A 139,039-nucleotide genomic window follows, 5' to 3' on the forward strand; every position below is an offset into this window, starting at 1 on the left:
ACTTAGTAATCCAATTACAATATTATTAATGTGAAGTTTTAGAGAAAAACGATTAAGGTTTAAAAGATTTTATCAAAACTTTAAGTATTTTGTAAAGCAACGGAAAATATTATTAACAATAATAGTTTTCTAAACCAAATATCATGCAATTACCAGAGTATTAATTAAATATCATGTTTAAAAATTAATAAGCTAAATAATCACAAACCAAAGCAATAAATAATTTTTAACCTACAACCTGATAAAAAACATAAACCTAGTAAAATTATTAAGAAAAGCTTTAATGGAAACTTTTAGATAATAATAAAAACAAGATGCTAGTCCGAGGTTCCTTCGATGCCATTACGAGTCCTAGTTTTCTGCCCTGAGAGAGAAGGAAAGGGGAAAGTGAGCTTATGACAACCCAATGTGAGTCTAATTTTTAAACCATTATATATAATTGTTCAAAAAATAAAACATTCAATCTATAGCATCATAGCAAATTAAGCATAATGTGAGAAACATTCAGTAATTCAATGCATGTACATGTTATGTTCATGATGCAATGCAATTTTAAATTTGAAGTTCCCACCCATCCATTCTATCCACCCTTGAGCATCGTTTGACACTCCAAAACACATGTCAATAACTCACCATGTAACACCCCTTACCCGAGACCGTTTCCGGAGTCGAGCACGAGGCATTACTTAGCTTATCTTACCAATTCAGAGCATAAAAACTAGGTTTGAAAATTTATTTCACTATTTACAGCAAATATGTCCAATCGCGCAGTAGTTACTAAATTAATTATAACTTGAGCTACAGAACTCGAAATTTAATTCCGTAAATTTTCCCTGAAACTAGACTCATATATCTACTCACCATAAAATTTTTAGAATTTTTGGTTCAGCCAATTAGTACAGTTTATTAGTTAAAGTCTCCCCTGTTTCACCACCTGACTGCCCTGACCTCTAGTCACTAAAAATAAGTTTTCTCACTGTAGGATTTTCATATGAAGTTCTTACTTGTTTCTACAGAAAATAAACTCAATGATAAATCTATACATATAAACTATAACTCATAACCATTTTTGTACAATTTTTAATGATTTTCTAAACTCAAAACAGGGGACACCAAAAACTGTTCTGACCCTGTCTCACGAAAATTCACATATCTTAAAATATAAAATTCCTTTCGCTACACCGTTATTTTTCAATGAAAATAGACTCAACAAGCTTTAATTCCATATATCATTCACCCTCTAATTCATTTTATACTATCTTGGGTGATTTTTCAAAGTCACGTCACTGTTGCTGCCTGAATTCTGTTTCTTTGCAAAATTTCATCCTTTCATGATTTCCATACATAATTTATCACCTAGACTCTTATAACAACAAATACCTTCATACTTAACCATTTTAATAACCATACATCATCAAATACTTACACACCATTCTTTAGCAAAATCATAATCACAAACATACAAAATAACTAAATCCCTATACATGCCATAACTCAAACGTGATTCGATATAAAATCTTGGCGGTTGTGGTTGATAGTGTGGACGATCTCCGACTTCTTTAGGATCCTTGAAGTAGCTTTGCAATACTATAAGAGAAAGAGAAATAAAAGAAGTAAGCATAAAGCTTAGTAAGTTTACTAGCAAATAAATAACAATATTTAACTTAAATAATTAAACTCAAATGTCTATATCTCTAGTTTACTCTTTAGTTAATCTCATACTAGTTCTCTTGCTTGTTTACTTAGAATACTTGTGTACATAACTTACTCAACTCTTGCTGCATCGTTGAACATCAATTGATAGTATAATAAGTTCTTAACTCTTATAACTTACCGAGCTTGCCATTTATGCTTTAAACCGAACTTTCATGAACATAATTCGTTTACAAGCCCGTTGAGCTACATTGGAATAATAAGGATACTCGGTCTCTTCCGATAATAACATGCCAAAGCCATGTCCCAGACATGGTCTTACATGGGATGTTCTCATATCGGTGCCCATGCCATGTCCCGGACATGGTCTTACTGGGACCTCTCATCTGGTATAACGCCATGTCCGACATGGTCTTACATGGGACCTCTCATCTCGGTGCCAATGCCATGTCCCGACATGGTCTTACATGGGACCTCTCATCTCGGTGCCAATGCCATGTCCCAGACATGGTCTTACATGGGACCTCTTTACCCAAATGTCATGACATTCGTATCCAGTACCATCCTTATGTATCAACGGGACTTTTAATTTTAATTCTCTATCATTTCATGCTTAGATCATCATCAAATAAATTCATAAAATAAATTCATAGTTGCTGGAAAATAACAGCATTGATAATAAATATTGAAATATTGCATTTATTTATCGTAAACTTACCTCGGTACCAATTATAGCCAAATTCACCAACTTAGTCTTCAACTTTATTCTTCCCTTTGTCTAACCTCGAGTTTCGTACTTCTTGATCTAAAATAGTAAATTTAACTTATTTAATAATCACATTCATCAAAACAGCCCTCGACTCTAACTTTTCAAAATTACAATTTTGCCCTAAACTTTACATAATTACATTTTTGCCCCAAGGCTCGGAAATTAAACTTCATCTCTTATTCTTATGTTTTATAACATTCTGAACATTTTTCCCTTCTATGGCAACATCAAATTCCCACTCTAACATGTACTTATGAACATTAGGTATTTTTACCGATTATGTCGTTTTACTCGTTTGCACTTAAAATCGCTTAGCAAAAGTTGTTTAACATAATTTCTAGTTTCATATTCTATCATAAAACATCAAAATAAACACTTTTCACCTATGGGTATTTTTCCAAATATAAACCCTAGGTTAAATTATTGCTAGAATAAGCTAAATTAAGCTACCGGGATCTCAAAAACGTAAAGAACATTAAAAACGGGGCTTGGGATCACTTACTATGGAGCTTGGAAGCTTGAAAACCCTAACTATGGCTTCCCCCCTTGCTGATTTCGTTCATATGAAGAAGATGAGCATAATTTGTCATCTTTTTCCTTTTAATTCATTTTAATTACTAGATTACCAAATTGCCCCTAACTTAAAAATTTTCTATTTCACTTATCTCATGTCCATTTTGTCTACCAAGTTACCAATGGTATAATTACCATATAAGGACCTCCAATTTAAAGTTTCATAACAATTGGACACCTCTCACATGTAGAACTCAACTTTTGCACTTTTACAATTTAGTCCTTTTGACTAAATTGAGTGCCCAAACGTCGAAATTTTCGAACGAAATTTTCACGAAATCATTTTGTGAAATTGTAGACCATAAAAATATAAGAAAAATAAAATTTTTCTCATCGGATTTGTGGTCCCGAAACCACTGTTCCGATAACCTCAAATTTGAGCCATTACACACCATCCCCCATTTCCCAGTGACGATGGTCGTTCACTTGTCATTCGTGACGATGACTTTTACTACAATAACTGACCATCTCGGTTGCTCAGTTTCGATGGTTTTTTAAACTATCATCTTGTTTTACCCGATTTCGATGACATTGTCGCCTACTTCGTGCAGTACTAACTTTCGATGTGAACTTAAATTGTCACTTCCTTCTATGGAACTCATCCGTCCTCTATACCCATTTTCATGTAATCATGCACATAAACTCAGCATACCATGCTATTTATCAACAATCAATGCTATGCTTATCAAGCACGTCTATTATTTCATACTATCATTTAATGACATGTACTTATGCATTCATTCATATCAATTTCACATATACAATTTCGTCATGCAAACTAAAAACTTGTATCGATATATATTAACATTAGGTTGTTAATATGCTAGTTCGGCTAACACATACATAACAGGTTTGTATATAGGGTTCACATCTAGGGTTCATATATAGGGTTCGCACATATCAACTGCAATTCGCATATCAATTTATAATAGAGTTTGCATTTTTGTCTGTTTATGTAAGGGCCTGCATAATAATTCCTATAGGGTTTGCATAATAGATTACCCTAATCTTTAATATTTTAATTAATTAATCATACACAATGGTGTAAGTTAGATCCCACACCTTATTGAAGATGCAAAAAAAAAAGGCCCTTAATTTTGGATGAAGAAATCGAAAATCACTAGAAGGAGAGGGATGCAATTGAAAGCCTTGAAATATTTGGTTGAGTAATGTGGTTCGACAATGAAGAAGAAAAAGAAGAGAGAATTTTGAGAGTTCTTCTTGAAAAATTCTCCAAATAATAATTCTAGGTTTTGAAAAGATTGGTTATTTATCAAACTTCTTTCCTAATTGAAATAGAATTAGGAATTAGTTTGGAATTAAGTTTGATTTAAAATAAGGACAAAATTTTAAAAAATAGATTTCGATCTAGGCTTGATTTGAAATTTCGGTACTTTATGGGGATAAAATAAGAAAATAAAAATATATTGGTTAAATGTGTACAAGAGGTTTTAAACTTGGGATCAAAGTAAATGTTAAGTCTTAACCATTGAACCAACAAACTCATTCTTTACTTGAGCTTTTAAGAAATTATTTTTAAAGGTTTTGGCCAAACATCAAGGGAAATTAAAAAAAAAAATCAACAAAGGGGTGTAATCAAAGGGAGTTCAAACCTAGAACCTTTAGCTTGCCTAATGCTTAGGTATTAAGCCTAGTGGCCTATTTTTATTAATTTATTATCAAAAATAAATTTTAAGGTATTCGAAGCTCGCTTATCGTATTCTTATTATTCTTTAAAATCTAAATTTTATCTCCGCTTTTTCTAGCCCTAATTTTAGAATGTACATCAAATAAGTAATAAAATATGTTTAATCTATTCAAAACTCGATATGAATTATTTATATAAATAAAATTTAATAGTCGAATTATTATAATATTAATCATACAAAAAATATTGAAACGAATTTTATGATTCCGTTCGAAAATATAATATCAAAATAATTCAAGTGAAGTCATTTTAACACAAAGTTTTTACTTTTGGATCCTTTGAAATGATTTTAATTTTATTTTGATTCATAAAATAAAGTTTAAGTTGTGAGATTTAGTCATTGTACTTTAATTTGGTTATTTTTAGTTTATATAGTTTCGAATTTAAAATTCCAATGTGAAGGTAATTGTTAAATTCATTTAGTTAAGTTTTGTTATTTCCAAAATTTTATGCAACAAATATATTACCACATGCAAGGACAGATACAAAAATTGGAAAATTGTAATTATAGCCCTTATAAAAGATCAAATTATAAATTAATGTAGGAGAAAAATATGTTTTGGCTCACAAAAATTATAAATAGATTTAAAATATTTTCATTTGCATTGAGATTGAAAATTTCAGAAATCAAAATGTATAAAGACTAAGAATAGTCAAATTAGAGAACATACTGAATCTACAATTTTACGCATGGTACAAAATTTATACCAAAATTTAACTAAACCGATTTAATTACTACTATTTGGATAAAGATTGAAATTTTAAAGTTTGAAAATGATAAGAACTGAAATTACCCAAATTAAAATACAGAGATTAAATTCATAACTCGTATAGGACATAAATTAATATCACAATTTAACTTGAAATAAAATGCATGAAGAAAAACACCATTGTTAATGAATTCGTATGTTGGCCTGATGATTAAGGGTATTCAGCATATAAGTTTAGGGTACAAAACTTTACGCATGGTACAAAAGTACTTATACCAAAACTCGAACAATTTCAGTAATAGGGTATTTAGCGTTTCAAATATAACCTGAATCCAAGTTGTGCTAATCACATTAATTGTTCGAGTTTTACCCTATTACTGTGATTCATGAAAAACATTGATAATTAATAGAAAGGTGGTGGAACCTATGAAGTGCATGGAGAAAAACACCTCATCCATACAGTATTGCTAGCAGTTGGCAGATATAGTACCTTATTAATTTTTAGCATTAATTTATACTATAACTTATTTAATGCACCGTTCTTAAAATCTTTCATATGAAATAATATAATATATATTTTTATACTATTATTTTAACTCGAATACCCTCTTGATGTAGGTAGAGGTGTATATAGGTTGAGTCAAGTCAGACTTATGTAATATATCTAGATCAATTTTTTAAGTCTGGATTTGGCTCAGCCTGAAAAAGGTTTTGTTTTTTGTCCAATCCTGACCCAATTTAATAAAAGTAAACTAGGATCTGTCCCGATCCTTACATATTTGATTTTTTAGATTAATTTTTATTTAAACATAATTTTAAAAAAATATATAATACATTAAATGTACTAAAAAGCGTTAAAATGAAAGTTTTCTAACACATTAAAAAGTATTTATATTAAAAAACACTATCATAAATATAATAAATATTTTATTATATTAAATATGATTTTTAAAATTGTATATTTTGGGTTGGGTTATTTAGCTGAGTAATTTTTTTTTTTTTAGGTTTTGGGCAATAGGTCTAATTGTTATTAGGTCAATGATATAATATAAATATATAATTAATATAATATTTGTTATAACATAATATATTTGGGTCGGGCCGGGCTCAGGCAAAAAAAAATCTTGCCCGAGGCTCGACTCATAAAGAAAACAGACCCAAATCTATTTTTCGAATACCATATTTTGTTTAAATCTCCTCATTTTTCAGACGGGTCTAGGCGAGTGACTTAGTCCATAAGTAGGTCTAGATTTAAATTCTGTCAAACTTGTACCTTAGCTTTATAAATTCTGAAAAAAGAACATTTTAATCCTTATAATCAATATTTTAAAATACAATATTTATGTTTGGTCCCTCAATTTTTTTTAATTTGACTTTCTCTTGTATTTAGTTTCCATTCATCTTCTTCGGCTATGGTAGGTAATTTATAATTTAGTTTTTCTTTTAATGAAATTTAAACATCAGTATTTTAATCAAAATAGTTAACGGTTTAACTACATATAGACTGTTTTTTTACCTTGACTATTTGAATTAACTAAAGATAATATAAAAACATAGGGATTAAATTATATAAATTAAAGTATACAAACAAAATCTAATATTTAAGCAGAATAAAAGGACCAAAACACAATTTACGCAAAAAAAAAAATTATCCAAGTAGCCATCCTATCTTTAGTGCTGATATTGAAAGAGCTAAGAACTGTTGCTTTCTCTGAAAATAAATAGTATTGTTGGCACAGGTTACATGCAGATACAGTTTCACATTGAAAACAATAGATTTAATAGACTGATAATATTAGACACGATATGATATAAAAATAATAATTAAAATATGAAACAAAAGATAAAAACACGAAATCGTGATTCACATTTTTTAAATTTTTATTTAATATGAATTATTTAAGTATTATAAATTATATAAATGTGTAACACATTAAACACGATATAAAAGACTACTAAAAAATAATGGTTTAAGAGTGCAAAAAATTCTCAAACTTTTTCAAAAAAAGCAATTAAGCCCCGCTTTTTTTTGCACTCAATTGAGCACTTGAACTTTCAAAATGCATCAAAAAGGCCCTCAATCCTTTTCAAAACAAGCAATTAAGCCATTTTTTTTGCACTCAATTGGGTACTTGAACTTTCAAAATACATCAAAAAGACCCTCAAACTTTACAAAAATAAAAAATTAAGCCCCTGCTTTTATTAAAAATTATAAAAAATTATAAAAAATAAAAATCAATAAAAGCTATAAATATTATTAAATTTTAATAAAATCATTTATTAAAATTAAAAATATAAAAATCGTAAAAATTGTAAAAATTATAAAATATATAGAAATATAAAATTTTATTAAGTCGTTAGAAAATTATACAAAATGTAAAGAAATATAAATTTTGTAAAAGAATTTATAAAATTATCGAAACAAAAGAAGCATTTTATATTTTCTATAACTTTTATTTATTTTATTTTTATCAATTTTTGCCACGTGTCACATTGTGTTGCGACACATGATGACTTTAATTAAAAATTTTACAATTTTTTACGATTTTATAAAAATTCTAATTTTTATTAAAATTTAATAATTTTTCTAAAATTTATTATTTATTATTTTATAATTTTTATAATTTTTTCTAATTTTTAATAAGAGCAATGGCTTAATTACTTTTTCGAAAAATTTTGAGGGTCTTTTTGATGCATTTTGAAAGTTCAAGTACCCAATTGAGTGAAAAACAAAAGCAGGGGCTTAATTGCTTTTTTAAAAAAGTTTAAAGGCTTTTTACACCCTTAAGCCAAAAATAATCAATAACTCTTATGTAGTATATTTTTAAAAACTAATTTTTGTATAGAATTTTTTTAAGGCATATTCACTATTTTAAATATAAAAATATTTATTTTATATCATAATATTTAAAATTAATTAAATATAGTTTTTCAACCTATAAAAAATGGTATCTAAACGGCTAAATTAGCTGAATATACCAGAAAAAAGTTAATTGGCTAAATAGGTTGTTTATGGAGAGAAAGTGTATGTGAAAGTGTGTCCATCTGAGTGCGCTTTTTGTATAGTCACTCAACTAAACGCACTTTTTTTGTAATTATAAAAAAAAATGCATTCAACTAAGCGCGCTTTCTCTGACATGTCAGCAGGAAAACTCATACAGTTAGGGGCGCTTTCATATACTCTCTCAAAAAATAATTTATTTTCCTAAATTTTAAAAATTTCAACCTATTTTACTTTTTTTTCCGACACATTTAGCTAATTTAGCCAATTTAAACACTATTGATTCAAATTAATTTTTTATTTCTAGATTTTTTCTCAGTCCTAATATCAATTATATATAGTTATTATATGCAGGGAAAAAGATTTTTTCTCCCTTTTTTTCTGGATATTATTCAAAAAAAAAAAGCTGCATGAATGTCAGAGCAGAACATGGGATTGCAATTTTGGGCGGCAAAGATTGGGCATACTTCAGTGTTAGGGTTTGGTAAAGATTGGGCATATTTCATTGTTAGGGTTTGGTAAAGATTGGGCATATTTCAGGGTTAGGGTTTGATATACGTATGAAAAATCTCATAATTATATATGTTTAATCCTCATAAATAATTAACACAATTATTGATATATTTCGGGGTTAGACAGTAAAGATTAGGCATATTTCAATGTCAGGGTTTGATAAAAATTAGGCATATTTCAGTGTTAGGGTTTGATATATTGAATAAATATAATTATTTATGCATCCAATATATAAATATAAAATGATGATATATCTATATCCGTGTTAATAGTTTGTGAAGATTGGATCAGACTAAAATTTTCAGATATAAAATTACACAAAATTAAAATTTATGTATAAAATTACATGTAAAAATTTATCCATTATTTTTAATTTTATAAATATCTAACACATTAAAAATATTATAATAGGAACACACTATTAAATATATTTTTGGGTCTGTTCAGTGCTCAGAGCATTATATGGTTGAGGGATTGGGGACTACTTAGTATTGAATTTATTTTCTTTGAAAAGTATGGACCAAATAGGAAATTTATTTAATTTTGGAATTCAAACCTTAAATTTAAATAAAATACGATCTTGGTTACATGATTATTTTACTGCCCATTATGGTTTTCAGAAAAAAATTTAAAAAAAAATTTAGGAAAATCTAACACAAGCAAAATTAAATGAAATTTAGGACCACCCACAACTTGAATTTCTAAAAATTAATAAGAATAAAATGACAATTATTTGGCCAAAACCCACCTTATTATGTGATAGCAATTAAGACTCTTTTCTTATTTTTTTGAAATACAGGGCAAAGCTCGAACAACCAACGTAATTAGCGCGATTCAAACCCAGGCCACACCTAGGGCGGTGAACACCCTTAACCATCATGCCATCATATGAGGTTCTTTAATTTTTTTTAAAGTGATGACGTGATACAATCTCGTAATATCACAACATTAAATCTTGATGAAATCTAAGTTAAGAGTTCAAAATAAATCTAGTTGTCAGGTTCAGATATCAAAGTGAACATAATTACTAAGTTTAGGGACTTAAAATTATATTAACCCTTGAATAAATAACTTATCATATTAAGATTGCTATTAAAAAAACACAAAAGAAAAGAGTTGTTGAAGCCCATCCCCACGTTTATATATTCTTGTGGGTAAATTGCTGTATAGTACATGGCTGTTGATTATAAATTATGGGTGAAATTTAGGTGGTAGTATATGGTATCATACTCTCATAAATTCATTGTATTTATACAATTGTATTGCATACGTATATATAAAGATAAAAGTATTATGAAAGCCCTTGTACTAAGGGTCTGTTTGATTGACGGAATTGATTTTCCGGAAAATCATTTTCAACTTTTCCAGCGTTTGATTGGCGGAAAACATTTTCCATTTGGAAAATGAACTCCAAAACAAGGGGAAATGGGTTACATTTTAGGGAAAATGTCTTACCCTTTCAATTTTCGTAAGACATTTTCCGTGCTCTCCTCTCTATCGCCTCATTTATTCCTTCCTTCATTTCCGGTAGAAAACTGCTTCTATTTATCGATTTTCCAGTAACTTGTTTTTTTAATTATTCAATACTTGTTTTTTTAACACAATTACAAATAATTTATTTGATATTAGTTTTTTTCAATTTATAACGATTGATATTGTAGCTTAATAATTGAGTATTATTATAAATAAATCATTGCAATATATGTAAAAATAATTTAAAATATAAAAATTTATTAATATATATTAATATATGTAAAACAACTTTTCCGAAAAATATTTTCAAAAAATCTGCAAGCGTAGAAAATATTTTACATGATTCAATCAAACACCGAAAATATTTTCCAAGAAATCATTTTACGAGAAAAGTAAAACATTTTCCAGAAATCATTTTACGGAAAATATTTTACTGGCAATCAAACAGACCCTAAGAGTATGATTGTATAATCAAAACTCTCTATACTAAAAAAAAAGTTAATTAATCCATTCATGTTAGATCAAATAGCAAATTGGTCCTTTCTGTTAAAAATTTCATCAATTTGAACTATTAAAAACTGATGCGACTAACGAAATAACCAAACAGTGATAGGCATACCTCATGCTGACGTATAGTGAGCAGTATTTAACAATAGAAATGGATGAAACTTTTAATAGAATGACTAGTTTGCTCTTTGATCTAACCTATAGGAACTAATTTACCTATTTTTGAATGAATGGGGCAAAATGCAATCTGATACTTAATACAGAAACCTCTGCAACACTTTAAAATATATATGAAAAGTAAACTTTATTTTAGAGAGATGAAGCCGAGCAGTAATGGAACTTAGCCCCTCGGTTAAATGGCATAATTTTCCATTACCTTTAGTATAAGCAATTCAATTTAATCATTCTTTAGCTTTTGCTAAATAGGAAAATTGCATTTTTGCCTTGTTCAAAAAATTAATTATTCAATTTAAACTATTTTAACACCAAAATTTAATTAATTTTTTTAATTTATCTCGATTCCAATAGAAACATAATTCTCGGCTTCGTCCATTTTCATATATATATATATATATATATATATGGAATGGTTTCAAAACATTAAGGACCTAATTATTAGTAAAAAGAAATTGACCATTCAATTATTTGACTTTTCTTTTTGATCACCGACTATTAAATTACTAACGAAAAGATAAGTTCACAGCTTTTAAAATTAGTATAATAGCAACTCCAATCCTTAATGTTTATACATTATGTCAAATTAATATTGATTATAAAAAATTAACCCTCAACATTTACACATTCTCTAATTTAGTCTTTTTTGTAGCTTTTCTTTGTGACATTGAGGGTTAATTTTAAAATAATGAGAAAAATGAAAAATATTATCTTGGACTTTTGGGTGTTTCAATTTTTTTTTTGTATAATTTCGATCAAATTTAGCCGATAAACGTGTTCTTTTTAAAGCTTTTTAGGTGAAACAGTTACAAAGAAAAGCAAAGCTACAAAAAGAATTGCACAATATGTAAATGTTGAGCATTAATTTTTTTTTAGAATCAAGACTAAATTGACACAACATATTTGTTATAATAGACGTGAATAATGACAATAGAACGATCGCAAAGCAATAAGAAAAGGAAAAATAAAACACACAAATTTTACGTGGAAACCTTTTTGGGGAAAAAACCACAGGCAAAGGAGAAGAAATTCAATAATGTTGAAAAACAAATGATACAAGAAGAATTTTTACTACATCTATTTAAAGGTTGAAAACCTATTCTAATCAATGTCAAATAGAATAAGTGTAGTTCTATACGGATTTTGCTAATGTATTTATTTCTTCAACAAGCGACGGGATTCATGTCACGCAAACTCTAACAATATTAATGTTAAGGGTTAAAGTTGCTATCATACCAAATCTAAAAGCTAACACGTCATCTTAGCCATTTAATGATTGGTGACCAAAAACGACAAAATCGAATAGTTGAAAAACCATTTTTTAACTTTTCATAATTGAATGACAAGAAATAAATTTAGCAATAATTTGGTGACTACAACTGTAATTTACCCAAACATTAATTATATTTATTTCCGAACACTCAAAGACCCAAAAACAAAAGTAACCACACATGTTGACTTGAAACATTAATTTGTAGTACATGTAATAGAGTTAGGTGAACAATATCCTGGTTTTTGGTTGAGTAAATACCAACAACTGAACTATCAAATCCTTGAAATGTACAACTATAATAATAATAATAATAATAATAATAATAATAATAAGTTTCAATAAATAAATGAAAAAAAGTTTAATCATTTAATCCATTCACCTAATTTTCCTTCCAAACTAAGAAATTGTTTTATAAAATTAGGAAGTTTTTGGTAGTGATATTTGAATTTCAACTTTTTGAAAAAGCTAAAATATAATAATTTTGTTCGACCATTAAAAAATAGGGTTAAAATTTAATATATTGACTATCAGTGTACAAACGTAAAAGTTTACAATTTCTCCAATAATTAAACTATATAAACTTTCCATTTTCAGATAAGTCACAATTGAAATATAAATTTTGAGGGACCAAAGTATTATGGGATGTGTCTCGCATTTATCGGACACGTTGTAGGCACCTTAGACGAGCAATCAAAGAAGAGCCAAAACAAGCCCGACATCAGGATGAGGAGCGTCGGCTCGTCAGGACGACGTGATGGATGACATCGTGACGAGACGAATGAGACGTTGCAACATCACGATATGTTCTCCTATTTGGCAACTGCATTTTAGACTTCAAGCAGGACTGTTTGGTTATTTTAGGGATATTTTAGTATGATTAGAACTCTAATCTTGGCCTATTTAAATGAGTCATTGTGTTCCTGTTTGGTTAAGCCAATCAAGATGTAGTTGTAGGCTTTTTCTTTGAGGGCAATAAGATGTAGTCGCATATGAGTTTTTGTGAGAATTTTATGATAATTATGGAGAGTATTTTATACCCCTTTTTGTGAGTACCTTATGAGATTTAGGGGTTTTTTTTTACCAATTTGCTCTTTGGGATATTGAGCTTTGTATTTGGATTTGGGTAATGTACAGGTTACACATTTAGGTTTGTTTGTTGGGGATTGACACGTATGAAAAAGGAAGTAGTAAAAGTAGAGAAGAACAAACATAAATATTTAACGTGGAAAACCCTCAAAGATGCAAAAATCACGGATAAATGAGGCTTCGACTTTTTATTTTAAAAATTAGGCCATTGTTGAACCCATAAACACCTCTAATCCCAATGAATTCTCATAATTTTCAAAGTATACAAATTCAAATATTACAACTAAACTCTAAATTAGATTTGTCCATGAATTGATTACTCTACTAAACCTAGGTCGAGTTGGGTCTTGATCTTGACCCGGAAATAATTTTAAATTATAATTATAATTATAAAATATAGTTTTTAATATTATATTTTGTTCCAAACCAATTTGAATTTAGACCAAATTTTTTTAAAAAAAATCCAACCCTTTGGGCATAATAATATTTGATTTTTCTTTTGAGATTTTGTTGACAATTGAAAATATTATCATCTTATTGGAAAAGAGACCAAAGCAAGTCAAATTAGACATACTTTTATGTTTGTCAAAGATGTAATTAAGTGGTCAGTAATCGAGCCTTGAGTTTGTCAAAGATGTAATAATTAAGTGGTCAGTAAACGAGCCTTGAGGAAGCTCAATCCTAGGTCAATTTCTTCTAATTTAGGTTATAATTTATAAATATTTAAACAAAAAATCATGCATGATTTTTTTGGTATAATAATAAATTTAATCCTCAACGTTTATATTTTATCAATTTGGTTCTTATTCTTTTTCAAAACTAAATTTAGCCATTAGCTTTTAAAAAGAATCAAATTATTTTTTCTAAACAGAATTGTTGGCTAAAATATCACTTTTTAAATGATATTGGCATGAGAACTTATGTGACAGTCTACATGTACTTGAGTTTATATGACATTATTTTTCTTATATATCATATCAACAAATAATTTAAAAATTATAAAAAATATTCAAATAAATAAATAAACTCAAAACTCAAAAAAATTATAAAAGGTTTATAAAATTCAAAAAATTAGCCTGAAATGCACGTGAATTGTTATACATACTATCATATTTAATCTTTTAACATTTAGATGGTATTTCCACTAAAAAATCAGTTAGACTCTTTTTCAAAAGATTGAGAGCCAAATATAACTAAAAAATAAAGGCTAAATTAACAACATATATAAATATTAAAGACTAAATTTAACATTTAAAAAAGTTTTATGGTGCGAAACAAACTTGAATCTAACCATTTTTTATGCCATCAATCTAAGAGCCAACATATCTAATTTTTGAAAGGTTGGTTTCAATATTTTCTAAAGGATTTGAGAAAAACATGTGGTTGGGCAAAAATTAATCTCGAGTGCTTAGGTTATAATTCACACTATGGTGTGTAGAAAGTTATAAATGACCACCTCTTAATTTAGGCATTGACACGTATACAACATAGGTCCCATCAGGATGAGATGAAGAGGTCTCTATGTACCATGCAAGGAAGGATCCAATATTAAGGAGCTCCATAACCTCGACAAAATATTGCCCTTGGCGAGGCCCTGGTGTTCGTCATTACTGTGCGATGAGATTGTAGCGATAAACTCTATAAGACTATACTATCATATATATTAAGTTAAAAAAATTAAATAAAAATGAAGATAAAATTATTAAACTAAAATGGATATCGATAAACTCGACCCGAATCCAATCCGATTCAGCTGTGGCTTACAAAGTTTAGTTTATCCTACATATTGGTGAAGACATATAATTTGCTTCCATTCCTTTGAATTTTTGAGTCAAAAAAATACGAGAGACGTAAATGAATAGTTTTATACAAAACCTCTTTTGAGAGCTGTCAACAACTAAAAATAGTGGAATCACCTAATCACTAGACCTGACATGATTGAGTTGGATTTATTATTATCAGAATTACTCGGGCGAAGTACGAAAATTGTTTCGGGGACGAGATAGCATCATAATTTTTTTAAGGGTGCCATTATATACTTTGTAATTACATAAATTTTGAAGAGATTAAATGGAAACTCGTACATGTTAATGTGGTCATATCCAATAGTAATGAAGATCTGTTCTGCCATCGTAAGAGGAGCTGGTTGGGATTGTTTAAGCAACTCACATAATCGTTGACCTCATGCCAATTGATTTTGAGTAGCTTTATCGAAATCAGAAGTAGATTGTGCAAAGGCTTCTAATTCGGGGAATTGGGCCAATTCCAATTTTGATTTACCAGCGACTTGTTTCATAGCTTTAATTTGAGCTACCGATCCTACTCTGGAGACGGAAATCCCCACATTAATAGCAAGTTTGAAGGTTTTTAGAATTGAATTGGTGATTAAATCAATCAAGTTATTGGTTCATTGATTTGACCGGTTCAATCAATTTATCTAATTCGATTAAATAAATCATTAAAAATAAAAAATATATATTAAAAATCTGATTCAATCGTAACAACCGCTCGGTTCAATCAATGTTTTACCTGATTCAACTGGTTTATACTAATTCCCAAGTTAATCAATTCAGTGTCATTCTCTCAACTAGTATCCCAACTGATTCTCAATCCACCCAACCAATCCAGTTTAGTTTATACAATCTTGATGAAAATAGATTAGTTTAAATTATTTTTTAAGTTATTTTTTGAACAAATCACCAAACTTGAGACTTAAAAAGACAGGATTCTATTAATATCAAAGCTCAAGTGTACAGAGGATTAATGGTTTCTATCAATAACATGAAAAAGAAAAGAAAAAAAAAACTCAACTCTTAACACTAACAAGTGAAATTCTACAGTTAGATGCACAAAGAAGATCAAAGAGAAAAAAAGATAATCTGATGGTTCAGTTTCAAGCATTAAACCTTCAAGCTAAGGGATATATTTATATCAGTGCAGTCCCCTATTCTAAGTTTTTAACACCATTAGTTAGTATTTGCATTATGAACCAGCAGGATCTTCGCTTGTTGGAGCTTGATTTACTTGATCGGAAGATTTGGTACCCGAGTTTACTTGATTCGATAGAATAGAATCCATTTGATCTATTATACTGGGGGACGGGTTTTCCTTCTTATCTGTTGTTGGCTCAACGGTATCCGTTTGGCAGGTTGCAGATGGGTTGGAGTCCATCAGGTCAATCTCTGGTTGAGATACGGTCAGTGGAGATCGGTCTCTTTGGTCTAAGTTGTTTTCGATACTTGCATATTCGGAGAGGAGATCCATGAACTCATTAAGTAATCGTTGGACTTTCCTATTCGATGCCATTGCTGGAAGAATGTCTTCTCTTAAAAGTTTGTGCTTTTTCATTCCCTGCAAAGATTTTAGAAAGGTTACGGGAAGTATCCCAAGGGTCCGGGAAAGGATATTTTATTGGAGTCATGTGATAAAAGGATGTACTGAAAATCAATGGATAGTATATATAAGAGGTCGGGATGAAAGACTTACGAGCACATATGCATCCCAAGTAGGGTTCTTGGAATCGGAAGCCATTCCGGTTGGTGGACCAAGAAAACTTTCGCAGACTTCTCGTAATCGAGACTCATCCGCTTCTCTATAAACACAAGAGCATGTATAATTTTTCAACAACTTATTTTTATGCTACCGTTACAATAACCAAAGAGAACGTTATTCTGCAGAAATACATAACGATGCACCTACTACAAGCTTTGCATAATGAGTTGTAACGAAAAGAGCATATAAGCCAATACCGAGGAAGGTACATGAGTTTTGCAGGGGGAAAAAAGCCAACCTTGCAAGGAAGCGTATGTAGGAAAGAAGGCTCTGGCGATATTCGTTTGGGGATTTCAGAGCCAAAGACGATGCCAATTGAGCTTCTAAATGAGCACGCGTTTGTACTCCATCATCGGTTACCCTGTTGCAACACAAAATCATGGGTGAAATTCTACGACCAAAATAGTTAAAAAGTTCTTTAATTAAAAACCGGGAATTATTCGGAATTATTTCTTAAGCAGTATAATAATTGAAATTCACGCCACCGAGATAAGTTGTCAAACATTGACTTGGTACCAAATCTGGTATTGCCTTAGGATCATAGGGAAAGAGGTCGTTAGCAACAAACCTGCTCCAGCCCGGTTTTCTGGCCAAATATTTCCTGACATCCACCTGCAGCGAGGCCAGCTCACCGGTCTGAGTTGAACCCAAATTCCAAGAACTAGCAAAATTTGATGCCGGGAAGCAGTCATCAGCGACCCTCAGCCAACACATTAGACTCGTGTCAAAGAGAAACGCGTGCCGAGTGGCCAAAACAACAAGAGGAAAACCAGATTTCGACAACTTCACCGATATAACTTTGATTGTGCCTGAAAAGAGTTATAAAAATGTAAGATGTTATGAGTTGTCGACCAAGTACCACTAAGTAACAAATCTACCAAGATCATATGAAGTGCATGTACCTTTTGTACACGAGTTATGGTCCAAAGTGATTAGAGATGCCAATGAATCACGGAGGAGACAAGTCCTATTCAGGAGATCCCATAAATACAAAGATCCTTTCCTCGTCACCAATAATAATTTCCAGCTCTCGTCACAATCTATAAAGGTTGCAGCAGATCCCATCATCATGGTCGGCAATGCACGTCTTCCACACTTCGTATAAACCTTCAAAAACATAAGCAAAAAAGACTTAAGGTACATTTGCCAAACAAATTACAAAATCTCATTGAAATGATTTGATAGATATTATATCATAGAAGCAGTAAAAGTACCATGAAGGCCTTTGTACTAAGAGTCGGATTCCATTTTATCCCCTCTACTCAAAAAACGAGCAAATTAATCATTGTACAGTAGATCAAAGAGCAAGCAAGTTCTTCAGTTAAAAATTTCATCTAATCCTACTGGTAAAAACTGGTCCTTATACGTCAGCCTAAAGTAAACATGTGACTTTCAGGTTATTTCGTTAGCCACACTAGTTTTTAACAGTACAAAATGATAGATTTTTAACAGAAATGAGCAGTTTGCTCTTTGATTCAACGTACAGGGACTAATTTGCCTATTTTTGAGTAGAAAGGGCAAAATGCAATCTGACTCCTAGTATAGGACCCTCCATGGTACTTTTACATCATAGAAGCACATGCAAGTGCCAATACAAAACTAGAATAACACACATCCTGGCAAAAATGAAACATAAATTCTGCCTGGTTAGGATAGAGAGTTTTTTCTTACCTGTAAACACCCGTCTTCACATCCGACAGCCCAAAAGTTTGCATTTCCGGCTAAGACCAAAACTTTTCCTGATATACGATCAGACCAAAGTGTTTGACCCCCTCTTGTGCAGATGATTTCTGTTTCTTTAGTCATACATGCATTTCCCGCACCAACAATGTCGGTCACAGCATGTTCCTTGGGACACGCTTCCAAGCAAACCGGAGTCAAATCATTCCCTTCTTTTTCGTCAAATACCCTAATCGAGAGAGATTTGGTAGAGCCAGTGGTGGAACTTGATGGTTTCAAGCTTCCAGACTGTTCTACATTGATACTATGGTCTTGGCCAGCAGAAACTTTTTCGATAACCAGACTTTCAGTAATAGTAGCCCGAGCAGTAACCCCTGAGCACTCCTTTAAGTCAAAATTTTTGCCAACGGTTCCCCTGATAGTAGCTTCTCTCAAACCACAATCAGCAGGAACTATGCCGTTATCATTTTTTCGGGGATCAGATGATGCAACAGGGAAATCTAATGCTTGAGACTGAGCACCGCCGCTAATATTCTCCTGCTGAGTAGGAACACCGACGGCTTCGGGAATGATTCTCTTTCTACCATCAGCACGTCTGTATTCTCTTTGTTTTACAGGGCTAGTAACCTGAGCAGCCGTCACCGGTTTATTTAATCCATCACTAGCGGAAAGCCCACTCTTCTTTCCATCATTGTTTGGTGGCTTGGAATTTTTGTTTGTTACCCCCAAGTCAAGAGACGATTTTACAGGTATCTGATTCTGCTGAACATCCAAAGCTACTTTCTTACTAGTGGTTTGCTTGGCTGAAGCAGCTTCGAGCAATAACTGTGCCGGGCTCTCCGCCAAATTTGCCTGTCGACCTCTTACATCACCATAACGACTTCTCTTTAACTCATCAAGTTCGGCATCACTTAACCTGTGGCCCAGTTCTTTCACTTCGAAATGGAAAGTAGCCACAGTTCCATCCAATGAACAAGCAAAGAGAGAATAGCCATCGGGGCTCCTGTTTATGGAAAGAGATCACTATTAACGGATAAAGATAAAATGACATACGGAGAAATATCTACCAACTTGCAGTTCAATGATAAAAAAAAATATATCTTCCACTAAAACGAAAATCTTTACCATGATAAATCCACAACACTTTGACCAAAGAAATGCTTGGCAACAAAGAGTGGGCGAGGACTTGCAGTTGTCCATACGGTTATAGTGCGGTCCTGACTCCCAATTGCAATTACATTATATGGCTGTGATTCTTTCCCGCCAATCTTAGCAGCTCCGTTCACCCAGCCAACAGGAGTGGCTTTCGCTTCCTGCGAATTGGCTGAATTTCTTTTGAACATTGAGTGATTAAACTTCACTACGATAACCGGTGCATTGTGGCCTAAGAAGTCAAACGTTGCAGCCCATTCCCCTCTCTCGAGAACAGGTGCGGAATGCCTTGGCTTTTGGTAACCATGAGTGGTAGTTATGAAATGACCACAAGGTGACCATCCAAGCCGCCTGAAAAACGTAGATCCCAGCTGAAAAGAACATTTTCAGTCAGAAAAGGAAACAGAATGTTTTAAGACAAAACAAAATTCTATCGATACAAAAAAACGTACTGATTTTGCCCAGTGGCCCTCTGTTCTATGAGCAAGGCTCCAGTCACTTGTTCGCCATATAATAACAGTCTTGTCATCAGATTGGCTCGCTATGAAGGACCCGATGGGATCCCAGGCAACTCCTTTAACCAGACTAGAATGACCCCTAAGCACAGCCGTGCAGATACCGTTACTCATATTCCATACATGGATAGTGTTGTCCAAACTCCCACTGGCCAACATCGAGTCATCAGGTGACCAATTAAGATCTACCTACTTCAAGCTCAAAATAAAAGAAATTTACCAGTTAGACAATATCCCGTGCTTATTAGACACTGCTACATTAAACTAAAGGACATGCAAAGACCGAATTTCAATGTAAAACAACATGCTTTCTCAAGAATGAAAAAAGTCGATCAATAGTAAAGGTACCATAGACCCTTGAACTAGGAGTCAGATTGCATTTTACCCCTTTTACTCAAGAAATTGAGCAAATTAGTCCCTATATATTGAATTAAAAAGCAAAATGGTACTTTCTATTAACAATTTCATCCATTTCTATTAAAGAGCAAACTGTTTTTAACAGTAGAAATGGATATTTTTAACAGGAGAACCAGTTTGCTCTCTGATCTACGTACAGGGACTAATTTGCTCATTTTTTGAGTAGATTAGGCAAAAATGCAATCCGACTCCTAATACAAGGGCTTTCATGGTACTTTTACCGTCAATCGACACGAACCACAGCACAATAATCTTGTCAATCTCTATATCCTATACAACCCAACACGGAAAACAATATCATTACCACATCTGCAGTGTGTCCCCTCAACGTCATCGCAACTTTCCAGTTCTCAACATCCGGGGGCTCCCCACTACCGAACTCGGTCGTCCCGGAACCAGGCTTTCTCTCATGAATTAGAATCGCTTGATCATCAGACCCCGACGCAACGAACCGACCATGCTTAGCCCACCTAACGCAGTTCACCGACCCGAAATGATCACGCAAAGTTGCAAGAAGCCTCAATGTAGATTCATCATCCTTTCCCAAATTCCTGCCAACAGATTCCATGTTCCATACCCTAACCTATATATACATATCAAATAGAATTACACATATCAAATTACATATCCTCTAACAGAAGATGCTATTCGTCAATCTATGGCCATATAACATTGTAAAATGCTATGCATAGGAAAAATTTGCAACTGTGGTCACTTACAGCAGTAAAAAACTAAACTAAAAGCCAAAAGAGAATATATATATACACACATCAAATTACAAATCAACTTACAAGAGCTGCTGTTCATGAACAAAATTAAATAATCTATGGACATATAACATTGTAAAATGCTATGCATAGGAAAAATTTGCAACTGTGGTTACTTACAGCAGTAACTAAACTAAAGCCAAAAGATATATATATATATATATATATAAAGATTTGAGTAGGGAAATTTTACCTTATGGTCACCTCCACCAGTAGCAAACCTAAGACCACCAGGTTGAATATCAATGGAGAAAATCTGCATTCCTTCATGCCTAACCCAACTTGGTTTCTCAGCAATCATTTTTTTTTACCCTCTTTCTTTTGCTACTTCACAGTACTCTTTTCAATTTCCACTATTTTTTTCACTATGGTTGGTGAAAACTAGAACAAATGGTAGTAAAGCTCATAGCATTTTCTTTTTCAAAAAAAAAACCCCACAACTCAAAATTAAAGCCTTAAAGTTCCTTAGTACCTAAAACACAATTCATATAAAGAAAACTCTAGAAAATAAAAAGGAAACTTTACCTTGTTTTATGAAAAAAAAAAAAAAGACCCAGATGGGAAAATGTTGAATTTTAGGGTTTTTGAAGTGCTTAGAAGTAAAGAAGAAGCAAAAGTTCGAAGTGTAGTGAAAAAAAACAGAGATTTAAAAAATATAAATAAAAGTTTTTTTACCAAAGCTTAATTTGCTAATTAAGGTAGGGTTTATTTTCTTTTTGTTAAGAAGAAAAGCCCTAATTTTCGATAACAAAAAAAAAAAAAACAAGTAGAGATCTTTAAAGGAAAAAAAGGGATAAAATTTGGTCCTTTAAAGGTCAAAATCTTTCTTACAAGATTTGTGAGAGAAAAGGGTTCTCTTAGATTTGGATTTTGGAGACTGAAAAACCAAAAGAGAGAGTTTTAAAAGATTTTATTTAATAAATTTTAAGTCAAAAACAATAAAGAATTAAATAGATTTTATTTATTTTATTTAATATACATTGTTTGTCTCAAAACAGAATATAAAAAGTTAGTTATGTTTACCTCTTACCTTTTTATAATTTAAAACTTTAAATCTTTAATATTTTTCTTTAGTTTCAAAATTATAATGCTAAATTGTACTAATAGTCACTCAACTATTAATAAATTTCATTTTGAGTCGTTTAACTATAAAAATTACAAAATAATCATTTAACTATTTAATATGTCTTTTTTTGTCACAGTTAACGATGACAATTTTAAAAGTGACATAACAACAACATTAACCATTAACATTTATAAATTATATCAATTTAGTATTGATTCTAAAAGATTTAACTCTTAACATTTACACATTGTATAATTTAATTTATTTTTACAATTTTGTTTTTCTTTGTAGCATTTAAGGTTATTTTTAAAAGAATGAGTATGATAACAATTACCTTGAATTTTTAATATTTTTCATATTTTCAATCAAATTTAACTAATATATTTGTTCTTTTTATTTTTAAGTAGAGTGATAAAATAATTTAATAATTCAATGAGTTCACCTAAATATTTTATGCAAATATGCATAATTCAATATATAAAAATATAATACAAACATAATATAAATATATTAAAATTTATATGAATAAATTACTGATTAAAATTGGCCATTGAATCAGACTAGATAGCAATCTAGATTTCATTACTTTAGCTTAATTACTACTTTCAAAATTATATAAATATTTTATATACTATATTAATAAATTTAAATAAAAATAACAAATTGTAATTAAATTATCTTTTAAACAGTAAATTTATAAGTTAGTATAATAAAATTATATTTTGATCTTTCTAAAAATTTAAAATTTAATTCTAATCCTATCAAAATTTTATAATTCTAAAATTGCCAGACTTTCCCTTCCAGAAATGGAAAACACCCCCCACAAAGTTTCCCTTCCTTGGCTACCTGAAAAAAAAATCATTTAAAAAACCCGAATATTATACAAAAAGTAATGCAATAATCCCCGAACTTATCAACGATTTCCATTTCAGTCCATAAACTTTATTTGAGTCCCCGTTACTCCCAGAACTTGACAACTTTTTTAAGTGCCACTAAAGCATGATAATGTAACACTGATATTATACAAGAGTATCCCTGAAAAGTTTAAAATCTCATATAAAATTTAAAAAATAAAAAATTTTCTTTAAAAAAAAAATTAAGTGAAGACATGCCAGTCATCACTCTTTAAAAAATTCCAAATTCATGGGAAACTTAGATTAATATGGATGAAAAAAAGTTCAGGATCAAGGTGAGAAAAACTGCCAAATTCGGGGACTAAATAAGAAGGAAGAAGAGGGTCTTATTTAAACCAAGAAAAAAAACATCAATTCAATGAAATGTAATGTGTTCATCCTATATGAATACAGCCTGGTCAAGTAAAACAAATAGAGACAATTTCCAGTGATGACCCCAGCAGTTAAATCAATAAAATTACAAATCACAGTGAATGCACTCACAACTGTGTAGGTCAATGTCACAGTTGCATACAAATCCATCAACCTTCCTCTCCAAACTCTTTTGTAAATCTCTCATGAACCTCGAGATCGCCTTTGCTCACTGTCGGCCTCTGTCTTGCAAGCACCTTATCAAAATCTGATCTCGAAATAGGTGGTGGAAGAATCTGCATAGACATTTAATCAATGGGGAAAAAAAAGACTTCAATCATTTCAAATGTCACAAATGACCAAATTTGTTTTTCATATTTGTTAATCACAAGTGATTCGTACCTGTGCTGCGTGTCCTTTGGCTGCCAATTCCTGCATAGTAATTTGGACAGCAGATGGTTGCCTAGGTCCACAAGGCATCCACATATCCTCGGGTGTCTTGTAGAAAAACATGGCATCCTGGGTTTTACGAACGGGTTCGAAAAGAACATCCTTAACCTGCCACGATATAAAGTAAAATATGCACAACAATGAGCTACTAAGTTAATGGCCCTTCATAGTAAGACTAGCTGACAAGACGGAATTCGGAGAACGGATTTTTTCACTTACACAAACTGATACGTCCGAACCTGAAAACCCCTCTGTTAGGCGAGCTAAGTTCTCAAAATCACTTTCGGTCAAGTTATGAGGAGTATCACCTAAATGCACCTGTTGTAAATTTATTTAGCCAAACAACACATCCATGTGAAAACAACAAAAGAGATCAAAGACTAAACAACAAACTTTTTTTCTCAATGCTTTGAAGGACAAATATAGGGAAAAGGTTGTGTACTTTGAACATATGTTGTCGAGCCTTCAAATCTGGGAGAGGAATGTAAATACGCTTATCAAAACGCCGGCGAATAGCCTATGGGGACAATTGATTAGGAACAGAAACCTATGCCTGCTGAATTGAGATACATATATGAAGATTATATGGGTAAACTACACCCCATGTCAATAAAATACTATTAAGTTTACGTTTTGGTCACTCAACTTTAAAAAATTACAAAATGGTCACTAAATTATTTGAAAGTTTTATTCAAGTCACTAGGCTTTTTTTTTTTTTTTATGTTCAGCTAGCAAGCTCCTAGTGACGATTCGACGATCAGTACGGTGGATTAGTACCTATCGATAACAAAGAGAAGGCCATTACAACAACAATTTTAACAACTCAGTTACTAAAATAAGAACTTTCGAATAATTCAGTGGTCATTTTGTAACTTATGGAAGTTGAGTGACCAAAACATACACTCACTAATAGTTTAGTGACCTTAGGTATGGTTTACCCAAATTATATTTTAATGTTCTCCTTTACCTGATCAAGTGCATAGGGAGTATTTGTTGCCGCAAGCACTAAGACTTTCTGATCAGTATGTCCGACACCCTAAAGCATAAAACGCACAAGGTGAAAAGTTCATTCCCTAAGCTAGAAATCTACGAAGGAGTCATATATCTATTTTTCAATTTAGCACAGACCAAAATAGGGTACGAGCACCGTCATGTAATACCTGCATCTGCACGAGAAGTTCGGTTTTGATACGTCTAGATGCTTCACTCTCATTGCCCTCACCACGTTGACCACACAAGGAATCTATTTCATCAATGAATATGATGGATGGAGCACTATCACGAGCCATCTGAAAAAGGTTTGAAACCAGCTTTTCACTTTCCCCCATCCACTTCGACACGAGGTCAGATGAAGAAATACTAGCAGAAAAAGAAGCGGAAAAGGGATTAAATTTTAAATGAGAAACAAGCAAAAACCTTAATACAGGCACGTAAATGGAGCAAAGCTGTACAGATGATTAATGACCGCAAAAATGTTAGAAAAGATAACCAAACACGCACCAGAAAGGCAAACTTATAATTTTCATATATAAGCCTAGGAAACAAATTTTCATGTCTTTACCAGGAAAGAGGTCAAATAAGTGACAAACAATATATTACCTAAAGAACGTAGAGTCTGATTCAGTTGCAACAGCCTTGGCCAAGTATGACTTCCCAGTCCCCGGTGGTCCGTACAACAGAAAAGCTCTCCATGGCCTTCTCTTTCCTAAAAGAGAAGGAATTGGGAAACTTTAACAAAATTAATCCAATTATATCCCTGCATATGTAACGTTGCAATGACAATGACTAGAACTGCAATAAAAGCAGCTAAAAGGAGAGTACATATTCGGTTCTATGTATAGTTCAGTTAGATTGTTTCCGCATCACAACTCCGTAATACAGTTCAAACAAACACGAAACCATAGTAATTCAATCATACCAACTAAAATCATAGCAAGGCCAATAAGATACCCAAAGATATCAATACTAAAAAATGTAAATAATATATGGGCCGGTTGAAGACCGAGCCTCCACTAATCCCCTACATTACTTTGATTAACTCCATAACAGCAAAATTTTCAGATGGATAGCAAATGAATTTGAGTATATGTTTTGCCTTTTTTTTAAGTTACAAATGTTCCAATGGACCAATCATTACAAGCACTGAACTGTTAACTAGCTCAATAACTGAATTGAATAACTAATTAACTCAGAAACCATAACTGAGAACCCACACATTTACATGGACTCGAACCTGGGACCTCAAAACGCCCAGGCCTTCAACCTTGCCATGGAGTATAAAGTTGAATTCAACAATCATACATAAAATTATAACATAATCTAACATCCCTTTAAAAGCTGTCAACTTTAAAACCATATTAATTGATGTGATTAAAATGGCAATGTTGTTCAAAGGAGGTAGAATCTGTGATAGCTAAAAGGCTTCTAGCAATAAAAAGTGACATCAAAAGAGACAGCAAGCAAATGTTAGGAAGGCTATGTCATATAGGTCGTTTGCCACATTATGTGTTGCAATAAGCTATAAAACCCATACGACCTTAAAATGCAAAAACATAACCATAAAACCATACAATTCCTCCATAGTTTTAAGTTTGAACAATCAATAATCACTCCATTTCATTAATCCACTAGCAAATACTAAAATCCAGCTAAAACAACCAGTTTTAAGCTGTAAACCCATAAATTTCCTCCATAGTTTAATCAACAATTACCCCATTTCATTATCCACTAGCAATAACTAAAAGCCGCCAATTTTAAGCTGTAAACCCATAAATTTCTTCCATTGTTTAACAATCAACAATCACCCCATTTCATTAATCCACTAGCAAATACTAAAATCCAGCTAAAACCACCAATTTTAAGCTGTAAACTCATAAAATTCCTCCATGGTTTAACAATCAATGATCACCCCATTTCATTGATCCACTAGCAATTACTAAAATCCAGCTAAGCTCACCAATTTTAAGCTGTCAACCCATAAAATTCCTACATAGTTTAACAATCAACAATAACCCCATTTCATTAATCCACTATCAATTACTAAAACCCAGCTTAAGTCATCAATTTTAAGCTGTAAACCCAAAATTATCCTAAAAAAATTTAAAATAAAAGAGCCTAACCAGTAAAAAACTGAGGAAACTTGACAGGCAAAATAACAGCTTCTTGCAAAGCCTGTTTAGCACTTTCTAACCCAGCCACATCATTCCACTTAACATTAGGTTTTTCCCTAATAATTGCCGAATTAAGCCCAGATCTCAACTTAGCCTGGTCCGGATCCTCCCCTCCATCACCGCCTTCACCTCCGCCACCACCGTTCTTGGGCTTACTTTTCGGACGCGTAGCAACAGCAGCATCCCCATTAGAAGCCGGTCCTGGCCCACCTTCATCAAGAACGGCACGGATCTCCTCAGCGCGACGCAAATACTCGATGAGCCTCTGGGTAATCGCTTCCCTGATCTTAGGGTTCTTCTCGTATTTCAGATGGGTCTTGAAATACTCGAGGGCGTTCATGTATAAAGGGAAAGCTTTACTGTAATTCCCTTCATTGTCTTCATGTACAGCTTGCTTCACGTACTCTATCGCTTGTTCTTTGAAATTGCTATACATTTCTCTATCTTCTTTTCTGGGTGTTTTAATTTTTTTCAGTGGAATTGCATCCCCGGTGAAAATTTTAAACTTTTTCTTAGTTTCCAAACAGGATTATGGAAAACTTGAGATTTGGAGGGTGGGATCAAAGGCCAGAAATAGAAGAAAATGAAAAACAAAAAAGAAGACTGGTTTTTTTGATCGTCAAATAACTCTTAAAGGCAAAAGCGTGTGGAATATTAATTACTTAAAACATTCAACAAGCTTTACCTTATGGCCAAAGGAAAGTTCAAAATTCTGCCTTTTTATATAGCTCTTATTAGCTGTTCATAGGCCAGGTTGGGTCGGGGCTTGACCCGATTCAAAATATCTTCAGGCTTTTTCTGCCCGGTTCAACAGGCCCAAAAGCCCATTTCACAGTTCAACATAAAAATAAAAAGGGTAAATTCCAAGAGTAGTCACCCATTTATTAGTATTCTTTTTGTCATCCAACAATGAAAAATTATAAAATGGTCACCTAACTATTTAATTTTATCCTTTTTTGTCATCAGAGTTCTAACGATGGCAACTTTTAAAATTGGCATGATAGCAATTTTAACCCTTAACATTTATAAATTATGTCAATTTAGTCTTGATTCTAAAAAAAAGTTAACCTTCAACATTTACGCATTGTGTAATTTGATTTTTTTTTGCAATTTTATTTTTCTTTCTGACCCTTTCACCTAAATGACTAAAAAAATAAATTTATCAGCTAAATTTGATTGAAAATATACAAATGGAAACACCAAAAATACAAAATAACGATTTTCATCTTTTCTCGTTCTTTTAAAACTAACCATTGATGTCATAAAGAAAAGCAAACTTGCAAAAAGAAAAAAGACCAAACGCAATATGTAAATGTTGAAGGTTAATTCTTTTAAATCAATACTATATTGACATAATTTATAAATGTTGAGGGTTAAAGTTGTTATTATGCCAATTTTAAAAGTTGCCACTTTTAGCTAGCAAATGATCAAAAAAGACAAAATTGAATAGTTTGTTAACAATTTTATAACTTTTCATAATTGGGTGACCTAAAATAAATTTATTAATAGTTGGTGAATACTAATGTAGTTTGCCCAATTAATAAATGGTTAAATTTTTTATTAGTCCTTATACTTTGCAAAAGTTATGGATTTAGTCTTTGTACTTCAATATGATAAGTTTAGTTCTGTATTTTCAAAATGGTCAACTTTAATTCCGTACTTTTAAATTTTTGAAAATTTAATATTGACCCAAACAAGTATCAATTTAATTCATTTGGTTATATTCAATATACAGTTGTAGATTTAATCTATAGTCTCTAACTAGACTATTCTAAGTCCCTATGCTTTTGAAATTTAAAAATTTGATATTGAAATAAATAACCGTCGTTAAACTATTAACTAGGTTTTTAGTGAGTAATATGTCGAATTTGGTAAAAGTGTCAAAAAGGCCCATATACTATGGGCAAATTAGTATTTGTACGTTAGATCAAAGAGCAATTTTGTATTTTTTGTTAAAAATTTCATCAATTTGTACTGTTAAAACCTAATATGGTTAACGAAATAATCAAACAATGACATGTGTACCTCATGCTGACATTCAAAGATCATTTTTTAATCATAAAATTGGATGAAATTTTTAACAGAATTATCAAATTGCTATTTAATCTAACGTACAGGACTAATTTGCTCATTTATTGAGTAAATAGGACAAAATGCAATCCAACTTCTAGTACAAGGGCTTCCATGGTACTTTTTATCAATATTATTCATATGATAATATGTTTACCACATAAACTTCCGGAAATAGCATAACTTAACTTAATTAATTTAACGATTATCGTTTGGTGAGGACTGAAATTTTAAAACTTGAAAAGTTCATAGACTAAAATTGACCAAATTAAAGTATAATAACTAAATCCATAACATTCGTAAAGTATAGAGACTAATAGTGGAATTTAACCTAAAATATTTATATTATTATTTTTATAATTAAAAATTTTAAAATTATTTATCTATTTAAATCAGGTCTGGTTGGTTCGAAATAGAATACTCTTTATCTAAGCTCAACCCTTTTAGTGGGGGACGGGTGAATAACACATAATAACTCACCCTTGGGAGGAGAACAACAACTAGAAACGACTGTTAATACCGTTGAGGAGCAAAAGGAGGAATTCAGTGGATTTTGTACCCCCAGATGTGTATTGTTCTAATAATAAAACTAAAACAATTAACTCTCTTTTTTTCGCACTGATAAAAATTTTTGATCCATACTAATCACATCGGCTCGTTCTGCCAAATTCCAATCGCATCGATCAAAACATGATACAGCGCAACAGGTGCATAGATAATATTTAAAAATATAAATTTTATAACTTTTTACTATTACAGTAATAAATAATAAAATTCTGTTTCCGAGAGCTAAAACGAAAGTTGTGTTTTTTCACATTTTTTTAATTTAAAATGTAAAAACTAATAATATAGTAAAAGTAAACAACTCACTTACCCTTCAATTTTAATTCGTAATATTTTTTTATGAAACTTCCATTTTATATATGATTTTTTGTGAATAATATTATAATGTATGATGTTTTTTTGTTTTATTTATTTATTAAGTGATAGATTTTAATTCACGGAGTTTATTGATGAATATTTTATATAATTTATAAATATTTCATATTTTAACTTTATTCAATATTATTCGTTTGATATTTGTAAATATTTTCTATATTATATATTAAATACTTTTTAAAATATTATTAAAATTAAAATGTTACATCTGAAATAGATCAAAATCAGTACATCCTAATTTTAGTTGAAAAACGAGTGCACCCATAGGTGTGATATCAACTACATTGATTTGGATCGATACATGTAATTATATAAAAAGTCGTGTTAATATATTATTTGGTACCTGAATTTTGCTTCAATTTAATTTGGTATATGAGTTTGACTTCTATGTTCAGTTTGGTATATGAGTTTTCTCAAATTGATACTTGATATTTTATTTATCCTGAACAAGTAATTGAGTTTAGCTTTAATGTTAATGTTGATACTTTAGTTTTTCTTTTATCCCAATCAAGTACCTATGTTTTTTTTCTTTTACGGGAGCACGTGTGTCAAATATTTATTGGATCACATGATGTCTTTTGGTTTGGGTACCAAATTAAACATCGAAGCCTAACTTAGATACTAAATTGGGACAAAAAAAACTTAAGTACCAAATTGAACATTGAAACTAAACTTGGGTACCAAATGATACACCAATCCTAAAAGTAAATATTGTAAAAAACCAAATAGGTGGTCAAATTGGTCAAATCATTACTTTTTGGTTGAATGGGTGGAATTGTAGTTCAACGACAATTAAATTAAATAATAAATATTTAAAAAAAATACAAATCGGTTCAATCTGTTGAACCATAATTTTCTTATCTCGATTTTTGACTTTTGTCAATTCATAACAATTTTGTTATATATTTGATTTTATGCCACCAATCAAATTAATTAAACTATCGATTCTAATTCGAACAACAAATTTAATATATTTATATGAGTATTAGAAAAAAAAAGAAGAGAAACATTTCATTATATAAATTTCACAATCAAATAAAAAAAAATCTCATGATATAGCAAAAAGAAAATTATAATATAAAAATTGGCCCCGTGAACTTGGCAATTACGCATATTGGTACTTGTATTTTTTTGGTTCACTTTGGTTTTTAAAATTGTCAACTAAATTTATTTTGGTCATAAACTTGAAGTCTGTTAATATTTGATGATGTGGCTATTGTTCTTGATACATGACTAGATTCGTCGGTCGGATTGATTGGATTAAGAATCGATCGATATACTAATCCAAACAAATGGGCTGAACAGATTGAATCAGAAACAGCTAGAAATCGATAAAAATTGAAAATTAGGATAAGAACCCTAGTTTAATAGGTTGAACCAGATTAATAATCTATTTTTAGTTAATTAATTAATTGTTATTAGTTTATCAGTTGACCCTATAAAATCAATGGTCTGATCGGTTCAACCACCGATCTGATTATTAAAACATTGTATGTGCCACTCTAACATTGTACAACATTAAAATTTATTTAAAATTTTTAAATTACAAGTGATGATGTGCCACAATCTCAAAATGCCACATCATTAATCTTTTATATTTTCAAGTTCAAGAATAAAAGTGAATTAAAAAAATACAAATATTAAAATAGGTCTAATTAACAAGTTTAAGGACCAAAAAATATATTATCCCTTAGTTCAACCAGCAGATTCAATCTAGTTATAACCTCACTCACAAAAATTTGGAATATATTTCATTTTATATAATTTTCACAATCAAATAAAAAATAATTCTCATAATACAACAAAAATAAAATAACAAAATATTTTCCATTTTTCTAATAAAGTCCGGCCGACGTGAAATACTATGATAAACACCATACGTATTAATCACGCCAAAAAGGTCGAATTTTTAAGAGAAAAAACAATAAAATTGGACATTGACTCTCAGTCAAGTCTTCCATTTCTTCATTTTCTGTAGTTGCCCACTTTTTAGTTCTAAATATTAGCTAAATTTTTAGTCTCATTAGCAATTGTTAAAGAAAAAAACCATGGTTTTCTTACTTACCAAACAAAACCCATTTCCATGCAATTCATATTTCAGTTCCTGGTAATGTTTTCCATTCCAAGATTTGATCTTTGTTCTCTTTTCCTTTCTGGGTTTGATTTTTATGAACAAAAAAATTGATTTTCATCCTCTCTTTTTTTGTTCCAAAAGCTCCCCAAAATCTACCGCTTCTCTTATATATATCTGTGTTAAAGACCCAAACTTCTTTTAAAAGATATATACATACATATATGTGTGTGTGTGTTAATTTCCCTGTACAAGATTTGATCTTTGTTCTCTTTTCCTTTCTGGGTTTGCTTTTCATGCAAAAGAAAATTTGATTTTCATCCTTTTTTTGTTTCAGAAGCCCCTCCCCCCCCCCCCCAAAAAAAACACTGTTATGTATATATATGTGTTAAAGACCCAAACTTTTTTGTTTTAAATATTTTTTAGCTATATATAGCAAACCCCATTTTTCTATTTTCACCAAAATTTTGTTTTTGGTCCCCATGAAAGGATCAATTAGACCATTGCTAAGCATTCTAATGCTTGTTGTATTTGCAACAACCTTAACCTTCCGGATTTTCATCTACGGCCGCCGTGTCTTCACGGTGGCAGCAACCCAACAACCCTCACCAACCCAAACTTTCAACTCTACTTTGCTCAACTTTGCAGCCATTGATATAGGTGAAGAAAAATCCAAGCTTGAAATAGACCAATTATTAGAAAGGAACTATGACAATGAAAGAAGAACTACAGGTTATACAACATGGAGAAGGTTCAATCACTATGATGCCAAAGCCAAAGCCAAATCCAAAAGGGATAATAAATTGTTGGTAATGTTCAAATCCCCAAAATTTCATCATTATTGGTTAGATTTTAGAAGGAATTTACAAGATTGGGCTAGAAAAAAAGTGTTTCAACCTAATATAATGATGGAATTAGTTCAATTAGTGAAGGTACCTATTGATGGTTATAATGGTTTCATTGGTACAAATAAGTATAAATCTTGTGCTATTGTGGGAAATAGTGGGATTTTATTGAATAAAAAGTATGGGAATCTGATTGATGATTATGAGATTGTGATTAGATTGAATAATGCTAGAATTAAAGGGTTTGAAAAACAAGTAGGGACTAAAACAAATATATCATTTGTTAATAGCAATGTATTGCATCTTTGTGCTAAGGGTGGTGAAAGTTGTTTTTGTGACCCTTATGGACCTAATGTTCCTATTGTGATGTACATTTGCCAACTGGTTCATTTCGCCGACTACGTGATGTGTAACTCGTCCCATGAGGCGCCGATGTTGGTTACTGACCCGAGGTTTGATGTGTTGTGTGCAAGGATCGTGAAGTATTATTCAGTGAAACGATTTGTTGAAGAGATGGGGAAGACGTTGGATGAATGGGGACCGGTCCATGACGGTTCGTTGTTTCATTATTCGTCTGGATTTCAAGCTGTCATGCTTGCTTTAGGGATTTGTGATAAAGTTGGTATGTTTGGGTTTGGGAAATCGGCTTCTACTGCGCATCATTATCATACTAACCAAAAGGCCGAGCTCCGGTTACATGATTACGAGGCCGAATACGAGTTCTATCATGATCTGGTAAAGAACCCACGTGCGATACCGTTCGTTTCAGATAAGTTCAGATTCCCTCCTGTTGTAATCTATCGATGATTTTTGGCTTGTTTTGTCGTAATCATGTCCTATCGGTAGTTTCCGATTAGATACTCGAAAAGGAACATGTAAAACACGAACACTAACACGATTGTCAAAGATCTCTGTTTCATGTTCTGGCCCTGTACTAGCAAACATAGTTTACCGTTCAAGTTATCCGTTTGCTTTTTTTCTTTGTTTGTGGTTAAAGTTATACTTTGCTTGTTTGTCAAGTTATCCTTCAAAAACATGGATGAAAATTGGATCATGTGCAAGATTATTAATATTAGCTCAAAATTTTGTGAAACTCTAAACTTGGGTTGACTTTCACAAACTTTAAAACAATAAAATCTTAAAAATAAAATTAGGGGTAAATTATCAAATCTGTACATGAATTTTGATACATTATTTCAATTTGATACATGAATTTTGATTTGGCGCAATTATGTACATGAAATTTGAATTGTGATTCATATGTATAAATGAAAATTTGATTTTAATTTAATTGCACACATTTAAAAAATGAATGCATATATTTATTTTTTTGGAATTATATAATTATTTGTGTATATAACATATCAGTAAAATGGTATTAATTCGATAATGTTATTCATGATCTGTGAAAATTGAATCAAATTAAAATTACATGTATAAAATTGTACAAAATCAAAGTTCATACATGATATTGTATATTGGATCAAAGTTCGTGTATAACTTTCATATTTATTCTTATTTTTATAATTAAATTTAAACAAACAATATTTTATTATCAAAATTGTAATTCGGGTCGGTCTAATCCGAGCTTTAACCCTTAAGTATACTTTGTTTAAACCTAGATTTAGGGAAGGTTTTACTACATGTATTATTCTTCCTATTATGGAAAAACATGGTGTCAATTGAAAATATTGAAAATTATAAAGGTCAAAATGTAATTTACCCTAAATGGCAAAGGTAAACACAGACGTGTTTTTCATTCAACTCTAGTCGACTCGAGTATATAAGTATCATAATACATTATTCGAATTGCAAGCAAGTTTTATCGAGTTTTTATTTATTTATTTTAATATATTTTTATATTATGAAATTATATTTGTACTCTTATTAGATAGAGAGAGATTAAGTACGAATAAGCTTAATCAAACTTAAACTCGAGTTTGAGTATTGAGTAGCTTAATTAAATCTCGAGTTGAGGTTTAATTAACTTAAAAATTGATATTCGATCGAGCTCGAATTAAGTATTGAATCTTGAATTTCAAGTCAAACTCAAGTTGACTATTATCCAAGTTTGACTAGACTTAATTACACTTGTAATTAGCAGCGGACAGAGTACTAATCTTCGTAGAGTCAAGAAGCCGCCACGTGTTAGAAAGGGAAAAATGATAAGGGTTCAATTGAAATCATTTAAATTTCATAAGGGTCAAAATGCAAGTTACTCCAATTAAAGTAATGTTTACATATGGATGACATCAAGAAGCCTACGCCGAAAAAGCAACATTAAAATAATGAAAAAAATACAAAAAAAACGAAAAATGAACTAAAACGAAATCAAAACGACGGCGTATCATTTCTGCGCCAAAAGATTTTTTTTATAATTATATATACACACGTTTACAATAATCGCTTTCGCTTTCCCCTTTTTTTTCCCTAGAAAAATAATTCTGATTTTGATCTGTGCTTGACTTGGTTGATTCTCAGGTAATTGAATCCTTAATCTCTTTAATTTCATCTTATTTTACCTTAATTTCACTTCAATTTCGGCTGTTCTTTCTTATATTTCTCCATCTCTAAAGATAGGGTTTTCATTCATATGCCTAGTTTTCAAATTTTCAAAAATTTCCTTTTTCCTTTTATATTTTTTAATTATTTTTCATTCTTGGATAGGAAGAGAAGTTTTTGTGCTTTGTTTTAGAGTTTTCGCTCCTTTTTTTTGGTGAAATTGAGCTTACAGGTTTTTTTTTTTTATTCTTTCTTATGATTGTAAATTTAATTTTGGGATTTAATTGAACTTTTTTGGGGATTTTTATTTGTGACTTAAAATTCAACGAATTTTACTGCTTTAGTACTTTTAACAAGTAGAAGTAGCAAGAGAAGAAGATATAGTTAAGGTTTAGCATTATAGGAGAGAAATTTCTAGTCTTTAAGTATATTTTAATATAGGCAGTTGTTCAGTTATATGTTTAAAAGGGTAGTTGATACAATTTGCTAAGATTCTGTTTGATTGTTGTTTTTTTATCACATGAAAAGCTGCTAAAAAGCAAAAGAAACTGGTAAAACTGGAAGGCAAAATTATCATTGATTCAAGAATAGATAATTAGCGGAGGAGAAATGAGTTACTGGACTTTTGTGGGTAATTGTCTCGTGTTCATGTCTGCAGATTTGGCAGTTCTAAGTCAGTAGCTTGGCAGAGAGAAAAAAGAATGTTGAATTCTGGGAATAATTTAAGCCGAGGGAATGCGGGGTTGTCATCAGATATGCCACCATTACCTCAGTGTTTGCCTTTGGAACCGATTTCATTAGGCAGTCAGAAATATACACGGTCTGGAGAGTTAAGCCGGGTGTTGGGCGTTCCTCTTCGAAACAGTACATCAGAGGATCATTCTTTTGGAGTTTCACACCCTAAGCCTTCCCCTCCAGTGGCAACAGAGGAGCTTAAGAACTTTAAGGAAAGTGTTCAAGATACCTCCAGAAAGGCCAGGTACAGTCTTTCTTCATTATTGCAACCATTAAGAAAGGCTAAAATTTGGAATGTTCTATATTTTATGGAATATGGTATCCTGTATGAGTTAGTATAGTGACTTCTCATTGTAATTGTGGTGACAGGGGGGCCTTTAATGTTAATTTGGTAATGGTAGGAACTGCCCCTGGGAACATAATGGGCAAATAACAATCTGCCTGGTATAAGATTAGTTACAATGCGTGCAATGCTCATGTATTGTGATACATTTAAGATATTATCTTTGCATGCAATCTAGGCATCCATCCTCGGGCATGTCCTTGGAACCTGAGTATGTAGATGACTGTCTCGGATAGGAAGTATAGAGCTTTCCTGCAAGTCAAATGGTTCTTCTCGCAGTTTTCTTACTGCTCATGTACTCTACTCCATGCATATTTTATCTGGATCATGATGATGTTACTCATAAGTCATATGATCAGTTTTTAGTTATTGAATCTACATTGTCTTTCTAACAGGGATAGAGTAAAAAAGTTGCGAGAGTCAATTTCTAAACTTGAAAGGTATAGAGAAGCTTTAAGCTCAAAGAAGCGACAACGAAGTGATATTTCAAGTGAGAGAACAAGTGGAGTAAGTATCACGAAGATGGGAAGCCAGATTCATAGAAATGGTCATGACTTATTGACTCAAAGATTGGAGGATAGGCCGAAGAGTATGGGGCTGAACAAACGTGTTCGCACATCAGTAGCTGATTTACGGGTTTGTGTTATACTTATATTGCTGGAATACCTATTTAGTCTTGGCATGCATTATGGAAAATACTTTTGGTGAATTACCTTGTGATTTCCATAGAAAAATCGGTTGATCATTGCTTAGTGATGCATCAGGGCTTCACTCATTTTATTTAACAATAATTGAATGTGCTATTTTATGCACAAATAAAAGAAAGAAGACAAAGTGTGCCTGAAACTTAAAACATAGCTTTACTAGACCCTTACTTTTTCTCTTAATTTTTTAGCTCATGCTTCATTAGTTTTATTCCTTTCTCTTGTTTTTTCTTCCTTCATGACACAGGCTGATAATAGAACTGCTGTGAATCCAAGGCAGCAGGGGACAATAGAAAAGGATGGTGATGTGCCTCCAGCCATTAATGGTGGTTCTGCTCGAATTGAAGAAAAGATCCGTAGATTGCCAGGTGAAGGGTGGGAGACAAAGATGAAAAGGAAACGATCTGGTGCAGCAGTAGGAAATAGAGTCGCTGGTGGTGATCGAGATATAAAACGAGTTATTCAACCAAAGATGAGCTCTGAATCAAAGTTGAGATCATGTGATATACAGGGTTTTAGGTGATTGTCTAGGACTGAACTTGCTTCCTAGTTGTAGGTTTAAAAAAGAATTCCATCTCATATTTCTGGAAAGTGGGTATATTAGTTTTCAACTTGAACTGTATAACTGCTTGTTTTCTGGTGTGGCATTTTTGAATGCTGGATAAGATATTTTTGTTTTCTAACGCAAATGTTGTAAGATTTCTTCTCCTTTATCTCAAGGCCTCGTTGCTGCAATTGATTATTCTTCATGTTTAGTCCTTTTGTTTATAAATTATGTGATTTTGTCATTTTACAGCCATTTTTCAAACATTGTTCTCAAAAAGCTTTTTCTTACTGTTATGTTATTTGGTCTCATATGCATACAGATCAAAATCTTCCCCAGGAGTTGGTGGAATTAGGAAGTCAGATGGTTCTTTTGAAGTAGCTGGTTCAGATGCCAGTACAGTGCTCAGGAATGAACTGGAGAGTACCTCTATTCCTCGAGATCGTGCAGCTATGCTGGAGCAGAGGGTTGTAGTAAAAGCAAATACCAAGTATGTGCCTTCTCCGGTTAAGTTCTAGCAGTCTGTAGTGTATATGCAAGGTTTCTTTCATGTATGATATTCTTTTTAATGGTTTCTTCTCGATTATTGATTCTTTTAATTGCTCTATACATCAGGGCAACTCTCCAGGATGACAATCAAGCAAGTGGCCCAAGTACAATGCTAAAAGGAAAGGGTTCTAGGGCACCACGTACTGGTTCCATTATGGTGTTGGACTCATCTTCTAAAGGTCACCTCTTATCTGGAGCTTTGCAGGGCTGGGAACAGTCAAATCTAAATAAGACCCAACCATTAGGTGTTGGTAGCAATCAAAAACGTTTGATGTCTACAGGTTCTTCACATGCTATGTCTCAGTGGGGTGGTCAGAGACCACATAAAAACTCACGTACAAGGAGAGCAAATTTACTGACTCCCACTTCTAATGCTGAAGCTCAGATTTCAAATCAAGGCTTCGCAACACCTGATTTTGGTGCTAGGGCATCTATCGGAACTGGAGGGTCAGTGCTAGGCAGCAATGTAGATAATGTTACACCCAGAATTAAGAGGGAACCTGAGAATGTTTCTTCTCCATTTGGGTTTTCTGAGAGTGAAGAATCAGGGGCTGGAGATAACAAATCAAAGGAGAAAGGAATTGATTGTAGTGAGGTTACTCTGCCTGCATCTCAAAAAGCTGGGTCTTTCTTACTGCCCACGAGGAAGAACAAAATGTCTACTATTGAAATTGGAGATGGAGTCCGAAGACAAGGAAGGACTGGAAGCAGTACACCATCCTTGACTAAACCAGGTGTTCCTCCTATGAGGGAGAAGTTGGAGAATATTACAACCAAGCCAATACAAAGTGCAAGATCTGCTTCTGATAAAAATAGAAGGTTCTTAAATATTTTTCCACTACCCTTTTGGTATTAGGTTGTTGATTTGTCTTGAGGAAATCTGATGAATAAATCATGTTTCTGTTGGTTCAGTAAGACAGGTCGTCCGCCTTCCAAGAAGCTGAAAGATCGGAAGGCCACAGCTCGTGTTGGGTTGGTACAAAATAATGTCTCTTCAGATTTCACAGGTATTTGCTAGGTCCATGAGATTTACTAAGCATTTCCCAATCTTAAAGCTGTGTGTGAATGATAAGATTCTTATCCACATCTCCGTGATCGGACATTATCATTTCTACAAATATTTGCTCTTAGTTTAGCTATCAACAAGTTGTATTTGTGTACTTGCATGAATTTAGTATTTTCTTTTAATGGAGACTGTTTTTTGTTTATTTAATTTTCTAATTTGGAATGAGTTTTTGAATCACGATAATCTGTGTTCATATGCCTCTAAATTTTGTGAAATAAAGATGTGGGTGCAAAGATCCTTGAAAGCTCCTGTTCTATATTTCTAATGACAATGTGTATGGGATGACATGTTCAGGTGAATCTGATGATGATCGGGATGAATTATTTGCCGCTGCCACTTCTGCTCGTAATGCTAACAGTACGTATCTCTCTCCAGTAATAGCCCTGTCCCCACCCAAAAGAGAAAAAAAATAGAGAAGAGAAACAAATGCCTTTAAAGAATTGAGCTTTTGTTGTGGTAATCCTACCTTTTACTTGGTTTGACAGGTCTTGCTTGTACTGGTCCTTTTTGGAAGAAAATGGGATCAATGTTTAATTCTGTCAGCTCAGAGGATACATCATTCCTTAGACAACAGGTAACATATGGCTCCTAACAGATTTTTTTACTCATTGACACTTTGGGTTTAGTTAATCAAAGTTTCCTGATCTATTATTTTGACGTTGAATCAGCTAAATTTGGCAGAAGGGCTTGATGAGAGTTTGTCTCAGATGTTTGGAGATGGATATACTGTTTTGGTAAACTCCATCATCTTATGTATTTCTCCCTAAACCAAATATCTTTTGATGTAAACTGCCAAGTTTAAATGAGTTTATAAAAGATTTAAGAACAGATGAAGGGATGGCTGTATATAAGTTTTAACTTCGTTGGCAAATATTGATACGAGTCCTTTCATTTCCACAGGGTGGTGTGGTGCCAAAAGATGCGCCTACTTCTGTTGAAGAAACGGCTAAAACTCACACTTCAATTGGAGGATTTGATCTAAAGCAGTTTGACAAGGTTACTCCTTTATGCCAAAGGGTTCTTTCTGCTTTGATAGAAGAAGATGAAAGTGAGGAAATTTACAACCACATTGAAGCTAAGAATATGTCCCTTCACTATGCGAGTGATGATTCCCATTGTGGTTCATGCAACCAGATGGACGTTGAATCTAAAGATCGGGACAGGATGGAATCTGAAGTTGAGTCAAATGCAGATTTTCAGTGTCAGAAGAACTCTCTGTTAGACAGGCTCTCTTATGATGCGAGTGTTGCATCTAACACATTTAGGAACTCCAGCATGTCTAATTCGTTACATAGTAGTGAAAGGTGGTTAGGAGAGGATGAATGTTTACATTCGGATATGGGGCCGGTGAGTGAAATATGTTCAACTGACCTGGGTCAGGTCCTACCCAAGGAAATAAATGTTTCTGCCGTTTCTTCTTTGGATGGCCAATATCAATTTATGTCTATGGAGGACAAGCTTGTGCTGGAGCTACATAGTATTGGTATTTATCCAGAGACTTTGGTGAGTTTTCCTTGATACTTCTGTCTATTTGATGTCAAATATTTTCGTGCTCAATCATATATGATTAATCTTCATTTTCGAATTTTCTGCCTTCGCCTTTTTGCAGCCTGATTTGACAGAGGGAGAGGAAGCAATAAATCAAAATGTTGTTGAACTTAATGAAAATCTTTATCAACAGGTTCAAGTCTATTTCCTTTTTTGCTAAAATGAAATTTCATTGTTCTGATGTTAAGTAACATATAAAACATTTTTAGCTGCCTTTTTTACGTTGCATGTTTCTGTATATTTGAACACTTTGTTTTATTAATTTTTAGATTCAGAAAAAGAAGAAAAAGTTGGGGAAGATTGATAAAGCCATTCAGAATGGGAGAGAAGTAGACAGAAGGTACAATATAGATAATTGTCTTATAGCTATTTTGTTAGGCTTACAGAAAAGTGCTTCAACTAGAATAATGTGGTTTAATCTGCAGGAACATCGAGTATGCTGCAATGGACCAACTAGTACAAATGGCTAACAAGAAACGTTTGGTAATTCTCAGATACCTGATGCAAGTCGTTTCTAATTAATATCTAAAGCGGATTAGGTTTAATTCTTTGCCTTTTATTGGCCAGTATATTATCACTTTTTATCTCGATTATTAGATTTACATGTTTCTCTTCACATGGTTGCATGTGAGAATCATTCTGTTCATTTTTTTTTTTTTTGGGGGGGGGGGTGGAGGTATACGCAGCAAGGACACAACATGCAAAGCTATGTGCTTTTCAGCTAAAATTATCAAATATCTACTTTACCTTGCTGTATATTTAGCTTGCTAATTTAGCCCTATGACATGAATAATGCAGCGGTTTTTACGGGAAAATGCCAATGCATTAGTAATCTGGTGTTGGCATTTCTTGTTGAATTTACAGAGCATATCCCTTTTAATGAGCGACTATTACATCTCATGCCATGATATTGAATGAATTATGCAGGCTTGTCGTGGGAGTAATTCATCAAAAAGTGCAGTTCGCAAGGTTTCGAAACAAGTTGCATTATCTTTTATTAAGCGAACGCTTGATAGATGTCGGAAATTCGAACAGACGGGCAACAGTTGCTTTAGCGAACCTGCATTACAAGATATCATGTTTTCTGTACATCCATGCAGCAATGAAGCAAAATCTGTTGAAGGTATTGGCTCTGGAACTGCTAGTAATACTTGCAACGAAACATCGAACCATCAAGCCGAAGCCAGGGGCTCAGGTACATTTGTGTTGGCATTACATGCCTATAATACTATGTTACTTGAACTCGAGTGTGTTGGATACCGGCATTTATGAAAGCTTATTCTTGTTCATTTCACTTTCTGTCTCAGGTGCTGTTTGTGGTACTTTTGAGAGGTACGATTCTCCAGATGCCCTTCTGGCTGTTCACTCGACAGAGCATGCTGTTTCCAAGTACGGATCTACATTGAACAAAGGTAGGAAGAGGGAAGTATTGATTGAGGATGTAGTTGGGAGTGCTTCTTCTAGGGTAACACCGGCTCTTGATGGCACCGCCGGAGGACTAAGGGGAAATAGAAGCGAAAGAGATTCAAGAAATACAAGTTCGGTATCCGGGGCTGGTCGGACATCATTAGACGGTGCCAAGGGTGACCGGAGAACAAAAGCAAAGCCCAAACAGAAGTCAGGGCATGGATTCAACGGCAGGCTCTCGGATCCTTTGCTACCACCTTTGGCTAATTCTAACAAGATGACTGAAAGAGAAGCTAGGTCATTATCTCCAACCCCGAGTAATGTTCGTCCGAAAGAATCGGACGAACCAGATGATTTCGCAAACTTGCAACTAAATGATTTAGATCCTATGGAAGAATTGGGTGTTTCAAATGACATTGGTGGTTCCCAAGATTTGAGTTCATGGCTAAACTTTGATGAAGATGGCTTGCAAGACCATGATTCAATAGGTTTAGAAATACCAATGGATGACCTCTCAGAGTTGAAATTTGCATTTTGATGGCCCATTTGATGCAATCTGATCAAGTAAGGACTAATTATGATTCATTTTATATATAATAGATGTCATATGTATGTAATTGAAGAATTTTGCTGCTTTAATCCAATTAAATTTACTTACCTTGTCCCTTTTTTTTTCATTTACTGGCTCTCTGGTTGTTCTCGATTTCGATATTTGGCAAATTAGTGTCTTTTAAAAATGAAGCAATTTAATCCTTCTCGCAATTGGTCATTGTATTCATTTCTTTGGTTAATTTAGTTTATGATTTGAAATGGATAAACAACATCTAAGATTATTAAATTATTAGTAAATTTACAGTTTGATCATTTAACTTTAAAAAGTTAATAAAATGATCATTAAATTATTTGAAAGTTTTCATTTAAATTATCAGGTTGTTTAAATTATTATTGTATGATTTTCTTTATTTGCATCACTTGCATTAATAAAAAGCTTTCCTCTTTTTGACGGTTTGGGTTTTTATTATTATTTGAATCAAAATTCACGAGGTTCATTATTTTCATTACCAGTTGAGTGGTTTTAATATTTATTTTGTTATTTTTTGGGTCATTAACATTTATGTGACTACTAGCGTGGTAATTCACGTATATTTTGTAAAATTAAAAAAAGTAAACAAATTCAAAAGAAGTTCATAGAAATGTTTAAAAATTTATCTATGTTGTGAAGTATACGTAAATTGCCATGATGTGACATCAATGCTATTAGAATTTTAATAATTCAGTCAATTTTTCTATAAAAAAATTAAACAATTTAACTAAAATTTAAAGATTAAAGGCCAAAATGACAAAAGAATAAAAATAAAAACTAAAATGACAAAATAAATAAATGTTTCTATGCCTAAATATTAATAACATTATTCAAATTGTGTCAATCTAAGCTTAAAGTTTAGTAGATCCAATATTTTTATCACACCAAATTTCAGTACTATAAGGTTTTAACCATATATAATCGAATGCTCTTATTATCAACATAATTTTGTTAAAAATCTGGTTATTATACGATATATATGTGGTCACGTTTAGTAACTATTTAGTTATTATACAATAAAATGAATAGAATTTTTAACAAAAAAATTAATTTACTTTTTAATATAACGAACAAACACTAATTTTCACATTTTTTGAATGAAAAAGGTAAAATGCAATTTGACAGGGACCTCCATGTTAGTTTTACTCCTCTCTCAAACTGTCAATATCACGAGATTTCAGTCAAGCTAGTTAAGTAAAAAACAATGACTAATAAGCCTTTAGTACTATCCATTTCGCCATTTGTACGGACCTCACAAAGCTTGTACGTTGAGACTTCAATGGAGACTGTATAGTGAGAAAACTCTTTACTAAAACAAACCAACCAAAAGATACGGTTTTTAATCAACAACCCCAATTCAAAGCAAAAAAGTCTAAATCCCAAAGTGAAAAAGATCCCGGTTCTTTATTTTCTATTTAATGATTTTCATGGAACTTTAAAAGTAGTGAACACCCATCATCTTCCATTGTTGAACCCTTACTTTTTCAGGTCAGGTTCCTATGGATTATTGTCTCATTTTTGGGTCATCATTGTTCTGGGTTTTTGATAATATTTGTGGGTCTTTAATTCCTTTGGAGATTTTTTTAGCATTGTGTTGAGAATAGTAGAATTTATGTTTACTTTTGCCTTCTTTGTATTTTAATCATTTGGGTATTAGAGAACCAGGTTTGGATTTTGGATCAATGATAGCATTTGGGTTTTTATGCTACTAATATGGCTACTTGTGTTGTAACATTTGGTTCTCAGTCATCTACTGGAGTGCTATCCTTTTGGAGAGACTATAGTTTGAAGGAGCATATTGTTGGATTTTTAATTCATTGCTGATGATGTTTAGCATTGTGTTGAGAATAGGAGAATTTAGGTTATGGTAATATGCAAGTCCTTGTACCAGTAGTCAGATTGCATTTTGTCATTTGTATTAAAAAAGAAATGGTTAAAATTAGTCATTATACATTAGATCAAAGAGCAAACTTATCATTCTGTTAAAAACTCAATCCATTTCTACTGTTAAGTGATATGTGATTGATAGAGCAAAATGCCACCTCAGAATGAGGTACATGTGGAATTTTTACAATAAATAGAATTTTTACAAGACTTAATTTACCCAATTTTTTGAGTGGAGGGGACAAAATACAATTCAACTCCTAATACAAGGACTTCCGTGATACTTTTACTGGGAAAAAAGTTATGTTTACTTTGCCTTCTTTATCTTGTATATTTTCTTTTAACAATGTGGAACTGTATTTTAACCAGGTTTGGAACAATGATTGGTAACCTAATGTTTGGCATTTGAGCATATTGGTTTTAAGTATATATCTCTTGGAATTTGGGTTTTATGGCTACTTGTGTTGTAACATTTGGCTCTCAATCATCTATTGGATTGCTATCCTTTTGGAGAGATTATAGTTTAAAGGAAAGGTTGATTAATAAAGCTAGTTCCTTGAGATATTTCAATGGTGTTGCTTACAAAAAGCAAACAAATTTGCTAAGTTTATTGAACTTCAAATGTTGTGTTAATTCTCACAATGTTGGTCCAAATCATAGTAAAGAATCTTTCCTTGATTTACACCCTAAGAAATTGAAGCTTAGTGGTGAAGAGAATGATGCAATGTTTTATTCTACAACCATCAACGAGAGTTTGAGAGAAACTTGTAATCCAAGTTATAACTATGGTGAAGCTAAGATCAAAGTTGTTGGTGTTGGTGGTGGTGGGTCGAACGCGGTTAATAGGATGGTCGAGCATTCGTTGAAAGGGGTGGAGTTTTTGATAGTTAACACTGATGCTCAAGCCTTGAAGATGTCTCCTATGTTGCCTAATAAGTGTTTGCAAATTGGTCAGGAGTTAACTAGGGGTCTTGGTGCTGGTGGTAAACCGAAAATTGGCATGAATGCCGCGAATGAAAGTAGAGAAGCTATCGAGGAAGCTGTTCATGGTGCGGACATGGTATTTGTGACGGTAAGTTGTATTTTGTTATGTTCAATTACTGTTTTAGCGATAAAAGTATCATGAAGGCCATTATACTAAGAGTCGGATCGCATTTTGCTGCCTCTACTAAAAAATGGGCAAACTAGTCCCTATATGTTAGGTCAAATAGCAAACTAGTCATTTTGCTAAAAATTTCATCCATTTCTACGGTTAAAAATTGGTCCCCATGTGTAACTGTCTTGTTATTCGTCAGTCAAGCCAACTTTTAATAGTAGAATTGGATGGAATTTTTAATAGAAAAGACTCTTTGATCTAACATACAGGGGACTCCACGGTACTTTTACCCTTTTTAGCTGATCTTTGGGCTAAACAATATGGTATCTGACGCTCTGCTGTACTAATGAAGATTTTTGTGAATGAACTTGATTTCTCTAACATTTTGATACCTTTTAAAAACCATATATTCAATCTAAAATGATAATGCCGTTCAAGCTTTCTAATTTTTGAGGGTGCCGGAGACCTGCAGGCAGGAATGGGAGGAGGAACTGGCACCGGTGGGGCTCCGGTAATTGCCGGCATAGCAAAATCAAAGGGAATCTTAACCGTTGGCATTGTTACGACACCATTTTCTTTCGAGGGCTGGAAGCGAGCGGTCCAAGCTCAAGAGGGAATTGCAGCCCTTCGTGAAAATGTGGACACACTTATCATTATTCCTAATGACAAGTTGCTGGCTGCAGTTTCACAAGCCACCTTAATGACTGAAGCATTTAATCTGGCTGATGATATACTCCGGCAAGGCGTTTGCGGTATCTCCGATATAATTACGGTATGTATTCCAAATAAAAGAAAAAGGATATTTTTTATGCCTAGCACAAAATTATATCAAAACAATAGATGAAAAATGAGACATGTCCAGTAGAGGTTTCCTTGCATTCATCTTTTCTTATTCTGATTCGGGTTTATCAAATCAGATTCCTTCATCGATTCCATTCGGCATTTTTATGTTACCGTCTGCCTAACGTTTTGCAAAACTCATATGCAGATTCCAGGCTTAGTTAATGTTGATTTTGCCGATGTGCATGCTATCATGAAAGATGCAGGCTCTTCCCTTATGGGGATAGGTACTGCAACTGGTAAGTTTTAGCTCTATAAGATAATTGATTGCCATATCTCACGGACTATGTTACTTGGACTTGCATTCGAGTGTTGGATATGGATACATGTCCAATATATATATTAATGGTAAAAGTATTATGGAAACCCCTGTACGAGGAGTCAGATTGCATTTTGCCCCTCAACCAAAAAATGAGCAAATTAGTTCTGTATGTTAGATTAAAGAGCAAGTTGGTCATTCCTGTTAAAAATTTCATTTATTTGTACTGTTAAAAATTGGCTTGACTGATAGAATGACTAGATAGTGAGACATGGCGTACCACGTGTACCTTATCCTGATGTACAATGATCAATTTTTAACAATAGAAATGGATGAAATTTTTAACAGGACCAGTTTGCTATTTGATCTAACATATAAGGACTAATTTGCTCATTTTTTAAGTAAAAGGGGCAAAATGCAATCTAACTCCTAGTATAGTGGCCGCCATGGTAATTTTACCATATATCAACACAGTGATAACTAATCACATTAAGCTAAGCTGCAGGCAAAAGTAGAGCCAGAGATGCAGCATTAAATGCCATTCAGTCGCCGTTACTCGACATTGGGATCGAAAGAGCTACTGGTATTGTCTGGAATATAACTGGTGGAACCGATTTAACTTCATTTGAGGTAAGCCATAGCATTTTGGTTTTGTATAATGTGCACATTTTGTTGTGGGGGATTGAAATGTTAGCCTTTTTTTTATTCTTGTAGGTGAATGCTGCAGCAGAGGTTATATATGATCTTGTAGATCCTAAAGCAAATTTAATATTTGGAGCAGTGATAGATCCATCACTATGTGGCCAAGTAAGTTTCAATTTGTTAGAATGATAAAAGCAGAGCTTAGTCTTATAGTTATACACTAAAGAAAATAAGACATGAAAATGGTGGTGGTAGGACGGTGGAGGATACGGTGCCGAAGGGGAACACGGAGGTGGATTTGGATGTGCCAAAAGGGCACATGGATATACCTGTTGAGGGGAAAATGTGATGGAAGCTAATGTGACGGTTCATTTGGTGGGCTGAGAGCCGTAAGGTGATGGTGGAGCGAGAGGGAGGAAGAGCGAAGAGGAAAGAAGGATGGTGGAGCTGGTTGGAGAGGGGATCCCTTTGTTAAGGAATAGGAGAGGTGTATAAATGGGTTGAGCGCAGTACTATGTGGGCGTGTCCTGATTGATAGGTTTGTCAGTCATTGGTCCCTACTTAGGTTGATAAGATGATGTGATGTTATCAAATTGCAAGGTATGTGAACAAGATGAAGTGATATTATTAAGTTGCAGAGCGTGTGAGTGACAAGTGATTGATATCTTATCCAAATGGTTAAGTTGTTAGGAACAATTGATTTGTGTACTTCTGACAACCTGATAGAATAGTTCCCTTAGAGAAAGAGAAAAACACTAATGAATATATAAATGAATGTTGGTAATAGACAAAAGCTTCCTTATGCTTGTAGCTCAGCATAACTCTGATTGCCACTGGATTCAAGCGTCAAGAAGATGGGAAAGGCAAGGCAAGTCTTTTCTCACATTACCTCTTTCCAACATTTTGGTCTCACTTCGGGTCAAACTTAAGCATGATATTAATCTTATATACGCTTATTAAAGTCCGATTTAACCTGCCAATAATTCTAAATGGGTAGACTAAGTATCAAGTTCATTTTTTTCTTTTTCGGGTCAAATTATGCTATTAATCTCTACTATGCTCTTAAGTTATAGGTTTAGTGCATTTATTTTAATTTAATCAATTTTAGTTCTTATATTTTTCGAATTTTAGAATTTCAATCTCGACTTAAAAGGTAGCATATAAATATGTTTGGTTAAATTCTACTATTAATCTTGTACTATGCATACAGTTGTAGATTCGGTCTATATTATCCAATTTGATCATTCTTAGTCTCAATATTTTTCAAAACTTGAAAATTCAGTTTTAACAGAATTGGCTATTGTTAAATCCATTAACTGACTTTTTGTGAGTAATAAATGAAAATAACAAACTGACATATCATTACAAATGTGATAATATATGTGTTTTGCCGCATAAAATATTGAAAATATTAAAACTTAATGGATTTAAAATTACTGTTTAGTTATGACTGAAATTTTAAAACTCGGAAAAGTATTAAGAACTGAAAATTATTAAAATTTAAAGTTCAAAACTAAATCCACAACTTACGCATAATACATAAACACAAACACTAATAACAGTCAGGTTCAAGCCCTTGAAATATTGAATCTCAACTTTGTTCAAAATTAAATTTTCGAGTCTAATATTTATATCTAAATTCTCTCTGAAAATATATGCAGGAAAATGAAGGTGATGTTTCTAATAATTTTAATAAGCATTTTCCATTTACCAATGATGGTTCATTAGAGATTCCCAAGTTCTTAAAGAAGAAAGGCCGTTGAAGTTCAGGTTATTTAAATCTCTGATTTTATTTTCCTGAAAATATTGTAAATAGCTTCTAAATATGCTGAAGTTCATTTTCATGTCTGTGGGGTTCAAATATGAATATATATATATATATATATAATATTAGTATGTTTATTTTCGTTTTTATGTTTTTCAATATATTATACTCATCCTTATATATAATAATACGGGTGATAATGAGATTTTGATAATGTTGGTAAAGATTGAAGTCTCGAACCTTGAAAGCCTAGGTTTTGCGATGTGTGAGTCTCTTTCCCACTATATGTAGTATGCCTTATGTGAATTTTGTCTAGTTTTTCGTCTACTATACATTGTATTGATTGATGCTACGCTCTATTATAGTTGGTTGGATAAGTATTTATATTTGTAATGTCTTGTATTAGCGAGACTTAGTAGCTAATGAAGTTTCGGCAACCTTGGCAAAGGTTAAGACTTCAACACCATGAATGTTTAAGTTTGAGTTTTATTATGTACAAATATTATGTGTGGATTTTTTTTTAATTAAGAGTTTTAAAATAATGGTGTTTTAGGGTGGAATATCACAATTTGTTTTTTGATTAATTTTATATAAAATATTAAAAGAAAAAGAAAAGCATCATCTAATAATATAAAAAAAATATTTAGTCATTTCATTGAAATTCAGTTTAAATATATATAATTATAATTTTATTACCACTAAGAAAGCAACTCCTTAAACCCCGCCCGGCATCATACCCATGTTCTTTTGGTTGGTTAAGATGGCAAACTTTTGGTTATATTCTATTAAAGGTCCCTGTATTATGTACTCTTTTGTAAATTTAGTCTTTTTTTATTATAATTTGATTGTTTTTCCCTACTTATCGAAATGTGTATTTTCAGTATTGAAGCTAGCTTCTTTTGGTTAATTTCACCAAAATTCTTGATGAGCTCTTTTTCTCATCTTATCATTTTTTTGGTTAATACTCACGTACACACGATAGGGACATACTTACATCACACATGCACACATTATGTTAAAAAAAAGAGCTGTCCAAATAAAGGACTACCACTTGCTCCTTTGGAGGTTCGAACTCGAGTGAGTTCTTAATTACGCAGCATATATATCAGTATTTTTTATACTATTAGACAAATATTATACATTTTTCTTTTTTTTTTATCCTTTTTAAACATGCGGAAAACCAATTATATATATATATATATATTACATCATCACATATTTAAAAAACTAATTTGATGGAATTTTTGGAAAACAAAAAATATACATTTCGAAGAGAATAAAAAAATCAAATTATAATAGAGAAATTAAATCTATAAAAAAATTATTTAAGGACTATTTGTAGAATTTGGAACTTCTTTTGCATGTGGGATGATGAAGTCAATATTTTTCTCTACAAGTGGAGAAGCCTGTTGGTATATACCAAATACACATTATGATAAATTAAAAAATTCTGGCATCTCTAAGCAAGCCGACCTTAGCTCAGTTGGTAGAGCGGAGGACTGTAGTGGCAATCATGGCTATCCTTAGGTCGCTGGTTCGAATCCGGCAGGTCGGAATTTTTTTATTTTTTATTTTAACTTTTTAGGTTACAATTTGGTAGCCAAAATTGATTTCAGTGTTTAATTTATACACGATTTCTTTTTCCTGCTATTTGTATTTGGCTTCAATTTCAATATTCAATTTGGTACCTAATTTTTTCTCCTAACTAAATATCTTTACAATTTGGTACTTAAATTTGATTATCACCTAAGTTTTTTCAATTTGGTACTCAAATTCTTTTTCAAGCAGTTGCATTTGAATTGAATATTCAATTTCATATTTTTAGTTTTCTTTTATCTGAACTAAATACATTTTTACTAAAACACGTTTAATAAATATTATTATTATTCATTGAGCCGTATAGAAATAATGCATTAAACCTTTTTTATTGAAAAAACCATGCCGCTAGTGATTGGCCATTTTGCCGGTCAACGAGTACCAAAAGCCAAAAACCCCTCCAAGCGCACCAAGAGGTTCACTGCAACCCAACTCTCTCCCTTAATTTATGCATTAGTATATATATACATACATACTGAAGTTGGCAACTGAGTTGAGCTGAGGTGATCCGACCCCCTCATCATCACATTCACTTTATTTAGGCTTCCTCTTTTTTTTTTTTTTGTATAAGTCTCAAAGAAACTTAGACCCCTTCGTATTCTCCGCTCATACCCCAAATCCCCATACCCCTTCTGTAAGCTCTCTATCCCCTTTTTCTTCATCTTTGCTTGTGTGATCTGTTTTTCTGCTTTTGAAATCTGGGTTTTCTTCCATTTTTCTTGTTTGATCTTTTACAAACTTTGGGTGCTTTTTTTTTGGGGGAAAAAAAGTTTGAAACTTGAAATCCAAAAGGAAATAAAAGAACAGACTTTTTTTTATCTTTGGGGTTTGATTAATTGATCCATTTTCATTATTATCAGTCAATTTATTTATTTTTTTATGTTAGTGAAGGGTGAAGAAGTTTTTGTATTGATTCACTTATCATTCATTTTGTATTTATTTTGTCTGTGACTTGTTTGCCTATGGGGGTTGATGAAATTGTAGCCTTGTTTGATGAGTTAAGGTCTGTTTTAACACGGATTTCGGCTAAGTGTTGGATACAAGCACATGTTTATGCATATAACCGCGCCCGAATATCTGTTGGTTTGCTTATGATGCAATTCAGCTTCTTTATTGGTTGTAATTGTTCTATTATGTTGCTTGGGCTCGGGGACAAAACACATCGTTCGTGCCTCTTGGCATCTTGGAATGTTTATAGTTCTTCGAGATTTCGAAACCCAATCATATACATAGCTTCTTAACCAACTGCTAAATGCCATTATGTTGCTTGTGATATTAAAAGTTTTAAGACTCTTAACAACATATTACAGTTGCTGATAAATGATCTTAATTCATTAGTCATTGTTTCACTACTTGGAGCCTGAATATTAGCTTATTATGTTGCTCGGGCTCGGGTATAGAATACACTGTTCACACCTTTTGACATCTTGGAATAGTTATGATTCTTCGATATGTTGAAACACGATATTGTATAAGTCTATATGCCATTATGTTGCTTGTGATATTTTAAAGTAACAGCATATCAAAATTGCTGGTAAGTGATCTTAAATCATTAGCAATTGTCTCATAATTTGGAGCATGAATATTAGCTCATCGGTCCCAGTTTTTCTTTTAATTATTGCTATTTGCTTAGCTTGTATGTATGTGTGTATGTGTGTTATGTGTGCATGTGTGCATGTGTGTGTGTGTGCGTGTATATCTATCTGTGTATGTGTTTGTGTGTGTTCATTAGTCATTGTCCAATAGTTTGCTTGCCTTGTATGTATATATACATTTGTATGTAAGTAGGTATGCATGCGTGCATGTATGTTTGTATATATACATATGTATGTATGCATATGTGTTTGTATGTGTGTATTAGTATATGTATGTGTTTGTTAAATGCTTGTATATGTCAACCACTTGACAAACTGACCATTGTTATTTAGGTTCAACAGCAAAGATGGCAACTGTGCGGGTTACCTCCTCTAGTATCGTTCAAGCTTCAATCCCGAACCGATTCACAAGTGCCATTGTCAAGGCCCCGACTTCTCTTGGATCTTTTAAGAACATCTCCAAATCTTTTGGCTTGAAATGTTCCTCCAATCACAAAACATTAATGGCAGCTTATAAGATTAAGCTTGTAGGACCGAATGGTGAGGTGAGCGAGTTTCAAGCCCCTGACGATCAATACATTTTAGATGCAGCCGAGGAAGCCGGAGTTGAACTGCCATACTCTTGCCGAGCTGGAGCTTGCTCCACATGTGCCGGGAAGATTGTGTCGGGTTCAGTTGATCAATCGGACGGATCCTTCCTTGATGAAAAACAAATTGCCGATGGTTACGTGCTGACTTGCGTTTCGTACCCGACCTCAGATTGTGAGATCCACACTCACAAGGAAGCTGATCTTTACTAGGTATTTAATGGTTTGAAATCAGTAGAATCTATCTAAAAAAACCCAGAAATTTCATCTGAATTGGGTGGAAAATAAAGGGTAAATGACTAAATGTTTATCTGGGACAATTTGTTGCTTAATATGCTTAGTGTTTGCTCTAAAGTTTGTAGCTGAAATTAGGGTTTCAATAATATTTGTGGATTTGCCATAGAAAATATATACCAATATTGTCTTTTATGATCTAAATTGAGTTTAGAGTTTGAGGTTTGAGATTTTAAGTTTGAGTTTGGGGTTCAGGATTTGGGATTCAAGGTAAAGAATTTATCAAAACATGAAAAATTTTGTTAAAATACCATTAAATAATTGGAGGATCATAGATGATATAGTGATAAGGGTCCATAAAACAAATTCCTATTGATTAAGCTAATAGATATGGTGATAAATTGTTTCAAAATTTAAGACTAAATTAAATTTAAGTTATAATTTGTGGATGTTTAGTATAATTAATTTGATGTGTAGATTACACTATTAGGAAAAGGAAACTCAAATTTAAATATTAAAATAAATTAATAAAAGAAAAATGATATTATCAAAAACGGAACCCTAAGAAAATAATTTTCATAAATATGAAAATTCGACCCCACATAAATTTTAAACATAATTACGATTTTAACACTCCAAACGCTCCTTTTCTACCCTTTCTAACACAGCCAAGACATGCATGAGTAGTTAACCAAATCTAAAAACTTAAATCCTAAAAAATAACAACAAATAGTTCACCGCATGTCCAAAAAATACTTGTATTCGACACTATTTTATATTCAACATTTACGTAGAATTACAACTTCCACATATCTTAAAAATACTTATATTTAACACATATTAACATATATCCCAACATTCCCATAATAAAAAGGTCTACATTTTACAAAAAGGTGAAGCTAAACTCAAATGGTTTTAAGAACACAAACAACATCATAATTGGGTATTTAGGGTTTGATATTACACAATCAATCATATGAAACAAGAAACGGAATGACCAAAGACATGAATGAATCGTACGAAAGCGTTGCTGAACCTGTATAACCTGGGTCCTTTTCCTTGAATTTTTCGGTCAATCCCTGAAAATTACAACAATCATCATAAATTCATAGTCCCATTTTTTAAACAATACCAAAATCTTCCATCAAACAACGGCAAACTATTTCCGATCCGATTTTATCATGAGCCTTACCAACTAGAATCCAAATAGATCTTAACTCAAACAATCCGAACCCAAATTTAAACAATCCGAACCCAACATGACCTAAACTTATGTTGCTCGGACTCTTTATTTTGGTTGAAGTACCCAGTTTAGACCCTCTGTTCGACATATGGATAAAAGAATATGACGTCCAAAGATCTTTGGAATGCATCAAAAATCTTACAAAAGTCTAACCATACCCATGTGAAATACGTATCTATATCCAATACACACACCTGTGTTCGAGTAATATAGACCTGAACAAATAACCTAAAATGATCTGAAATTAAACCTGAAGTGAATAGAACTCAAAATACACCAAACCTATAATAACTCAACCTAAAAAAAAAATTAAACCTCAAACCTGAATGACCCGAACAAAAAATAATCTTCAACAAAATTGACCCTAACCAAAAAGACAAAAAATTTAAAACTATATTGACTCGAACCAAAATCAACCTAATTTGCCCAATTGACAAATCTAGTTAAACCCTATAAGTGTGGCAAAATCAATTTTGATCGCCAATCCGGTTTTCTTATCATTACTAATAATCAAGAATTTTCCAGATGAATTAAATGAGTTTAAAAATAAAAAAATAAAAAAAGGAGATGAAAAGGGAGTGAGTAATCTCTAACCTTGATGATCATCCCACATCTGCAAATCAAAATAGAAGATGAGAAAACAACATCAGTCAGATCGTAGATTATCACATTTCAAATCTTTGAAAGGAAAAAAAAGAAAAGGAAAATGAAGAGAAAAATGTTGCAAAGAAGAAGCCTTACTCAACAAAACTATCGAAATTTAGTCCATTATCATACTTGGAAATTAGAAGTTGAAGAACAGAAGGTGGAATTGCATATCCAAGACTGTATAAAGCATCCCTTAGTTCCATCAAATCAATTTTCCCACTCCTATCTCTATCAAATCTCTCAAATACAGCCTACAAATTTCGTATCCATGAACGTTAATCGAGTGACTAAAGATGATGTTAAATCGATGAATGCTATGTTGCTCGGACTGGAGCAGATTGGATGCAAGTATATTCCAACACGAGGATAATTATGTATTTGAAAAGTTCTTAAAAGATAATATCTTTGTATGTGTATGGAAAATCAGAGCAAATATTTAATCGCTTACCCGCCAATGACCAAGGCAGCTCCAGAGTGCAGCAAACTCCATGGGGCCTGAAATTGAAAATTTTTGCAACAATCATCTAATTGAGCTGTTTTCAAAGGAGAAGTTGAGAAAGCTAATGAGTGCCTAAGAGCAACTTAAAACATTTCTTATACTGATTATGTAGCATGACTTACGTGAAAATGATAAACGCTAAAGTGACGTCCGTTTCGTACAATTTTTTCTTATCAGACCTGAGCTTATGTATGATATCAACATTATATATATTTGTTTAAGTTAGGCTCAAATTACAAGTTCCGAATTCTGTTCAAGCTTTATCCATATTGTATATTTGGATAAACTAAACTGTTTAGATCCATCCGTATTATACAAATAAAAAAGGACTGAATTGAAATAGGCTGAGGCCCTAAATGTTTGAGTATATAATATATAAATAAAACCAATATATTATATAATTAAGGGTAAATTTAATTTTTGGTCCTGATCTTTACAATAAGGTTACTTCGGTACTTAAACTTACCAATTAGGTCTATTTGAGTCCTGAACTTGAATTTCATCAAGATTTGATGTTAACATTTGATGATGTTAATGCATGACACAATCTCAAATTGTCATCATCAAAAGATCAAATTTAGTATCAAAATGGACTTAATTGCCAAATTGAAAAAAATACAGATACCAAAATGAAACTAGTTGCTAAGTTGGGAAGAAAATTATTTACAATATATATATAACTGAAAAGGCAAATTTCAAAAGCTAAGAATCCAAAAAGTAAAAGAAAAGCAGCAAGTGGTGACCATTATTTAATTCAATGGGACCAGGAAATAAAAACAATGCTAAAATCCAAAAAAAAAAAAACCATTGGAATGCAATCATACTCAAATTTGAATCTGATAGCTTTGCATTTAAGCACCTTAAAATAAACAAATAAATAAAATAGCAACAAGGCAGTTCAATTCAATCAATGAGTTTTGTGGTAAACAGTGATTTTAAGACCACTAATTCTTTGATTCAAGTCTCAATTTATGCAGATAATTTCTTCAATTTTATGTTGAAAATAGTTAAAAAACAAAAAAAACAAAAGAAATCAACTTACCAATTCTGAGTGAATCATAAGGATTCTTGAACAAGAACATAAGCAACCTTATAGTTCTAAGATTAAACCTCTGGTAACCTGAAGACAGTGCCTGCTGCAACTCATATTCATCGATGAATCCACTTCGATCCCTATCTACCATTTGAAACGCCCTTATAACATCTGGAGATGTTCCTGCTGGAAATCCGCCACCACTCGGCCCATAACTTGACGATGACGAAGGCGGCGGAGATGGCGTCGGGTACTGTCCGTAATAGCTCTGGTGCTGCTGATGCTGCTGCGGCGGCTGGTGGTGGTGGTCGTATGACTGTGGAGGCAGCTCCGGCGCCGATGGAGCCGTGGAATGAGATGAATAAGGCCTCGAAGTTGCCATTTGATTTCAAATTTCAAAAAAAAAAATTCAATTTCAAAGATCTTTGTGCAGAAAGTAGATTTTCAAGTTGGCGGTGGCTTGTATTTATACCAAGGGCTAATTGCACAAGCTTCCTAAACTATGATTTAAATTTTAAATTGATTTTTAAATTTTAAATATTTTTAATTAAGTCCTTAAAGTATCAAGAGGTCATATCAAATTGGATTTATCTATGGGTATCTGATAAATTGAAAAAAAAAAAAGGATCTTTGTACAATTTTAAGTTGGCGGTGGCTTGTATTTATACTAAGGTTTAATTGCACAAACCTCCTAATTTAAATTTTAAAATATTTTTAATTAAGTCCTTAAAGTATCAAATAAGGCCATTCTACTAGTTCAATTAAATATTAATTTGGATATATCTATTTTTGAAACATGCTCATTAAATTGTAAATATATGTACATTATTTGTATGATTAATTTTATCTAAATTTTAAATATTTTAAGTCACTTCTTAAAATATCAATATTGTATGAATAAGGCTTTTCTATTCAGGGAGAAACTACGAGGCTCGGCTTCCTTAAAATAGAAAATTTTTATTTAGGCCTTTTAAAATTTTTAAGTTTTAAATTAGTAAAGGTAAAATTACACTTTTCCCCTAAAAATATAAAAATTAATTTAATCCTTTAAAATCATAAAAATATAAGCTATTAAAATGATGAAATTACATTTTGCTATTGTAAATATTATAATTTAATTTCGCCCCTAAAAGAAGTTTTTGGTTTCGTTTCTGTTTCTATTATTTCAATTAAATATCAAATTGAATCATTGTACATATATTTTAAAATATTATTAAACTATAAATACTGAATAGATACATATCAATCATATGTTTAATTGGATCTAAAATGTTAAAATAGATATCATTAAATTTTAAATGTATATAATTTTAGCTCATCAAATTGAATGATATTTTGAAAATTTAATTAAAATATTTTTAAATTTGAGAGAGACTTAAAATTTAGCTCATAATTTAAGTGTCTATAATGAAATTAACCCTTTTAGTTAAGTAATAATAATGCAAAACAGATAAACATAAAATATAGAGTGAAGAGGACACATAGTTTACGTAAGCGTGTATGGTACTTAATTTCCATGTCTTCTAGAGTTTTCTTTCTTATTAATGTTGTTTTAAAGAATTAGTAAAATTATAATAAAGAGTTTAATTCCAACCTTAATCATAATAGCTTAAACACTTAAGTGATAATAATATTTCATTTTATAAATAATATAGACAAACTTGAAATAAATTTGAGTTGATATTTTAAACACGCAAATATAGACCCAACTCGAACCTAATATCCTGACTCAAGCCATGATTTCATGGCTAAAACCAGTGAAATTACCTCTAAATAAAAAAATATATATATGAATATCAACAAGGTCATATAGATTCAACGTTTCAACTTAGATGATTTCATGCACAATCATTTTCCTACAAAACGGAAAAAAATCCCAATCACACAATCTTAAAAAACTAAGCAGTTAGGTTTTTTTTTTTTTTAATAGCTTAAAAGCTAACTATTTGTGGAGATTGCAAAGGAATTTTGATTAAATAAACATTCCATCTCACCAATTATATAATCCATATTCTAATATAAGCAAATCAATACGGCCGATACCGCCTGTTACTGTTGTCGTTGCTACCGTGCTTTCCCCTACTGCTTGAACTGCTACCGCTCTTGCCACCACCTCGATTACTACTTTGATGTATCGGCGGGCTTTGTAGTTGCGATCCCGGTTGTTGCCTGCAGCAATAGATTATCAAGGTTCAATCCTCAGGCAAGCAACCAAGTTACGACTATCGGGTTGTATCACAGCTGGTTATTAGATGATATACGAGACATCCGGCTTTGTATGGAAAGAACGGGGATACAGATTTTAAGAGGTATGAAATATTGGAATGGAAATAATGTGGAGTTAGATTGTATTTTATCCATTTACTCAAAAGATAAGTAAATTAGTCCCTATATGTTAGATTAAAAAACAAACTAATCCTTTCTATTAAAAATTTCATCCATTTCTATTAAAAACTGGTGAAGCTGACGAAATAACTATACAGTTACACATAATATGCCATGCGCATCTCATACCGACATACATAAACCAGTTTTTAAAAGTAGAAATAGATGGAATTTTTAACAAAATAATCAGTTCACTTTTTTATCTAACATATGGAGACTAAATTATTCTATTTTCAGAGAAGAATGGGCAAAATACAATTTGATTACTAGTGTAAAGGACTTCATGGTACTTTTACCAAATAAAGTTATTGAACTTACAGAACATATCCAACCCGGCCATCGGGTAAAAGCATCGGCATCATTGACATGCCAGTAGGTGTTGGTCCTCTTCCATAGATTACAGGCTGTAGGAGACAAATTAACACAAAGTTTTAACCATGTTCAACAATCTAATGAACTTTTGCCTCTTTTCCTCGAGCACCCCATTGGCACCCGAGAAAGGAAGGAAAAAAGCAGTAAGGTTTTTCAAACTTAGAACCGAAAGCAAAACTGAAAACCCGAACAAACAAACAAATAAACAATCATCTGCAGAATATCAAGAAAAAATGATGAAGATATGGATGGAAGCAGTTTAACACACGATCCTATACATGTACGGACAAGTATCTCACCTGTGGAAGGCCTGCAACACCGTATCCTGGACCTAGAGCACCATAGGCACCCCCAACGGGACCATACCCGACCTGAGGTGGATAACTAGGAAGAAAACCAGAATTCTGAGAACTTGAACCCCCTGAGGTCTTTTGATCAGTTTGTGGCTTTGCAAGAGAACACTCTACAACTTGTCCTGAAAAAACAGAATAATAATATTCGGAATTACATCCATTAAACAAAAACGTAAAATGGATAAGAACTCGATAATCACCATCCAATTCATATTTTTCTGAGCTCTTGAGTGCTTTCATGGCACAAGATCTCTCTGCAAAATGAACAAAACCAATTCTATTTCTCTCTTGTCCGGGTTTTGCGGGAGGCAGAACCACTTTAGTTATCTTTCCATGATGTTCAAATAGCTTCTTTAGCTGATCTTGTGTTACGTCCTTTGGCAAATTCTTCACATACACGGCCTTTACCTACATAAGATAGGTTACCTTAGATTAACAAATCCAAAATATGATAAGGACGACACTGACGTTACCAACATGCGATATGCAAAAGAAAGTACGCATGTCAGCTTCAAAGGAAATGAAAAAGGAACAAAGTCCTCAAATGAGACAAGCATGAAACTTAAACTACCAAAAGAACCCCGCAAGAAGCTAGAAAGTGAAAGAGAGCAACTTAACTATACCTGAGAAGCAGCAGGAGAATCAGCATTCTTAGGATCAGCCCAGCTCACACTTGGAGCATTATCACCAAGCCTGAATTCCGGGCTCATCATCTTCTGCCTTGAATACTCGGCACATGCATTGTTATAATACTCAACAAAGGCAAAACCCCTGTTACTACTTGAGTTCTTCATATCCTGCAAGCACAAAAGCAAATTCACAATATGACATTACCACTAAACATCCCCTTAGAGATCACAAGTAACCAATAATCGGCAAAAATGCACAAGGTCATTAAACTAACCTTCACTAATTCCAAACCTGTAACTCCAAGACCAACCTCTGACACAACCTTCCTCAAGTCTTCCTCCCCCCAGTTTCTCGGAATATTACCAATAAACAACCGATGTTTTGATTGGGATGTAGAACATCTAATTTTTCTACCCTGGGAGAGAAAGATAGAAGCTACAAAGTTACTTAACAACCAAAGAAACAAGAATGCCATTATCAGAAACAAATAGAACACGGAAGCAGGTACTCCCTATGAGATAATAGAAGACTTGTCACCTTAAATTCGGAATTATTTAGCTCATCAATGGCTTTAGACGCCAATTCTACACTTCTAAAGGTCACAAAAGCAAAGCCCTTGTTTTCACTTGTATCTTTACCTTTCATAATCCGAACCTATCATAACAATTACGATGTGTCAATGTTTATCTTGTGAAAAGAAAAATAGGGTAAAAGTATCATGCACAAAAATGGACAAATTAATCCCTGTACATTAAGCTAAAGAGCAAATTGGTCATTTCTAGTAAAAGTTTCATCCATTTATACTGTTACAACAGGCATGGCTGACGAAATAACTAAACAGTTACATGTAGTGTGCCATGTGTACCTTATGCTGACATACAAGGACCAGTTTTTAACCGTAAAAATGGATAAAATTTTTAACAAAAGGACTAGTTTGCTCTTTGATCTAATGTATAAAAACTATTTTGCCCATTTTTTGAGTAGGAGCAAAATGCAATCCTACTCTTAGCACAAGGGCTTCCAAGATACTTTTACCAAAGTTTCTCACTATAGCAAAAGAAAATACCTCAGTAACCTCTCCAACAGATTCACAAAAATCCTTCAAATCCTCTTGAGAAACATCATGTGGTATGCCTCCAATATATACTTCGGAACCATGAGGAGGACGAGCAAGAAGCTCGGCACGTTTCTTCTTTTCATCCTCACCTTCAGCATCATCATCCCCATTAGCATTTTCGACATCTTGATCTTCCTCTTCTATTTCTTCTTCCTCCTCCTCCTCCTCCTCTTCTTCTTCTTCCTCTTCTTCTTCTACCTCCACTTCTTCATACTCCACCTCTTCTTCCATAGTCTCCTCGGGATCGTTATCTTCTTCATCAAGATTGATCCTCTCATCAGATTCAGCAGGCTGTTCAGGCTCATTTGGTCCCTTTGGCCTCAGCATCTTATGTATCTATTTAAACAAGCTTGCAAGGCAATTCTGAAGAAGGCACAGAGGCCAGAAGAATTCAAGGGTAGAAGTACACACATATTGAAAGGAGGAAACAAAAATGATGGCCACAAGGATTTTCAGATATGTATCTCAATTGAAACCCGTGTCACGAGATAAAAAGATTCAAAGGGGTTGCAAGGTATAATTAAGCAGTCGATTTTAAAGAGAAAGGAAAAAAAAAAAAAGAAATTTCCGAATGATAATTAAGAGGCTTATGTAGTTGGTGCAAGTTTTCAAGGAATATGAACTTGCTCAAAATCAGAACAATAGTCACAAGACTGCTGTCGAAAAAACAAACAAAAAAGAAAATATTGACATGTTTAAGCTTAAGCCAGCTTCACGTAATGCAAACTTACAAAAAAAAATTAAAATATATATAAATCAGGCATGACTTTAATGGAAAATGAAAATCAGGCATCATATATATAACCTAATGACCAAAAAGTAAAACCAGTCTCAAACTAAATATACAATCACTATACCCTGGTAATAACTTTACATATAATATAAGCACCAAGATTCTTACAGATACCGTAGTTCGTCCAGTAAAAGTACCATGGAGACTCTTGTATTAGGACTTAGATTGCATTTTTCCCCCACTACTCAAAAAATTGGGCAAATTAGTCTTTATACATTAGATCAAAGAGCAAATTAATCCTGTTAAAAATTCTATCCATGTATACGGTTAAAAACAGGTTACTATATCTCAGCATGAGTACACGGAACATACCACATGTCATTATATGATTATTCTGTCAGCCATTTCAGTTTCTAACAGTACAAAAGGATGAAATTTTTAACAGAAATGATCAATTTGCTCTTTAGTCTAGCATATAGGGATCAATTTGTCCAATTTTTTGAGTAGAGGGGACAATATGCAATCTGACTCTTACTACAAGAGCCTTAACTGTTCCGGATTGACCATCAATAAAACAAGTTTTATGATGGTTCAAAATCTCTCGAAATTATAGAGAGTGCACCCCAATCGACAAATTCAAGAAATTTAAGAATAAGGCCAATAAAACAACACAAAAGTTCTAACAATCTGTCTTTTGGTATACTAATTAAGGACTAAATTGCAAAGAATGTCATATCTTCCAAGCTACTTATTACATTTCTTAGCAAATCTCAGCATATACATAGCCTCAACTAGGAAGCTTTTTTTTCCCTTTTTTTCCTCATGCCTAAAATAAACTCTTTGCTCCACTAAAAGTTCAAATTTGAAGTTCAAAAAATTTCAAAAACCCCATTGAAGTTCAACAAATACCCACTTCAAATCAGCTCTGAATTAAACGAAATGGGGGGGGGGGGGAAGAAATTAAACCCAGTCTTTTTTCTCGAGAAACAAGCAGAAATTAGTACTATTTTAATTATGGGTTTTAAGAGAGAAAGAGAAAAATACCCGAGTTGAAGCTGTAGAGAAAGAATCTTAAGAAGCTTCGACAGCTGAGAGAGAAAGTGGCTAAGCTTTAAAGTGTAAAGGTTGGAAGTAATAAAAGGAAAAAAGGAACGCCTAGATTTTCTTTTCCTTATTTTCTCGGGAAATAAGCATAATATGGGTTGAAAGCTTGAATGCAGAAAAACAAACAAGCCCTAAAAAAGCTTTGATTGAAGAAAGGTTGTACTTATCTTTTAATAATCCATTTTTTTCACATTTTTTTTACAAACCATGAACAAATGAATTTGAAGCAGATCTTTATTGATTTTTTTTTTTTCGAAACCACCCACAGTTATAGGAAATTTTATTAAAGGCACTCAACTTTCTTGTCATTTAATAATATACCACTAATAATAATAAATATTAACTTATGGGTTTTCTGGTATAAATACCACAGAAGTCATTGTATTAAGAATCAGATTGTATTTTGTTCCTCTACTAAAAGAAGACAAATCTATTCTTATATGTTAGATCAAGGAGCAAAATGATCCTTCTATCAAAAATTTCCCTTTTTACTGTTAAAAATTGGTCTTATACGTCAACATGATATATATATGGTACGCCACGTGTAACTATCTAGTTACTCCGTTAATTACACCAATTTTTAATAGTAGAAATAGATGAAGTTTTTAATAGAAATGATTAGTTTACTATTTAATCTAACGTACAGGGACTAATTTACCCAATTTTCGAATAAAGAGAATAGAATGCAATCTAACTCTTAAAACAATAGCCTCTTTAATATTTACAGATTTTTCCTTAAATAATCCCTTAAATTATGCTCTTCTTTTTTTTTCAACTTTGGTTATTTTTTCCTTATTTTATTACCTAAACTATAAGCTAATTTACTAAAAAACCTTCACCTTCATAATCTTAATATATATTTATATCCAAATTTAACTTTCAACGTTTATATTTTTATCAATTTGACCATTTTAAAAGAGTTGAATTATTAATTTTAACATAAATACTAACTAAAACATTAAATGTTCAAATATAACAATCCACATGTACTCCATGTTAATTTTTTAATTTTAATTTTGAATAATTTTATAATTTTAAATTATTATTTGACATTACAATGTCATGTTAAAATAAAGGTGAACTATAACGAAAATTGTCATCTTAACATCATTAAAAATTTAATATTTTAATTAACATTTCCTTAAAGAAAAGCTGTTTGATTTTTTTAAAAGATTAAGAATTAAATTTAACTAAAAATAAAAACTAAATTAAGAAAATATATAAATATTAAATACTAAATTTGAGATTATCATTCTTGAAATCTCTACATTCCTCATTGTTTTTATTCTCACTCAAAATGGCAAAAATAAGTGTTCCTCAAAATCAAAGCCTACATTTATGTTCTACAAATTAAAAAAGAAAAGTACATTTCTTAATAGCAACCATTTGGTTTATGAGAGGCAAAGGAATTTGCTAATAAGGTAGAATAGGTAAAATGATAACAACAATCTATGTTTTACCTGAAGTTTGGGTGAGTGTCGGAGACAGATAAGTATCCAAGAACGGTATACTCAAATTTTCTGAAGTTTTCCCATATGTTTCAAAGATCATACCCGTACGGGTAGAGCCCCGATAACACGAATTACTCGTGTCCGGAAAGGTTGTAGGGAGATATCCAAAATATTGGGAAAATGTAATCTTTTATTTCTATTTCATGTATTCCAATACGCTTTGGGTGATATCTTCAAGGAAGGATACAAAACCCATGACACTTGTTAGGCCGGTTCCGTTGACATCTTGTTCCTCGATAAGGTAGTTCTCGAACACTGAGGCATCGTCTTGCCCTCCTCGGATGAATATGAGTTTGGGGGTAATACAACGTTCTTGCTTCAATTTGTTAATCGTAGACCGTAACAAACCTGATAAGTACACAATGGTCTCAGAATAAATCACAAGCTAAAACGGTTTCCATTTCGACTTGTTTGTGCAAGTGATAAAAGAGCTTACAGTCGTGGGGTGGAGGAAAAGGAAGGCTAGGATCTGCTGTAGATGAGTAAAAGACGATTAATGTCGTATATGCATCGAGGAAAAATATTGGACTACCACTGGTGATCAGAGCAGCACGACTCAATGAGTGCCGCGGATAGGCTTGTTTATCTGGTGTTGAATATGATGTTAGGACTGGATAGATTGCACGGTGAAGAGAACTTGGTTCCAACGCACTGCACCATATGTATGGGAAAAACGAAAAGAAGATCAAAATATGCAGTAAGAATACGAGTTTGCATTTACACTAACATTACAATTAAATCCTCTACCGCGTGTTTGGATCTGTTGATTATTTTAAGAGATTGTGGCATAAAGAATAACCCAGATCCAAAAATGGAAGTACCATATACCTGAAAAGACATTGCACATAGATCCGGTAGTCAGGGTGAACACCTTCTTCGTGGAAACGCAGAAGAGGGTTTCGAAGCAAAGCAAAAACCAATCGAGGCAAAGGTTGCAGTTGGGGGCATTGCGAGAATGTAACATCGAGCTGACCCGTGATAGAACTACTTCCATTCTTGTATTGGATAAGGTTAAAAGCCTCATTATATTGAGAAGTGAGGATTACTAGCCAATCATGAAGCAACATCCTGCCCTCTCTAACTCCTTCCTCCAAAGAGGCTAATATGACCTGTAGAATTGATAAAATGCATATAAACTACTAGAGATGATACTCAGAAATAAAATGCTCAAGAACGGAGCATGGACACATGCACGGAAAAGTCAAAAAGAGAGACAAAGAAAGAAGGTGAACCTTGTGAACAAGCAATGATAGAACCACTTCAGGATCAACACCATCATAGAGTTCATTAAGATTTCGGGCTGTTCCATACTGCAAAGTTCGTATCCTAAGTCTTCGTTTAATAGAATGTTTTCCTCTGCATAAAAATTTCACATCAAGCCAATCCAAAAAGTAGCGCCAGAAAGCAATATTGTCTATCAAATATGGTTAACGATTTGAACTTCTAGAAGATTTTGTATGAATTATGATAAACCGAAGTCTAAGTTCCTCAACCTGCAGATGAGGCTAGAATATTCATGTCCTCATGAATGACACTCGCATGTATATTTACAACGTTTTTCATATTTTTAGACTGACAAAGCTGGTAAGAGTGATTTAGGATCTGAATTTCCGATGGGAATAATATACCTACTAGAAGAAAGCAATTCAGAACCAGGGAGTTCCTCGGGGGGCACGACAACAGTGTATTGAAATGCAATCTGCACCATAGGTTGTTCAGATGAATGTCTGTAAAGGAGGGGGGAAAAAAGAGTGATTATACAATCTGAATATATTAACATTGATGCTCCTCAAATGGTTATCACCGAAAATAATGTGGAAGAAAACAAAGAAAATGGAAAGGGGGGATGTTTCAAGCATTCACTCCATACAAGAAATTAACATAATGGAAAGATGTAAATAACATATAATCAAAATAAAGATAATTACCACTGGGCTATTCATACCTTGAAAAACCAACATTATTAGCAAATTCAAAGTCATAAGCATATGTTGCATACGAATCACAGCAAATAATGTGTTGCACATTTTCATATTGCGGATCTGGGAAGAAGTGACCATACTGCAAAAGAAGGGAAAAAGAAGTGAGAAGCAAGAACTGATATATAAAGTTCCTTAGCAAGATGATTTGAAAGAAGTAAGAGGCAGTTACGGAATGGCCAGGCTTGAATTCAGTAGATGTCCTCAATCTTAGTACACAATTAAAAGCATATGGTCGACTTAGCATTCGATACCTGCAAAATAGCATTAATAAAAGAACTGAATTTAGTTTCATGTCATTAACAAAAGTAATGATGAAGTGCTGAAACAAAAATATGCACAAAAATCCATCTTTAAGAAAAAGAAGAATAAATTAGAAGTGTATCTAACCTGAAAGAAAATAACTAATCTACTATCCTTTTGTTATGCCATTAACCAATAGAACAACATTTTAGTCCATTAAAACCTAATGATAGAATTTGAGGAGAAAACAATTGTACTTACATGTCCTGCGGAAGTGTTGAATCATCTGTATTTGAATACAAGAACAGTGAGCCACCACTTTCTATGCTAAGAAATTTAAGAGAAGCCAAATCTGTATACTCATTTGTAACAGCAAAAATGTCCACACAAACACCAGCTTGAACAGCCACAGCAGCCTGTAAAATATGTCAAGGATACATTCTCAACTCATACAGCTAAAATTAGAGAAACTGAAAGTCAATCCAAATCTACCAGATCTTTGTAGAATGGTGTCTGCTCGGGAAGTAAAGCACGGTCTGCATCCTCTCCTTTACTGGCATATTGCTCACCATACCTTCTTGTATCAAGTTGCCCAGGTCCATGATCAGGAGGACCCGAGAGAAAGGCAAAGACTCTAGCTGCAGTTACGCACAGAGACACAACAGTATGTAGCACATTACATAGATATTTATGATGCTAAAAAGGAAAAACAAGAGATAAAGATATTGCAATTCAGAAGACCTCTATGCTTATCACACATACCTAATGCAAATGTATTTCCATATTCGGACCCAAGGTAATTGCAAAGAGCTTCCATTGCCATACCAAAACCTCGACCACCCATCAATACACCATTTAACTCTTGACCTGTTCCTGGGGGCGTTCTCTCCCATGAAGTAGTTGGTCTGAGAGTTTCAAGTGCAGATGTGATACGATCCTTACAAGTATCAACCTGTATAGGTTATTGATTTCCAGGAGACCAGTAAATACTAAATTACATAGAGGGTTCGATTGATATAAACAAGGCAACAGAACAATATCATAACTAAAAGACGCTACCAACTAGGCCTTTTTCCAAATACAGACAGATATACCTCCCCCCTCTTTTCCCAATTCTATTCTTATAGAATAACTATTTCATTCTTTATATATACCATTCAGAGAATCCAATGGGCCACCCGTAAGTTTTATAAAGGCTGTGGCAGAGGACAAAAATAAAGGAAAACAATAAGTGAAGATTACATACTGGAGCCAGGAACTGTAACAAAGGCATGACATCTTCAAGCTCAATTGGCAAGGTACCCTCCGCATCTTGAGGGATAAAAACATTCTTTACAACAGGTATAGGCCCTTGAACATCATATAACCCTAATTTGTGGCTGAAAGTGGCAAGGCCAAAAAGGGACTCAGGTGCAAGGGCTGCAATGGAAATGAAAATGAAGGAAAGAATCAACCTTCCAAGAACAAAAATCAAGAATAAACAAAATCAATAAATCATTTGTATCCAACATTAGAGAACCTTCCAATGCCGCCTGCAGTGCACTTTTAGTAAGCTCCAAAAATTCTTCAGAAGCTGAAAACAAAAAGGAAGTTTTATATAAGTCTATGTAGATTAAAGAATAGAAACAAGAGCATAATGAGGTAGTCATCATGCATGGTATCTGCAAAGAGAAGACCTGAGTCAAATACCAACTGCCTTCCCCCCCCCCCCCCCCAAGAACATCCTACTACGAGCAACATAAAAACTCATATTTATTACACAAAAGCAATCTTTGTTAAAAGTTAACTGTCAAACAACTAATAGATGCCCCCATATTCATGTGTACTATATATACATGGAGGAGCCGCATGTAAACATGAACTAGTATAAGAAAATAAGGCATATAGATTGAAACCTGAGTGTATCAAATAACGTAAAATGTGCTTTAACACTTTGTCACTATCAACTGCTGCATTCAATAATCTTTTTCAGTTTCTTATAACTTCTTTGTACTTTTCACTCTAGAAATGGTCTTAACTACATAATACTCAAATCCAATACTTTAACTTCTGTAATAATTTTGATCATTCAAGAGTGTCCAATTCAAAATATTTCTTCCACACAAATTTGCAGGAAAGAATTAAAACTAAAAAAAAAAAATCCATTTCGTTACCATAAATTCAGCACAAATAATTTGAAATTCAGATAAAAATAATCACAATATTAGAACATTAGAACAAAGTGAAGATCTCACACGACAAATCAACGGCCGCAACATACACCGGACGAGCATGCAGAATTTCCTCCTCCGATCCTTCCACTACACAGAAACAATAAAATCAAAGAGTTAATGTAGTAAAAAAAAATTCATTATCCCTCACTTTCTTCATAATTTTTTCTGAGCAACCAAATCAGACTTACAAGGAAACTCGAGATCGACAAAAGACGACATCATTTCAGCACAAGACTGAGGTCGAGAGTATCTAGCGATGGCTTCAGAAGAGAGGCCGTTGAGCGTGCCGCAAAGAGAGCAATTCCATGCCCATTGATCGAGCTCGCAATAGGTGTTGAAATAAGCGTAGCAATTCTCGCATCGAGGTAAAAGATGTCCGTCCGATCCATAGACCGGCGCTTGACCGTTCTCGTCTTTAGCAGCGAAAGGTGTTACCGTTAATCCCCAAGGAATGCCACAAGCTTCTTGCGCATCGGAATCGATCGGGAACCGTGACACCGTCGCACGAACCGCCATGGCTTTTCCGTATCCTTTTTTCTTTTTCTCTTTCTAAATTTTCCCGGAAAATAATGTGGTCGTTTTTCCCTGCGGTGTATGTTAGCTAAAGTGATATTCGTGGAGATAGCCAATAAGAAACAGAGAATATGCCACGTTGGAATTTGGGCGATGACGTGGCAGATCTCCTTTTATTTTTAATTCGAGTTTTTTTACTTAAATGACTTTTCTTTACTCCTAAAATTTCAACTCAAAAGCTAACTCTTTAGTATATTAATTAAATTTTCATATATATATATATATATATATATATATATATATATAACTTTTTGTATTTTAATATGATTAATGTTATTTTAATTAACTAAAACAATATTAAATATTAAATAATTAATAAAAGTATATTAAATTAATGATAAAATTTTAATATAAATTTAAAAATACACCTCATCATTTATAAAAGGTATAAATCTAGTTTTAATTTTCTATGTGATAAAATTTAAATTCAATCAACTGTTTATAAAATATCATATATTTTTTAAAAGAGTTAATATTTTTAAATGTTTTAAAGACATCTTTTATATAGTAAATAATAACTCTATTATATTTTAGATTAAATTATACAATTGTTCCTCTAATTTTTTTGTTTTGAGCAATTTAATTTTTATATTAAAAGAAACGAAGAAGAGGGAAGAAGGGGGGAATAGAAAGAGAAGCTGGAGAGAGTGAAAAATAAAGAAAAAAATGAAAGCTAAAAGAACATAAAAAAAATTACTCAAAATGAAAAAAAATACGGGGACCAATTATATAATTTAACCTATAATTTTTGTTTGAAATGATGATTTAACGTGTCTCGTCAGCTTACTGTTACACCGTTAACGACAATTAACGGCTCAGTGATTAAAATATTACAACACGTTAACATAAGTGACTAAAATGTAACCTGAGGGCAATGGCGGAGCCAATGGGGGTCGACAAAGCCCTGACCCCCCGAAAATGAAAAAATTTTCATTTAGGCCATTTATAATTTATAAAATTTTAAATTAGTAATAGTAAATTTACACTTTGGTCCCAAAAAAATAATAAAAATTTGATTTAATCCTTTAAAAATATAAAAATATAAAAATATAGACTACATTTTTACTATTGTAAAAATATACAATTTAATTTCGACCTCCCAAAAATTTGAAAAGAAAAATAACTATTTTAGTAGTTTACCCTTCTTTTTAATAATATAGGGACTAAATTAATCTATTAAATGATAAGACTAATTTGATCAAGCTCCTATAATACAAGACTTCCCAAGTACTTTAACTAAATTTTAATTCTACTTTAATTTGACTTACTTTTTATAACATTTTAACAAATCCATAAGTGATGGTGTGAATATTTTAGTATTATTACATGTAGTGTCATGCCAAAATTTAACATTTAACTAATAATAAATTTACCACTGATTGAGGTTGTTTTAGCAAAAATTCACATAATTACTTTAATGATGACTTATTAATTATTAACATCCAAACAAACTAATGAAAGGACCCAATTGATATGAAATTAGTACTTTTAAGGACTTAACTATAACATTTCAAAGTTCAAGAACCAATTTAAAATTTGAATCATAGTTTGAGGATATATGATACAATTAACCTCAACTGCGGGTAGAACCCTTCAAGTGTCCTATACTCAAGGTCAAGTGCGATGCATATAAATCCCAGAAAAAATGCATGAAATTGTAATATTTATGCCATCGAAGGAACATAACCAACTCGTCTCAAAAAAGTTTGGTTTATTTTCAACTATCCGTGCCATGTTTTGGTTCTAAAATCCGATCGGTTTCGTGTTAACCTCAGTCCTGGGTTTCTTTCTTCTTATCTGCAGATATCATATACCATCCCAAAGCACTTGCAAAGGTTACAACACCAGTAAGAACTGCATAGTTTTGATACTTATCGGTCGATACTTTCTCGGTCGATGAAGCTCTTGATGTTGATGTAGAGCTACTAGGCTTAGCATCAGTCACAGAACCCCCTGAACCAACAGCTGGTTTCTCCTCTGGTTTCGGTCCCTGAACATTTCAACAATTCCTTCAATACTAATGACTCGAAATTTACGCACTCATGAGCGTAAACACCTTAATCGTTAACCAATTACATGACCTAATTACTCACTAAAACTAGTCCACACGGAAACCACTATAGCACATTGGCAGCTAATATAAATTTCATCACATGAGATGGGATCAAAACCATAGCTTTCAACATTCAACATGCTCGACAAATGAAATACAAAGCATCATATCAGCATGCATAGTTGCAAGTGTTTTCGCATGTAATATATCAGCTGTTGCATAATATGGTTTGTGGGAATAAAAAGGTTGATTCGAAGAGTATTTTGCTTGGATTATTTAAAAAAAACCCTTTTAAGCATCTAATCTGAATTCTACGAATTTCAGGTCAAAATCGATCAAAGACTAAAAGGATAAGAGCTTACCTTGCGTGCAAGTTTCTCCAATTTCTCTTTCTCAGTTTTCTGCAATTATACAACATTTTGGTTAGTACATTAACAAATTGTAACAAAAAAAAGAACATAAATTCTCATGATCGTGAGGAGTGGCAAAAAGAGTTGAAGGGATGCGGCGGAGATACAGAAAGTATGAGAGATGCTTAACAAACTATCACTTGTACAAACTTCTATGATGCAAAACGTAAATATAACACACGCATATATATACCATTACAAATTACACACCACTTGAGCATCACAGATTGCTTTAAATCCATAATATTTTCCATTTAAATTTCGAGCATACGAACTCAGTTATGAGAAAATAAGCCGGGAGGATATCCACATTATTCGACAGATGATAGCTTTGTTTTTTTACTACTATTGCTAGCAATGCTGAAAATTTTTGAAGTACCGTTAAAAAGAACTGGATTATGTAATTGGAAAAAAAAAATTATCGTCTTTAATTGGAGGATTTAAGTCATATCCGAAGCAAAGAATCCGTGTTTATAGAATAGAAAGGGGCACAATCCGCATCACAAGTGGAAAGAGCTTAAGAATGTGTGTTTGTCTCTTTCGGGACTAAACTAAACTGGTATCAGATATATTAGCTACTAGAATGACCCGAATAGCACAGTAGGAGGCATTCAAATGTCTACGAACATTTCAATCTTCAAAACTATAAAAAACTACTATAACTAATTTTACATTTTAAGTTTAACAGACCAACATGTTATTGTGTCAAGAGCCTTAGATATCCCTAGTCACTGCTCGGCCAAAAACAGTTGAACCCCGTTTTATTCATCGAGACCTTTGAACCTAATAGAGAATGATTAAGAGCAACATAAACTTGTTGATAATCCCGAGTCAGATACAATGAGACAACTATATTTACGTGCAAGTGATAAATGAAAACAGTGAGAAGAGAATGTGTACCTTGATGTAAACATTTTCAGCAGCTTTTTCCTCCTCACTTAGTACTTTCCCACCACTTGAGAACCTTCTAGACATGTATCTAGCAACCATTCTGGTAGCCATAGTTGGACTTAAGCACAAAAAAACCTGCAAGGCTGCAACACAATCATGTAACCCAAATATATGGAAGTAATTATCCTGTATCACAGCCGTCACACGATATCTCTCAACGCAAGGGTCGATATCATCAAATTAAAACTACATTACATAACCATGACTCATATAGAAGTAATTATCCCGTATCACTGCCGTCACACGATTTCTCTTGAGGCAAGGATCAAATGATCAAATTAAGACTACATATTACATAACCATGATTCATATACAAGTAATAAGCCCTTATCAAGGCTGTCACACAATTTCTCTCGAGGCAAGGATCGAATGAGCAAATTAAGACTACATATTACATAACCGTGATTCATATACAAGTAAATATCCCATATCATCGCCATCACACAATTGCTCTTAAGGCGAGGATCAAATGATCAAATCAAGACTACATATTACATAACCATGATTCATACACAAGTAATAATCCCTTATCACCGCCGTCACACCATTTCTCTCGGGGCAAGGATCAAATGAGCAAATTAAGACTACATATTACATAACCATGATTCATATGCGAGTAAATATCCGTATCATCGCCACCACACGATTTCTATCAAAGCAAAGACCGATACAGTTGAATCAAAACTATGTATTACATAACTATGATTCATTAACACTCGAAACTCAAATCAGCTTCAAATGATAGCTTCAAAGACCTCAATGATTAAACCACTAGAGAATCTAATTCAAAAACGTTATAAATACCCAATCATTATCTCTAAGCATTTTAAACTAAAACCCATATTTTGTTTTCCATTTCTGAGTTCATTTCATTAAATCCTATAGTAACCCAGTAAAAGATTGAACCCAGCTTTATATTCTATACCACATTAAATTAGGATATAAATAAGCAAATAATTTTCCATATAAAAAACTGCCCATCACTTCGATTAAACCATCTAAAGAGAAGCACAAATGCGTTACTAAAGAAAAAAAGAGCAAACGAAAATGGTGAGAGAGAGAAGGTGCTTACCGAGCAGCTGAAAACTGGTGAAAATGAAAAGAGATTGTAAGGTTTTATAACCTGCTCGGGTCGGGTTGGTTTTCCATTAGGTTTCGATGGATCAATTATAATTATTTAAAAAATAGTCCTTAAAATTCACATAATAACAACTTTAATTTTTAATATTTATAAATTATGTCAATTTAATCTTGATTATAAAAAAATTAACTCTTAATATTTACATATTGTGTAATTTAATTATTATTATTTTTATAATTTTACTTTCATTTGTGACATTTACGATTAATTTTAAAAATGAAAAACAGATTTTTGGATGTTTACTTTTTTTATATTTTCAATTAAATTGAATAAATTTATTTTTAGCTTTTTAGATTAAAGTGTCATTAAAAAAGCAAAATGTATTAAAAACAATAAATTTTACAATGCGTAAATATTACGAGTTAAATTTTTAGAATCAAAACTAATTTGACACAATACATAAATGTTGAGGTTAAAATTGTTATTATATCAATTTTAAAATTTATCACATTTAATTATTAGTGATCAAGAAAGACAAATTTAAATAGTTGGTGATTATTTTATAACTTTTAATAATTGAATGACAGAAAAATTATTAATAATTAGATATTATTAGTGTAGTTTATTAAGTTAATTATTCGGATCATAAATTTATCAAATCTTATTTGTGCAAATAAAAGTAATTTTATTATATTATTTTTTAAAATATACTAAATATAAATTTTCCATAAAAATAAATTACAACTTTATCAATTTAGGCTTAATTTACCCATAAATCCCCAACCTTTAATTACAACTTTTGCATAACCATATTATATCAATTTCATAAAAAGTAAATATGATTAGGTGATTAAGTTTTATTTAGCATAAACCATACATAAGCTTAGCACATTAATTAAACAAAAGGTCAAATTCTGATTTTGGTCCTTTTAACATATACAAATTTGAAATTGAATCTGTATATTTTAATTTAACACAATTTAATCTCTCTACTTTCATAATATCATGACTTAATTCACATATTCTATACCAATTAAAATTTCAATAATTGATGGTGTTACTATTTAAACTAGTATACAACATTTTAAAAGTAAATTTTACGGTAAAAATATCATTTTGGCCTTTATACCGTGAGTCGAATTGTATTTTGCCCTTCAACTTAAAAGTAAGTAAATTTATCCCTATACAGTAGTAAAAGACAAATTTGTCTTTCATGTCAAAAATTCAATCCATTTTATTATTAAAGTATTATCTTTATACATCAAAATGAGATACATGTGAGTGTCACGTGTAGCTGTTTAGTTATTTCGATAGAATTTTAACAAAATAATCAATTTACTTTTTAATTTAACATAAATGACTAATTTACTTATTTTTAATAAAAAAATATAAAATACAATATGACTGCTAATACATAAACCTCCATAATATTTTTAACGTATTATATCAAATTAAAATCCAAAGGCCGAATCTCAAATTCAAGCATAAATAAAAGGGACCAAAACCAAATTTTACCTTAAAACAAAAACAACAATAGGATCAAGAGGCAAGAAAAATCTCCAATTGAGATCTATTTTCCTGATCAATCACATCAAGAAAAACAGGATCAACGGTAATATGACTATCCACGTGGACTTTAAACCTATGACCCCACCACAACACCTTAGCCTTACCACCAATATCCACTTGAGCATCAAGCACCATCTCTCGTTTCGCCACGTCAGCAAAGAACTTCCCGGCGTGATGAGCCAGCTCCACTCCATCAAGCCGAGTCGGCAGCTTCAAAACTTGACAAGACCGAGCCCGTTGTGACCCGGCTTTCACCTGAGCCGCTCCGAGCAACGTCCCTTCGTAAAAAATAGACATGGCGGTCGAACCGTAATGGATGGGTGCGATGTTGGGGTTAGTGACGTGGACGGTCAGGATTAACTCAGCGTCCACGTGAGGAAGGTTAAGCTTAAAAGCAGTAAGCTTGATTGAAACTAAGTGGAAAGTTGGGTCTTTTGGTCTTGCACTGAGAAGAGTAGCCACCGCCGTCGCCGACGCAGCTCCGACGAATGCGGAGGTCCAGCTCCATTTTACCTTTTTGCCCATCTTTTTGGTTGAAAAATACAAGATAAACCTTATCTTACTTTCTGGGTTTTTTTCGGTCGGAAAATGGAGAGTGGTGGATGGGAAGTGGAAAGTGGAAAGTAAGCTAAAAGGTGGAGGACGATGTTTGAAATTACGAGATTATCCTTACATTGTAAATTATTATTTGGATCTACAAGGGTGTTTTTGGAATTAAAAAAGACAATAAGGAATTAAGTATGGAGATGTCTAAAAGCACGTTTTTGGGAAGGTAAGACACGTGGCTATAATAAATGGGCCAATGGTAAGCTGACACGCTAGTGATGTAACTAATGATTGGATTACAGCTCGTATAAAAAAAACATGTGATTTTTATTGTTTTAGTGCTACACATATGTACTAATAAAAGTAGCTTTAAATTTCTGGACACAGTAATTTAATTTCAATTTAATGAATAAGAATATTCCAAACAAGAAAAATAATTGAATTGAAAATAAATACATCCATTATCTCTATTAGGATAATATTTTTTCGGGTAATTAAGTTGATTTTGGTATTTGAATTTTGACAGTTAAATTTATTTTGATTCTTAAATTTGAAAATATAAAAAAAATTAATAACGTGACATTTTGATATCATGTCATATCATTACCTGAAAATTAAGAAATTATATGAATTTTTAGATGATAATGCGGTATATTCTTAAAGTGTCATATACAATGTTTTAATTATTAGATCAGTGGTTGAATTGGTTAAACCATCGGCCCCGATTCAATTGGTTTGATCAGTTCAACTTCTAGACCAACAACAATTAAATAAATAATTAAAAATTCATGAAAGTTAAAAAAAAATACTAAACCTATTCAACTTGTTCAACTATTGATTTTGTCCCAGTTTTCTATTTTTACCGATTTTGAGCAATTTTTTATTTAATCAGTTCAACCCCTTTGTTAGGATAAATATATTGATCGATTCTTAGTCCAATTGACCAATCCAATCATATGCCAAGAATACTTTTCAAATCGTCAAATCTTGACAGAATCAAAGCTTAATGACCAAGATATAGTTGCCAAATTCAAGTACCAATGTGAACCTAATTGACAAGTTGAGGAGCAAAAAATTATATTATCCCTCAACTTTTTACTGAGATTATAGGGTATCAGCTTAGTTGGGTAATGACAAAAAATGACCTAATTTTTACAAAGTAAATGATATTATTTTGAACGTGTTTTTGTCATTTTATATCTTTTATGTAAAAAAATATATAAATATAAATACACAAACTGAGATTCGAATCCAAATATCTATCATTTTCAACACTTGTATTTACGGATGCTTCGTTTATTATTTATATAATTTTTATAAATATATTTATTATATAATTTTCAACTTCAGGATCATTGTTTTGGTTACATTATTATTAAGTGAATATTTTTTTTAATTTCAAAATGTCACACTAACAAAATTAATAGTATTAACAATTGGATTGAATTTTGAAATTTTTATAAAACAGAGCGACTAAATTTCATATTTGTGAAAAGTACAGGGATCTATGCAACATATTTTTTTAACATTAATCTCATTATAAATTCTTATTGAATCTACCATTTTTGATAAAGTGTCCTTCCCAACTTTGAATAGGAGAATAATGCGCTTTAGCGCACTCGAACCCATGTACTCCTGTACTGACAACAATACCAATACCTATCGAACTAAGATTCAATCAACAAATCTATGCATATTCTAACCTATATACATTTGTATATTATCAATGCATAAAATATAAATACCGCAAGCATTTCATATATCAATTACATTACCCTCTACACCCTAAAAAGTTTTAAACAAAGAAGGTCAAAAGCTCAATATGGTAAGAGATTACAAGATACTATGATTCACTTGAACATATTACGTATTTAAGCCAACTAAATTAAGCACCAAGCTTACAACATATCACCCACCTTTACGTATACACAAAGCAGAAAGACGTGAAGATGACTAAAACCAAACGACTCGAGGCAATGCGATTAATGGTATCACTACTAGACCCACTGTGGTGTTGAGTTTGTTGACGATGACGACGGTTACTGTTCACGGCACCGGCTGTATACACGGGGATTAGCGCTCCGCCACGCTTATTGGATAATTTTGTCTTTCGACCACCAGCATCGGCTGTGACACCATGTTGTCCTCCTTTTTCGCCATCGTTGGCAGCAGTTCTTTCATTAGCTTTGGTTTCATGTTTGCCTACTAGATTAACTGAGAATGACAATTTCCTCGACATTTTTGGTTCCCTACTAATGTTGTTTCCGTCACCTAAACGATCAACTTTAAATTAACTCGAATTTAAAAAAAAAAACATTAAATTATTTTATTTTTCACAGATCATAAAAACTTAACAAAATAGATACAAATATTAAAAAAATAAAGATAACTCCACCACTTTAATGATAGAAATTAGCAACATTATTAATTTAGACATGATAATATCATTATAAAAATAAAGGATTATTTTATACCAAATTAAATTTCAAATTTCAAACATAGTAAAAGAACTAAAACGGTCAGAATAATTATTTAGTCCACTGACAATAAAGTAAAATTCTTCTCGAGCAAGTTATGTTGTTAACAAGAAGGGGTGAATTTAGGAATTTGTTTAGCGAGTCAAAATTTTATTAAATTTTTATAAAACCAAAATGCAATCTTTTTCATTGTAAGCTTAAAATTTTATAATTTTGAAAAAGATTAAATTGCAAGTTTATTATTTTAAGGGGTTAAAATATAATTTTATTATTATTAATTTATAAAATTTTAAATTTTAGTAAGGCTAAAACATCAGTTTCTCATTTTAAGGGCGTCAAGGCCTGCTTGCATCCCTCTAGTGTAGCCCTTAAACTTCTTTTTGGTTCACATTAGTCGCGAACTTGGTAATTGTTTTCAATTTGGTTCTTAAATTTGGATTTCATTGATTAACACTTTGAGTTTGTGTCACGTCATCACTTAAATTTTTTTTAGTATTACATATTTAGATTTTATACATTTTTTTAAAATTTTCAAGTGATGACATGACACATTGTGAGAGTGACACATCATCACATCTTAATGGAATCTAAGTTTAAGGACCAAGTTAAGAAAAAAATTCAAGTTTCAAGACTAATGTGAACTAAAAAAAGTTGAAGCACCAGATTTAAAAAAGTGTAAATTACTTTAACAATCACCCAACTATGCAATTTTGTTTTTTTGGTTAAAGTCGTTAAATGATCACCCAATTATGAAAAATTACAAAATAATCACCAAACTATACGACTTTGTCTTCTTTTGTCACAACTGTTAAATAGTTAACAGAAAAATGACGTGACAACTTCTAAAATTGACATAATAACAACTTTAACCCTTAACATTTATACATTGTATCAATTTAGTATTGATTCTAAAAATTTAACCCTCAATGTTTACATATTGCATAATCTAGTCATTTTTATAATTTTATTTTTCTTTATGATCCCTTTCACCTCAAAACTAAAAATAAAAAATAAAAATTTATCATCTAAATTTGATAAAATATATATATACACCAAAAATTCAAGATATTATCTTTTTCGTCTTTTCGATTCTTTTAAAATTAACCTTAAATTTTATAAAGAAAACTAAAACTATAAAAAATTACACAATATATAAATGTTGATAGTTAAATTTTTATAATCAAGGCTAAATTAACACAATATATAAACATTAAAAGTTAAAGATGCTATTATTTTTACTAATAATTAAATAACTAACAATATGATTTACATTTAAAAAATTGCTAAATTCAAAAATAAAAGTTTGCTTTTAAGCTAAATTAGTTAAATATGCCGGAAAAAAAAGGTTAATTAGTAAAATAGGTAGCTTTTTTTAAAAATTTAAGGAAATAAACTATTTTTTAAAAAAGTGTATGAAAGCTCATCCAATTGAGCGTGCTTACTCCATAGTTGGCAGGAAAACGCACCCACTTAAAGAAACTTTCCTGTTGAGCTAGACATATTTTTTTGTAATTATCGAAGAATGTATTCAGCTGTACCGACTTTCACGTACTTTTCCTAAAACCAGTCTATTTCTCTAAATTTCAGAAAAGTCCACCTATTTTGCCAAAAAAAAAAATTGGGGGAATATTTGGCTAATTTAACCTTGCTTTTATCCCTCTGTCAAACTAGAACTTTGATTTATATACATACAAGAAGACATACATCCATCATCCATTCAATCAGCCAAAAAGAGAAGTCCTTTGGTTTTTTTTGTTATCATCTACTAGAAATAGTTTCAATCAATTTCAACTCATTTTGACTCATTTTTTTGACTTCCAGATCCGATTTTCTTTTTCTTTTAAATTCATCGAATCAACAGCAGAAAAATCAAACAGAAATTCGATTCGAAAACAGAAGAATTACCTGAAACAACAACTGGATCTTGAGGAACCGCAACAAGAAGATGAATCTGAAGAGAGATCAACAACGAAAAGAAAAAGAATCGGAGATTTTTGAAACCGATCGGTTTCGATTTCAAGCTTGCTTCCATCATCAATTCGCCAAAAAAAAGAAAGAAAATCGAGGTTTTAAGCTTCTCAGGTATTATTTCTTCCCCAATTTATCTGTTTCATAAAAAAAAAAACTGTAAATCAATGTCGATTTTCCCATTTATTTCCTCTAGAAAGAGAGTTTTCTTTTTCCCGCTACTTGTTCCTGTCCACTTACACTAGTGCGTGTTACTATCAATGGGTGGGTCAAGTAAAGAGATGGTACTGAAAGTTAGATCGCCATCTTTGAAAAATAATTGAATTATTACGTTTATTTTAATGAAAGTTTTCTTAAGTAAATCTTCTTAGTAGATTTAGAATCTTTTAGTGAATAAGTTTATCAGAGAATAAAATATTTTAGTGAATAAGCCGTATTGTTTTTTGGGGTTAAAATATGCTTGTGCATGTTATACCTTTGAAATTTAGTTTAGTTATTATTATTATTATTTAAAGAATTTAAGCTCCTTTGTTTGCTAAACCAAACTCTTTTTTTTTTAAGTTTTCTTGAAAAATAAAAATAATTAAGGTAGTCGATTAAGTTTTAGTTCGCTTGAAATGGATATTATTGTCAATATATAATATGATATGTATTCGAATGCGCTGAAGTGTATTATCATCCTATTTATAAGTTGGAGAGGAATTATGGATAGTCTTAAGTATTGTGTAAAAGAGCAGATATGATCAAAATTTATAATAATAAAATTGTTCAATAAAAAACAATTTTGGCCCTCCCCAACCCATAAATAGAGGATAATATGCTTCAACGCACTCGAATCAACATCCTCCTATATTGACAACAATACTTATGTCAATCGAATTAAAACTCAATCAACAGAAAACAATAAAAAGTTGTTTTCATTGATTTCGTTAACAATGATGAAAATAAGAGTTTTTAACTTTAAATGAAGTGGTTCGGTCTAAAATTCATATAAATGTAAAAATGTTTTTTTTTTGTTAAAATATATAAGTTCTTGTACTCTCCACAAATTTGAAACTTAGTCTCTAAATTTTTATTTCAAGGAATTTAATCCTTTTACTTTTCAAATTTCAATATTTAGGTTCAATTATTATAGCTATTAAAATTATTTTGTTAAATTTAGATTCATTACATCGTCTTTTTTTAGTTACAAAGATACCAAATGAGTTTTTTTCTTTAATTTTAAAATGTCACACCATTAAATTTAGAAAAATAATAATAATGTTAGCAGTTGGACTTAAAGTTTGAAATCCGAAAAATAGAGAGGCTAAATTCTTAAAATAAAAGTATAGTGATTAAATTTTAAATTTGTGAAGCATGTAAGGACCTATGGAATAGATAAACCGTATTTTAACAGTGTTTCATATATTAAAATTGATACATTAGTTTGAATCCATATATAAATGTAAAAAAATATTCCTCGTGTTTCTATTCTATTATAGAAACACAATTACCTAACATGTTTTTATGATTGAAAATATTTTTTATTTTCATTTAAATAATAAAAGATAAGTTTTTTAATGAAAATGAAAATAAAAGTAGAAATTATTGTCAAAAACGAAATGGAACTAAAATTTATTTAGTTTTTTAAATTTTAAAATGGAACAAGGTTAAATTTCTTTCTAGAATTTTAACAGTATTAAAATTGTATCTGAATTTCAAAATTTGAGCAGTAAAAGTTAAAACTCGGTTAAACACTTTTACCTCTATCGATGCTTTACCCTTATTTTATAAAAAATTGAATTTAAACTTTAAAGATGACATTATTGGAACGAAATAAATATATTTATTTTATTTAAAATTTAAACTAATATTCATTGTTTTAGATAAATTTCTCGTTTTTGTTTGATTACAAATTAAGCTAACTTCTATGATTATTAAAATGGGTAATTAAAAGCCAAAATTCAGATTCTTTGGTTATTAAAATGGATAATTAAAAGCAAAAATTCAGATTCTTGTAAATTGATTTCGTTGTGTTTTTTTTTCTCAAGACAGCTTTTTCTAAAAAAGATTAAATTATGGAGATTTTAAAATATTAATATTTTAAAATTTATCAATTTAAAATGTTAATAAGTATAATTGCTTTGTTTGAATAAATATTTTTATAAAAATAATTATATTAAAATATATAATAAAAAATATTCAATATAAATATCACTAAATTTATATATATTATAAATATTTTTAATAAAATAAAATGTTTTAAATTTAAATATTTTATTTTATAATAGCAATATGTGTATTAAATAAAATAAAATTATAAAGAATTTTAAGAAAATCACTTCTACATCTGAAATTCAAAAAAAAAAATTGAACTACTAAATTACCTTTTATAATTCTTTATAAATTTTGAAAGTCTTAAATATTTTCAACCAAATCACGACTTGTTTGTTTTAATATTATTTTATAATAATTTATTTAGTTAAATTAAAAATTTGTTGAACAAAAATTGATAGTTTGATTGATTTGATCATCAATTTGATTTTGAAAAGCTATTTATTCTTATCGAAATTATTTTCTCAATATGAAATTAAAGCCAAAAGTTTTAAGAACCAAGTCGAGAGTCAAATTGATTTTACCACTAATTTATAATTAAATAAATTATTAAAAAATATTTATAAAAAAAGATTAACTAGTTTTTTAACCTAATTCAACCATTTATACAAATACATAAGGCAACCAATTTGATGCCTTTTCCAGCTTGATACCCAACCTAAGGCAACCAATTTGATGTCTTTTCCAACTTGATACCCAACCAATTCCTGATTAAACCGATCAAATCCAAACATCCATGTGGACCAATTTGATCAAGTTCAAACATCCATTATGTAAACAAGAGTTTTGCAAGAATCAAACACGTTTTGGGCTTTTCAATTTAACTAAAATAGATTTTTTTTTTTTTTATAAATAAATTCCACATGAGCATTAACTTGCAAAAATAAAAAGTTACAAAACAACAATGATAAAACCCACAAATTTTAAAAAAAATATCACCACTATTTTCATTAAACATTTCTACTTATAACATGAGATCATATAAAACATTACCAAAAACATGAAAAATGCGATTGATAGATCCATAGTTCATTATGTTCTACAACTCCAATATAGAATATACCGATATAAAACTATGAAAAAGGGCTCATAAAGAACAGTTATTACCAAATAACCAAATGCCAATACCACCAAAAAAACACTTAAGGATAGATTTGCTAGAACATAATGTGCTAGTTTATAGCCTTCTCCCTCTTCTACCACCCTTTCTTCGGGTGCTATCAGTCGGAATGGGTGTAACATCCTCTGAAAAAACATATACAATAACATCGTAAGGGTTGGACAATAATATGCAAGGGTTTCAACCAAAAGAATTGGAAAAAAACGTCACTTTTTTTACCTCGATTTATTTGGTTAATTCAGTCAGTTTTTAATCTCAAAACCGAAATAACTGAAAAAACAGACTTATTTTATATCATCTTAAAATTATTTAAAATATATTTATATTTTCTAATATATAATAGATATATAAACATATAAGCTGAACAGCTCAAAGGTCAATTAACCAAAAAAACCCACCAAATAAACCAATTGCTCACCCCTATTAATATGCAAAACAAAGATTGTTTCTCAGCATTTTAAAATACTTTCAATTAGTTGTGGCCTTACCGATACGGCCAATTTTCATCCCGGAGCGTGCAAGAGCCCTGAGAGCTGACTGAGCACCCGGACCAGGGGTCTTGGTTTTGTTACCTCCTGTAGCACGTAATTTGATGTGGAGGGCCGTGATTCCGAGTTCCTGCTCAGTATAAAGATTTGCAATTCGTCAACAATAATATAAATCCAGCGGTAATGTCGGATATTGTATGTCTTCTAGTAACGAGTTAATGTATTGTAATGTAAAGCGACAATTTCATGTTTTTATTAAATGATAAAAACGAATTGAATGGTATATGACCTTGCATCTCTGGGAAACATCTTGTGCTGCAAGCATCGCAGCATAAGGTGAAGATTCATCCCTGTCGGCTTTCACCTTCATACCACCTGGATTTATTTCAAGAATTTCAAACTCAATCTAAAGAACAAATGTTCAACAATACAAATGTCAGGCTATCTTTAAGTACCTACAAACTTGTATCTAACACATTTACATATGGATATACTTATGTCAAACACATGCTCTATTCACATTCACACCCAAGTTAGAGTAACATAAGTCCAAAGTTCAATTTTTGTTATTATTTATAGACATTTCAAACAAGCCCTTTCCACTAGAATATAAAAATGGGCAGCTAAATGATATGTTAATGCAATCCCGATATCGTACCTGTAATACGAACCATAGTCTCTCTTCCAGACAAATCAGTCACATGCTATCATTGTCAAAATACCAAAGGAAAAAAATAAAACCGATTAAAATTCATTGCTTAAAAAAATCATATCAAAATAGCAAGAAATATGTGTTACCAAGTAAAAGAATTCAAAGACCATGTAACTTACAATGAAAGTGTCATTAAAAGAAGCAAAAATGTGGGCAACACCGAAAACATGCTCTCCGTCTCGTACAGCAGGCCCAAGGGTCGTAGTCTCTTCCTTTGGCTCCCTAACCTTTCTCCTCGACTACAAAATCACCAACATAATGAGTTTTATGTAAAGCATAAGAAGTAAATCCCCCAAAGTTCATATAAAGATTCAAACAAAGGAAAAAGAATACCATTGCTAATGCTAACCATAGTATACATTTAGCTAGACTTGATACATGAATGTTTCAAAATCTAAATTAAATTTGATTATAATATGGAAAATACACGAGCACAAAGCGCATACACGAATTGACAAGTAAACATTCAGGCATTAGACCCCAAAATCTATAAAATTATAGTATGCCCCCAAGAATGATAAAATTCTGATTTAGTCCTAAAAACCATAAAGATATAAGATAATACAATGGTAAAATTGCATTTTAATTCTCATAAAAATATATACCCTAATCTCAACCCCAAAAAAATTTCCTGGCTTCGCCCTTGTTACTATACAAAATAAGACTAAGATTTACACACAATCTTAATTTTCTTCAGTGTTTAAGCTATTGATCTCTAAATCAAGTGTTTTGTTCGATTAAACTGAACATAATAAGCTTCCAAACTGACATAAAAAAACACCTTTCTCCCCGATCTCATCCTCGTTTTCTTGGCAACCAAACAGAACTTTTCCAAGTAAATTCAAATGCATCGAAATGAAAGTCTAAAAGTTCTTCAAATAGTTTCATGTATATATCAAGGAAAATCTAAAAATAATAATATTGCATTTTAGCTCTCATAAAAATGATAAAATTGTAATTTAGCCCAGCTTACTATACTAAATAAGACTAAGATTTACACATAATCTTAGATGTGAAATGAAAAATGCATTGCTCTAAGCATCTGTTAATGCTTTATTAGTTTACATTCCCTTTTAATTTTCTTCATTGTTTAAGTTATTGATCTCGAAATCAAGTGTTTTGTTCGATTAAACTGATCATAATAAGCGTAAAAACAAACATAAAAAAATTAACGCCATCCTTCTCCCCGATCTCACACTCGTTTTCTCGGCAGCCAAACAGAAATTGTCCAAGTAAATTAAAATGAATCGAGATGAATGTCTAAAGTATACTCAAATAGTTTCGTATATATAAAAGAAAATCTAAAAATATAGAAAAAAAATATTATTTTAAATAATCTAAGGGTTTTGCTTACCATGGCTGATGATGCGATAAGCAGAGGCGTCGATGGGGAACGAGATTTCAAATGACGGAGAAGATGAACTAAACTTTAAGCTTTGGCTTTTATATATAAGTGGAAAGGGCTAGCTAGGGTTTTACGGGGGTAAGTTACATAATTTCATATTTTGGTCCTTGGTTTCTTGTTATTTCTTTTAAATGGTTTACGTACTTTTCTTTCTTTTCAATTTAATCTTTTAACCCTTGAACTATACCTTTATCGCACTTTGGCATTTTAAATTATTTTAGCCCAATTTAGGTTAAATTCTGCCATTAGTCCCTGTACTTTACAAAATTTGCGGACTTAGTCCATGTACTTTCATTTGATCACTTTTAGTCCCTGTACTTTTCAAAATTTAAAATTTTAGTCTTGACCCAAACAGCGCCAGTTAAATCCGTTTGGTTAAATTCAATTACTAGTCCTGTACTATGCGTATAGTTGTAGTTTTAATCCATATTCTCCAAATTGAACATTCTAAGTCCTTATACTTTCAGAATTTTGAAGTTTTAGTCTCGATGCAAATGAGAGACGTTTATACATTAACTAGATTTTTAGTGAATAATATGTGGAAATAATAAGCTGACATAACATTATACATATGATAATATGTTTAGTGCATCAGAATTTAGAAACAATAGATGTTTATGTAATGAATTTAATAATTATTATTTGGTGAGAAGTAAAGTTTTAGATTTTGAAAAGTACATAGACTAAAACAACCAGATAAAGTGCAATGATTAAAACTACAACTTTCGCAAAATACAAAACAAAATTTAACCCCAATTTATTATGTAAAACTACATTTAATTATATGGTTGACTTCAATTTTTGTAACGGAGTAAAAAATTGAACATCCAATTATAATATGACACGTGTCATACTATAAAATTCATGTCATCAATGATATGGCATTCAAATTTATTGCATTTTTAATTTAAAATATTAGTCTAACCATTAACATTGTTATTATTTTGGTAAAAGTACCATAAAGGCCTGTACACTAAAAGTCAAATTGTATTATACCCTAAATTAAAAAATGAGCAAATTAATCATTGTACATTAGATTAAATAGTAAATTGATCATTTTGTTAAAAGTTTCATATATTTTTGTTGTTAAAATATATTCTTTATACAACAACATGAGGTGTAATGGCATGTCACCTATAACTGTTTTGTTATTTTGTCAACCATGCTAGTTTTGAAAAGTACAATCGGATTAAATTGTAAACTAAAACGATCATTTTGCTATTTGATCTAATGTATAGGACTAATTAGCCGATATTTTTAGTTAAAAGAGCAAAATGCAATCTAACTTCTAATACAATAACCTCCACGGACGTTATTTCCTAATATTGGGAAATGATAGAATAATATATATTAAAACTACTTTGTTTTTTTACCATTCTTATGTTTGTTTTGGCATAATAATAAATTTAAGTCTCAACGTTTACATATTTGATCAAATTAGTCATTATTCTTTTCTTTAAATTAAAATTGACTCTCAATATTTCAAAACTAATCAATTTCCTTTTTTAATGAAAATGCTGAATAAAACATTAATTTCTTAATGATATTGGTGTAATAATCTAGATGTACTTCATGCTAACATGCCGTTATTTACCTTATATGTTACGTAAACAAATAATTTTGAAATATTTTGAATAAAAATAAAAATAATATAAATGTTCATACAAAATCAAAAATTAGTATGAAGTATCGTAGATTACCATGTTTAAAATTTTAATATTTTAGTTAAGAAAAGTAGTTCAATTATTTTTAAAGGTTGATGGTCAAATTTGACTATTTTTGAAATGTTCATGCCAAATTTAGCTAAAAAGAAGAATAAAACCGAATTAACAAAATATGTAACCATTAAGAGTTAAATTTACCATTATACTTTTGTTTTATAATTATATGAATCAATCACAGATATTGATTTTTTTATTTTCTAATAAATAAGTTAGGGTTTAGTTTTTTTTTTAAATTACAAGCATATGTACTTTATCTCAAAAATAAAATAAAATAAAAAGACATTTAAAGAGTTTAGATAAAATATTAAATAAAAATTATAATTTTGTATGACTTATTTAAAATATAAGTTATGAGTTTTAATATTCAAGATCTGAATCGAATATAATTTAAAAGTTTATAATACATTATTTCTCTGTTAAGGTATTTATCTTTAAAAATTGATAAATATATAATTTATAATTATTAAATAAAATGAACAATTTGTAAATAATGTTAGCTTGGAACTTGGATAATAATGTATATGTTTTATTATTGAATTACATGATTTGAGTTAAACTCAACATTTTCATGAACACCTTTAATTTTAAATTGATTAACTCAATTTGATTTAGATAATTTTAAAATTAATCAGTTATCAACAATTAATTAATTTGATTTGTATACTGATTGTGAAGTTATTTAGACAGATAAAACGGATAATTATGTTTTACCTCTTTCAAAACTTAAAACTTTTTTAAGATAACACATGGTAAAATTACAGTTTGTCCCCTCCAGACGACAAATTTTCGATTTAATCATTCTAAAAGTTACATAGATACACGTCAATAAAATGATGAAATTACACATTTGTTATTATAAAAATATATAACTTCGCCCTCCAAAAAACGATTATCTAACTTCGTCCTAGTTTTCAAACTCCACAAGCGGGTTGAGAGTGTAATGCTGTCATATTTATCGAATACTACCAAGCTTGAGCTCGATTAAGCTCATTTACCAATTTTATATTTGAGCTTGACTCGATAATTAAGCTTAAGATTAATAATAAATATTAGGGACAATATTGTAATTTAATATATAAAAAATAAAAAGCTCGATAAGATTTACAAATCGTTCGAATCAAGTATTATTGAACTCAAGTTCGACTAGCTCAAACTCTGCTCAATAATTACCAAATCAAAATTAATTTTTTAAATTTAAACTCAAATAAGATATGAGCAACAATGTCTCATTCCCCCCTTCCTTGCTCAAAAATCAATATATCCAACGAATGATTTTTAATTGAAGTCAATTTCGGTTTTTTTTTTTTTCAATTATTCCGTGGATTTTCTTTTATAAATTAATTATATTTGCTCAATTAATTTTTATTTTCCAGCAGGCAAAATTCCCAGTTTGGTTCAACTCGTCCCAAAACAAAGTTTCTTTTAAGACTAATCCCCAAAAATTTCGCATAAAATACCTCTTCGTTGCCGCCTCCGCCATCTAATTTAGCTTTGAAATCAGTGAAAAAAAGAAGAAGGAAGGTTCTCGATGGCGATTCTTTACGCCGTGGTGGCTCGAGGCACGGTGGTTCTAGCGGAGTTCAGTGCCGTAACGGGGAACACCGGTGCGGTGGCACGACGGATCCTCGAGAAACTCCCGCAAGAAGCCGATTCAAGACTCTGTTTATCGCAGGATCGATATATCTTTCATATACTTAGATCGGATGGCCTCACTTTCCTCTGTATGGCTAATGATACCTTTGGAAGTACGTTTTCTTCATGAATTTTGGGTCTTTTTATCCTTTGTTACGAGTTTAAATTTTTAGGTAAATGAAGCAGTAAAAATATATAATCGTTACTTGAAATGCGCGCTTCATTTTAATTTTTAGTACTTGTAACTGATTTTATTGTGTAATTGTCGATATAATTTTCATTTAATTTAGCATTGATTTTTTTTTAAATACTTTAGTGCTATGTTTAGGAACACGAATTTGGAGATTTGGAATTTTATTTACCTTGTAAAATTTGAGAAGATATGCATAAATTAGTTGAGATTCAATATCCTTATATCCTTGTTGGATAGGTTGTTTCCGCACTTTCTATGATCTAAAAGGTTAAACATGATTATGTGTGTATATAAATTTAATAAGAGGTAAGGGGTCGGGATTGTATCCAACCCGGGACTGATGATCTCAAGTCCTTTGGCACTCCACCTATGTCAGTCGACAATCATGCATAAATTAGTTCAAGTTTGATATTTGCCTTGCACCTGTCCGGATGAGAATACAAGTTCATCTTCTGGGAAGTACACTTGTTGGGAGGGTTTTAGCTGAAAACGTTATTGGCTTGCCCGGATTTAGTCCCTAAGTTCAATGTGACTTGGGATACCTTGGGATTACACTAAAGGGTAAAAAAGAAAAAGATAGAGATGACTATAATTATGAGTCACGATTAACTATTGTGTTTCAATGCAGGGAGAGTTCCATTTTCGTACTTGGAGGATATTCACATGAGGTTCATGAAAAATTATGGTAGAGTGGCTCGTTATGCACCAGCATACGCGATGAATGATGAGTTCTCACGGGTATTGCATCAACAAATGGAGTTTTTCTCCAGTAGTCCAAGTGCAGATACTCTCAATCGTGTTAGAGGTGAAGTGGGTGAGGCAAGTATCTTGCATTGGTTGGAATTTCATTTTCTACATTCTTTTTTTTTTTTACCTTGGGCCTGAAAATGTGTTTATTGGTTGCAAATTGACTTGCTTTTCATACTAAGTCAAGTATGCTCATATTTTTGACTATCCACTTCCTAAGCCATAGTCAGTGTAATGTCTTGTATATTCAAATCTAGTCCTTGTTGAGGGGGTCGGCTCTCTTTCGGGAGAAGCCTTTGAATTTGAAGTGTCGTCAACTGAGCAGCCGATCGGACTCTTAAACATTGGAGGTATTGTGCCCGGGATGTTTATGCTCGGTTTTTGCCCCGGGGTTTCTCTCCCAACTTCAAGAAGAACCCAACGGGTTCATGGAATTCAGGGGCTAAAACCGAGCATAGACGCTTTGGGCACAATACCTCCACTGTTTGAGGGTCCGATTGGCTGCTCGGCAGACAACACTTCAAATACTTCTCCTGAAAGAGAGTTGGACCTCCTCAACTGTCCTGAATGTGGCAGTTTTCCAACTTTGCAAACAACATACTAGTGTAATCACTAGTTTGGCTGAGAAAAAAACCCGTCAATTGCTCAATATCTATTCTGAAAATGTGTGTGCATGTTATTGTCTTTATTGACATCATTGAATGGAAGCATATCAAGTGATCAATGTGCCCTGAATTTGTTATTTTTATTTAATTTTCAGATACGTTCAATCATGGTGGAAAACATTGAGAAGATACTCGAGAGAGGTGACAGGATTGAGCTTCTTGTTGACAAAACTGCTACAATGCAGGATGGTGCATTTCACTTCAAGAAACAGTCTAAACGCCTTCGTCAAGCACTTTGGATGAAAAATGCCAAACTCTTGTAAGTACATCCAACTTTTTTTTAACTGATTATATTTACAGAAATATAGAGAAATAGCCAATTTACGAGTCCTCTTATCATCTATAATCTTGGAGCAAAAGCATGAATAGTGGCTTCCATTGTCAAGGGAACCACAATGGAGCAATTTTTATTTTATATCTAGAGATTTTATCTTGCCACTGACCTTGTTCAATTTGGGTTGATCAAAATGGTGAAATGTCAATCCTCCGATGCATCTAATATGAATACTGTGTACAAGGCTCGTTATAAAAGGAAAACCGGACAAACCGAGAAAAACATCACTTTTAGCTTTGATTATCATTGAAGGATGTTTTTTTTGAGTAGTCAGTTGAGTAGCCACTGGTTTTGACCAATTTTCGTGGACAATTGACACAGAAAACTTATCTGATTGTACTTTTAGCTTGCATTTCTTATTATCCATGCACATGGATAGAAAATCATCCTAACATCGGTAAAAGTATCATGGAGGTCCTCTACACTAAAAAATGGGCAAATTAGTTACTGTATGTTAAATCAAAGAGCAAATTGATCCTTCTGTTAAAAATTCCATTAATTTCTACTATTTAAAACTGATCCCTATACAACAGCATGAGATACACATGACACATCACGTGTCACTGCTCGGTTATTTTGTCAGCCGCGCCAGTTTTTAATTGCACAAATGGATGAAAACTTTAACAAAAATAACCAATTTACTCTTTGATCTAATGTTCAAGGATTACTTTGCCCAGTTTTTAAGTAGAAGGGGCAAAATGCAATCTGACTCCTAGTACAGGGGTGTCCATGGTATCTTTACTTCCTAACATCTAATTAATTACACGAACTGTAAACTGCTCACATCTTTGGTGCATGTTGAATACCACATAAGGGAACTTATACATCTACTTTTACAACAAGCAGGGCCATGCTAACATGCTTGATCGTGCTGATACTCTACCTAATAATTGCTGCTTGCTGTGGTGGTATCACTCTACCATCATGCAGATCCTGAGTGACGCACTCACTGGTTTAAATTCCTCTACTAAGGATTATTTTATGCAAGTTTGTTCCAATAGTTCATCTGTTTCGAGTTCGGTTTTGAGGAATATTTGTAAACATAGTGTTTATTACGATACTGCTCTAGAATCCCAGCAAAATATCTATATAGTTCACAACTCTTCCTGCACCTCACCACCTAGATATTGTAATCTCGGAAGAATGAGTTGCCATTAAAGTTGCTGTGGATCATCTTTGTATTCTGTAAATGCATGGAATGTATGTAGTAGTGAATTTTTTATTTGTTTTCTGGGTTCAAATAAATGCTTTTTTAGACTATACATTTTCATATATGTTATATACTAGAATCCATGTATGCATTTCTTGGTTTCAGTTTGTGTTTCCTGTGTAATACAAATTAACACATTATTAAATGTGTCATATTAGTCGTCTTCCGTATTCTCTTTTTATATTTTTATACTTGAAAATAGTAATAAAAAAAGTTTTTCTTTACCCTACCCATGGGGTTCATTGTGTAACATATATTTGTTAAAAATCAGGGACAAAATTTGTAACTTTCCATGAATACTCTTGATTTTTATTGCGATCAACATAATTTGAGGATAAAAAGTAATATCTAAAATAAAATTTAATTAATTAATAGTATGCAAGAAAATATCAAAATTTTATAATTAAAAAAAGCATATGATGTCAATGTTTCATATCTTTGATTTCTACCTTGAAGAGTTGTATTTAATTATGAGAATATAATAAATAATTTTATATGATTGTTTTAAATATCCATAATATTATTATAAGATGTTGCTTTACCATTGCATATTTTGTAGTTTTCTAATTGTTTTCAATTTTATATGAAAATTGTACTAATATTTCCATTTTAAATTGTAAGGGCTTAAATGAGAAATATTTCATACTTCAAAAGGACTTAATTATATAAGTAAAAGAATCAAATTAACCTTAATGTATAACCTTCTAAAATTATTATAAGTTTGAATAGTTGAAATCTTATTAAAGTTTTAAAATAAAGAAAATGTAGTTGATTAAATTAGAGATCGTTGTGATTGACATATTGAAGAAGAGGTCAAATAAAATTGAAAGAGTTCTAGTTATTGGTGGCCAATGGTAACATTAATTACATAAAATTAAATTTAATGTTGTTTTTAATAGATTAAAATTAACAATTGTGAAAATAAAATCAATTCAATTCTTAAAATTATTAGTGAAATTATTCCGTACATGTCAATGGAGTTTTAAACTCTAACAGTCTAATAAAATATTAAAATAAACATCTTAAAAAAGAAACAAATATCAATTCTCGAAACAAAACAACTATAATGCCAATGTATCAAATATTCACTTCAACATTAATCATATAAAATTAAAATTAATGGTTGAATTAAGTATTTTATATGATATAAATTATATAATAATTATAGATATATTAAAGCATTAATTGAATTAACAAATTGCAAATTTTCATTTATTTTCCTACAAGTTCCATTTATATTTGGGAGATTCTTTAACATTAAGTATAAATTCGCCTAAAAATAATTTCATAATGGTCAATAAATAATTTAATCCTTCATTATTGACATGTCATGCATAAAGAGACACCACATAAATTTTTTTGGGTAAAACATTAAAAAATTCTTAAATATATTTACTTTGTAATATAATTTATGATATGATGTATATTAAACCTGTCCATGGGCCCGGCCTGACGGCCCGTCTGAAATATGGGAGGGTTAGGTAAAAATATAGGCCCGAAATATGGGCTTGGGCAAAAAATTGGGGCCCGTTTAAAAAATGGGCCGGGCTCGGGCTCAATTTTTTTGGCCCGAGCCCTGCCCGAATATAATAAATATATATTTTTTTATTTTTATTTTTTAATTTTAAAATACTTTAAACTTTTTTATTTTTAAAATATATATTTTTTGTGTTTATTAAAAATCGGGCCGGGCTCATTATTTTTTCCTGGGTCGGGCCTGGGCAAAATTTTAGGCCCATATTTTAGGCCGGGCCTAAGAGTCAGGCCAAAAAATTTTCCCGGACTCGGCCCGAATCCAGCCCGGCCCGGCCCATGAACAGGTCTAAATGTATATGCTGTTGTACTTTATTTTATAGCAATCAATTAAGGAAAATTTAAAAATGTTCATAAAAACGTTTAATATATCTGGTTTATGACCATATTATTGGTAGAAAAATTTATGTTACCTAAAATGTAATTTAATTTACTAATACCATAGGAGGGTTTTTATCCAAACATGTAAAATTCTAGATAAGTTTGATGTGCAATATTTGGCATCATATTACATCGCCACGTGTATTTTTTGAAAATGATGTTAGATACTTTCAATATAAATTTATTTATTGTGGTTAATTACATAAAATTAAAGTTTATGTATCAAATTGTACATCAAAATAAAGTTCATGTATAAAACCGATATTTATCGTTATTTTCTTTTACTTTCTAAATAGTTACGAAAAATTAAATATAATATGCTCAAAGTGACTACATTATTAATAACTTTATGTTTTTGTTATTCAACTTCAAAAAGTTAGAAATAATCGCTGAACTATTTGAAAGTTTTCATTTAAGTTACTATGCTGTTAAAATCACTACTATATGTCCTCTGCTTGCACCATTGCATCAGTCGAAAGCTCTCATTCCCCTTCTCTTCTACAATTCAGGTTTTTTCATAAAACAACTTTGAACATCATAAATCTACAAGCTAAAATCCAAACAACTTTCTTCTTCAATCCTTGACATTAACCATCAGATTGACTTGGATTTAAAGTATATTCTTCTACTCGTCTATGAGTAATGATCTACTGTACCGATCGTCGAATCATTATTTGGACCATTTTATAATCTTTTAATAAACTTATTAATAGTTTAACCTACTATAAAAAAAAAGAAAAAACAACCATGTCAACAACTTGGGAGGAAGACAAAAGGGGCACCTTGGAGATTTAATCACTTAAATTTTCATGAAATTATATATTAATAAAATGGTAAAATTGCTGCTATTTTACTTATCTAACCCACAAAATTTAATATTTACAAAAATGACATTAGTTTAAAAATATTTACCAAAATAACCTGAAATAAACAGTAGATTTAGGTTTTTGGGATCCCAATGGCTAGCACTACCTAGTGTTTTGGCCCCATGGTTACCTGATGATTGTGTCAGGTTTTAAAAGAAATGATTTTTTTTTTTTTAGTTTGGGAACCTAATGGCGGACACCAGGATATTTTTTTTTAAAAATCATATCATACTGGTATACAAAAATACTAGTATTTAATAATTTTTTTTTGGTTCTGGCCATGTAATGGTCGGCACCAAAGACATTAAAATGTTTTTTTTTGTGCCGGCCGACTCCAGGTACAATTTTCGGTTCCCAAGACATTTTTTTTTACTTTGGGACACTAATGGTCGGTATTAGTGTATTTAAAATTTTTTTACATGGCCAGCACCAAGTATAATTTTCGGCTCCCAATGTATTTTTTTTTTAATTTTGGAACATTGTTGGTTGGCACCAGTGTATTTAATTTTTTTAGGGTCCTAGCCATCAGTGTCCCAAAGTAAAAAAAAAAAAATTTGCCTTAGGGACCGAAAATTGTACCTGGTGCCGGCCATCTACTGGCTAGCACCAAAATTTTTTTTATTAAATGTACTTGGTGCCGACCATTACATGACCAGCTCCTAAATTTTTTTTAAATATACTGGTATCGACTATCAGTGTCCCAAAATAAAAAAAAATATACATCTTGGGAACTGGAAATTGTATTTGGTGCAGGCCATTACATGGTCAGAACCAAAATTTTTTTATTAAATATTGGTATTTTTGTATATCAATATGATATGATTTAAAAAAAAAACCCTGGTGCCGGCTATTGGGTTTCCAAACTCAAAAAAATCATTTTTTTAAAGCCTGACACAATCATCAGGTAATCATGGGGTCAAAACACTAGGTAGTATCGGCCATTGGGTTCCCAAAACCCAAATCTACGGTTTATTTCAGGTCATTTTGATAAATGTTTTTGAAGTAGAATTATTTTTGTAAATATTAAATTTTTTTTGTGTTAGATGGGTAAAATAGCTTAAAATTTCACATTAAACTCTTAATAATTTATGACAAATTTCTGACTTTCAAGTACTCTCCATCTTCCACAAGCAGAGATGTACTTAAAGCAAAAAAAAAAGGTCAATATTTTCCTAAAACATTGTTCGAAATGAAGTTGTTGAAAATGGAGCAGTTTAACACCAGCACTGCAACAACAACAACTCCAATCCACTACCTAAAATGGCAGAATCAAATATATGTACATACACATATACATATATCTAATCCATTAACCATCCATTCCATTTTCATCCCCTATATAAACCAACATTCCACTAACCATTTTTCTCATCAAAATCTTAAATTCCCATTTCTCTTTTCAACAAACAAACACACATATATTCTCTCTCTCTAATGGCGACAGCTGAGAAAAGCGGTGAAATAGCAATCAACATGTCGGAGACAAAAGCCAGTACTAAAGGAAAAGCTCCATTGTTAAACTCTTCCAAAGCTTTCGCCGTCGTCGAACCACCGAACCGAGGAGCCAAAAGAGGTATCGCCATTGGTGATTTCTTTTTGAGACTATGTGCCCTTGGAGCCGCCCTCGGTGCCGCTATATCAATGGGGACCGCCGATCAACTTCTCCCTTTTACAACTCAGTTCCTCCAATTCGAAGCTCAATACGATGATTTTGATGCTTTCCGGTATGTTTTCTTTTTCTATAATTTTATTTTTTGGGGAAATTAACATTTAATCCTTAAACTTGTTAATTGTTTACATTTTGGTCCTTTAATATTTTTTTTTTGGATCCACGTTAGTTTTGGAGCTTGGTAGATTTTTTTTCCTCAATTTATCTTTCAACTTTGAGATTGTGTATACCATCATTTGAATTTTTTGTATTTTTATTTTATATAAAATTATAAATTTTAGATGATGATAGAAAAAACCTTGACTTTCTTAAAATAGAAAATTTATGTTTTAGCTTCTCTAAAATTTTAAAATATTATAAACTAATATATAATAAAATTATATTTTAATCCCTAAAATAAAAAAAAATTGTGATTTAATCTTTTGGCTCTCGTACAAAGTTTGAATTTATGTTCAATCCTTACAAAATAATTTCCTGTCTTCATCCCTATGTGTTTTACGTCAAAATTTTAATCAAAATATGTTAACTATTTGAATAAAATATTAAATTTATTCTTTCTTTTAAAAGTTAATAAAAATTATAAAAGTAAAAGGAATCAAATTATATCAAATTAAAATATAATGATAAATTCTCAAATTTAAACATAATTGAAGGATGAAAATCGTAATTTGATCAAATTCAAATAAATATGTGTTATCTAATATATATATATATATATATATTAATTATGTAGGTATTTTGTGATCTCACTTGCCATGGTTACTGGTTATCTTCTCCTTTCATTGCCATTTTCCATAGTCTGCATCATTCGGCCACTTGCAACAGCTCCAAGGCTCTTCCTTGTCATCTTTGATAGTGTAAGTTAAACTCGGGAACCAGTAGTCAAAAAATTGGTTTAATTTCATTAAATGTCCTGAAATTATCGTCTGTATTTTAAATTGGTCATAAATTTCAAAAGTTCTAATTATGTCTTCAAAGTTTTAGCATTGTAACGATTAGGTCATTCTGAAAATTTAGTTGCCAATTTAGACATTAACTGTCGATTTAAATATGAGGTGGGTTTATATTTAGAATATGTATACTTATAGTTTCTTTTATCAAATCACGTTTTTACAATTTGATCCATTTATTTTAAATATATTCCACATAAAGTTCGAGTTAGTATTTAATGCTCAAGCTAGTAACTCGATTGATATTCGATACTTTTAAAAGTTTAATTAGAATGTTAGTCATAATTTAAAGATATATAGTGCAATTAACTGTCGTATTTAAAATTTCCTTAATGTGAGGGGAGCCAAAGGTGACCCCTTCAAAAATTTGTAAAGTTGGCATTAAGCTCTTCAAAATTTTTGAAAATTTCAATTAGACCCTCCCAACTTAATGCCACGTTCCGCCACTGGTTTTCAACCAAGATCGAAACATGAATACAGGGATTTAACCCTCATACCAAAATCTCAATAATATTTAATTACCGAGTATAATCTATTCATCATTATGATCGTTATTTTATGATGTCTAATTACAGATAATGGGGGGTGTAACCATAGCAGCAGGTTCAGCTGCTGCAGCAATTGTATATGTGGCTCATACAGGGAACCCAAACACCAATTGGCTTCCTATTTGTCAACAGTACGGTGATTATTGCCAAAGTGCAAGTGGAGCAGTGATAGGTTCTTTAATAGCTGGTGCAGTCCTCTTCTTTATAGTTATACTTTCAGCTTTTGCTCTTAAAAGAAGCTGAAAAAACCACTTCCCATGGAAGTTAAGTTTCCATTGATTTATGAAAAAAAAGCATTTGAATGATTTCCTTTGCTTTTTTTGGTGTGTAATCTTATGTTCCCAACTTTCTTTTTAAATGTTGAATGTAATACACTTTCATTCTATGTAAGTCCCTTTACTCTCTAAAAATTTGAATTCTATCCCTTTGCTTTTTTATTTTTGAATTCTTGCCCAATTGTTAACTTTGTTAATTTTTTTCTGTTAAAATTCATTTTCATTACTGTTATAAAGAACGTTGATAATGGTGGTAAAAAGATCGCAAAACAATAAGAAAAGAAAAATAAGAACACACAAATTTTACGTGAAAACCCTTTTGAAAAAAAAAATCACGAGCAAATGAGAAGAAATTCACTAATATTGAAAAACGAATGATATAAGAGGAGTTTTTACTCCATCTATTTAAGGATTGAAAAACTCTATTCTAATCAAAGTCAAATTGTAGAAGTATAATTCTATATGGACTCAACTTGTGACCCTCGGCCTCTCGCCCCATAGATTCCTTCATTTTGTCACTATATTTATTCTTCAACAAGTGACGAGATTCGGGTCATACAATCACTAACAATTATAATTTTATTCTTTTTGTTACATAGTTAACAAGAGAGTATTTTCTTATTTCAAAATGTCACACCGATGAATTTAACAAAAGAATTTTAATGGTGTTAACAATTAGACCTAAATTTTGAATTCTAAAAAGTAAAAGGGCCAAATTCTTAAAATAAAAATAGAGAAAATAAATTCCAATTTTCTAAAAGTATAGATACCTAGAGCATATTTTAACCATTATACAATGTAAATCTGTCATTCAATGTTCCTACTTCCAATTTTCATTATAAAAGTTGTGCTCTAAGCCAAACTTTGTGTACTTATTAAAGAAATGAAAATCATTATTAACTTGATCAAAGAGATTAATTGATACAACTTAAGAGTTTGTAAGTTTAATTAATTTTTCATCAAAGTTTAAGGGTTTAGCTAAAATAAATAAATTTGGGTAAATTCAATTATTAATCCTAATCAATTTAGTCCAAATTTCACTAAAAATCAATTTGATCCAAATTCAAAATTTTGTTTTAATCCCAAATATTGAAAGAAATTCAATCTAAAACCTCAATTCAATAATACAAGGCCCAATAAGCTCGAAATTAAAATGCTTAGAGAAAATTAACACCCACAATACGAGAGAAAATTTTATTTAACAAATTTATAAAAAAATTGATATAAAAGTCAAATGTGGCTTTGGGTTTAAATCTTATAATCTTCATCATGTGTATGTATTTTGCTAAATTTATCAAAATATAAAAGACATGAATACACTAAAAATAATATTTGTTACTTTATAAAAGGAATGTGCTTTTGGTAATTTCACAACTGAGTTATGACCCGGTTGATGGATGATACCAACTCAATCAAACTCTTAATAATTATACAGAGAGATATTTAAAAAATATATTTATAAAAAATTGATATATAAACAAATAAAGATATTTAAAACCATTGTGTTTTAAATTCAAAACCATAATATGCATTCTTGTTTTATATATAAATGATGTAAAAGGATAAAAATACCCTCGAAATAATATAATTTATCTTGTAAAACAATGATATTTTAGTCATGATCTAACTAAGTTAGTGTCTAATTGACTTGTGACACCAACTCAGTCAAGTGCTTAACCTATGTTATACTATATTTTTATCGAGTTAGTGTCATCTATAGCCAGGTCCTAACTCAGTTGTTAAATTTCCAAAAAAACATTTATTTTAACAAAGAGATATATATGAATGTAAGGGTATTTTTGTCTTTTTCTATAGAATCAGAAAAATATATACTTATGATGAGATTTGAATCAAGACACTAAACACACAATCTCTCAACTTCACCGTTTTAACCAGAGTAATATTTGATTTTTACATTAATTCCTAATAATTATGTTATAGTGAATGTTGATAATGACAATAGAATGATCGCAAAATAAGAAAAATAAGAACACACAGATTCCCTTATTTTGCCACTGTATTTATTTCTTCAATAAGTAACGGGATTTGGGTCACACAAACTCTAATAATCTCCACATTGATACACGAATTCTCAACGAACAAGTTCTCTACCTCTTCCACAAAACCTCTAAAAGGGTATTCTTCACCAATAAACATCAACCAAGTCCAAGCAATGCTCAAACTTGGTTATAGGAAGTGATTTAGTCATCAAATCTGCAGAATTATCACGAGTACTAATTTTGCTCACAACAATATATTATCACGAACAACAATATCATATACAAAATGATACTGAATATCAATGTGCTTTGTTCTCTCATGAAACATTTGATCATTTGTAAGGAATATGACAGTCTGACTATCACAAAATACTGTACTGATATGAAAGTCTTTATTGAGTTGACTAATATAAATTTTTTTATTATTTTAAACAAATTTTTGACAAACACTTAAAAACATAATGTAAAACACGTTTTTTAAACATGTTTTTTCCGACCCTAATTTTGTGGGTATAATTTTATTTTTCTAACACTAACCTTTAATGGTCAAAAGATGAAGGAAGAAGGGATTAGTTTCAACCCCACATCTTCCATTTTTCCCTCTTACAAAAAATAAAGCCTTTTGCCCTAAGTTTGCCTACAAAAACTACTGCTTTGCTTGTTTTATGCCAACTCAAAAAGTTCATTTCAGGAAAAAAAAAAACCCACTACCCTTTGGCTCTTGTTATTTGATTATGACCTTCAAGCTTTGTTTTATGGCTTCAGATCTCCATAAATATCTTCCTTCTACCCTTCTCTTAATACTTCAATCTTTCCCCATGGCAGATATATATATATATATGTATATATCTGTATAGAGAAATATGAGCTTCGTGTTGAAGAGATTGTGAAGATCATTAACATCAGCATTAGCATCATCCCATAGCATATTGCACTGTTCCATGCATTGTTATCAAGCATGACATGCAACCATGCATATGTTTTGGCATCCATGTGTGTATCATGTATGTGCCTGGCTCCCTGTATGCCATCCGCAGAACCTATCGAACAACGATGGCATCTGTGAATGGCGTATGAGGAGTCAAGCATATATTTCTACATATATATATATATATCTCCATCAATATACTTCTTTTGCAGGCTCTACTTTTTTCATCTTCTTGCTTTCCAGTTAAACTAAAGGGCTTCAAGGTACTTCATTTTCCTCATCCTCATCTTCTGCTTTAGTCTTAATATCTGTTATTAGGGATTTTCTTCTTCTTTGCTATTATTGTTATTTAGTACTCAAGTCTTGTCTGATGGATTTTTCATGTGATCTCTGCTAACTTTATCTTATCACTGTGTTTTCAAATAAATAATCTCAGTTCTTTAATCATTCATTTAAGTTAAGCTCTTATAGACAAGCATAAAAAGCAAAGGGATAATGGAAGTTCTTCAACTTCCACTGTAGTTTGAATGAAATTTACAGTAATATGATATTACAGATTAATTCTAGTAATTTGTATGTTCTATCTGTAACTTTTTTGCTTAAAAAATATGAATTATGGAAATAAGAAATGAATTTGATTACAGTATATCAATCTTCCAATTAAATCACGTCGATAATGATAATATGATGATCGTAAAGCAATAAGAAAAAAGGAAAAATAAAACAGAACGGGGAAATTCTTTCGAGAAAAAATCACGGACAGAAGAGGAGAAATTCACTAATATTGAAAACTAGAACGTTACAAGAGGAGTTTCGACTATATCTATTTAAAATTTGAAAAACCCTATTATAATCAATATCAAATAGAAGAAGTGTAGTTTTATACATATTCTACTTGTGTGCCATGGTCCGTACCATTTTTGCAACTGTATTTATTTCTTCAACAAGTGACAGGATTCGGGTCATACAAACTCGAACAACCTGCATTGTAGATTTACCATAATCTAATTTTTATTTAAGTATTTAATTCTGTTGATGTTACCCATCAATCGAGTACCAATGGACGTACAATTTTTTCTACTGGAATTAGTACATATCGATTCTAGTCTATTTCAGTGTATCATTTCAAATTGATTGACATTTAAAAAAAATATTTACAAATACCAAATAAATGATATTGAATAAAGTTTAAATATAAAATATTCATCAATTACATAAGATTTTTTATAAAAGAAACTGAAGGATGAGTACGGATTTTTTCTTTGATATTTGGGTCAGTGGATTTTTATTATTATATTTTAAATATGAAAGTATGTTTGAGAAAAAAAATGTTAAACTTTACTTTTCTTTGTAATATTTTTTTTATTGGTCATTATATTCCAATTAAATCTTTCGTATAATAGTAAATAGTTAAAAGTTTTATATTTTTTAACATTATTCATGCATCAGATGCACCATGTTCTAGCCGGTGCGACTGGTGAAAATCGAAATTTTCACCAGTGCAAAAAAAAAGTGTTGCTTGTTCCGTTTTAGCACTAGAACAGTGCGCACTGAATAATACGGTCGAAACCGGTGCGAAATCGGTCACCATAATCCCATCTCAGTTGTGAAATTACCAAAATCCCTTTCCATTTACAAAGTTATAAACGTTACAATAAGGGTGTTTTTGTTTTACATTGTTATATAAAATATAAAGAAATAAGCATCTTTACCATTTCAATAAAAGTCTCATTTATTTTTTTATATCATTTTTTTATAAATATATTTGTTAAACAATTTTTTACTTACAACGGGTGTCATTATTTAGTATGTATATAAGATGTAAAGAGATAAAATAGCCTCAAAATAATATGAATTACTTTATAAAAAATAATATTTTAATTATTATCTAACTGTATTAATGCCCAATTAACTCATGGTGTTTTATATAAAAAAATATATATATATATATATAATCAACTCTACAATGAGAGTTTTAAACGTACATGTACATTTTCAATTTAAAATCCTAATCCAATGTTATCATCGTTGATAATTTCATTACAATTTGTCAACTTAACATATATATTTCCGTCAGTCACATGAGCTTAACTTAATCAATATGTCAATAAATTGAAAAATTTTGATAGGAAATATTTACGATTTTAATTATTGGAATGTGATTCTTAAATCAAAACAATTGGAGGACTTAATTTCTAACCTTTTAAGTACAATGACTAAATCTCAAAATTTATTAAAGTACAGGGACAAACAACATATTTAAACCATAAAAAAAAAACTACTCCATCTTCTACTCTCCTAGAAAAATTCTGCATGATTTGTTGGAAATGGTGCAAGTAGCAAAACAACTCCAATCTTACATAATAAATTGATACCGTACCAAATACAATATCAAATATATCTCTAACTACACCTAGTCAACTCTATATTTTATATTATTTATTTAACCTTACATTTTTATTTTTATTTAATTTCATCCCTCTATATAAACACGACATTCATCTTTAATCCCATTCATCTTTCAACAAAACATATTGCTCTTTGATTTCCTTTACAATCTCTCTTTAATGGCGACAGGCAAAAATGGTGAAACAGCTATCAACATGCCAGAGACAAAAGCCAGTGTTAAGGGAACAGCCCCATTGTTAAACTCCTCGAAAGCTGTCTCCACGGTCGAACACCCGAACCGAGGAGTGAAAAAAGGGTTCGCCATCGGCGACTTCGTTTTGAGACTATGCGCCCTTGGAGCCGCCCTTGGCGCCACCGTAGCAATGGGGAATGCTGATCAAGTTCTTCCTTTTTTCACTCAGTTCCTCCAATTCGAAGCTCAGTACGATGATTTCGATACTTTCCGGTATGTTTTTCAAGACTTAAATGATAAATTAAATAGTTAACATTTACAATTTTTTTGTCAATTTGACCGTTATTTGTTTTTTAGATAAATTTGACCCTCAAACTTTAAAAAAAATTCAATTTAATCATCAGCTTTTTGAAAAATAGTTGAATCTATGTTTTTAATGAAAATACCGACTAAAATGTGAAAATTTTAAACATAGCATTTTGCATGGCAATCTAAGTGTACTTTATGCTAATATTTTTTGAATTTTTATGAAATTTTTATAATTATTTTTAAATTTAATTTATTTTTATAAAATTTAAATTATTTATTGATGTGACATATAAAATAAATAATATTATGCCAGCATGAAGTGCACGCGGAATGCAATGCGAGTTGCCACGCCAATTTCATTAAAAAAAATTAATGCTTTAGTTAGTATTCCATTAAAGAAGGTTTGACACTTTTTGAAAAATTAATGACTAAATTTAACTAAAAAATAAAAATAAAAATAAAGGTCAAATTGACCAAATATTATTAAAGTTAAGGACTAAATTTAACATTATAACTTTATTTATTAATCTAATTTTATATTTAACCATATATCATATGTGTGTGTGTATATATATATACTGATTTTAATTATACAGGTTTTTCGTGATGGCAATGGGCATGGTTTCTGGTTATCTTTTCATTTCATTGCCTTTCTCCATAATTGGCATCATTCGTCCATTTGCAACAAAGCCAAGGCTCTTCCTTGTCATCTTTGATTCAGTAAATTCAACTCACACTATATATATATATATATATGAACTTTTTTAGAGTTATTTCAGTTAGAAATTTGATAATTTCGATCGATTTAACCGTTAGTTTAGATATCATGCGAGTATATTTAAAACACGTGTACATACTGCATGAATTTAATGTGGATCAATTTCTATAACATGTTGAATCCAACCACGTGTTTATAGTTTGATCCATGCGGAGACGAGTACAAGGAAGTAGACAGGGGCTTTGGCCTTCAATGGAAACTGGCCTTTTAGTCTCTTTATAAATGATGAAATTAAAAGTTTTTTTGGTAAAATTTCATATTGGCTTCCTCAAAAAAATGAAAAGATTTCTATTTTATCCCTTCAAAATGATAAAACCATAAGTTGATATGGATAAAATTACACTTTAGTCTCTCAAAATTTTCATAACTCAATTTCTATCCTTAAAAAATTTCTAAATTCACCTCTAGATCCCAGTATTTTAAATATGTTACTCATTAGATTCAAGCAGGTATTTAATGCTTAAACTAATAGCTCGACTGACAAAAGAACTCGAAAACATTTTAAAATTAATCCCATCTCGAAACAAAATAGTATTAAATTAGTGGGTATAATGTATTTGGTTGTTATGATGGTTATTTTATGGGTTTGAAGGATAATTATTAGTTGTTGGATTGTTGCAGATGATGGCAGCTTTAACCATAGCCGCAGGTTCAGCATCTGCATCGATGGTGTATTTGGCTCATAACGGGAACGATGACGTGAATTGGCTTCCTTTTTGTCAACAATTTGGTGATTTTTGCCAAAGTGCAAGTGGAGCAGTGATAGGTTCTCTATTAGCTGCTGCACTCCTCTTGGTTATAATTATCCTTTCAGCTTTTGCTCTTAAACGAAACTAAGAAAATCTCACCCCAAAAATTAAAAGAAAAAGCTTTTGTTGTTGTTGTTTTCATTATTGGAGGTTAGTTTTCATTGATTTACGAAGTGTGTGTGTGTTGTGGAACAAAGCATTTGAATGATTTCATTTGCTTTTTGGTGTGGAATTTTAATGTCAAATGTTATACACTTTTAACAATATGTAAAATCATTTTATACATGTAAATGTTTGATTCATTAGTGTTACAACTTCCAATGGTTAAATATATATATATTATTTTCGATTCAGTCTTAGCTCGATTGACATGTGTATTGTTGTCGGTATAGGAGGACGTGGGTTTGAATATGCTGAAATACATTATCTTCCTATTTAAGAGTTGGGAAGGGCTATGGTAGTTCTAGATATTATATCAAAAAGAGCAGATATGATTAGAACCTATAATGAGGTTGTTAAAATATATATTATTACAAAGCCCAGAACTACCATAATTTTTCTTCAACCCTTAAATAGGAGGATAAAAATACCTCAGCACACTCGAATGCAGGTCCCCTTGCACGATGAACAATGCCAATGTCAATCGAATTAATGAATATAATATATTTGTATAAAGGGAGAATATTCTTAAATTTGTATAAAGGAATATAATAATTGCATTATTATAATTATTTTTAATTCTTCTCGATTATCTTGATTTCAAAATTTAAGAATTACTACTGAATCATAGCTTTTGCGTTTAAACCTAGCACACACATCATCTTTTGACTTATAGATGCTTTAGTGAGTTGGTTAGGCTTAATAAATTAGAGTCCAATGTCCTCGTTGCTGAGGATTGCTGGCTAGTGAATGAAAGCCCTTTGCCGCTCACTTTTCCTTTGTCGAATTCAGTCGTTTTCCAATTTAAAGGAGTTTTTTAGAATAATAAACCCCCATGAATTGGCAACAACTCAGGTTTTATCAAGTCCATGGTTACTCCTGGTGCTCGATTAGCTTAGGTTCACAATGACTCATGTTTGTATACACTTGACTCGAGATTAGTATCATTTTATGTGGATTCACAAGTTTCACCAGGAGAGAGAGATGACCATTATTTTCAAATCCAACGCACTAACTCGTGAAGGTCTGGTGGCTAACACTCAATGATAAGATTTGTGTCCAAGACATTCATTTTTCTTTCTAGCTTTCCCTTCGGAGAAATGGGCTCAAGTTAAAAAAAAATTTCTCGGTATGGTCTAAACTTCAGCCAAACATTCATACCACTTTTTTTATATGCATTCCTTTCATTTTTATTTCCATGTTATTCTTCTTATTTATTCATTCGTAAGATCTGAAGTACCTTAAGAGATCAAAAAGAGAGAGGGTAAACTACATTAGTTGTCACCTAACAATGTTTTTTTTTCCTCTTTTTTGACCACCCAATACTATTTAATTTTATCTTTTTTGGTCACTAGTTAGCTAACATGAACATGAAAATACTCAAAAATCCAATATAGTTGGGTGACTAAAAAAGACAAAATCAAGTAATTGAGTGACCATTTTATAACTTTTCATAGTTGAATAACCAAAAAAAATAAAAACTACTCCATCTTCCACAAAACTAATAAGAACTTTCATTTGCTTAAAACTCTTGCATGAATTTGTTGAAAATGGTGCAAAAGTTAACATTAACATGGCAAGTAGCACCAAATACATATCAAAGATATCTCTTAATGATTCTTAGTCAACTATATATATATATATATTATATACATACCATATTACTCATATTTAAGATTATCAACCACCGGTATTCAATTTCATCCCTATATAAAGGAAACATTATCCATTTTCAACAAACATATGTATCCCTTTCTCATTGTTGTTTATTTCCTACATACAATACCCTCTCTAATGGCCACATACAAAAATGGTGAAACAGCAATAAACATGCCAGAGACAAAAGCCAGTGTCAAAGGAACAGCCCCATTGTGACGGGGTCTAGTAAAATTTTCAAAAAATTTAGAAATTTAATGAGATTTTTTTTAAAAAAATGGGGTCTAATTAAATTTTTTGTGAAACTAATGAGAATTTTCAAAAAACTTAAAAAAGTATAATGATAAGTTTCAAAAATTTGAAGAAGCCTAATTGAAATTGTCTAAAAAATTCAAGGAAAAAAATGAAAAAATTTCCAAAAATTTTAGCGGGGGTTAATTAAATTCTTTTAAAAATTCCAAGGGAAAAATCAAAATTTCCCCTTTTTTTTTCGCGGGGCCGCACCCCCTAGGCCCCCATAAGGATCCGTCATTGTTGTTAAACTCCTCGAAAGCTGTCACCGTTGCCGTCGAACACCCGAGCCGAGGAGAGAAAAAAGGGTTTGCCGTCGGCGATTTCATTTTGAGACTATGCACCCTTGGAGCCGCCCTCGGCGCCACCGTAGCAATGGGGAATGCCGAGCAACTTCTTCCTTTTTTCCACTCAGTTCCTCCAATTCGAAGTTCAGTATGATGATTTCAATATTTTCCTGTATGTTTTTATATTTAAGCATAATCCAAATTAAATAAACATTTGATTATCTTATATAGATTATAATTATACTGGGCATAGTTTCTTCTTATCTTTTCCTTTCATTCCCATTCTCTATAATATGCATCATTCGTTCACTTGCAACAAAGCCAAGGCTCTTCTTTGTCATCTTTGATTCCGTAAATTCAACTCACACTAGATATATTTATGATTTTTTTTATAGTTAATTTCATTACCAATTACATCATTTCTGTCCACTTAGGGTGGGTTTGGATGGGCGGTGCGGTGCGTTTAGCTTACTTTTTGTCTCACGCTACAGTATCACTGCAGTATCTAATCTCACCGCCACCGCTGTTTTTACACTAACCGCAGGTAAATGCACCGCCCATCCAAACTCACCCTTAATTTCAATTTGGATATCAATACTTAAAACACACGGAGGTAAAAGTATTATGAAGGTTTTTGTATGATAAGTCGAGTTGCATTTTATCCTCTGTATTTAAAAGATAAGTAAATTAGTCCTTATACATTAACCAAAAAGTAATCTCATTCTTCTGTTAAAAATTTCATCAATTTATATCATTAAAAGTTAGTCTTTGTATGTCAAAATGAGGTGCACGTGGTGTGCCATGTGTAACTATTTGGTTATTCTATCAGTCACGCCAATTTTCAACAGTAGAAATTGATGAATTTTTTAATAGAAATGACAAGTTTGCTCTTTAATCTAATGTACAGGGACTGATTTACTCTTTTTTTTTAGTAAAAGGGGTTAAATACATTTTGACTCGTAGTACAAAAACAGCCATGATACTTCTACAAACACACAAATCAAATTGTGTATAACTGCATTGAGTAGACATGGATATTTACCGAATGGACTTAAAGACATTGATGGTTTAATTATACACTTTCTTTAACTCAATTAGATATATTCCTGGGTTGGGCTACTCACTCAAACTTAGAGTCTTGTTAAAAATTTAAGTGAGTTTGGGTAAAAATATCAAGCCCAAAAATTGAACTTAGACCAAAAAATTAGGCTCATTTAAAATATGAATCGGGTTTAAGATTGAACATTCAAGGCTCAACTCGTTTTTTATGTAATTTGCAAGACAAGAACTAAATCTATAGGAATATATAATATTATAATGTAAACATGAAAAGAAAAATAGATAACCTCTCTATAAAATTTTAACAAATGAAAATATATAATTATTAAATATTAAATTAAAATAATATAGGTGAGCTTAAAATGAGTTTGGGTTAGTAATTTACAAATATGGGTGAGCTTAAATAAAATTTTAAGCTCATATTATGAGTCAGATTTGGACAAGTATAAATTGAGTTAATATCATGCTTAAACTCGACCCGATCTGAACCCAGCCCAAAAACACCTTTAAACCCAATTATCAGGTAATAATACATCCGATTCTGAAATAATCATACAACTTGGATTATATTATTCAAATAATTTAATAGAACCAATGTACCATTCATATCCGTTACGGTTTATGTAACGGACATGAATACTAATCTTTTAAGGTTTGTGATTGTTTATCTTAATTATATCGTTTTTGAAATTTGAATTTAAATTCTAGAAATTCTAGAATGTTGATAAAAAAGAGTTATAACCATATATTTTGCCATGTTGTCATGTTGATTTATTCATTTGTATGATCTTAGCTCGCAAAGAAAAAAAGAAACTACTCCATCTTCCATAAACTGAGATCTCTGAGAATAAAACCAATATTTTCCTTAAAATTTTGGAAATGGTGCAAGCTAACATCAGCATGCCAACAACTCCAATCTCCAAATACTAAAGTACTGAGAGTACCATATAGATATATATAGGTTAAAATATGTTGTTAGTCCTTATATTTTAATAAAAATTGAGATTTAACCCTTACGCTAAAAAAGTTAAAAATTAAATCCTCTATTTTTGGATTTAAAATTTCAGTTTGATCATTAAAATCATAAGTATTTTTGTCAAATTTTATCAATTTGAAATTTTGATTAAACTAGTTTCATGTGACGACATATGATTGGTAGAAAATAAACATGATAAATTTACCAACAATAGATTTTAAATTGAAAAGAGGAATAAATGACTAATTCTCAAATCCTATAAAAGTACAAGGACTAAAACATATTTTAACCATATATATTTCATCCCTATATAAAGACAACATTCTACTAGTGATTTCCACATCAAAATCCTATGCTCCTTTCATCTTTCAATAGCCATCTTTTCCATTGTTCTTTTTATTTCCTAAAAACCAAATCTCTAATGGAGACCAATAAAACTATGAGGGAGACAACAATCAACTTGCCGGAGACAAAGGCCGAGGCTAAAGAAAAAGCCCCATTATTAAACACTTCGAAAGCTATCGCCATCCTCGAACCACCGAATCGAGGAACAAAAAAAGGAATCGCCATCGGCGACTTCGTTTTGAGACTGTGCACCATCGGAGCCACCCTCGGTGCCACCGTAACAATGGGGAATGCTGATGCTGTCGCTCCTTTTACCACTCGGTTCTTACGGTTTGAAGCTCAGTTCAATGATATTCCAACTTTCGTGTACGTCTTCTTCTTCTTTTTTTCATATGATAAATCTTTGGAATTCAAATAATTAAACATATATATGTATATATGTATGTATATGTATTGGCTTAATTTTACAGGTTTTTCATGGTGGCCAATGGCATAGTTACTGGCTATCTTTTCCTTTCATTGCCATTCTCTACAATTTGCATCGTTCGTCCACTTGCAAAAGCTCCGAGGATCCTCCTTGTCATCTTTGATACTGTAAATTCACCTCACTAACTATCTCTTAATAGAGTTGTTCATAAGAAGGGTGGTCTGTCCGACCTATAAGTCCGGTCTATTTTGGGTGACAAATGAAATGCCTTTTTAAAATATTCTTATTTAATTATAAAAATATATAAATATTAGTATAAAAAGTATATATTTTATTATTTTTAAATAGCAATATGGATTTTTGGGCAAGCTGAACTTGATCTCGAATTTGAAAAAAAGTTTAAATTAAAGTTTTTGTTCAGCCCGACAACTATGGACATCTCTATCCCTGAATATCTTAATATATTTTTTTGATATAATGATAAATTTAGCCCTTAAAATTTGTATCTTTTGTCAATTTGGCTTTTATTTTTTTTAGCTAAATTTGATTCCCAACCTTTTGAAAATGGTCAAATTGTTGTTTTTAATGAAAATATTGACTAAAATATTAATTCTTTTAGCATTGCAGCCCGTAATCCACATGTACTTCATGCTAACTTTTTTTAAATTATTTGTTGACTCGGCATATCAATATGAAGTACACATGGATTGCCACACAGGTTGTCACATCAACATTGTTAAAAAAATTATGTTTTAGTTAGCATTTCTGTTGAAGAAATGATTTGACTGTTTTTGAAAGGTTAATGGTTAAATTTAGCTAAAAAAGAAATAGCCAAATTGACAAAAGATGTAAACGTTGAGGGCTAAATTTATCGTTATGCCTTATTTTAATATTTGTTATTAATATTCTTATTCAATCATTAACCTCTTTCTACCCTTAAATAAGATGAAAGTACATGTTTTAGCATGCTCGAACTCACGTTTTCTTCGTTGTTGCAATAGCAACTGAACTAAAGCTCAACAAGCTAAACTATTAAAAGAGTCCTCCAACTAGTTTACTTTTATTAATTAAGCTCCTATATAGTTTGATTTGTATTTAAATTAGCCCTTATTTCAAAATAAAATATTGATTCGTTTTAGGAGTGCTATTTAGGTATAAAGTAAAAGTTAGGGGCTCATTCACATACAAATTAAAAATTAAAGGCTTATCTTAGTAACAATTAAAGTTTACGGGTTATTTGAGTGTATAAACCGTTGAAAAAAATTAAATCAATTGAAAATTAATATTTTCAGTGATTTAATTTTTCACACATGTTTGATAATCTAAAATAAGAACAATCTATATAAAAAAGTATAGAAAATTATAAGTAGACAAGAGCTACGTGAATCGGGTGAAATGTTTAAAAATATAAGATGTAGAGTATAATTTTTTTATAACTTAAAATTTATATTTATCAAATAATTTAATTATATTTCATAATTAATTTTAAGTAATAAATCAAATATATTTTATAACTTAAATTCAATACTTATTTTTCCCGCACTTAATTTCTCGGTATATCAAGCTGACACTTGTCATGCCAAATTAACTGAATTTTGATTAACCTAAGATTGTCAAGTAGTTTTGATTTTTCAACTTCTATGTTCGCACCCAAATCTTAATAACATTTAATTACTTGGTATAATATGGACGGAATTAAAGAGTAAAATTACATTTTGACTCCTTCAATAATTTATAATTCATTTCTAATCCCTAAAATAATTTTCTGACTTCGTCCCTACGATATAATGTACACATTATGATGATTATTTTATGATTTCGAACTGAATTATTGCAGGCAATGACAGGTTTAACTCTAGCTTCAGCTTCAGCTGTTGCACCAATTGTGTATTTGGCTCATTATGGGAACCCAAACACCAATTGGCTTCCTTTTTGTCAACAATTTGGTGATTTTTGTTCAAGTACAAGTGGAGCAATGGTGGGTTCTCTCCTAGCTGGCACACTCTTGATGACTATAATTATACTTTCAGCTTTTGCTCTTAAAAGAAATTGAGAAATAAAAATTAAAAAATTCCTTGTTTTATTATTGAAGTGTGGAAAAAAAAGAAAGAAAAAAGGAAAGCATTTGAATGATTTCATTTGCTTTTGGTAAGTGATTTTATGTTGTAATTTTTTAATGTAAAATGTTGTGTTACTTTCATTGTATACATATAAATGTGTTATTCAATGTTCCAACTTCCCATGGTTGATTGTATATTAATGTTTCAATGGATGGATTGAATTTGAGTGAATCGTAATACAAATCCTTAAATTACGATTTTTATTTTAAATTAGTTTCTGAACTTCAAGACGTTATCAGGGGCGAAGTCAGAAAATCTTTTTAGAGGGGCTGAAATGAAATTTTAATTTTTAATAGTCTGTATATCTTTATAATTTTTAAAAGATTAAATTAAATTTTCATAATTTTAGGGGATCAAAGTGCAATTTTACCTTTACTAATTTAAAATTTTCCAAATGGTCAAAACAATAATTTTCCATTTTAGGGGGGGTCGTGCCCCTGCCAGCCCCCAGTTTCGCCTCTGGACATTATAATTACATCATTAAACTATCGATGTTATATTAATCAGGTCATTTTATTATCTAAACTATTAATTCAATTGTTAAATGACATGTAACTAACGTTACTTTTAGAAAGAAAAACTAAGAATAAAGTTAAACTAAAAAGGGAAAGAATGAATAATAAAAATTTTGTAATAACTTCGAAAACGTCAAAATTAATATTTTTTAAATATCCCTTCATTTTTTTCTTAAAATTTTTATTTTAAATTATATCACGTAAGATCTGACGCGTTATTTATCAATTAAATTAATGATTTTAATAACAAAAGGACCTAATTGGCGTAATCTCGATGGTTTAAGAATGTAATCAGAATAATTTAAATTTTAAAAATTTAGTGGATTGAATTTTTATTATTAGAGTCTGTACGGATTTATTTTAGACATATCTAATAGGTAGGGTTTTAACAAATAAGGAGCAGACTGTGGAAGCACAGTTGACAGCCACGTGTGCATATAATGTATAAAAAGGAATAATTTGATTTTAAAATCCAATCCAAGCATTCAAAATTTGTTTCATTCGTCTTGCAATGTTTACATATGCAAAAAGAAAATTTCAGAGTTATGACACAAAAATATAAAGAAAAAAGAGTTAATTAAATCGTAATAAAATTAAAATACAATCAAATAATGCTATTTAAAAGCCTTAATAAAATTATGAAATCAAATAAAACATTATTTTAGGGAAAATTTATTTTATGTCCCTTCCAATACATCATCCATGGTCTAATTTCAATTGTTTAATGACATTTCAACAATTTTTTCCATGTCATTGACATATAATTTTGGTATTTTTTTTATATTGAACTCGGACTCGAACCCGAAATCCCAAACCTAAACCTTGAACCATGATTCGAGGTTTAAGATTTAGGGTTCAATATTCAAGGTTCGAGATTCAGGGTCTGGGATAAAAAAAAACTACCAAAATTATGCGTCAATGACAAGAAAAATATTGTTGAAATGTCATTAAATAAATTAAAAAAGGACCATGGGTGATGTGGTGGGAAGAGTCCATAAAATAAGTTATTGATTTTACGGAATGGATTGCTTTTAAAAAAAGGCGACTAGACTAAATTTTAGTATAAAGACTAAATCCGCAATTTTCATAAAATTTAGGGACTAATAGCAAAATAACATTTTCTATTCCCATATTGCAACTTTTCTATGTATGTAGGAGTTGTTGCCATGGTGATGTTAGCTTGCACTATTTTCTAGCATACACATGCGAATATATATATAGCTCAAAGATCTGAGTTTATGGAAGATGGAGCAGGTGTGTTGTTGGTCCTATGTAGGCTGAGATACTACAAATGAATAAATCATTAGCATGACATGGGAAAATATATGTTTATAACTCTCTTTCTACACTTGATTGGTCTCTATCACTTACATGAATATATTGTTGTATATTTGAGGACTGATAGAGACTAATCAAGTGTAGAATGAGTTATGCTTGTATTATCTCAGCCCACATAGGACCAAGAATACAACTGCTCCATCTTCCATAAACTGAGATCTTTGAGCAATATATATATATATATCTTCGCATGTGTATGCTAGAAAAGTAGTGCAAGTTAAGGCGACAACACTTAAATACATAGAAAAGTTGAAGTATGGGAATAAAATGATTAGTTCTACAACTTTTGTAAAATATAGGGACTAATAATAGAATTTAACCAATAAAAAAAGAATGGGATGAAAATCCCCTCCCCCACTTAATACCTCAATACCCCCAATAGAATTTAACCAATAGAAAAAGAGAATGGGATGGAAATCTGTCCTTTATATATATATATATATATATATATTTACAATTCAAGTTCGTGATTGTCTTTCTCAATAATATAACATGATAGCATAATATATTTTTTTATTCTAAATGGTAAATAAATTATCTTCTATGGCAAAAAAAGTGTTTTTAAAATTTAAAAGAAATGGGGGATTTCTAACGTTTTTTAAATTGAACTGGTGGTCAAATTGGTTAGGACATTGGTCTCATTGATTCGATTAAAATTTATTAAAAATTTAAAAATAAAAAATTTTGGTTCAATCACTTCAACCGGTTCGTATCAGTTCACTGTCTAATGGTTCAAGGCCATTCCTCGGGTCGATACCTCAATCAGTTCCTGATCCAACCAATTCAATCATCCTTAGGGATTTCTATAAAAAATTACATTACAATTTAAAATCATATTGAATAGGATAGCTAAATTGCTTGGACTGAGAATTTATGGTCTAACTGATCCAACACATTATATGAAACCATCCATTCGCATAGTTGGTAAATGCGGGTAAATGAGTACCTAGGTTCGAGATCCATTGTGTGTAATTATATATGTGGATCTCCGAATCCTACAATGTTTTGTTGCCATGTGTGAGTTTTATTTCAATTAGACAGTTTTAATTTGTTCTGGATTCTTAGTTTGTTTGTGTTGTATTAGTTTGATTTTACACTTTGTAGTTACTTAGACATGTACTCATATTTGTACTTTGATTTTACCCACGACGTTAAAAATGTAGCAGTTATTGTTTCGTGAGGACTAAAATTTGAAAGTTTGAAAAATACAAAGACTAAAAATAACTAATTAAAGTATAAGGATTAAACTCATAAATTTTGTAAACTACAGGGACTAATAGAAGAATTTAACCAATAGAAAAAAAGAATGGGAAGGAAATCCCCTCCCCCAGTTAATGCCCCAATCCTTACCTCTTTAAAATAATAGCCTCACGTCCTTTTTTTAATATTAAAGAAAATTTCTTTTAAATATTAAATGACACTTTGGTTGAATGTTATAAAATATAAATGTTAAAATTATAAAAGTTTGAGTTCGAATTTAGGATAAATTTTAAAACTATACATGAATTTTGGTTTAATGTATAATCGTATACATGAATTTTGATTTTGTGCAATTTTATACATGAAATTTCGATTTAATCAAATTCTCGTAAATTATTAACACAATTATTGATATAACATCATGTTATGTTTATATATTACATATGTAATAATTATATTTATCCGATATAAAACAGATTGATGGATTTATTTCTTTAAACGCGTATAATTAAATCAAAATTAAAGTTTCAAGTATATGTTAAAACCACAATGAGAGTTTCACGTGTATAATCGCACCAAATCAAAGTCCATGTATATAATTACGTATTAAATTAAAGTTCATTTATAATTTTGAGATTTATCCCGAATCTTTTACTATTTTTATATAAAAATATATAATGATAAAATTACCCTCAAAACAATACCGTATATCTTATAAAGTAAAGGTATTTTTATCATTAACTAAATGAATTGATGTTCGATTGAGTGGTGACACAAAACTTAGTAATAAATTTAATATTAGTATAAATAATGGGAAAAAGATTACAAAACCAATTTAATATAATTTTTATTATTACATAAAAACAATATCACTAAATAAAAAAATCTCACATAAGTTCGATTCCATAAGAATATTTTAGTTTTATTTGGTAAACAATATCATAAAATAAGATACCCTAATTGCAAGCCCAATTTTTTAATCTTACTAAAGATTTAATAAGGGTAAATTCTATAAACGGACACTGAACTATTAGTAAATTTATTTTTTTATCACTCAACTTCAAAAACCTATAAAATAGTTACTAAACTATTCGAATGTTTTCATTTAAGTCATTGGGTCATTAAAATTGCCGTTATATGGCCTTCTCCGTTCCCACCACTAGCACCAATAAAAAAATTCTTCTTCCCTTTCTTTTTTTACATTTTAGTTTTTCTTTCATAAAATAGCTTTAAACTCTACGAATTTGCGAAGAAAAATTTGAATAGCTTTCTTTTCTAATATCTGATATTGGCCATCAGATCAACTCAAGGTTGTTTGAATTGGATTGGGTTGGCCGATTGGATCGAGAATCGGTTGGGGTACCGGTTTGGAGAAGGGCATTGAACTAGTTGACTCGGGAACCAATACGAATCGGTTGAATTACACAAAAAAACTAGTTGACCCAAGAATACGTATGGACCAAGCAAAAAATTGGTTGACTCAAGAACTAATACGAACCAGTTGAACCAAGCAATAAACTAGTTAAACCGAGCAGTTGAACTGGTTGGACTGAATTTTTTAATATTTTTTATTTTTTATGAATTTTTTAATTATTTATTTAATCAAGTTGAATGGACCGGTTGAATTGATAGCCTGACCGGTTCGACCATCGGTCTGATTTTGAAAACCTTGAATCAACTTGGATTTAAGGTATGTTTTTTTACTTGTAAATGGGTATTGTTTTACTGTATCAATAGTTGAATCGTCACTAGGAGCTCGTCTACCATGCTTTAAAAAAAACTTGATAGTCCAGTGACTTAAATGAAAACTTTCAAATAATCGGTGACTATTTTGTAACTTTTTGAAGTTAAATATAATCTTAATTGATAGTTCAGTAACCTTCAATATAATTTAACTAAAATATAATCTTAATTGATAGTTCAGTAACCTTCAATATAATTTACCCATTTAATAATCATCTTCATCCCTATATAAAGGCAAACACTCCAAAAATCTTACACACTCCATTAAGTCATCTTTTTCTCATTGTGCTTTCTTTTTCCTTAAAATCAAAATCTCTAATGGAGACGGACAAAAGTGTAAAAGAGACAGCCATCAACATGCCGGAGATAAAGTCCGATGATAAAGCAAAAGCCCCATTATTAAACTCTTCGAAAGCTATCGCCGTCACCGTCGAACAACCGAACCGAGGATCGAAAAAAGGAATCGCCAGCGGCGACTTCGTTTTGAGACTGTTCGCCATGGGAGCCGCCCTCGGTGCCGCTGTAACAATGGGGAATAATCAACAAATCCTCCCTTTCTTCACTCAGTTCATTGAGTTCTTAGCTCAGTACAATGATATTACCACTTTCGTGTATGTCTTTTCTTTTTGGTAAATTACAATAGTAGTCACTCAATTATATTTTTTTTCTTTTTTTATATAAAAAGTTATAAAATAGTCATTAACTATTTAATTTTATCTTTTTTAGTCACCCAATTATCTTAGATTTTTGGGTGTGTTCTTTTTTACATTAGGTAGGTAACCAAAAAAGATAAAATTGAATAGTTGAGTGACCATTTTGTAACTTTTCATAGTTGGGTGACCAAACACAAAATCTATAGTTGGTGACCTCTACTATAGTGTACCCTTTCTTTTAATTTTCTTTTGGTTAAACTATATTAATATTCACCCAACTATTAGTAAATTTCTTCTTTTTTTTTTGTCATCCAATTATAAAAAGTTATAAAATGATCACTCGACTATTTAATTCTGTCTTTTTTGGTCACCTGACTATTTTGGAATTTTTTGTGTTTACATTTTCATGTTAGTCGGCTGGTGACAAAAAAGACAAAATTGAATAGTTGGGTGATCATTTTATAACTTTTCATAGTTGGGTAACCAAAAAAGAAATTTACTAACAGTTGAATGACCTCTACTATAATTTACCCTTTCTTTTATTTTTATTTTTTTTCATATAATAAACCTTTGGGATTCAAATAATTTAGTATCGATTATCTAATATATAATATTTATTGACATAATTTTACAGGTATTTCGTGACTGCAAATGCCGCAGTTGCTGGTTATCTTTTCCTTTCGCTGCCATTCTCTGTGATCTGCATTAATCGTCCACTTGCAACGACGCCGAGGCTCGTCCTTGTTATCTTTGATACTGTAAAATCAACTCACTATTTATCTCCATATCTCTTGCTTTATTATTATTTTTTATATTGAATTGGGTTGGAATCATATTGGTTAGTCGGGTCGGTTGAATTCAGAATCAGTCAGGGTATTAGTCCGAAGAGAGGCGTTGGACTAGTTGACCCGCGAAATAATTGAACATGACTAAAAAATCTAGTTGAACCATTTTTAATTTTTTTTATTTTATGAATTTTAATAATTTATTTAATCAAACTGTACAAATAGTTCTGACCATCAAACCATTGGCCTGACTGGTTTGGTTCTATAACCTTGCTTGTAATCCCTAACTAAGGGTGTAATTGAACTGAGCCTGAATATTGGTAACCTCGAGCTTGATCGAACATCTTTTTTTTAGGCTCGAGCTCAACTTGAGTTATAATTAGGCTACTTGAGCTTGAGCTAGATTTAAGCTCATGTATTTTCGAACTCGAGCTTGGCTTGATAATTAAACTTGAGGTTAATAATATATTAAGGGCAAAAACATAATTTAATAATATGAAATATTTAAAATGTGTATTAAAAATGAAAAACTTGATAAAGCTTGTGAGTTGTTTGAGCCAAGTATTTACGAAGCTCGAATTTGGTGGACAAGTACTAAATCGAGTTGGATTTTTCTTTCGAGTCAAACTTGAGTAGCTTGCAAGTACTAACGTCTCATTTACACTCTGTCAACCTTTAAATTAGAGAATAATACATGTTTAAGTATACTCGAACCTAAATGTCCTCTTAGTTGTTGCAATAGCAACCATACCAATCGAGTTAAGTTTGAATCAATGTTTTTTTCTTTAATATTTGAGATTAACATCCCTCTTCAATGCATATAATGACAAAAAAGTTCAAATTATTAAAAAAACCCTTCAACTAGTTTACTTTTATTCATTAAGCTCTTATTATTTTATTTGTATTTAAATTAGCCCTTATTTCAAATAAAATATTGATTTATATTAAGAGTGTTATTTAGGTATAAACTAAAATTTAGGGGCTCATTCACATATAAATTAAAAATCAGAGGCTTATTTGATTATCAATTAAAGTTTATGGGTTATTCGAGTATACAAGAGTATAAAGGCTTATTTAAATAAAGTAACAAAGTGTAAGGGCTTATTTAGTATAAGCCATGAAAAACTTAGAAATGAACATAATTGAAATTTGAAGGTAAAATTCAAATTTTGGCCCTTTCCTATACTTTAATTTAGCATATTTTGATTCCTCATTTTATAATTTCATTAATTAGTCCAACTAATTAGTATGATTAACTATTCTAGTTAAAATAATAAAGTGGATTTTAGAAAAGAAAAAGGAAAAGGGAAGTTTTAAGGAAAATTCCAAGTGAAAGTATTAATAATGTTAATTATTTGGACTAAATAATGACAATATAAAAGTATATGAATTAAATTATATCAAATTAAGTACAAAGATTAAATTCAAATTTGAGTAAAGGGACCAAAATCAGAATTTAACCGAAATTTGATTACTATCGAGTAGCTTTGGGACTTTTCAAATAGGAACAAAACAACATTTAGTTCTTGAACTTGGCAATTTTTCCCAACTTGGTCTTAGAACTTCTTTTTTCCAGCTTGGTCTAAGTTCGTAGATTAATCTAGACAAAAAAAAAAAGAGTTAAAAGGACCAAGTTCGAGGACTAAATGTTGTTTTATCCCTTAAACACTAGCTATAAGATAAGTATGACAATGTTATTTTATGGTTTGAAACATTAATTAGCTCTTAGATTGTTGTAGGAAATGGTGCAATTAATTTTTTTTAATACAATGCCTACTCCTACCCATAGTCCCCTTATCTTGAAATAGAGAAAATGTGCTTAAGCACGTGTAAACCTACACCCTCTTTCTTGTTACAATAACAATAATACCAATTAAACTAAGACTCAATTAACAACTTTTCTTTTAAATATACATGATTGATATCGAAATATGAATACGGAGATTTAATATTTACACTCGAGTTTTAATAACATTTAGTTTACCTAGTATAATGTCCTTGTTATGATCGTTATTTTATAATTTCAAAGGGTACTTAGTTGTAGACTATTGCAGGTGATGATGGGTATAACTATAACCGCAGCTTCAGCTTCAGCATCGATGGTGTATTTGGCTCATAACGGGAACCAAAACACGATGTGGCTTCCTTTTTGTCAACAATTTGGTAATTTCTGTCAGACTGCAAGTGGAGCAGTGGTGGGTTCTCTCATAGCCGGCACATTCCTCATGTTTATAATTATCCTTTCAGCTTTTGCTCTGAAATGAAATTGTTGGTTGGAGCAATAGTTAGAGCTTTTGTCTGATCCTCAAGTGGTACGAGTTTAAATTTGGTCATCTCTCTCTTTCGATATTGTATAATAAAAAGAAAGAAATAAAAAGTTGAAAAAAAAAGGGAGATGAATTTGCAATTTCAATTGATTCTTAGAGGGGTGTTGGGGGAAAGCATTTTAATGATTTCATTTGCTTTCTATGTTCAAAAGTAAAATGTTGTGTTATGTAAATATTTGTATAAATATAAATGTGTTATTCAATGTTACAACATTCCATGGTTGATTGTACATCAATGTTTCAATAAATTTTATTATTTAGAGGAGCAATAACGAAACCCTAAATATACATTGTAAAAGCAGATGTGGAGGATAAAAAATACAAATGTGCAATTTGATACATGAACTTTGATTTGATGCAATTACATACACAAAACTTTGATTATGATTCAAATGTATATATGAAACTTTAATTTTAATTCAATTATACGCATTTAAATAAATGAACACATCAATTTATTTTTATATTAGATAAATATAATTATTTGTATATACAATATATAAATATAAAATTATACTATTTAATAATTTGTAAAATGGGAGCAATTCAAAATTTCATGTATAAAGTTACACAAAATCATATATAATTTTGAATTTTATTTCTTACTATAATGTTTAATACATCGTATTAAAGTAATTGTATAATATTAAAATATTGTATTTTTGTAATAGAGTTAATTACAGACTGCACTGAGTCAAGACCTGATTTTAAATTTTTTTTCAAGCTCGAGATTGACTCACCAAGCCCACCTATTTCATTGTGTTTAAAATAATAAAAAAATAATTTTTTGTTTAAATTAAAATATATAAATATTAATGTAAAATTATTTTTATATCTTTTATTATTTTATAGGTTGATTTGAGGTTAAAAATATAGACACAAATTCTGAGTTGTAATTAGGAGCTTTATCTTCCTTAGTGATATGTGACCATGGTGTTTCAAGTTTAGGAGTGCAGCTTCCATTGACTTTAGTAAGAAGTGGTACCTAATCTATTACTACTTTTATTGATACATTCTTGTAGATGTATTTTATAAAGACTACTAAAACAACATTTATTCTCTAAATTTTGATAATTCTTTTAATTTAGTTTTTAAACTTCTTTTCTACATTTGTCTTGAAATTTGATATTTTTTTTAATTTTGGTTATGTGATCACGTGTCATTCTGAAATTATGTCACGTCGCTACTTAAAAATCATAATTATTCTATTAAAAATTTTAAGTTATGACATGGTACAATCTCATAGTATTACGACATCATATAGACAAAAACCAAAACTACAAAAATTGTCAAATTTCAAAATAAACGTAATAAAAGAAATTTTAAATATCAAATTGAAAAGAATTGACAAGTCCTAAGACTAAATGTTGCGTTATCCCGAAATTCTAATGGCATTATGCTATTGATACTTCAACAATTTGAGGGTTGAAGAATATATGGGCCAAATGGAGATAAGAGGTGGTGAAAGTCATGTTGGACCAAATGAAGATGATTTGGGTGTTGACATTTTTATCATATCTGTTTTTTTTTTTGTAAAATATCTAGAATTATGCATAGTTTGTCTCCGAGGATAATGCACTTTAACATACTTAAATCTATGTCTTCCTGCGCTGACAATAATATCGATACCAATCGAACTAAAACTCAATCGACTATTAAAGATAATATTATTGAATCGACACAATTCGTTAAATAACATTAAAATAATTCAAATCCAACCCTAGAACAAATGGCCTCGTATAGAGAGACCAATGAGGGTTCTATGTGCTACCCGTTGGTCAACCTATGAACATTCCTAAAAACAACCAAATCAAAATAAGATTTGACTCTATAACGAAAATAGCCATAGTACAACTATTCAACTTAGCCACTAAAGCGTAATTGTCAGATTCAACGGTGATGCGTATAAAACCATGCTACTTAGCTAGAGTAAGTGGCAAAGGCCACATCAAAGGCTCCCTCCATGCTCTACGCACAGCCTAACTGGACCAGACCATTGTTGAAAATGGAACATTGCTAGTATTAAGGCTTTTAGAATCAGACCGGTAATTCAACCATCAAACCATTGATTATTAATTCGATTGATTCAATCAATCTAATCAATTTGATCAATTCAATTGAATAATTTATTAAAAAAAGTAAAGAAATAAAGAAGATCAGTTCAATCGATTCAACCAATCTAATCGATCAATTCAATAAATTCAATTGGTTTAACCAGTACCCTAACTGGTTCGGTCCAGTTCTAAAAATAGTAGTAAATATTTTAAGGACATGTGATCTTCGTTTTTCTGTTTAATATAGGTGCGTATTGTGAAACAGTTGTGGATTTTAGCTTTAAATGCTCTTTCTATTTGGTTTCTTTTATTCCTTTTAGCCATCTCTGATTCAGGTTCTTCGTCGGTATAGTGTTTTATTTTGAGTTTGCTATTCAATATAATAATTTTTAAGTTTAATATGCAATTTGGTACTTAAGTTTAGCTTCAATATTTAATTCAGTATCTGTTTTTTAATTTTAATTTGGTACTTGAGTAATCGAGTTTGGTTTCCATGTTCAATTTGATGTTCAAATCAAATGACATCATGTGGTTCAATGAATATTTGACACATGTACTCTAGTAAAAAAGAAATAAGTACTTAATTGAGACAAAAAAAAAGAGGCACCAAAGTGAATATTAGAGCCAAACTTAGGTACTAGATAGTATATTAACCCAAAAGAAAAGGAAAAAATGGTTAACTATACAATTAGTTACCCAACTATTAGCATGTTTCTATTTTAGTTACCAAACCATAAAAGTTTTTATTTTTGTCACTAATGTTATCGATTTTGGGCACCATCCATTAAATCAAAACGAAAATAATGACATGCCTTTTTAATTAATATAATTATACATTTAGTCCTCAATACTTACATATTCTATCAATTTAATCCTTATTCTAGATAATCCAACAAATATAACCCAAAGACAATAACCAAGCATTCCTATTAATAGTTGAAAATCATAAAATTATATATTGAAATGTAATGTGAAAATTTTATATGTACTAGAATTGGAAATCTAGCTGCAATTCAACCAGTATTACGATTTTTAACTAGAATTGCAGCGATGTTTGTTTCGGTTTTAGAACTCTGGTACCAAATTGAATATTAAAATTGAAATAAAGTACGAGATAATATATTAACCCGAAAGAAAAAGGAAAAAGAAATTGAAACATATCTACTTAGTGAAGCTGTTACTAACAACTACTGACTACATCTTCCATGAATTGATATCCTTCAGCAAAATCTTCACATTTTCGCATGAAATTGTTGAAAATGGAGTAAGTTAAGATCACCAAGCAACAACTCCAATCCATATGCACTAAAATGGTCGTACCAAAAAAAAAAATATATATATATATATATTATCAAAGATACCTCTAACTATATATATATATATATATACACTACTAGATATCTTCATTCCATTCATCTTTACAACATATATCTCTCTCATTGTTCTTTATTTCCTTGCAATATCTTCTCTCTAATGGCGACGGATAAAAGTGGTGAGATAGCAATCAACATGGCGGAGACAAAAGCCAGTGCTAAAGGAACAGCCCCATTGTTAAACTATTCGAAAGCTGTCGCCGCCGTAGAACCACCGAATCGAGGAGCGAAAAAAGGGCTCGCTATTGGCGACTTTGTATTAAGACTGTGCGCACTTGGAGCCGCCCTCGGCGCAACTGTAGCAATGGGGACTGCCGATCAACTTCTCCCTTTCTTCACTCAATTCCTCCAGTTCGAAGCTCAGTACGATGATTTCGATGCTTTCCGGTATGTATTTTATTTATTTATTTATTTGTATATTGAAGTGTTAAAAGTAATGAGATTTTTGTACTAAAAGTGAATAAATAAATTCTTATATATTACATCAAAAAGTAAGTGTATTTTTTCTATTTAAAAATCGGTAGGCTGAAGAAATAACAAACAATAACACATTATGTGCATGTGTACCTTTATATGACATATAAAGACTAATTTTAAAAGTAAAATAGATGAATTTAAAAAAATGATAAATTTACCCTTTGATCTAACTTGCATAAACTATTTTGTTCTTTTTTTATTATAAAAGATAAAATATAAAACTAACTCTTAGTACAAGATTCTCGATGATACTTTTATCATATCTAAAACATTGGATTATTTGATATATATATCTATTGACTATAATTATACAGGTTTTTCGTGATGGCACTGGGCATAGTTTCTTGTTATCTTCTCCTTTCATTGCCACTCTCCATAATCTGCATCATTCGTCCACTTGCAACAACGCCAAGGCTCTCCCTTGTCATCTTTGATTCCGTAATACCAACTCACTATATATTTTATATAGATACATTAATGATTTTCTCAGGGCTAAATTGTTATAAACTTCAAATGTTATAATACTACGTCAATTATTCCATCAACTTAGCCGTCAATTAAGGTTTAATTTTTAATTTGAATATTTAAAACACGTGGATAACATTATAAACACGTGTATATTTATCGTATGAATTTGAGGTGAAATGATTTTTTTTATCGCATCAAATTCAATCACGTATTAGTGTTCCAAATATGTTCTAGGTAAGATTCGCTAAACATAAATAGGTAGATTTCCTTCGCACACGAATCAAAATAGTATTAAATTAGTGGGTATAATGTATTTGGTTGTTATGATGGTTATTTTATGGTTTTGAAGGATAATTATTTGTTGGATTGCTGCAGATGATGGCGGCTTTAACCATAGCTGCAGGTTCAGCATCTGCATCGATGGTGTATTTGGCTCATAACGGGAACGATGACGTGAATTGGCTTCCTTTTTGTCAACAATTTGGTGATTTTTGCCAAAGTGCAAGTGGAGCAGTGATAGGTTCTCTATTAGCTGCTGCACTCCTCTTGATTATAATTATCCTTTCAGCTTTTGCTCTTAAAAGAAACTGAGAAACTCACACATATAAAGAAAAGGTAAAAGTAAGACGGAGCACAATTTATTAGGCGTCGAATTGCATTTTACTCCTTTTACTAAAAATAATAAAATTAGTCTTTGTACATTAGATTACAGAGTAAACTGACCCTTTTGTTAAAAATTCCATCTATTTCTATTGTTAAAAATTGATCCCTATGCATCAGGTACACGTGACACAACACATATTATTACGTGGTTATTTCGTTAGTCTTGTTAGTTTTTAACAACACAAATAGATGGATTTTTTAACTGAAAAGACCGATTTGTTCTTTAATCTAATGTACAATTACTAATTTACTCAATTTTTAGTAAAGGGTAATACTTCTATCAAAAAAAAAATTCTATTGTTACAACATTAAAATTTGATGTTAAAGAAAGGGAAGGTTGATGTTCAAATTGCATTGGTTTGTAAATAGTGTGTTGTTGAAAGTATTAGAATGATTTCATTTGCTTTTTGGTGTGTAATTTTATGTTGCAACATTTTAAGGTGAAATCTTTACATTTGACATATCCACTCAACACACTGAAATGACTAAAGCGTATCGAAATTTTGATTAGAATGATACATATCGACTAGTACAACCAGTTTCGGTACAATATTGACTACCATAGCTAAAACGCTTGACAAATTTTTAAAACTACACATTAACTTTAGTTTAACATGTAATGTTATACATAAAATTTTATTTTGTGCAATTTTAGACATGCAATTAAAATTTCTTAACGCAATTATTGATATAGCATCATTTTACGTTTTATATATTTCATACATAAATAATTGTATTCATCTAATATAAATATAAATTGATGTGTTTGTTTAAATGTATATAGCTGAATCAAAATCAAATTTTCATCTATACATTTGAACCACAATCAAAGTTTAATGCGTATAATTGCACCAAATTAAAATGTATATATCAAATTGAACATTAAATCAAACTTTATATATAATCTTGAGATTTATCCCAAATAAAAAAATGGTTGCTGGTAGGTAGAGCATTCAGTTTTTTCTGTTTGATATTATTATTATTAAATCAACTTAACCGATCATAATTTACAAAAACCACCCGACCAAACTAGAGCTCAAGTATCGATGTGAGTGAATTGATTGATTAATTGACTTTAGTTATTGGACTTGAATAATATATATTTATGTTATATATTATAAATTATAAATATATTTTAAAAAATTAAAAAATTAAATTAAGTCAAAGTTTTTGGTTGAGTTAGTTGAAAATTTAAAAACCAATAACCGACTGAAATAATCAATAAAATCAAACGCATAACCAAAAAGACTACCTAAATTGGAATTGACGAAACAAATTAGGTCCGTTTAACCAATTTTCTTGATTTTAGCTAAAAACTGCTCACCCCTAATTATAAGTAGAGGTGTTCATGTACTAAGTACCGACCTACCTTGGTTGGCCTAACCTACTTTAAGCCAAATTTAGGTTTATATTTTCCAACCCTAAACTGACTTAACCTACCCTAGCTTATTCTATTGTTTATAAATAATAAATAATAAAAAATTAATTATATTAATATTTAAATATTTTTATAATTAAATTTAAAAATAAATTTTTTAAATAATAAAATGCGGACCTAAATGGGCCGGACACACCCAAAATAATTTTAAATCGAGTCTCAACCCGACCCGACTGAACTCCATCCAATCGAACAGATAAACAAATAGCTTGCGTAAGAAGCTGAGTTTGGCTTTTACTATTCACATTTTGCCTTCCATTTTCCCTTCTATCGTCGTTTATTCCCTCGTCCATTCTCTTTCTCTCTCCATTAAAAATAAAAATTTTAATACTAATTTTCGTTCCACATTTCAATTTCTCCCAATAAGGGCGAAAACGGCGTTCAAATCTAGCTAGGGTTTCTCAATTTAATTTCTTAAAAATCATTTTGGAAAAAGATCCAAAATGTCGCAGCCGCAATTCGGGAAATTAATGCCTAATCTTGATCAACAAAGCACGAAATTCCTCAATTTAACGGTTCTCCGTCGCATCGACCCTTTCGTCGAAGAAATTCTCATCACCGCCGCTCATGTCGCCTTCTATGAGTTCAACATCGACCTTAGCCAATGGGTAATAGGCTAATTTCCAGTTTTTTTAAAGCCCTTTTTGTTAATTTAAACACTAAATTTTGCGTCTCTTTTGTTGTTTCTGCAGAGTCGAAAAGATGTCGAAGGATCTCTTTTTGTTGTCAAGAGGTAACTTTGAAAGCGAATTTTTTTTTTATATATTTTAAATTTCTACTTTTTCAGTTTTTTTAATCTAAGATATTTATTTCGGTTTGCAATTCAGGAATACGCAGCCTAGGTTTCAGTTTATTGTGATGAATAGACGCAATACTGGTTAGTTCAATGCGATTCTTGATCTTCTTGTATCGGTGAACTTAAATCGTGAAAATTACTTGATTTGATTTTTACAAATTGCAATTACTGCCTTTTTTGGTTTCTTGATTTATTATATAATATGTTCGATAATCGATCTTTTTTTTGCAAATTTTGGTTAGAATGATGATTAAACTAAGAAAAATAGTCTCTTAAGAAAGTTTTTATAAACAGATAATTTGGTGGAAAACCTTTTGGGAGATTTCGAGTATGAAGTTCAGGATAAATATCTACTATACCGCAATGCTTCTCAGGAAATAAATGGTATTTGGTTCTATGATGCACATGAACTCGAGGAGGTTGCGAATCTTTTTAGCAGGTACTGATAATTTTTGTCATTTCTTTTGCTTTTTATGTTTTTGGTTGCCAAATTCGGGTCATTGGTTGTTTGTTTGTGTGTGTGTGTGTGTGTGTGTGTGTTTGATGAAAAATTTATGATGTTTTTTATCACTTATTTGTGCCATTTTATGTGCTTTGACATCTTCAGGATTCTTACTGCATACTCAAAGGTGCCCCAGAAGTCAAAGGCAACATCAACAAAAGGGTAAGCATTATGGTAATATATTCCCCGCTTTTCTATTAGCATTTTGCTAAGTTATCAGTATATACATCATCGAGTTGAAATGTCTCTTGACTTTTAGTACCTTATAATTGTGATATTTCAGTTCTTCAATCAAAATTGCAATTTTCAAGCACTAGAAATTACTTCATTAGTTATATTCTGCCACTACTTAACTTATTTGATTCTCTTCTTTGACCATATCCATCACCATCCTTAAGAGATGTTAATGTTTTCTAAATTGCCTTACGTGAGTCTATTCTCGTAGTGGACTCTTCAACCCTTCGATTCTCTTCTACCAAATAGGTGCTGGATTATTGTATTTTTTTGTTATTCTCAGTGTTTGTTTTGGTTTTCTTTAGTATTTGAGTTTCTGCCCAATTTTCAAGCTTTCTTTTTTTAACTGGTAAAATTTAAACTGTGATGAGTGGTAATTATTCCAATTGTTATGTTATCATATTTGCTTGTAAGCTTCCAATCTGATCCAGGTTTCGTTCCTTTTTTGCCAATTTCCAAGTAACAATATTAATCACCAATGCAGTGGGTTTGAAGAACTGGAAGCTGTCTCAACAATGGCCATCATGGATGGTCCCTTGGAGCCATCATCATCAACTGCACCCAGTGTCGCAGATGTCCCTGATGATCCTGCCTTTGTGAATTTCTTCAGTGTATGCATTTTTCTGTTCAACTTCTGCCCACTGATTACATGCAATACATTCCAGTACATGTAGAAAATTTCATGTGACCCTATCACTATAATGTTATCTTCTCCCTTGCTTTCACTGCTAAGATATTCTGTAGTTAAGTATCGTAGGATAGCACATCAAATCTAACTGCTTAGTGAATCATGTTTATTATAAGGAGGTGATGGGTAAAAATATCATGAAGGTCCCTGTACTAGATGAGAGATTGTTTTTTGCCCCTCTACTTAGAAAAGGGAAAAATTATTCCCTATACTTTAGATCAAAGAGGAAATTGGTTCTTTCTGTTAAACATTTCATCCATTTCTACTATTAAAAACTGGCATGGCTAACAGAATAACCAAATAGTGACATGTCGTTGACATACAAAAACCAGTTTTTAATAGTAAAATGGATAGAATTTTCAACAGAAGGACCAATTTACTCTTTGATCTAATGTATAGGGACTAATTTGCTCATTTTTTGAATAGAGAAGGCAAAATGCAATCTGACTCCTAGTATAAGAGCCTCCATGGTACTTTTACCGGAGATGATGGCATCCTATCTCTTGAATTATGTTTAATATATTGTCAATTATTTTCCGTAGTCCATTCTCTGTTTCTGCATGTCTGAAGCTTATCCGCTTTATGCCCCTCTTATTTTATTAGATATCACAACTAAAAGAAAGAACAAGTCAACATGCATTAAGGGCTAAGCGGTATCATTATTAAATGGTTGATTTGATTAAATTGTTTTTGGTAGAGGTTCTGAAGTGTACACATATTGGGTATTGGTACAACATTTATTTATCAGTGCTTATATCTTGGTCCTTTTGTTACATGTTGCAGACAGCTATGACCATTGGAAATGCTTCAAAGACGTCGAATTTTGGACAACCATACCAATGTTCTGCTGCAATGCCTGCCCCTTCTAACCCACCCATTGTTGCGTCCCCTACAGTGCCAGCTTTGCATTTGCCATATCCTCTATCGTCTTCTACTCCATTGATGCCACTACTTGATACCCCTGAATCCGGAAGCAATCATACTAATCTCGTAAAGCCCTCGACGTTCTTTTTGCATCCTTCCTCTTCTTCACAGATATTGCCACCTGTCTCTACATCTTCACCGACTGCTCCTCTACTTAACCCTCCTCTGAGTCTACAACGCCCACATGGTGCTCCACTGCTTCAACCTTTTCCACCGCCTGCTCCCTCACCATCACTCACGCCTGCTCCGGTTCCCACGCACAACTATGGTTTAACTATCAGTAGAGAAAAAGTTCGAGATGCACTTTTGACTCTCATTCAGGTAAGTTTACCATCCATCAGCAATGTACCATCATTTACTCGTTTTTCCTGTGCATCTAACCAAACTTTGCATGTTTTTCAGGACAACCAATTCATCGACATGGTCCACCGAGCACTGCTAAATGCTCATAATTCTTGACCACCAAATAAAAAATGCTGGTATTATACTTTTTTTTTTGGCTATAGTTTTGTTTTTGGGGTCTATTGTTTTAGGTGGTTTTGGTTGGTCCTCCTTTAGTCACACCCTTTACTAGAAGTTAAAAACACAAAACTATCAAATTGTCTTCCTCAATGGATTTGGTTGGTGCTGGTGTTATTATTCATTATAGTATATACACATATAATATGATTCTGATTTTTACCTGGTTAGTGTAAATCAACTGTATCTATCTATATCTTATACTATCTAAGCTACTAATTGAACTGGTATCATGAGTCAATCGGTATTCAGTTGAGAAATTATTAAAATGCTTTTTATATATAAAATAAGTTATATGATTATGAGAGTATTTTTATCTTTTATATAAAATCAATAAAATGTACACATGGTGATACAACAATTTTAAATTTTAATTTTACCATTTCAATTGAAGTTTCATTTAATTTTTCTATGAACTTGTAATACATAATTTTTTACTGTTTTGTTTTTAAAATAAATTTTAATTATAACTTTTTAAAGTTATTTTCATTAATTTAGATCTGAAATATTTTATATTTTAGATTATAAAAATTATAAATTAAATAAAAAATAAATTTAAGTAATGATTAACTTAAAATCGAGCTGAAATCGAATGGTGTTCAATTTTCTTGGTTATTTTCCTCGGCCATAGTGAGGACATACTGGTGATAGCCCAAATCTTTGATTGGGTTAATTAAAACAAGTCTAAATCGTAGATTTTGAATTTGGTGTGGATGCCATTTAAAAAGAAAAAAAATTATTATCATAATTACCAATACATTTTATGTCCCTTAAAGGAGGGTGGCATTGAAATAAGCTGATCTAATTATAATATTAGTTCTTTAGCAATTGAAATTTAATCCCTTAACTTCTATAATATTATTAAGTAGGTCTTAAACAATTAGTTTTTACAAAGATTAAATGAAAATTTTATTATTAAGGTCATGAAAATCCAATCAAACCATGTTTAACAAATGTTAAATTTACATTTTAACCCGATGCCCAAGGTTATTTAAAAAAATCACGTCAATCTAAAACTATGAGATTAAATTCAAATATTATTATACTAGAGGGACTAAAAATCAAAATTAAACCAATACTTTTATCTAAGGAGCCCGACCTGACTCGACCGAACCAGTTCCTTTGGCCCATGCAGAATCTGCTTTGATGCTCTAAAACAAAAACCAGTGCCCTGTTATTGCCGCCAAAAGAACTAGGGTTGCATCCGCCATGGCTCGCTTGACCAAAGAACATGTCTTGAAAGACGAGAACACACATGATCCCGCCACCATCACTTCCCTCTCTCTTTCCCACAAAGCTCTCTCCGATGTACGCCTCCGCCGCCGTTCCTCTTTCTCTCATCGCCTTCCGGTTCCTCTTTCTCTAATCTCTACTCTATTTTTTTCTATCTTCTTTTTAACAGGTTTCTTGCTTGGCTGAATTCGAAAACTTGGAAAGACTCGACCTTGCTTTTAACAATCTCACTTCGCTCCAGGTTTTTTTTTCATTTCCGGCTTCCGTACACTTATTTAAGTAATTTAAAAAAAAATGAAATGTGATTTCAATTTTAAATTTCAATTTTATAGGGATTGAAGTCTTGTGTTAACTTGAAATGGTTATCGGTCGTTCAAAACAAATTACAAACATTGGAAGGAATCGAAGGACTCACTAAACTCACTGTAAGTTTTTAAAGCTCACTTGTGTGTTTTTTCTTAAATTCCTAATTAAATTGAATCAAATTTATGATTCGATTTTGGTTTTTAAATTAGGTGTTGAATGCTGGCAAAAATAAGCTTAGATCAATGGAAGAGGTTAAGCCTCTTGTTAATTTACGCGCATTAATTCTGAATGGTAAGATTTTCTTATAAAAAAATTGCATCACTTTGCATTTATTCTTTACTTTTTTGTACTTGTTAATCTCATTGTTTCTTGCGCCGTGTAGATAACGAGATTGTTTCCATACGTGGACTCGATGATATGAAAGATTTGAACACTCTTGGTATGAATTCGTAATCTTAAATGATCATGTTTCGAAAGTTAACTTAGTTTGCATTTTGTGTTTGAAATTGAAGTTTGAGATCGAAGTTGGTAAGAATATGGTTCTGTATATTTGGGAGCTGAGTGTTGAGATGGGAAGTACTTCCCGATTGGTATGAATTCGTAATCTTAAACCATCACGTTTCGAAAGTTAACTTGGTTTGCATTGTGTGTTCGAAATCGAAGTTTGAGATCAAAGTTGTTAAGAATACAGTTCTGTTTATTTGGGAGTGGAGTGTTGGGATGGGAAGTACTTCCCGATTGGTATGAATTCGTAATTATAAATGATCGTGTTTCGAATGTTAACTAGGTTTGCATTTTGTGTTCGAAACTGAAGTTTGAGTTTGAAGTTGTTAAGAATATCGGGAGCGGAGTGTTGGAATGGGAAGTACTTCCTGATTGGTATGAATTTGTAATCATAAATGATTATGTTTCAAATGTTAACTTGGTTTGCATTTTGTGTTTGAAATTGAAGTTAAGAATCCGGTTCTGTTTATTCGGGAGCGTAGTGTTGGGATGGGAAGTACTTCCCGATGAACACCTCTAAGTATGCTTATAGTCATCCCATTATCTGACCTCGTTTCTCTATTCTTTGCACTACTCGATCTCACAACCTCTAAGCTGGTGCTTTTTGAAATCATTTACATGATTTTAACTCGGACTAGAGCTCTGTCTGAAATTTTCCTTCAGTACTTTCTAGGAATCCCATCACCGAAATTGGCAATTCTCTTGTCAAGCTGAAATCTATCACAAAGGTATTGAATCCTTCTGTTATTCATATGTATCTTATACGATTTAACTTGATTATTACTCCTAAAGCTTTTTTGATGTCTCTTGGTTCTAGTTCTCTGCCTCTAATTGCCAAATTCAAGCTATCGAGTCGTCACTCAAGTGCTGCGTTGAATTAAAAGAGCTTCGACTCTCTCACAATGATATCAAGGTAAGTTCTTTTACACAATGACTATCCGAGTAAAGCATGTTCTGTTACTCATTTCAGCCCCCCTGATGTATTGATTAGATGCTTTTGTTATTATTTCCTATATACGTACCTACTTGTTCACGTGCGTGAACTGTCCAGAGTCTCCCGTCGGAGCTGTCTTGTAATAAAAAGCTTCAAAATCTGGACTTGGGAAATAACTTAATCTCTCAATGGTCGGAATTGAAGGTTTGTAGCAACCTAAAATAATTTATTTTTCCCCGATTCTATGATTTTTTTTTCATGGAAATGCATTTTCTAGGTAAAAGTATCATGGAGGCTCCTATACTAGGAGTTGGATTGCATTTTGCCCTCTATACTCAAAAAATGGGTAAATTAGTCCCTGTACATTAGATCAAAGAGCAAACTGGTCATTCTTTTAAAATTTTATCTATTTCTATTGTTAAAATTTGGTCATTGTATATTAGCATAAGGCATGTGTGCCACGCCATGTGTCATTGTCTAATTATCCTGATAGTCACACCAGTTTTTAACAGTACAAGTGGATGAATTTAACAAAATAACCAGTTTGCTCTCTAATTTAATGTACAGTGACTAATTTGCCTATTTTTTGAGTGGAGGGATCAAAATGCAATCTGACTCCTAGTATAGGGATCTCTATGGTACTTTTACCGCGTTTTCTGCTTTGTTTGTTGACTACCAACTGAAAAACAGGCACTGGATTCATTAGTCCATCTGAAGAATCTCAACCTACAAGGAAATCCCATAGCCGAAAAAGATAAATTGGCTAAGAAGGTAAGCATGTTTTGGCTCGTACAATTTTTTTTCTTGTTTTATTTGAATATGTGTTTGTTTAGGTTTTTCTCGTCTTAGTCTCTTGATATGATTTCCGGAACAACAATGCTGCAGGTTAAAAGGTTACTGCCTAACTTACACATATTCAATGCAAGACCAATTGATAAAAGCATAAAAAACAAAGAGGGTGAGATCGTCAACATTGCTTCGTATAGTTCAGATATTCACATGGAGGAGAAAAAAGGTCAGAAAAGAAAAAAGAATCCCGAATTTCTAGTGTCGGTTGAGAAACAAGACGTTAATCATGATAATAATGCCACTGCTTTTGATACCGAGAAAGAATTGAAGAGGAAAAAGAAGAAAGGAAACGACAAGCTGTCGACAGAAGTTCCCATTGCTGAGGATGACGTCGTCGTTGAGAAGGAAGAAAAGAAGAAAAAAACGAAGGTCGAACAAAAAGGAAGGAAAACAAATGATAAGTTCTCAACTTCAATGCACGAGGATGGTACCACGGGTGAAGAGAAACCGAAGAGGAAGAAGAAACTAGAGAAACGGGCTGAACTAGACATTATCGACGATGCAGGTGCCTCGTTCTCAGAGCTGTTCGCAATTGATGTTGCTGATCCGATACAGGATGGTAAAAGGAAGATAGTCGATAGAGCCAGTCAAGATACAAAATCGTCTGATAGCTTAGTTACCTACCCTGTAAAAAAGAAAAAAAGTAAACATGCTGTGCTTGCCGAACTTGAGTTGACCTCAGCAATTGAAGTCGGAATGGGTGGCGCGTCAACTTGGGGTGACGAGTGAAGCCGGAATCAAGTTATTTGAGGTCGCTTTGGGTGAATTTTGGTTTAACTTTTATCTTTGCCATTTATGTACTAGTTTTTCTTTTACGAAAATAGAAAAGGTATTTTCAGCCAGTTCAAAAATTTCTTCAAAAATGTATTATTATTATAGATGAGGTATGCTTATTAGTAGAGTTGTTCATAGCTGAGTCGAGTCAGGTTCGGGCTAAGTTTATGGATGATATAAACATACTTTATTTGATATAAATTACACTATATTTCGTCTAAGCTCATTCATATTTTTAAACGATTAACTTAAACATGTTTTAGACTCGTCCATATTTTTTAAAAATGTTATTTTTAATTTAACTTTTCATATTTCATATAGTTTTTTATTAATATTGTTAAATTTAGACATCTGTATTGTATTATTATACATTTAGTTTTATTTGATATAAATTACGTAATATATATAAAAATATAAAACAGGAAGTGCTCAAGCATAGCACGAATTTCAGACAATCTTATATTTTTAATCAAGTTCATTTTTCAATTATAACTCAATCCTCCCCATTCAATTCATTGATCATAATTTGTAGGTTAAATTCTGGTATTAATCCTTGTACTTCATAGAAGTTATGAAAATAGTCCTTATATTTTAATTTGATCAATTTTAATCTCGTGCTTTTTAAACTTTAAATTTTGAGTTCCCATCAAACGTTAATTATTATATATCAAGTTATGCTATTTTTAAAATTTGATGTGTCAAACATATTATTATATGTGTAATGTTATATCAACTTATTATTTTCATATATTACTTATTACAAATCAAGTTAATAGATTAACGATTGTCATTTGAAAAATACGAGGACTTAGAATAATCCAATTGAAGAGTATGAACTAACTCTACAATTTTTCATATGGTACATGATTAGTAATTGAATTTAACTAACAAATTTAATCGTTTTTGTTTGGTTAGGACTAAAATTTTAAAAATTAAAAAGTACATAGATTAAAATTAATCAA

The 139,039-nt window shown here is 31.3% G+C and overlaps 21 protein-coding genes and 1 non-coding gene across 33 annotated transcripts; 13 read left to right on the forward strand and 9 right to left on the reverse strand.

The window, feature by feature from the left end:
- Positions 1-16,145: 16,145 nt before the first annotated feature.
- LOC105790011 (protein HIRA) lies at positions 16,146-22,112 on the reverse strand. Of its 2 annotated transcripts, XM_012617382.2 has the most exons (10): positions 21,717-22,112; positions 21,061-21,339; positions 20,277-20,528; positions 19,798-20,195; positions 18,664-19,675; positions 17,895-18,099; positions 17,561-17,801; positions 17,231-17,353; positions 16,927-17,032; positions 16,146-16,791 (listed from the first exon to the last, which is right to left on the reverse strand). In XM_012617382.2, exons 1-10 carry the CDS (start codon positions 21,822-21,824, stop codon positions 16,423-16,425), a joined length of 3,093 nt encoding a protein of 1,030 aa, XP_012472836.1. In that variant the 5' UTR covers positions 21,825-22,112; the 3' UTR covers positions 16,146-16,422. The 2 variants fall into 2 exon arrangements, with proteins under 2 accessions (XP_012472836.1, XP_012472837.1); XM_012617383.2 differs by lacking the exon at positions 21,717-22,112 and having other exon boundaries at positions 20,277-20,531; positions 21,061-21,204.
- Positions 22,113-23,809: 1,697 nt separating this feature from the next.
- Positions 23,810-28,161, reverse strand: LOC105790013 (protein SUPPRESSOR OF K(+) TRANSPORT GROWTH DEFECT 1). Its single transcript, XM_012617384.2, has 8 exons — positions 27,424-28,161; positions 25,904-26,009; positions 25,465-25,663; positions 25,272-25,340; positions 24,747-24,821; positions 24,524-24,622; positions 24,257-24,412; positions 23,810-24,150 (listed from the first exon to the last, which is right to left on the reverse strand). Exons 1-8 carry the CDS (start codon positions 27,908-27,910, stop codon positions 24,025-24,027), a joined length of 1,317 nt encoding a protein of 438 aa, XP_012472838.1. The 5' UTR covers positions 27,911-28,161; the 3' UTR covers positions 23,810-24,024.
- Positions 28,162-32,422: 4,261 nt separating this feature from the next.
- Positions 32,423-34,379, forward strand: LOC105790014 (beta-1,6-galactosyltransferase GALT29A). The gene has a single exon (XM_012617385.2). The coding sequence runs from the start codon at positions 33,037-33,039 to the stop codon at positions 34,204-34,206; it is 1,170 nt and encodes a 389-aa protein (XP_012472839.1). The 5' UTR covers positions 32,423-33,036; the 3' UTR covers positions 34,207-34,379.
- Positions 34,380-35,766: 1,387 nt separating this feature from the next.
- Positions 35,767-43,454, forward strand: LOC105790015 (uncharacterized). Of its 2 annotated transcripts, XM_012617389.2 has the most exons (17): positions 35,767-35,880; positions 36,560-36,880; positions 37,375-37,615; positions 37,931-38,202; positions 38,550-38,717; positions 38,843-38,955; positions 39,058-39,595; positions 39,689-39,783; positions 40,137-40,199; positions 40,328-40,416; positions 40,511-40,576; positions 40,743-41,345; positions 41,452-41,523; positions 41,660-41,730; positions 41,816-41,873; positions 42,318-42,585; positions 42,698-43,454. In XM_012617389.2, exons 2-17 carry the CDS (start codon positions 36,603-36,605, stop codon positions 43,333-43,335), a joined length of 3,633 nt encoding a protein of 1,210 aa, XP_012472843.1. In that variant the 5' UTR covers positions 35,767-35,880; positions 36,560-36,602; the 3' UTR covers positions 43,336-43,454. The 2 variants fall into 2 exon arrangements, with proteins under 2 accessions (XP_012472843.1, XP_012472840.1); XM_012617386.2 differs by having other exon boundaries at positions 38,843-39,595.
- Positions 43,455-44,598: 1,144 nt separating this feature from the next.
- On the forward strand, positions 44,599-50,295 carry LOC105790016 (cell division protein FtsZ homolog 2-2, chloroplastic). Of its 4 annotated transcripts, XM_012617391.2 has the most exons (8): positions 44,599-44,868; positions 45,634-46,336; positions 46,833-47,132; positions 47,349-47,439; positions 47,965-48,089; positions 48,174-48,266; positions 48,913-48,969; positions 49,763-50,295. In XM_012617391.2, exons 2-8 carry the CDS (start codon positions 45,716-45,718, stop codon positions 49,862-49,864), a joined length of 1,389 nt encoding a protein of 462 aa, XP_012472845.1. In that variant the 5' UTR covers positions 44,599-44,868; positions 45,634-45,715; the 3' UTR covers positions 49,865-50,295. The 4 variants fall into 4 exon arrangements, with proteins under 4 accessions (XP_012472845.1, XP_052490347.1, XP_052490350.1 ...); XM_052634387.1 differs by having other exon boundaries at positions 48,913-50,295; XM_052634390.1 differs by lacking the exon at positions 49,763-50,295 and having other exon boundaries at positions 48,357-49,048.
- A 1,039-nt stretch (positions 50,296-51,334) lies between these two features.
- On the forward strand, positions 51,335-51,421 carry TRNAY-GUA (transfer RNA tyrosine (anticodon GUA)). Its single transcript is given in 2 exon segments — positions 51,335-51,371; positions 51,386-51,421. It is a non-coding gene; the product is annotated as a tRNA-Tyr (tRNA).
- Positions 51,422-51,797: 376 nt separating this feature from the next.
- On the forward strand, positions 51,798-54,082 carry LOC128031876 (ferredoxin, root R-B2-like). 3 transcript variants are annotated; one of them, XM_052634620.1, is made up of 2 exons: positions 51,798-51,878; positions 53,391-54,082. In XM_052634620.1, the coding sequence occupies exon 2, from the start codon at positions 53,405-53,407 to the stop codon at positions 53,855-53,857; it is 453 nt and encodes a 150-aa protein (XP_052490580.1). In that variant the 5' UTR covers positions 51,798-51,878; positions 53,391-53,404; the 3' UTR covers positions 53,858-54,082. The 3 variants fall into 3 exon arrangements, with proteins under 3 accessions (XP_052490580.1, XP_012472849.1, XP_012472850.1); XM_012617395.2 differs by lacking the exon at positions 51,798-51,878 and adding an exon at positions 51,929-52,096; XM_012617396.2 differs by lacking the exon at positions 51,798-51,878 and adding an exon at positions 51,933-52,096 and having other exon boundaries at positions 53,400-54,082.
- Positions 54,083-54,611: 529 nt separating this feature from the next.
- On the reverse strand, positions 54,612-57,753 carry LOC105790018 (probable calcium-binding protein CML48). The gene is made up of 5 exons (XM_012617398.2): positions 57,311-57,753; positions 56,218-56,264; positions 55,863-56,020; positions 55,716-55,734; positions 54,612-54,957 (listed from the first exon to the last, which is right to left on the reverse strand). The coding sequence occupies exons 1-5, from the start codon at positions 57,681-57,683 to the stop codon at positions 54,847-54,849; spliced, it is 708 nt and encodes a 235-aa protein (XP_012472852.1). The 5' UTR covers positions 57,684-57,753; the 3' UTR covers positions 54,612-54,846.
- Positions 57,754-59,111: 1,358 nt separating this feature from the next.
- LOC105790019 (heterogeneous nuclear ribonucleoprotein Q) lies at positions 59,112-64,201 on the reverse strand. 3 transcript variants are annotated; one of them, XM_012617401.2, is made up of 9 exons: positions 63,936-64,201; positions 62,108-62,521; positions 61,579-61,695; positions 61,316-61,456; positions 61,035-61,208; positions 60,612-60,819; positions 60,358-60,533; positions 60,005-60,090; positions 59,112-59,470 (listed from the first exon to the last, which is right to left on the reverse strand). In XM_012617401.2, the coding sequence occupies exons 2-9, from the start codon at positions 62,483-62,485 to the stop codon at positions 59,329-59,331; spliced, it is 1,422 nt and encodes a 473-aa protein (XP_012472855.1). In that variant the 5' UTR covers positions 62,486-62,521; positions 63,936-64,201; the 3' UTR covers positions 59,112-59,328. The 3 variants fall into 3 exon arrangements, with proteins under 3 accessions (XP_012472855.1, XP_012472853.1, XP_012472854.1); XM_012617399.2 differs by having other exon boundaries at positions 62,108-62,811; XM_012617400.2 differs by having other exon boundaries at positions 62,108-62,814.
- Positions 64,202-65,203: 1,002 nt separating this feature from the next.
- On the reverse strand, positions 65,204-70,528 carry LOC105790020 (protein transport protein SEC24). Of its 2 annotated transcripts, XM_012617402.2 has the most exons (14): positions 70,130-70,527; positions 69,963-70,028; positions 69,248-69,301; positions 68,975-69,147; positions 68,491-68,680; positions 68,221-68,366; positions 67,990-68,144; positions 67,658-67,739; positions 67,452-67,567; positions 67,135-67,233; positions 66,739-66,862; positions 66,335-66,615; positions 65,943-66,157; positions 65,204-65,854 (listed from the first exon to the last, which is right to left on the reverse strand). In XM_012617402.2, exons 1-14 carry the CDS (start codon positions 70,455-70,457, stop codon positions 65,643-65,645), a joined length of 2,241 nt encoding a protein of 746 aa, XP_012472856.1. In that variant the 5' UTR covers positions 70,458-70,527; the 3' UTR covers positions 65,204-65,642. The 2 variants fall into 2 exon arrangements, with proteins under 2 accessions (XP_012472856.1, XP_052491171.1); XM_052635211.1 differs by having other exon boundaries at positions 67,452-67,739; positions 70,130-70,528.
- Positions 70,529-71,982: 1,454 nt separating this feature from the next.
- On the reverse strand, positions 71,983-74,989 carry LOC105790025 (uncharacterized protein At2g27730, mitochondrial). The gene is made up of 3 exons (XM_012617407.2): positions 73,878-74,989; positions 72,930-72,968; positions 71,983-72,504 (listed from the first exon to the last, which is right to left on the reverse strand). The coding sequence occupies exons 1-3, from the start codon at positions 73,977-73,979 to the stop codon at positions 72,286-72,288; spliced, it is 360 nt and encodes a 119-aa protein (XP_012472861.1). The 5' UTR covers positions 73,980-74,989; the 3' UTR covers positions 71,983-72,285.
- Positions 74,990-76,420: 1,431 nt separating this feature from the next.
- On the reverse strand, positions 76,421-77,193 carry LOC105790021 (uncharacterized). The gene has a single exon (XM_012617403.2). The coding sequence runs from the start codon at positions 77,101-77,103 to the stop codon at positions 76,549-76,551; it is 555 nt and encodes a 184-aa protein (XP_012472857.1). The 5' UTR covers positions 77,104-77,193; the 3' UTR covers positions 76,421-76,548.
- A 1,625-nt stretch (positions 77,194-78,818) lies between these two features.
- On the reverse strand, positions 78,819-81,873 carry LOC105790022 (uncharacterized). Of its 2 annotated transcripts, none has more exons than XM_012617404.2 (2): positions 81,507-81,873; positions 78,819-79,407 (listed from the first exon to the last, which is right to left on the reverse strand). In XM_012617404.2, the coding sequence occupies exons 1-2, from the start codon at positions 81,634-81,636 to the stop codon at positions 79,043-79,045; spliced, it is 495 nt and encodes a 164-aa protein (XP_012472858.2). In that variant the 5' UTR covers positions 81,637-81,873; the 3' UTR covers positions 78,819-79,042. The 2 variants fall into 2 exon arrangements, with proteins under 2 accessions (XP_012472858.2, XP_012472859.2); XM_012617405.2 differs by having other exon boundaries at positions 78,819-79,395; positions 81,507-81,847.
- Positions 81,874-84,652: 2,779 nt separating this feature from the next.
- Positions 84,653-87,450, reverse strand: LOC105790024 (40S ribosomal protein S14-2). Its single transcript, XM_012617406.2, has 6 exons — positions 87,338-87,450; positions 86,103-86,222; positions 85,930-85,975; positions 85,561-85,646; positions 85,272-85,401; positions 84,653-84,908 (listed from the first exon to the last, which is right to left on the reverse strand). The coding sequence occupies exons 1-6, from the start codon at positions 87,338-87,340 to the stop codon at positions 84,841-84,843; spliced, it is 453 nt and encodes a 150-aa protein (XP_012472860.1). The 5' UTR covers positions 87,341-87,450; the 3' UTR covers positions 84,653-84,840.
- A 2,910-nt stretch (positions 87,451-90,360) lies between these two features.
- Positions 90,361-93,905, forward strand: LOC105790026 (vesicle-associated membrane protein 714). Its single transcript, XM_012617410.2, has 4 exons — positions 90,361-90,857; positions 91,566-91,756; positions 92,445-92,608; positions 93,530-93,905. The coding sequence occupies exons 1-4, from the start codon at positions 90,641-90,643 to the stop codon at positions 93,618-93,620; spliced, it is 663 nt and encodes a 220-aa protein (XP_012472864.1). The 5' UTR covers positions 90,361-90,640; the 3' UTR covers positions 93,621-93,905.
- A 4,157-nt stretch (positions 93,906-98,062) lies between these two features.
- On the forward strand, positions 98,063-100,277 carry LOC105790027 (casparian strip membrane protein 1). Its single transcript, XM_012617411.2, has 3 exons — positions 98,063-98,397; positions 99,076-99,199; positions 99,868-100,277. Exons 1-3 carry the CDS (start codon positions 98,108-98,110, stop codon positions 100,081-100,083), a joined length of 630 nt encoding a protein of 209 aa, XP_012472865.1. The 5' UTR covers positions 98,063-98,107; the 3' UTR covers positions 100,084-100,277.
- A 5,301-nt stretch (positions 100,278-105,578) lies between these two features.
- LOC105790031 (casparian strip membrane protein 2) lies at positions 105,579-107,774 on the forward strand. The gene is made up of 3 exons (XM_052635404.1): positions 105,579-105,897; positions 106,530-106,653; positions 107,333-107,774. The coding sequence occupies exons 1-3, from the start codon at positions 105,611-105,613 to the stop codon at positions 107,546-107,548; spliced, it is 627 nt and encodes a 208-aa protein (XP_052491364.1). The 5' UTR covers positions 105,579-105,610; the 3' UTR covers positions 107,549-107,774.
- A 4,474-nt stretch (positions 107,775-112,248) lies between these two features.
- LOC105790028 (casparian strip membrane protein 2) lies at positions 112,249-114,916 on the forward strand. Its single transcript, XM_012617412.2, has 3 exons — positions 112,249-112,599; positions 112,704-112,827; positions 114,498-114,916. Exons 1-3 carry the CDS (start codon positions 112,310-112,312, stop codon positions 114,711-114,713), a joined length of 630 nt encoding a protein of 209 aa, XP_012472866.1. The 5' UTR covers positions 112,249-112,309; the 3' UTR covers positions 114,714-114,916.
- A 4,934-nt stretch (positions 114,917-119,850) lies between these two features.
- Positions 119,851-123,571, forward strand: LOC105790029 (casparian strip membrane protein 2). Its single transcript, XM_012617413.2, has 3 exons — positions 119,851-120,187; positions 120,864-120,987; positions 123,069-123,571. Exons 1-3 carry the CDS (start codon positions 119,895-119,897, stop codon positions 123,276-123,278), a joined length of 627 nt encoding a protein of 208 aa, XP_012472867.1. The 5' UTR covers positions 119,851-119,894; the 3' UTR covers positions 123,279-123,571.
- Positions 123,572-126,818: 3,247 nt separating this feature from the next.
- On the forward strand, positions 126,819-128,417 carry LOC105790030 (casparian strip membrane protein 2). Its single transcript, XM_012617414.2, has 3 exons — positions 126,819-127,155; positions 127,560-127,683; positions 128,089-128,417. The coding sequence occupies exons 1-3, from the start codon at positions 126,869-126,871 to the stop codon at positions 128,302-128,304; spliced, it is 627 nt and encodes a 208-aa protein (XP_012472868.1). The 5' UTR covers positions 126,819-126,868; the 3' UTR covers positions 128,305-128,417.
- A 1,629-nt stretch (positions 128,418-130,046) lies between these two features.
- LOC105790032 (mRNA-decapping enzyme-like protein) lies at positions 130,047-133,639 on the forward strand. The gene is made up of 8 exons (XM_012617417.2): positions 130,047-130,422; positions 130,507-130,547; positions 130,642-130,691; positions 130,905-131,049; positions 131,218-131,274; positions 131,831-131,957; positions 132,818-133,279; positions 133,361-133,639. The coding sequence occupies exons 1-8, from the start codon at positions 130,258-130,260 to the stop codon at positions 133,415-133,417; spliced, it is 1,104 nt and encodes a 367-aa protein (XP_012472871.1). The 5' UTR covers positions 130,047-130,257; the 3' UTR covers positions 133,418-133,639.
- Positions 133,640-134,575: 936 nt separating this feature from the next.
- Positions 134,576-138,298, forward strand: LOC105790033 (uncharacterized). The gene is made up of 10 exons (XM_012617418.2): positions 134,576-134,785; positions 134,880-134,951; positions 135,043-135,135; positions 135,226-135,307; positions 135,399-135,455; positions 136,184-136,248; positions 136,338-136,433; positions 136,572-136,658; positions 137,145-137,225; positions 137,340-138,298. Exons 1-10 carry the CDS (start codon positions 134,687-134,689, stop codon positions 138,030-138,032), a joined length of 1,425 nt encoding a protein of 474 aa, XP_012472872.1. The 5' UTR covers positions 134,576-134,686; the 3' UTR covers positions 138,033-138,298.
- Positions 138,299-139,039: the final 741 nt, after the last annotated feature.

Source organism: Gossypium raimondii, chromosome 8, assembly GCF_025698545.1.
Source record: "Gossypium raimondii isolate GPD5lz chromosome 8, ASM2569854v1, whole genome shotgun sequence".
NCBI classification, from domain to species: domain Eukaryota; kingdom Viridiplantae; phylum Streptophyta; class Magnoliopsida; order Malvales; family Malvaceae; genus Gossypium; species Gossypium raimondii.

Coding starts and splice junctions, on each gene's coding strand:
- LOC105790030 (XM_012617414.2), top strand. CDS start 126,869: ATGGCGACGGATAAAAGTGGTGAGATAGCAATCAACATGGCGGAGACA. Junction 127,156..127,559: donor GATGATTTCGATGCTTTCCG/GTATGTATTTTA, acceptor ATAATTATACAG/GTTTTTCGTGATGGCACTGG. Junction 127,684..128,088: donor CCCTTGTCATCTTTGATTCC/GTAATACCAACT, acceptor GGATTGCTGCAG/ATGATGGCGGCTTTAACCAT.
- LOC105790028 (XM_012617412.2), top strand. CDS start 112,310: ATGGAGACCAATAAAACTATGAGGGAGACAACAATCAACTTGCCGGAG. Junction 112,600..112,703: donor AATGATATTCCAACTTTCGT/GTACGTCTTCTT, acceptor TTAATTTTACAG/GTTTTTCATGGTGGCCAATG. Junction 112,828..114,497: donor TCCTTGTCATCTTTGATACT/GTAAATTCACCT, acceptor GAATTATTGCAG/GCAATGACAGGTTTAACTCT.
- LOC105790027 (XM_012617411.2), top strand. CDS start 98,108: ATGGCGACAGCTGAGAAAAGCGGTGAAATAGCAATCAACATGTCGGAG. Junction 98,398..99,075: donor GATGATTTTGATGCTTTCCG/GTATGTTTTCTT, acceptor TTAATTATGTAG/GTATTTTGTGATCTCACTTG. Junction 99,200..99,867: donor TCCTTGTCATCTTTGATAGT/GTAAGTTAAACT, acceptor GTCTAATTACAG/ATAATGGGGGGTGTAACCAT.
- LOC105790031 (XM_052635404.1), top strand. CDS start 105,611: ATGGCGACAGGCAAAAATGGTGAAACAGCTATCAACATGCCAGAGACA. Junction 105,898..106,529: donor GATGATTTCGATACTTTCCG/GTATGTTTTTCA, acceptor TTAATTATACAG/GTTTTTCGTGATGGCAATGG. Junction 106,654..107,332: donor TCCTTGTCATCTTTGATTCA/GTAAATTCAACT, acceptor GGATTGTTGCAG/ATGATGGCAGCTTTAACCAT.
- LOC105790014 (XM_012617385.2), top strand. CDS start 33,037: ATGAAAGGATCAATTAGACCATTGCTAAGCATTCTAATGCTTGTTGTA.
- LOC105790020 (XM_052635211.1), bottom strand. CDS start 70,457: ATGGCGGTTCGTGCGACGGTGTCACGGTTCCCGATCGATTCCGATGCG. Junction 68,681..68,974: donor TGTTACAGTTCCTGGCTCCA/GTATGTAATCTT, acceptor TAACCTATACAG/GTTGATACTTGTAAGGATCG. Junction 66,158..66,334: donor TATGTGCAATGTCTTTTCAG/GTATATGGTACT, acceptor CATATGGTGCAG/TGCGTTGGAACCAAGTTCTC.
- LOC105790015 (XM_012617386.2), top strand. CDS start 36,603: ATGTTGAATTCTGGGAATAATTTAAGCCGAGGGAATGCGGGGTTGTCA. Junction 38,718..38,842: donor GTAGTAAAAGCAAATACCAA/GTATGTGCCTTC, acceptor TCTATACATCAG/GGCAACTCTCCAGGATGACA. Junction 40,417..40,510: donor CATCATTCCTTAGACAACAG/GTAACATATGGC, acceptor ACGTTGAATCAG/CTAAATTTGGCAGAAGGGCT.
- LOC105790021 (XM_012617403.2), bottom strand. CDS start 77,103: ATGGGCAAAAAGGTAAAATGGAGCTGGACCTCCGCATTCGTCGGAGCT.
- LOC105790029 (XM_012617413.2), top strand. CDS start 119,895: ATGGAGACGGACAAAAGTGTAAAAGAGACAGCCATCAACATGCCGGAG. Junction 120,188..120,863: donor AATGATATTACCACTTTCGT/GTATGTCTTTTC, acceptor ATAATTTTACAG/GTATTTCGTGACTGCAAATG. Junction 120,988..123,068: donor TCCTTGTTATCTTTGATACT/GTAAAATCAACT, acceptor AGACTATTGCAG/GTGATGATGGGTATAACTAT.
- LOC105790026 (XM_012617410.2), top strand. CDS start 90,641: ATGGCGATTCTTTACGCCGTGGTGGCTCGAGGCACGGTGGTTCTAGCG. Junction 90,858..91,565: donor GGCTAATGATACCTTTGGAA/GTACGTTTTCTT, acceptor GTTTCAATGCAG/GGAGAGTTCCATTTTCGTAC. Junction 92,609..93,529: donor ATGAAAAATGCCAAACTCTT/GTAAGTACATCC, acceptor TACAACAAGCAG/GGCCATGCTAACATGCTTGA.
- LOC105790016 (XM_052634387.1), top strand. CDS start 45,716: ATGGCTACTTGTGTTGTAACATTTGGCTCTCAATCATCTATTGGATTG. Junction 47,133..47,348: donor GTATCTCCGATATAATTACG/GTATGTATTCCA, acceptor ACTCATATGCAG/ATTCCAGGCTTAGTTAATGT. Junction 47,440..47,964: donor GGGGATAGGTACTGCAACTG/GTAAGTTTTAGC, acceptor GCTAAGCTGCAG/GCAAAAGTAGAGCCAGAGAT.
- LOC105790024 (XM_012617406.2), bottom strand. Junction 85,976..86,102: donor CTTTTAATGACACTTTCATT/GTAAGTTACATG, acceptor TGACAATGATAG/CATGTGACTGATTTGTCTGG. Junction 84,909..85,271: donor GATGAAAATTGGCCGTATCG/GTAAGGCCACAA, acceptor ATGTTTTTTCAG/AGGATGTTACACCCATTCCG.
- LOC105790011 (XM_012617382.2), bottom strand. CDS start 21,824: ATGATTGCTGAGAAACCAAGTTGGGTTAGGCATGAAGGAATGCAGATT. Junction 21,340..21,716: donor CTGGTGGAGGTGACCATAAG/GTAAAATTTCCC, acceptor ATGTATATATAG/GTTAGGGTATGGAACATGGA. Junction 20,196..20,276: donor AGGGCCACTGGGCAAAATCA/GTACGTTTTTTT, acceptor TGTTCTTTTCAG/CTGGGATCTACGTTTTTCAG.
- LOC105790013 (XM_012617384.2), bottom strand. CDS start 27,910: ATGTATAGCAATTTCAAAGAACAAGCGATAGAGTACGTGAAGCAAGCT. Junction 25,664..25,903: donor TCAGACTCTACGTTCTTTAG/GTAATATATTGT, acceptor TTTTTCTGCTAG/TATTTCTTCATCTGACCTCG. Junction 24,151..24,256: donor CCAAAGGACACGCAGCACAG/GTACGAATCACT, acceptor ATGTCTATGCAG/ATTCTTCCACCACCTATTTC.
- LOC105790022 (XM_012617404.2), bottom strand. CDS start 81,636: ATGATGGAAGCAAGCTTGAAATCGAAACCGATCGGTTTCAAAAATCTC. Junction 79,408..81,506: donor AGATCCAGTTGTTGTTTCAG/GTAATTCTTCTG, acceptor GTTAATTTAAAG/TTGATCGTTTAGGTGACGGA.
- LOC105790018 (XM_012617398.2), bottom strand. CDS start 57,683: ATGGCAACTTCGAGGCCTTATTCATCTCATTCCACGGCTCCATCGGCG. Junction 56,265..57,310: donor TTATGATTCACTCAGAATTG/GTAAGTTGATTT, acceptor TTTCAATTTCAG/GCCCCATGGAGTTTGCTGCA. Junction 56,021..56,217: donor GCTGCCTTGGTCATTGGCGG/GTAAGCGATTAA, acceptor CGAAATTTGTAG/GCTGTATTTGAGAGATTTGA.
- LOC105790019 (XM_012617401.2), bottom strand. CDS start 62,485: ATGCTGAGGCCAAAGGGACCAAATGAGCCTGAACAGCCTGCTGAATCT. Junction 61,696..62,107: donor CTGTTGGAGAGGTTACTGAG/GTATTTTCTTTT, acceptor TTGTTATGATAG/GTTCGGATTATGAAAGGTAA. Junction 60,534..60,611: donor AGAAAAATATGAATTGGATG/GTGATTATCGAG, acceptor CTGTTTTTTCAG/GACAAGTTGTAGAGTGTTCT.
- LOC105790025 (XM_012617407.2), bottom strand. CDS start 73,979: ATGGCTACCAGAATGGTTGCTAGATACATGTCTAGAAGGTTCTCAAGT. Junction 72,969..73,877: donor CTGAAAATGTTTACATCAAG/GTACACATTCTC, acceptor GTATAATTGCAG/AAAACTGAGAAAGAGAAATT. Junction 72,505..72,929: donor TGGAGAAACTTGCACGCAAG/GTAAGCTCTTAT, acceptor TGAAATGTTCAG/GGACCGAAACCAGAGGAGAA.
- LOC105790032 (XM_012617417.2), top strand. CDS start 130,258: ATGTCGCAGCCGCAATTCGGGAAATTAATGCCTAATCTTGATCAACAA. Junction 130,692..130,904: donor GATGAATAGACGCAATACTG/GTTAGTTCAATG, acceptor TTTTATAAACAG/ATAATTTGGTGGAAAACCTT. Junction 131,050..131,217: donor GTTGCGAATCTTTTTAGCAG/GTACTGATAATT, acceptor TGACATCTTCAG/GATTCTTACTGCATACTCAA.
- LOC105790033 (XM_012617418.2), top strand. CDS start 134,687: ATGGCTCGCTTGACCAAAGAACATGTCTTGAAAGACGAGAACACACAT. Junction 135,308..135,398: donor ACGCGCATTAATTCTGAATG/GTAAGATTTTCT, acceptor TGCGCCGTGTAG/ATAACGAGATTGTTTCCATA. Junction 136,434..136,571: donor TCTCTCACAATGATATCAAG/GTAAGTTCTTTT, acceptor TGAACTGTCCAG/AGTCTCCCGTCGGAGCTGTC.
- LOC128031876 (XM_052634620.1), top strand. CDS start 53,405: ATGGCAACTGTGCGGGTTACCTCCTCTAGTATCGTTCAAGCTTCAATC.